General features: G+C 41.9%; 1 protein-coding gene and 2 pseudogenes across 2 annotated transcripts; 1 reads left to right on the top strand and 2 right to left on the bottom strand.

Moving 5' to 3' along the window:
- Positions 1-43,275: 43,275 nt before the first annotated feature.
- On the bottom strand, positions 43,276-48,231 carry LOC139013908 (breast cancer metastasis-suppressor 1 pseudogene; annotated as a pseudogene).
- On the top strand, positions 44,224-44,986 carry LOC139013477 (transcription initiation factor TFIID subunit 9-like; annotated as a pseudogene).
- Positions 48,232-48,333: 102 nt separating the features above from the next.
- MALT1 (MALT1 paracaspase) lies at positions 48,334-101,662 on the bottom strand. 2 transcript variants are annotated; one of them, XM_070420375.1, is made up of 17 exons: positions 101,258-101,662; positions 91,140-91,306; positions 80,994-81,115; positions 76,707-76,866; positions 74,835-75,013; positions 74,305-74,401; positions 73,395-73,427; positions 71,011-71,037; positions 68,291-68,323; positions 63,640-63,843; positions 58,231-58,408; positions 57,408-57,482; positions 56,488-56,615; positions 54,624-54,773; positions 50,960-51,117; positions 49,974-50,099; positions 48,334-48,940 (listed from the first exon to the last, which is right to left on the bottom strand). In XM_070420375.1, exons 1-17 carry the CDS (start codon positions 101,530-101,532, stop codon positions 48,500-48,502), a joined length of 2,553 nt encoding a protein of 850 aa, XP_070276476.1. In that variant the 5' UTR covers positions 101,533-101,662; the 3' UTR covers positions 48,334-48,499. The 2 variants fall into 2 exon arrangements, with proteins under 2 accessions (XP_070276476.1, XP_070276477.1); XM_070420376.1 differs by lacking the exon at positions 73,395-73,427.
- Positions 101,663-123,135: the final 21,473 nt, after the last annotated feature.

The raw sequence follows: 123,135 nt of genomic DNA, 5'->3' as shown, positions 1-123,135 counted from the left end.
GCCAGCCCCACCCCTGATTGGGGTGGGAGGGGCCAACTGGGGGCAGGGCTGGCCAGGAAGAGGGGCCCCAGGCAGTTGGCAAGCTGGACAATTTGCATATTACCCTTTTATTATATAGGATATGCATAACCCACAGACACAGACAATAGTGGGATGATGGCCTTGGGAGGGGATGGGAGTGGGGAGGAGAGAGGTCAATGGGAAAAAAAGTGGGACGTCTGTAATGCTTTAAACAATAAAGATAAATAAAAATCTTAAAAAATGATTCTCTCTCATCATTGATGTTTCTCTCTCCCTCTCCCTTTCTCCCTCTCTCTAAAAATTCTTTTGAAAAATAGAAAAAAATCATATGGGAGCATTGTCTAGTCCAAGGCCCACCTAAAGTTTATTTCATTCTCTAGAAGATATACTTTTGTTTTTCTTTCTAGTTACTAATGACTGAGGTTGAGAGTCTCTGAGGTTACACGTTAACTTGGAGATTTCCAAAATTAGTGAAGATCGAGTCAAAGGTCTAGTTTTATTTCTCCGCTGGACATTAGCCAGTTTTGTCTGTAACTTGGGAAGGTTATTTCAGGGTGCTTTTCCCCGCTGCCTGCACAGGCCTCTGCCCACGGAACTCTCCTCTGAACCAGCTTCCCCTCCCTCCTGGCACCCTCGAGAGTGAATTACGTGCAGATTTATCTGCGAGTCAGGATTTTAACTTTTTGAAATGTATATTTTGATAGCCCAAAGTCCTATGCACCATGAAAACGAAAACCTAAGTAGTGTGGTAACAATTCACTGAAGAGAGCTGAAGGGGTCCAGGAAAACTTTAAAGAGAAGACTTTGTAGAAAGGTGTTCCAGAAGAGACCTTAACAGATGTGAGTGGTTACAGAATAGCAAAGGGCTGGGGGCCTCCGTGCAGAGGAGGGGCCAAGTAAGTGCGGAGGTCAACTGAACAAACCAGAAACCACGGTCTGGGAGGGTAATAAATCACATTATGGAGCTAACTCCATGACAGACTACTGATAACCTCACCACGTGACCAGCTGTAAATTATTCAGATGAAAACCAGCAGTTGTTACGTGTTTAAATCATATGCGTTTTTGTTTTGTGCTTTTGTTTTGCTTTTGCAACACAGAGGAAGTAGAAATCTGGGTGCCTCAGTGCTGCTCTCCTGCTCGGGTCTGCACCAGCCTGCAGGGGTGGCCTCCCAGGGGGTTAGTGCAGAAAGGAAATGAAATTGTGCTCCTGGGAGAAACGCCTGGGCCAATGCAAGGGGTTCGGATTACCAGCTAGACTTGTAACATATAAAAAAGAAGTCACTTCCTGCCTTTGAAATCTCTCTTTAGAATGCATGCATTTTTTAAAATTCTGCAAATTAAAGAATGATCAAGTGCAACGCTTGGAACCAGCCCAGCCAACCGTGTTGCAGAAAGTCACAGAAAAGGGAGAAATAAAGTCTTTCATTTCACCTCTCCTTTTATTCTCCTCACGTCTGCTGCAGGCATCTCTACCCTCAGCCATGCTTTTTATCTTTCTTTAAATTGTGATAGACTATGCACAACATTAAGTTTCCTATTTTAACCACTGTTAAGTGTACAGTTCAGTGGCATTAAGTACATTCACATTGTGGTACCACCATCACCTCCATCCATCTCCAGAACACTTTTCATCTTGCAAAACTGAAACTATGTACCCATGAAACAGCAATTCCCCATCTACCCCTTCTGGGCCCCAGCAACCACCATGCTACTTTCTGTGGCTATGAACTTGACTGCTTTAAGTACTGTGTGTAAGAACAAGTGTACAATATTTGTCCTTTTGTGTTCGACTTATTTCACTTAGTGTAATGGCCTCAAGTTTCATCCATGTTATAGCATATGTTAGAATTTCCTTGTTTTTAAGGCTGACTAATATTCCAGTGTATGTAGATACCACATCTTGTTAATCATTCATCCATCGATGAACACTTGAGTTGCACCTACCTTTTGGCTATTGTACTTAATGCTGCTATGGGCATGGGTTACAAATATCTGCACGCTGCTTTTTAAATGCCCACTTGAAAAAAAACAACACAAAAAAACCCCACAAAAACAAATGATAGGCATTGTCCAGGAAACTGAAATGTGTTCAACATCCTCTCAATCTCACCAGGGACTTTTGAAAATTTTTTGTTCAGTCCTAATCCCAATCAGACTTCTACCCATTTTCATGAAGAGTGAAGTCATAAATTGTGATAGCCTCTAATATAGCATTTCTATTTACCCCCAGATCAAATATACATAATTATCCATTACTGGGTGTTTTGGGAGTAGCCATTGCCGTCCTTCCGGCCTATTTCCCAATTTCCCACACCCCTTTTTGATATCAGACCCAGCTGTCCCTAACCACAGGAGGTGGGCAGGTGATGAAGCCACACCAATCAGATTATATTTCGTGGGAATTTGAAAAAAAATCACCAGATGGCAAGATTTCCAATGGAAGCCCTTTTTGAGCCTCTGCTACTGTGGTCCACACACAGCTCTGTCCTGCTTCCTGTTTTCAATTCTGTGAGTTGCCCAGTATCATTCAAATAACATCCTCCTTTTTTTGTCTGAAGTTCATGAGTTAATTTCTATTGCGTTTTTATCAAAGAACCTGAACTGACAAACTATTCAAAGACTGATGCTTGAATTTCTTCAAGAAATATAAGAATACCATAAAACTCATTCAACATGAAAATGATGTATTTTACTATGGTCCATTTTTCTCAGCACATCCTGATAGCTATTTTAAAAACCTGCCCTGGCCCTGGCCAGTTTGGCTCAGTGGATAGAGCAGCAGCCTGCAGACCAAAGGGTCCTGGGTTGGATTCTGGACAAGGGCATGTACCTCGGTTGCAGGCTCCTGTTAGGCCTGGGCCCTGGTCAGGGCGCCGTGCAGGAGGCAACCAGTCGATGTGTTTCTCTCTGTCTTTCCCTCTCGTCCACTCTCTCTAAAATCAATGGGAAAATATCCTCAGGTAAAGATTTAAGAAAAAGAATAATAAAAACAAACAAAAACAAAAACCTTCCCTGGCTAGGTAGCTCAGTTGGTTAGAACATTGTCTTCATACACCAAGGTTATAGGTTCGGTCCTTGGTCAGGGCACATACAAGAATCACCCAGTGAGTGCATAAATAAATAGAACAACAAATTGATGTTGTTCTCTCTCTCTCTCTCTCTCTCTCTCTCTCTCTCTCTCTCTCTCTCTCTCTCCCTCCCTCTCTCTCCCCCCAATAAATAAATAAAGTTAAAAAACAAACTAACAAAAAAGTCATACTGAAGAAAAATCTGTTTTCATGTCTCTGCCTTTATGTCTCTGTTTCTGTCTGTGTCACCCAGAGGAGGAGAAAGGAAGATTAAAGAAGAAGGCAGAAGAGATAAATGTTACAGAGCAGAAACTTCTGGAAGAGAATCTGTTTTTTGTTCCTAGGAACGCACGCCTTCGCACAGAGTGTGTTTCTAATTCAGGGCTTGATTTACTGTCTGCAGCCTCTGGCATATCCTCATAGTAAAGATTTACTTGGGTTGGAAAGTTATTCCCATCAGAGTGAGAATAATTGTGTCTGCATTTTCCATATTGGCTTTTGTGCTTTCTTAACGGAGAGAATTCCTCCAGAGTCAGATATGCTCCAAATGCGCTCACGACTTCTCGAGTCTGAGCCCTGCTCTCTCTCTGAGCTTTCTTCTGAAGACCTGCTTCTGGAAGCTCCTCCACAAAGCACTTTAAAATGTGGTGTTGGTCTCTTTTTTCTGAACCACATCAAAGAGCACATATTGTTTCCTCTCTGAGAACAAAACTCTTTAATGACAAGAAAGAACAAGAAACTGAGCGGCCAGCCAGCCCTCTCAGGAGAGACCCCGGGAACCCTGGCTCTGACAAAGGAGCTGTGCCTTCGATCCCTTTTTGAAATTTAAGCCCGAAGACAGTGATTATGTCCTAGCATATATATCTCCAAAATGCAATCACACTTTTCCACTTTAAAAACTCCTTGTGAACCCAGATTAACAATGAACCCCCACAGGCCAGTTCAGTAATACCTATCATGTATTTAGCATGCTGTTGAGCAAAATCACAACTATTTAGCAAATTACAAATGTTCTTGTTCTTTGATTCAGCAATGTCACCTGTAGGACTTTATCCGACATATGTATATATATATGTAATCTGTATTATACGTATGCATATATGCAAAACAACAGATGTGAAAGGTTATTTGTTGCAGTGGTTTTTGTAATAACAAAATATTGGAAGCAACCTGATGTTCATAGATGCCCTTCATATTCCATCTAGCTAGTGGAATACTATGCAGCTGTTTTGTTGTTGTTGTTTTAATTCGTTCTCATATAATGGTATGGAAGGATCTTGAAGACATGTAAGAAAAAAAAAAACAGGCTGCAAAACACTATGCGTGTAGTGGTTCTTCTTGACTCTGGATGTACATCAGAAACACCTGGTGAATTTAAAAAACTACTGATGGCTGAGTTCCTCCCCCAAAGATTCTGATTTGCATTTTCTGGAAAGCTCCCCCGAATAATTACAATGTGCAGCCAAGGGGGATGAAAGCTGGTAAAGGGTATATTTTTATTTGCTTAAAGAAATATGGGTTTGCTTTTATAAGTAAGATTATCTCTGGAAGGCTACCCAAGAAGATGGTGTCAGTGGTTACACTGCGGATGGGAACTGGGTATAAGTTCATTTGTGTTCCTTTCTACCATTTGAATTTCATGAGCAGATTACCTCTTTAAAAACATATAAATGACATTAACTTTTAGAAATACTCTTCATAAATGCCAACTTGGAAAGAACAGGTGAAAGGTATTGAGCAAAAATGGTCTCTCCTTTATCTTCCAACCTCAAAGACTGAAGAGGAAGATGCGTAAAGAAAGCAACCACAAGAAAGAATGAGGACCAGTTTTCCTGCGGCCTGCCCTTTCTGGTTAGCTTAGAAATGGAGCTACGCCATCTGACCGTGGGGGAGGTAAGAAAGGCAATAGTTCATATCAATTGTTGAAAGTAAAATATTTATCCACCCACCCATCCATCCATCCATGCAACATTTCAGTAAAACATATGCTGAGCACTTAATATGTGGCAGGCACAGTGCTTCTGGTATTAAGGAGCTCAGTCTAGCTTCAATAAAGTGAAGCTTCAGCTAAAAGATGTTTCTGTGTTTTTTTGTGTATGTGTGTGTGTGTGTGTGTTTTGTTTTGTTTTGTTTTTTTACAAATTGAAGGCAAGACCCTCCACCAGCAAAAAGATGACGATGACTTGCTTTACTGTGGTGGTCTGGAACCTAAACCACGGTATCTCTGAGGTCTGCCTGTCCTTGGATTCCCTGAAACTTATGAAGATGTAATAGTGAAAAAACTCACGGATAGGGAATCGTAAGTTTACTGACACTATGTGTTTTCCTACCTGGGACAGGTACGAAGGGGGTTGTTACATGTGAGAGGGGACATGCCAACAATAGGCAAAGGACTTCTGCCTGAAAATATCTCCCCAACTCATATAAGTATTTAACTATTTTTATTGTTGATCCTCACTCGAGGATATTTTTTCCATTGAGAGAGTGGAAGGGAGGGGGAGGGAGGCAGAGAGAGAGAGAGAGAAAGAGAGACATCAATTGGTTTCCTCCTGTATGTGCCCCAACTGGGGCTAGGGAGCGAACCTGCAACCCAGTACGTGCCCTTGACCTGAACCCAAGACACTAACCACTGTACCACACTGGCAAGGGCCAAAAATATGAATTAGATTTAGTTTATTACTAGTTCCAAGGCAATTTATTTTCTCTTTTTTTCTTGTAATCCCAAATTCAGGTGCTTAATTTATAATGCTGTCTCAATAATTCATTTCAATTTAGCAAATAGTTACTGTCTCCCTGTTCAAGGCGCTGTGCTAGGCACTGGGGTACAAAACTAAATCAGACATTGTTTCGTAGCAGGAAAGAGAGTCAGGCAATTCACCAGAATTCAATGTGCCCATTCTGCCCAGAGCATCCTTCTGAGCAAGCAGACAGCTCCTAATGCAAAGTTGTCCAAGGTATGAGTGACCATGTTGGATGCCCTGAGGAGGGAGTGGTTGATTTAGGGTGAGAGAGTTTGGGGTAGAGGTTAATGTGGGATCTACCAAGGTGATATGTGAATTTGGAGTTGAGGAATGTGGAATCATAAAGACATGCTACAAAGAAAGAAATATTTGTTAGAATTTGGAGGTTGCAGGTCATGAAAATGACTATGACTCTCATGTAAGGGTTTGGGAACAGGGGGTTAGAGATGAGGTGACTGAAAGAATAGAATAGCCAGGGAGTCAGCTATGAAGTGAACTTAGGCTTATTCCATTGCAATAAAGAGTCACCGATGCTTTACAGGCATGAGACTAACATGATATACTTTCGAAAGAAAAGTCTAGTGTCTATAACAGTGGTTCTCAACCTTCCTAATGCCGCGACCTTTTAATACAGTTCCTCATGTTGTGGTGACCCCCAATTTCATTGTTACAAATTGAACATAATTAAAGCATAGTGATTAATCACAAAAACAATATGTAATTATATATGTGTTTTCTGATGGTCTTAGGCGACCCCTGTGAAAGGGTCGTTCGACCCCCAAAGGGGTCACGACCCACAGGTTGAGAGCCGCTGGTCTATAACAAGGAAGGATCATAGTTTGTAGCTATGAGGTGCAAGGAAACAAGATTAAAATCTGGACAATTAAACTATTGTAATAGTTTTGAAAAGCAGTGATGAGGGCTTCACCAGAGTTTCAGGAATGGGAAGAAATCAAGAGAATAACTGGACACAGTAGAACTGTGTGGGGCAGGGGTTCACTTCCGCATGTGGAGCTGTGATGACCACGAAGACGACAGAGCTAGGGAGTACTGGAGAAGAAGCAAGCTTGAGGGGGAAAGTAATTATTTTGGTTTTGATCATGTTGAGTCTCAAATGTTCCTGAAAACCCAAAAAGAGAGGACAGTAAGAAATTACATATGTAGGCACAGAGCCTGCGTGGAAGACCTCTCTCTGAGGAGCCTGGGTGATTCTTTCATTGCACCCGAATTGAACACACTTGCTTCTCTGCTTTCTCAGCTCTCAGTAGATTTCCAAAATAAAACAGCTGTTTGAAAAGAAATGCTGACCTGCTGGATGCAGGAAACTAAGGAGAAAAACTGGAAAACAGACTAAAGCAGTAGACTGCCAAGCAGCTGGTGATGCTGACCCTGAGGAGATGTGCAGGTCATGATGAGTATGCTCTACTTAAGAAGGCAGGGGCATGCGTCATAGTTTTGAGAAAATTTCCATTAAAAACAAATAGTGTCAAGGTTTGGCACTTAAAGGGATAGAGCAATTTTTTTAAATTAATCTTTTTACTGTGTTTAAATATATCTATTGTATCAAACTTGTTAATTATGTTGTTCAAAACTTCTACAGCCATAATTTTGCTTGACTAATCTATCAATCACTTAGAAAGGTGTGTTGAAATCTCCCAATATGTTGATGGACTTTTTTAGCATCCTTTAAGCCAGCGGTTCTCAACCTGTGGGTCACGACCCCTTTAGCGGTCGAACGACCCTTTCACAGGGGTCGCCTAAGACCATCCTGCATATCAGATATTTACATTATGATTCATAACAGTAGCAACATTACAGTTATGAAGTAGCAACGAAAATAATTTTATGGTTGGGTCACAACATGAGGAACTGTATTTAAAGGGCCAGAAGGTTGAGAACCACTGCCAGTTTTATAAATTTTTGATTTATTTATTTTAGGCCTATTTTGCTAGATGCATCCAAGTTTATAGCCTATCTTCTTGATGAAAAAAATGTTTGTCACTATGTAAATGGTCCTCTTTCTCTTCTATAATTTTTTACTTTAATTCAATTTTATGTTGTATTATTATAGCCCTAATAACTTTTTAAAAATTAGTATTTGACATGTACTTGTTCTACTCTTTTACTTTTCAACTTTTCTATGACCTCTATCTTTTTAAAAGCATTCATTTATTTTATTTGTTTTTTTATCTAGAAGGGGAAAAAAAACATTGACTTTTTTCCAGGAGTTTAGTTCTTTACTTTATTAATTTTGAGTGCTGATACATTTATTTTTATGTTTCTTGGCTTATTTTCCATCTAGTTATTCTTTTTTTTGGTTTATGTGTGTGTGTGCCTTTTCTCTAAGACATTTCAACTGAGATTTATATTCCCCATTCCATTTTTTAACATCTACTAGTTCGGAAGTTCCACATTCAATTACTGTTTCTTTTAGGGATTTCTCTGGAAATTTAACCTGTATTCTTAGATTAAGATGTTTAAAGTTAGTCAATACCTTAACACTTCTCCTAAACAGGAGATGAACTTTAAACACAGCTCCCATCACTCCTCCTTTCAAATGAGATTTGGTTGTTGTCCAGAATTCAGGTCTATTTTGATTTTTTTAACTTCCCAATTTATCTAATTAATGTTTGTTTAGATTTACCAAGATATTCATTATTTTAATTTTTATTTATTTCATTTTCATTTCAGACACACCTTCTGGGATCATTTTCTTTCCACCTAAATACAGTCCAGATGCACTCCCTTCACGAGGGTCTGTTGCTTGCAAACTCAGTTTTTGTAGGAAAATTTATTTCACTCTTGCTCTTTCTCAAGTGTGTGCATAGATTGACAAGTATTTTCTCTCAGCACTTTCTATATCTTCCTCCCTGACTCCTGCCTTCCACTGCTGTTCCAGAAGCCAACTGTCGGCCTAATATTTATTTCTTTTTTTATAACTGATTGTAAAATCTTCTGTCCTGTCTTCAGTGTACTACAAGTTCACTATCATGTGTCCAGGTGAGTTTCTTTTTTCTTTTCTTTTTAAATTTATCCTTATTATTAAAAGTGTTATAGATACCCCCCTTTTTGCCCCCACTAACTCCTCCATCCCACACCCAGGCCTTCAGCACACTATTGTCTGTGTCCATGGCTGTGCATATAAGCATGTAAGTTCCCTGATTAATCTCTCCTCACCCACCCGCCCACCCCCACCTTCCCTCTGAGATTCATAAGTCTGTTCCATGCTTCTCTGTCTCTGGATCTATTTTGTTTCTTTTCATTTATTTTTCTTGGGATTCATTGGGATTTTTTAATTGGAAACTGGTGGGTTTTTTAAAATCAATTCTAGAGACATCTTAGGTATTATCTTTAGGAGCATTTCTACTCCCCGTCTTTCTTTTGTCTTTGTTTAGACACTTGTAACTGTGTCCTTCATGCGTCTTAATCTTCCATTCCCTCATCTCTCTGTACTGCATTCTGGGTATTTTTTTCAGATCTCTTTTCCAGTTCACTAAGTAGCACTTCAATTGTGCCTAATCTGCTGTTAAAACCATCCATTGCACAGCAAGTCCGCATCTAAACTCTATGCCTCGAAAATACACAGTGCAAATAGGTTTTGTATAAATGATGCTCCTTGCAGACTTATTTGAAATATGAAAAATAAACAAAATATCTCTCAGTAGGAAAATGGTTCAATAAATTAAACGCATCTGTTCAATTAAATTAACATTACATAGGTATCTAAATAAACAGTTTTGCTTCATCTTGGACCCATGCCTACCTATATACAGCAGAAACATGTAAATACAGTGTGTTTGTATACAGAATGGATTAAGAGTGACTACTCCAGATTGATACGTTTTTGTATAAAACACATTCTAAATTGCAAAGACTTGTATGAAAAATGTAAATTATCTCATTAATAATCTTGTATTGATTGGATGTTGAAATGGTAATATTTTTAATTTATTGGGTTAAATGTTATTAAAATTAATTTTGCTTGTTTATTTACACTTTTTCTTGTGTCTAGTAGACATTTAAAATTACATATTTTTTAAAGCTATTGATTTTCTAATTTAAAATGTATTTTACATTTTTAGAACTACCATTTGGAGCTTTACTAATAAATGCAATGTTGATATTCCCTACTTCATCACACTTTCAAACATACCCATCACACTTATTTTATAGCCGTCCTCTGGTAATTCCAGCATTGACTGTCATTATGGGTGTGATTCTGAAAAATAGTGCTTCTGTTCTCCTCTGGTGGCTTGCTCCCTCTTGTATTCTTGGAAGAATTTATTTGTGAAAATTCTGAGTTTCATTTACATTTCTCCAAAGCAAATTTGCATTTTTTTTCTTCCAGGGATATGGAACTTGACCACCCCACCCAAATTACAGCAAATGTTCACCATATGAGTTTTGGGTAAAGTCACATAAGAAATATGATTTCGTAAGCTTTTTATTAAAGTATAAGATGACACTAAAAAATGTGCACAGATCAAAAGTGACAGCTCAGTATATTTTCACAAACTATGCATACCTGTGAGGTCAGCGCCTAATCAAGAAACAGAATATTACAGGCACTCAGTACGCAGAAATAGAAGACCTCCACAGGCTTTGTACTTATAGGGCTGCAATATACACGGGGTCCCCCAAAAATGTATACGTACTTTGTTTTTTGTTTTTTTGTTTGTTTTTTTTTTTTACGTACTTTGAATAATGATTAATTCCATGGGTTAAATCTGAAAAGAAAGAAACATCATTCGAGCAATTAGAAACCAGAGTGTATACACTTTGGGGGACACCCTATATATAGTTCGTTTTGTTTTAACTCCTTGGTACTTAAAACCTAGGTTGAGTTCACTTGATACCTTTAAGGTCACCTCTATGGGTGAATACTCATTTTCTGGGGCTTGGTTCTGCGTTCTCACTTGTTGGGGTCCCAGGCTTTGCTCCCTATCCTTTTTGTGAGTGGCCAATATAACCTCAGGCTCCAGGCAATTAGGGATGTGCAAATATTCCCAGAACAAACATTGTTTCTTGTACTTTAATATTCTCAAAAGTTGAGTTCTTTCCTTAATTCTAACCTTATTTTCCCACAAGCTCAGAAATATATGCTAAGAAGAGAAAAAGAGAGGAGAGGAGAGAAAAAGAGGAGACGCAGAGTGGGGAAAAGGAAGACAGAAATGTCAGGTGTTTTTTTTTTTAAACTTTACTTCTTACTAAGATTTTCTTTTTTAAAAAAATTTTTTTTAAATATATTTTATTGATTTTTTACAGAGAGGAAGGGACAGGGATAGAGAGTTAGAAACATCGATCAGCCACCTCCTGCACACTCCCCACTGGGTATGTACTCGCAACCAAGGTACATGCCCTTGACAGGAATCGAACCCGGGACCCTTGAGTCTGCAGGCCGACGCTCTATCCACTGAGCCAAACTGGTCAGGGCAGAAATGTCAGTTTTAATGTAAACCATGAATAAAGGAAGCGATTCAATAAGTTATTATAAATGACAAAGATAAAAAATCTACAGCGGTAAAAATCTTGCTTTTTTGGGGGTATCTAATATCATGAGAAAATGTCTATGATGCTATTAAAAAGGAAACAATGGTTCAAACCTGTAAAATTTGGCCCCAATTTTGCAAAAACACTTCTGTGTTTGTACAGACCTAAAAACGGGAAGAAATGAATTGAAGCATTAACAGTGACTTTCTGTGGGGAATGGACCCCTGCATTCTTTTATGTTTTCCTGTGTTTTATAGAAGTCAGGATCCTCATTTTACAATATCAACAAAAATGAGGAAGCATTAAGAAGAGTGATCAGGAGTCTGAAAACACCCACTGCACTCCTTCTCACACGCTCAGACTGTCAGTGATAAGAGAGAAATGGAAAGAATTGAACAGACCCAATAATGCTCAACAAGAGAAATCTGCAGCGAGGCGGGCCGACACTGCTCTGCCTTCTACCCATGCCGATTACCTTCCAATGGAAAAGGGGACTCTGTGGAGGAGGAAGCTTTTGGCTCTTTCCACCCGTGGGTTCTCTTTTATGTTGGAGCATTAAGCTGCCTTCCTCCAAGCAGCACAATCAGGTGCAGAAGGGATGTAACAAAACTCTTCATTTCCTGTCATTAAAGACTCAATTTTTCGTTTCTTCAGCTTGATTGACTTTGTGAAATACTGGAAGGCATCATGGGAGTTCAGGGAAGGAGGGAAAAGCAATAGTAGCTTTTTACCAACTTATATTATTTGCAAATAAATTCTTAAGGAGGACTGTGCCTTTTTCTCCAACCTGACATGGTTACTCTGTGCTCATGCTTTTTGGGCAGTAACTAGAAAGTAGGACCAGTTATTTTTTAATTGTTAAAATAATTAAAGGATGGAAATCATTTGCCTAAGAGAATTCTTTTGTGATTGTCTCTTTGGAGGTGTGACGAGGGGTGCCTCAGTCTCTATGGTCTAGCCACTCAAAAATGTGGTACACAGATCAATGCATCAATATCGCCTGAGAGTTTGCTGGTAACACAGAATTTTGGTCCCCCCACCAGGCACACCGAATCAGAATTTCTAGGGAATCTGTGGTTTAACAGCCTCCTTAATGATTCTTATACACACAACCAGTTCAAAACCACTTGAGGGCATGCAAAAAACCAATATGAAGCAATCACAGTTCAAATCAAAAAGAAAAGGGGACAATTTTATTCCTCTGAATATCTCAATTTATCTCTCCTCTGAGAGGAAAACTTACTATAAACCTTCACCCTGGTGCCACAATTAAGTGTGGGAACTCTATGCACATCAATAAACAGAGGTCAGGGCTGCATGTAAGCAGCCTGGCCCATAACTGGTTCCCTTTCACCATCAAACCCCAGGAGGGGACTTTTTGTTCAATTTCTCCTCTCATCCTCTTTGAAGAGATGCAACTTTGAACTAACAGTGACGCTGTTGGGAACGTTTTGTGCCTTCCATAAAGTGTGTCTTTCTGTGATGCTCTGGTGAGCCAGTGCAAACATAGGGACAAAACCAGCAAAACATGCAAGGAAAAGGAAACTCTCTGAAACAGTTTGCCAGCTCAATTTCTGCTTTTTTGTTCTTATGCATTGCCATGCTATTTGATTTTGTACCTTTATTTTTAGAATCATGAATTATTGAACACATAAAAAAGGTTTGACAACAAGCATATGACATGCTCTGGAAATAAGTGAAATATCTAAACTATGCTTTTGGAAATGTCTTTCTTAGTATCATTCACTACTAAGGAGCTATGCTCTCATCAATCTAACTTTTGAAAAATATTTATTTGTTATTTACCATGTGTTAGGAAGGCTTCAGGTTAACAATTTCCTCCCACCAAAATTTATCTGAGGGAGAGGATGAGGGAGAAGATGAGGGAGAGGATGCGGAGTTATTTTAAATCAGAATCCTGCATTATGACAATATAATATATTAAACTCTACTATAATAGTAATGGTAATAATGATATATGAATGATTATGTTCTAAATATTTTCCTCCCTATATCAGTTATCTATGACCATAATGATGCCAAGTAACAAACAACCACAAAGCCTCAATGGCATAATACAATAGCATATATTGCTCACATGGCAGGTGCCAGCTGGGGACATACCTGGGGTCTCTGTGTCTTTTAGCTGGGCTGTTCACTTGCCTGTGTTTCAAATGACTGTCCATTCATCTAGACGAGTCTCAACTGGGCTGACTGGGCATTTCAAGTCTCTGCCACGTATCTGTTCCATGCCAGTAGGCTACCTCAGGCATGTCCTCATGGAGATGACAGAAACACAAGAAAGAGCAAGGCCTCTCAAGTTGTAGACTTAGAAGCACCATACTTGCACTTCTGCTTCATTCTATTACCCAAAGCCAGGCACATGGTCAAGTCCAGAGACAGAGGCAGAGGACACTTCAAAGTTAAATGCCCAAGGGGGTGGATGCAGAGAGGGTAAAAGATCATTCAACTCATCAGCAAGACCCTCAATTCTACCTTAGAAATACTTTCCACACCTGTCTGATACTCCTTCTATCTTATTGCTACCACTACTTCAGTTCACCACGATCTTTCTTACCTATCACCACCTGACTGCTCTGTCCAAATCTTTCCTGTCCATTCCTTCTCAGACCATTCTCAATGCAGCAATGAGAATAAACTTAAAAAGAAAACCTGCTCTGACCACTCATTTAATTAAGTCTGTCAAATGGTTTCCTATTGTTCTCAGGATAAAGGTGAAAATCCTAAGGCCTGGATTGTTTTCAATTTTCAATTTAGGGGTTATTTTAAAGCAAATAGATGAACCTGGTGAAAGGGAGAAAGAGAGTGAAGAGGGAGTGTGGGAAAGAGGCTTTGTAATGACTTGCATGTGAGGACAGCCTGGGATCCCTTTCTCTAACCTCATCTCCTTCCATCCTTTCTTTCACTTTATGGTTGGAACACATCATAATTCCCCAACTTGTACACTATTTCAAGACTCTGGGGTCTTACTTGGACTGCTCTGTGTCCAAGTAGAGAAGTAGAGTTCTTTATCCCTCCTTTTGGTATAGCTTGGAAAACCTCTGCCTTATCCCCTAAAAAAAAAAAAAGAGGGGAGAAGAGCGCAGATTGGTTTGGCTCAGTGGATAGAGCGTTGGCCTGCAGATTGAAGGGTCTCACATTCAATTCCAGCCAAGGATGAGAGAGAGAGAGAGAGAGAGAGAGAGAGAGAGAGAGAGGCAGGCTTTGGGAGCAGGAGGAGCTTTTGGCGAGGAGGAGGAAGGAGAGGAGGAGGGAGAGGAGCATGTACCTCGGTTGCAGGTTCCTCCCTTGCCCGGGCCCTGGTCAGGGCACATGCAGGAGGCAACCAATTGATGCGTTTCTCTCTGTCTTTCCTTCTCTCTTAAAGAAACGAAAAGAAACCAATTCCCGGTGGATACCGGGGGCAATGGTAGAGCATAATACAGTTGATGAGTGGGGACCACAGCCTGGCTCTTCAATACAAAGGTTGTGATTACTGTGCTCCTGGGACCCTTGGCCAAACCTGCCCCTACAGGGCTAAGGAACCACGTAATTTACCACCTAAGAATAACAGTCATTAAGAAAATAGCCTCTCTTTCCCCCAATTGTCCAAGGACTCTGACTTTCCTAGGCCGTATCAGCTGTCTTCTCTACGCTCTCTATACAGAAAGGTTTTAAACTCCTAAAGATAAACATCTCCAAGAGGTTAAGGAAGTGACCTCAGTGGGAAGAAAGTGAAGTCCTCACTGGAAAATTTCAGTGCAGGATGGCTTTCTTTCAAAGAGGAAACTTAAAAAACAACCCACAAGAATACTAATAAACATCATAATAAAACATATGTTAAAATAAGGGTTGAGACTTAGCTGTAAAACTTCACTGAAGTCTAATCTGGAAAAAAGACTTTGAAATAATAAACCTCGCTCCAAATTAGGAACGCCTGCAAATGTAGTAATTTCTACCTAAGAGGCTTTGTGTCCAAACATGTCATTTGAGATCCCAGCAGACAAAGGAGAATGCCCTTGGAAACAAGGCCGCCATTCAGCCCACAGCCCAGGGCATTGGATTTCCTCGCTGGGCTCAATAACATTTTCAGCCACATTAGGCACCAGCTTCAAACCTGGTGGGAAGCAAATTTAAGTGTCTCTTTTAGGAGAAAACAATGAGAATGCTATATTTCACAAAAGAAAGGAATCCTATCACTCTTGGACTGGCAGAACTGGAGTCTTAATTATTACATTTGACAGTAGCTTGTACTCCTAGATGTTGAATTTTATAGACGCCTTTGGACTGGCAAAACTTATCCCAAAAGGAGAAACACCTTAAGTTCTTGAATAGCATAGGAGAAAATGTTTATTCTATTTGTATTTATCTTTGCATTCCCAGGGATAAGACAATGAATGAATGATCCTGTAAACAGAAAAGCAGCCCCATGTTACTGATGCTAAAGAATAATACAGCCCTAGCCAGTTTGGCTCAGTGGATAGAGCATTGGTGTGCAGACTGAAGGGTCCTGGGTTCAATACCAGCCAAGGGCATGTACCTCGGTTGCAGCTTCCTCCCTGGCCCGGGCCCTGGTCAGGGCACATGCAGGAGGCAACCAATAGATGCGTTTCTCTGTCTTTCCTTCTCTCTTAAAGAAACGAAAAGAAAAATTCATCGCCTGGCTAGTGTGGCTCAGTGGTTGAGTGTTGACCTATGAACCAGGAGGTCATGGTCCCATTCCCTGTCAGGGCACATGCCTGGGTTGTGGGCTCAATCCCCAGTAGGAGGCATGCAGGAACTCATCATTGATGTTTTTTTCTCTTTCTTCTTCTTCCTTCCTCTCTGAAATCAATACTATATACTATATACTATATACTATATACTATATACTATATACTATATAATATATAATATATATATAAAATACATTTTAGAAAACATCAATGACTCAAATTCAACAAGTCATTTATTCATTCACTAACAAATTTATACTAATTGCCACCATGTGCCAAGTGCCTGAGATACAGTGTTAGAGAGACCTGTAGTGAGAAATAGAAATCATGGCATTTGGGGTGGGGAGTGGGAGATTCTCTGGAGCTATAGAAGAGAGGAGAAGGGATGGAGCCCTGGCACAGGATAGAGGACACAACAATGGATAAAAGGATATCAGATTAGGGAACGGGGAAGAACTCTTGTAAAAAAAATGACTAAGAAACTAAGGGTTGAGAAATGAATGGAAGAAGCTTTACTGTCAAGCAAGGATCCCAATCCTAGTGCAGGTCTAGGGTCTAGGGAATGAGGTTGAGGAAGAAGTGGACATCTTTTAAAGCTGAAAGACCATGAACCATCTCTGTCCCAATTTGGGAGAGCAAAGTCGCTGAGTGTGGCTGATGGGTTTGTTGGATAAACAAGTCCTGGACTTGCTATAAGTGACTGGCTATGGGCGTTGGAGACATTTAGCTCCTTCTACCATATATATGAGGTGCCCAAATTGGGATCATCAGGGTGCCCACTTAGGTTTCATCATTGTCAGCAGGTCAGGAGGCCAGACCAGCATTTGTCATGCCCAGGAGAGATCCTTAGACCCCAACAGTTCTTGCTTTTGCATATAAGCTGAGACCCTTGTGCTAGGAAGAATCATAACATGCAGCCCTTGTCTCCCCTTCCCCCAAGTGAATTTCTTGTCCTAATCTCAGGATCTTGGAATATGATGTGATACCATGCCCTCGTTGTGTTACATTACATGGCAAAAGGGATTTTGCAGATGTCATTAAGGTTACTAATCAGTTGACTTAGGGGCATGATCTGCGTGGGTCTAATCGAATCACAGGAGCCCATTAGGAACAGAGAGTTTTATCCAGCTGATAGCAAAAGGGGAAGACAGAGAGACTGGAAGCATAAGAAGGACTTGAGGTACCTTTGCTAGCTTGAAGATGGTGGGGGTCACATACAAGGACCAAAGAGCAGCCCCTAGGAGCTGAGAGTGACCAGCTGACAGCCAGCAAGGTCATGGGGGCTAAGTCATACAGCTGCATGGAGCTGAATTTTGACAACAACCTGAATGAAATGGCTTCTTCCCCAGGCCCCAGCCCTGCCGACATCTTCTTTTCAACCCTGTGATGCCCAGTGCAGAGAACCCAGTTGAACTTAACCTACAGAACTATAAGTTAATAAGCGAATGCTGCTTTAAGTGGCTATGTTTGTGGCATTTGTTATGCAGTTATAGAAACTAATACAACAATTGCCCTAGCTGGTTTGGCTCAAGGGATAGAGCATTGGACTGCAGACTAGAAGGGCACATGCTCAGGTTGCAGGCTCAATCCCCAGTAGGGGGCATGCAGGAGGCAGCCAATCAATGATACTCTCTCATCATTGATGTTTCTCCCTCTCTCTCTCTCTCTCTCTCTCTCTCTTCCTCTCTTAAATCAATAAAAAATATTTTAAAAAAAGAAACTAATATAACCTTCTGAGAATCAGACATGGGGCTGGATAACATGGAAACATCTGTAGTTTGTGGGACAACCAATGCAGGCTGGTGCGGAGAAATGCAGGATCGAAGGCTGAATGACTGGGACATGGAAAATCACTACTGAAATGTTCTGAGAAGAGAGAGGGCTATGGGCAGAGGTGACGAAGCATGATGTCAGGAACGAGGGTGGGGGCTCCAATTACAACACAAACCCCCAAATTTAGGTGATTGTGGGGCCCCAAAGATGACCTATGGAAGGATCAGTATGCATGTAAGAGCAGTCCTCTCTTTTTGACATCAAAATCAATGAAAAAAGAATCTAGAAGTGCAAATTTAGTTAAGGAGAGGACATTGGGCCAAACTGTCCCTTGTTGCTAAAAATTAATGAATTGTCCCCTATGGTGTTTATCAGAGATACATTTAATGACCATGTCTGTTTTGCTGTAAACGATGCTGTTACTATTGCCCAATTATCCAAAATTCTGTTTCTTTTCAACAGTACTTCATAAAACGACAGCACATTAAAATAAAAGAAGTGCTTAGGAACCCAGGGGAGATTAAGCTGTCAGCCAGCTGAGGCAGGCCCTCTCTTGGGAACAGATTAATTCCTTCTCTTTTTATCTCTGCTGATTCTTCCCCCAAATCTCATGGATGAGGATGTCAGCGAAGAAATACACCTATTGCAGACTTCTCCCTTCTCTGACAGGTTAGAGGTGGAGGGTGGAGATGGGTGGAGGTTGGGCACTGGCAGGAGAGGAGAGGAAGGGAACACGTGCTTACTGAAGGATAGCCTGAGAGGTCCCCAGAAATATCACCTCCAAGTTGGTCATTTGTATCCTGCCAATTAGCATCTCCAAAGACCCTGATAAATGGATGACAGAAACATCGGTTGGCTTTTGCCATGTAACGTTGCCACAGTAACAGTTTGCTTGGCTGTGACAGAGTGTATCTTCTTCCAATTCAATGAACATTTGCCCTCTTCCTTTCCAACCTAAACTATCACAGCAAAGGATGGAAGACCTCAGACCATGAAGAAATCATCCAGTGCAAAATATTGACCACTGCGCAAATCAATTTCTTAGCTTCCATTCACTTGAGTATCGGTCTTGAATATCGCTATGGTCTGAATATTTGTGCCTCCCCACACCCCAAGTTCATATGTTGAAATCCTAATCCCCAAGATGATGACATTAGGAGGTGCAGCCCTGGGGAGGTGATTAGGTCATGAAGGTGGAGCCCTTATGAATGGGATGAGTGCCCTTCTAAAGAAGGCCCCAAAGAGCTCCTTGTCCCTTCTGCCCTGTGAGGACACAGAGAGAAGATGGCTGTCTATGAGGAAGCAGGCCCTCACAGACACTAGGTCTGCCAGTGGCTTGACCTTGGACTTGCCAGCCTCCAGAACTGTGAGAATAAATTCCTATTGTTTACAAGCCACCCAGTGTGTGCTGTTTTGCTATAGCAGCCTGAACAGACTGATACAAGTTCCATGGGAGCTATTTTGGGGTTTGGACGTAGGTGGGAAACAGAGGAACCTGGTGTTGATTCAATCGTTGGGGTGTGACTATCTCCTTGAAGGGGCCCTTGCCCTCCCTTCAAGGTCTCCTGTGGGTCCTTTGGGCATGATATACACTCAGCCCCTGATGCAATGACTCTCTCACTTGTTGCCTGCAGGAAATTTCCACATTATGGCCTGCCATGAATTGTTCCTGACCACTTGTCTGGTTTCATACTTGGAATTCTTCCCTCCATCCTGATTGCTGGGCTATTTTCTGCCTCCGGGATATGCTGGGCTTTCTCTTCCCCTTTGTTACAGACCTTCTCTTTGTCTAAAAACTTCTGGGCACCTCCTTCTCTCTCTTCTAGGCAAACTCCTACTGATTCTTTAAGTCTCCATGCAAACTCTAACTCCATTAAGCTTTCCATGGTTCTCTCAAACACGCAGGGACTGGTTTCTCCATGCTCCCACCAGCCCTTGATTGGCATGTTGTGTTGCAATTGTCCGTTTCCCGGAAAGGCTCTCCACTAGAGTCAACGGCTTCAGGCAGAGATCCTGTTGTGTTTTGTTCAGTTTCTTTTTGCATCTGTAGCACTAAGGTTATTATACTTTCATAATAAATAGCTGTTGTGTGGGTGAAATTGGTCAAGTGCCCTGCACAATAGCTAGCTCATCCACCACAGGTGTTCATTCAATGTGGGGCTTTTGTATGGAAAAGGAGTGATCCCACTGAGAAAAACTAGAAGCCTTTAGATTGGAACCACCTGAAGTGCTAACATACCTGGGGCGGGGATGGGGGGAGCTTATTCGAGATAGAAGCAAAACAATAAGGCAGAAAAGTGCAGCAGGTCCTCAAAATAACAAACCTGTTTTGTTCAGTGTCAGATGCTGTAGGAGCTAACTGTTGTTTATATCACTTAGCCTAGGGCAGTGGTCAGCAAACTCATTAGTCAACAGAGCCAAATATCAACAGTACAATGATTGAAATTTCTTTTGAGAGCCAAAATTTTTAAACTTAAACTATACACGTAGGTACATTGTTATTAACTTAATTAGAGTACTCCTAAGGCTTAGGAAGAGCCACACTCAAGGGGCCAAACAGTCGCATGTGGCTCGCGAGCCGCAGTTTGCCGACCATGGGCCTAGGCCTAGGGTAACATTGCTTTTGTTATATGTCACTTCAAGTAGCATGAGAGATACTCAGCTGTTAAGAATTTGGGTTTGATGATCTATGAGGGAAGAAAAAAATAAGCGGATATCCATTTCCTGTTGACCCTGGTACCCACCTTCAATCTTACTCATTTCAAATGCTGTCTCCTCTCAGCAAAGCAAACAGTTACATCCTAGTATCTCTTTCCCCAGCATCTGCCCATGGGCCATCATCTACCCAAGAATGTAAGGCCATTTGTGTACTAGGTCACAGCTCTTATGCTCATTAATGACAAGCAAATAATGTGAAAGGGTGTCACTTTTTTTACACTTGACAGTGGAAAGAACAGGATGTTTGGAGACAGAAGACTCCAAAAGTCCCAGCCTTGACTCTGCCACAGTGTCTGCTAGAGTGACCTAAAGCTCTGCCTTCCCCAATGATGTCATCATCAAAACAAGGGCATAACAAGGACAGTAGGCATGGCCTCACAGGACCGAAGTGACTACAACCGAGATACTTTAGATAAGTGGTTCTCAACCTGTGGGTCGAGACCCCTTTGGCGGTCGAACGACCCTTTCACAGGAGTCGCCTAAGACCATCCTGCATATCAGATATTTACATTACGATTCATAACAGTAACAACATTACAGTTATGAAGTACCAACAAAAATAATTTTATGGTTGGGTCACAATATGAAGAACTGTATTTAAAGGGCCAGAAGGTTGAGAACCACTGCTTTAGATGCTGTTAAAAGATAGCTGAAACCGGTTTGGCTCAGTGGATAGAGCGTTGGCCTGCGGACTGAAAGGTCCCAGGTTCGATTCCGGTCAAGGGCATGTACCTGGGTTGCGGGCACATCCCCAGTGGGAGGTGTGCAGGAGGCAGCTGGTCGATGTTTCTCTCTCATCGATGTTTCTAACTCTCTATCTCTCTCCCTTCCTCTCTGTAAAAAATCAATAAAATATATTTAAAAAAAAAAAAAAGATAATATGTAAAAAGTGGTAAAATTAGCACTTTTTAAAAAATATATTTTTTATTGATTTCAGAGAGGAAGGGAGAAAGAAAATGAGACATGGAAACATCAATGAGAGAGAATCATTGATCGGCTGCCTCCTGCATGCCTCCTTCTGAGGATCAAGCCTGCAACCTGGGCATGTGCCCTGACTGGGAATCGAACCAGTGACCTCCTGGTTCATAGGCCAACGCTCAACCACTGAGCAACACCAGCCGGGCAAAATTAGCACTTTTATACAACTATGGAAAAAGTCACGTGTCCAAGACTTTAAAAAATATATATATATATATATTTTATTGATTTCAGAAAGAGGCAGGGAGAGGGAAAGAGAAATAAACATATCAATGATGAGAGAGAATCATTGATTGGCTGCCTCCTGCACACCCCTACTCGAAATCATGCCTGAAACCCCGGGCATGTGCCCCAACCTACCAGGAATTGAACCGTGACCTCCTGGTTCATGAGTCGACGCTCAATCACCGAGCCACATCAGCGGGGCATCACACATTCATTTTATATTTGCCCGAATGTCATGATTTTACTCGTTTGAATAGAAATCTGTATGTTCCTATGGAAAGGGTAAATTTGTGTGTTCAGTTTTCTATTTAATTTCTATCCCCACAGAGCTGTTCAATAGCTCAGTCAATCAAAAACAGTTCAAACCCTAGCTTGTTTGGCTCAGAGGATAGAGCATCGTCGGCCCTTGGACTGAGGGTCCCTGAATTTGATTCCAGTCAAGGGCATGTACCTCATTTGCAGGCTCGATCCCTGGCCCTAGTTGGAGGTGTGCAGGAGGCAACCAATTGATGTGTCCCTCTCACATCGATGTTTCTCTCTCTCTGTCTCTCCCCCTTCCTTCCACTCTCCCTAAAAATCAATGAAAAATATCTTCAGGTGAGGATTAACAACACAAACAAAAACAGTTCAAGAGGCACCACAGCCCCAGCCCTCCTCCCGGCCCCCCTCCCCCACAGACTCAGCTAACTCCTGAAATTCCACTAGAAGCCCCACACTCTGTGCAAGGACACCAGGACTGTCTTTTGCCCACTTTCCTGACACCCACAGCTGGGTATTCCTGCCCATGAGCAATTCCATCTTGTCCTCTCTTTCTCCTTGACAACCACACCGCACCTTGATCCCACCCCACCCACTTCTTCGAGGGACCAGATCTCAACCCATCTCCTCCCGCCTTAGCGGAAAAAGCTGTCCCTTCCTCCTCAAGGACCCTTTTCTTCCAAATTGCTCTCCTTGAATGAACTCCCCTCTCTTATTTTTTCAGCGGTTCCCCTCCTCCTCCACGGCTGCTCGGCTTAGACACATCTTAAAATCCCTCTCAACTACAAAACAAACACACCAGCAAACAAAAATATGAAATTGCTCACCTCTAATTGTGCAGTAAAGCTGTGCAACAATAAAAACCTTGACATTTTGATGGCTTACAGCAGGGATCAGCAAACTTTTTCTTTAAAGGGCCAGAGAGTAAATATTTAGGCTTTGTATGGGCCACATATGGTTTCTGTTTCTATTCGCTTTGTTTCTTCTTTACAACCCTGAAAAATATAAAAGCAGTTCTTAGCTTGTGGATAGTACAGAAAGAGGTTGTAGGCCGGATCTGGTTTAGAGAAATGAGCATTTGCTTTTCACTCCCGTCTCTGAGGCCTAGTGCAGTGGTCGGCAAACCGCGGCTCGTGAGCCACATGCGGCTCTTTGGCCCCTTGAGTGTGGCTCTTCCACAAAATACCACGTGCAGGAGCGCACGCACAGTGTGATTGAAACTTCGTGGCCCATGCGCAGAAGTCGGTTTTCGGCCTGGGCGAGTCTGTTTTGAAGAAGTGGCGTTAGAAGAAGTGGGAGGTGTTGGTCGGTCGGGTGCAGGCGGGCTGCGGGATACACAGCCCGGGAAGGTGCGAGATTCATGCACGAGTTGAGTGAGCCAGTCAGTCAGCAGTCTCATTGTGCAGTGGTTAGTGCTAGTCGCGTCCGCAAATCGCGCGCAGGTGACAAAAGTACCTACTCGAAGCATAACGTTACCTGTATTTTTCCAACCAGCAGCAAATCCTACAGGTATTTTTGTCATCAATTTAAGAATTGTAATTATTTTGTGTTGGTGGCTTTATTATTATAAAATGAAACATTTTTTTAGGTGCCCTGTTTGACATGGCTTACAAAGAAGAAGCAAACTACCTATATAGTTTAAGTTTAAAAAATTTAGCTCTCAAAAGAAATTTCAATCGTTGTACTGTTGATATTTGGCTCTGTTGACTAATGAGTTTGCCGACCACTGGCCTAGTGTAATACTCCCTCCTTCCCCCCACCATTGGGTGTGGCTGCATGATTGCTTGGCTGATGGAATATTAGCAAATGTGGTAGGAGAACATATGCTGGGTACCTGCTGGTCCAAGAAGGATGAACCACAAGAAGGAGCAGACCTGGACCCAGACACCAGCTTGGAAATAGGGTGAGCTGGGCCCAGCTGAGATCAGCCAAACCTCAGCCATCCTCTGACGTATTGCAATCTGGATGATTGACTACTTAAGCAGGAACTGCCTGCGTAGGGGAATTCGGTAATTGCAGTCACTTCTGCTTTGCTGGTGAAAGTCTTACTGGTGTTCCTGCCAAGTGTGATCATAATTAGAGAAAGGAGGTACTTGTAAATCTGTTTCCTGGGCCTCGCCTAGGAGGTGTGGGGGAGGAACAAACTTTTCTCTACCTTCAAGCTTCTTCCGCTGGTCTAATAATCAATAAGATATGATACAGATTAGCAAGAGAAAATAACTCAATTTAATACATACATAGGTATGGGAACCCACACACATGAGAGAGTCAGAGACCCCACATACAGAGAAGTTCAGAGACAGCAAGGAGACATGGGGACAAAGACATCTGAACTAGGGATGAGGAAGGTTACCTTGGGGACTTCTAAGAGTCACGGCAGGAAGCTGAGAAGAGCAGACGCTTGGTAAATAGACATTTGTCCTGTCCTAAAATAGGTCCCAAAAGCTTATCTCTTAGAACCTTTTATTATGGGCAAGGTCCCTAATTCAAATTCTTCGGGACAGTTAAAGGAGCAGCAGAAGTCCCTCTTCAGCCCCCAGTCAAAGTTGCCTTTGGCTCAAAACCATCTGCATGCCACAGAGGCACATCTTGGAGCGACTAGGTCTGACCTCCCACAGAGGGACTAATTTGGAATATCTGGGGGAAGACTGGATAATGTGCATCATCACTAAACTCCCTGGGGCGTTTGAGAACTGCTATCTCAGACTTTTCAGTTCTTTGGTTCAGATTGGTAATAGTTGCTTTTTAGGCACCTACCCTGCACCAGAGTCTTTGCGTTTGCACTTGATCTTATTTTTAAACCCTGTAACAACTACTAAGGTAGGAATGACCATCCCCATTTTACAGCCGAGGAAACTGAGGCCTGGAGAGGTAAAATACGTAACCTAAGATCACATGTCTACCAAGGAGCAGGGGCAGACTTACCGTGTTTCTTCCATTGTGCCTGCGGCCTGCTGGCATACTTAATTTGGTTTTCAGCTTTGGTCTTCCTTAACATATAATTATGCAAATCAACCTGTGTTGTCAGTCCTTCTAGCCAAAAAAAAAAAAAAAAGTGTAGTGAAGCAAAAGAGGGGAGAGCCAGGGGAAGGGAGAGGACAGTACTGGGAAGCTCTGCCTCTGGACTGTCAGGCAAGGCAAGGAGTGGGGCCAGGGTTGATAGGCCATTTCTGGATCCCAAGGACACAGAGAAAGGGGGTGGGGAAGGGAGAAGGGTCAGTAAAGAAAGCAGGCCCCGGCTGAGGGGTTGTGTGGCCTCCAAAATGTCTCACAGTGGAGCCAGCACCTCCAAAGAAAGGGAGCATGCACAGGTGGATCACATTCCCTCCGAATTGCCTGCAGAAGGTGTTTAAAAGGCTGGTTTTAGGCCACCCCTCAGAGTCTGACTCAATAGGTCTGAGTTACGTCCAGCGATCTTCCTTTTCAGCCAGCTTTCTAGTTTGATGTTGGTGTTTTTAAATCACATTTTGAGAAACGCTGAACTAAAGAACTGATTCAGAAATCAGTTCTCTCTGAAAAAAAATTACATGAGGAATATGTATAGTTTAAATTCTAAAATGCAGAAGAGTAAAAGGAAAATAGTCACTTGAAATCCTACCAGTCTGGGATACTCCTACCAACATTTTGATGTATATTCTTTCACATTTTCCCTGTGTGCATGTGTGTGTGTGTGCATCCCATATATTGATGCGAATGTACACCATATATTACCCTGTAGCTTCCTTTTTGCATTTAACACTATACCTTAACACACCATTCCATGACAATAAATATAAATTTATATTGTATTTATGGTAGATTTCAGGTATCAGTGGAGATACTTGTTTTGAGGGATAGTCTGGGTCCCTATCTTGCAAACACACACTCTACCCTTGGGTAAGTTCAGAACGTGGATTCATTTCTGAACCCCAGCATCCTGCATCCAGCTTCACTGTACAGACCCCAGTGGGCTGAGAGGTGAGGAGCTCTGGTTCTGGGCAGGGAGCTTCCTTCCCTGCCACTCCAGGCAGATGCCCCAGGAGCTTCTGAAAGCAGTTGGGAATTTTCAGCTGCTGACACCAATACTGGCAGTTTCCGACTTCAAAGCCACTGTGAATCTGCAAGGCTTGCAGCTTTGGGTTACCACCAGTGTCCCTCCCAAGTCCCACCCCCACCTGCCACTCACGGGGACCTCGATGGGGACTGGGTTCAGGACTATCTCAGGGATTGAAACCACAAGCCCCGTGAAACCAGAGAGCTGCCTTTGAACTGCAGAACCCCAGGCCCCTGCAACAATGCAAAGTTCAAATCTATGGCTACTTGGAAGTGCATTTGGGAACAATCAGGGGCCCTCTGACTTCTGACCTGTGACCCCAAACCCGCCCTCTCTGCCCCAGAGCCTGGGCTTAAGTCCTTGGAGCCAAAAGGGGGTTGGGGGGGGGGGGGGGTTGGAATGTGTTGTAAAGGCCTGTTTTTGAGAAGAAATAAACTTAAAATACAATCACAAGTAAACTTTCAAAAAAGTAATTGGGATAATTAGTTTCAGTCTGAGAGATAAACAAACAACAAAGCAAACCCTTTAACCTCCAGTTCAGGGTTGTAAAGGGCCTGCGTTTGTATTTTCCCTGGTGCTTTTTATGACCTAGTGGCTGGCCCCTCTCTGCCCCTGGACTGGGGCGGCACAAAGCCTCGCTAATCACAGAGCAGTTTCGGAAATGAGGGTCTAGAATGGAATTTCCTCAACACGCCCTCCGTCTGCAGTCTCCTCTCTGAGCTGCCCCCTCTGAAGGCCCGGGCCCAGCTCCCGGCCCAGCTGGAGAACAAAGGAGCTATTTCTCTGAGTTTTCCCTGGAGCCCAGCCAGGCTCCCTGCTACAAAAATTCAATAAAAGCAACTCCTATGCTCCCTGCCCCGTGATAAATCCAGGGCTGCATATGTATGCGTTTACTGTGTATAAATATCTGTGGGGGGAATACAAAAATGTAGATTGTAGCGAGGGGCCTTGCCCTCAAAGAGCTTACTGTTCATCACAATGTCATAACGAATGGGCCACAGGGGAAAAGGCAACTCGCAATTCAACACAGCAATTTGATCCTTTAGCAAATGGGAGTCACAGGCCTCCCGAGTTCAGGAGATGGGGAATATCTGTTGAGCCTCTCCTCTCCTTGCTAAGATAGGGGATCGAAAAAACCTTACGGTGGTAACTTGTCTCAAAAGGTGGCTGCCATGAACTCTTTCCTTCCCGGCATGCACCTCCGCTCCCTGCATCCTGCATCCAGCAGGACGTGTGTTTTCTTTTCTTCCTCGAGTCTGGGCTGGCCTATGGCTGCTTCGACAAATGGAATATGGTGGAAGTCACCCTGTGGTGTTAGTTCCAGGCCTAGCTTTCAAGACTGGCAATTGCTCCTTCCTCTCTTCAACTCCAGCTGACATTCTGTGAGGAAGTCCAAGAAGCCACATGAAAGTCCAAATGGAGGACAACTGAGGCGCCAGGACCACCGCCCCAGCTGAGCACCGGCTTGCCAGCTGTGTGCGCGAGCCGTCTTGGCAACAGACCCCGGGATCCAAGGATCCGCCTCAGCTGACACTACGTGGAGCAGACAAGAGCTGCCCTCCAAGCTCTGCCTCAGTGCAGAACTGTGAGCAAATCCGTGGTAGCTGTTGCATCCATGCGTCTTCTTTATTCTCACACAACCCTGTAAAGAAGATACTATTAGAATCTCCCGTTTTGTAGGCGAGGGGTGGAGATCGAAGAGGTTAAGCAAATCATCCAAGATTACCAGCTGGGAAGTGGAGATGTCATGAGTACACAGGATGTGTTCTGGGGTTGGTGCATATACCAATTTGGCAGGAATCAAGGATATTAATTAGGAAGTTGTGTGATATAAAACAGGAAGATGGATGGGTTGGGATTGAATTAAGGAGGGACCCACGTGCCAGGATAAGAAGTTAGCGTTTCATTTAATAATGGCCATTTAAAAGTGGCCCTTGAAGACTTTTGCATAGAAGTGACAGGATAAAAATAACTTAAACAAGCCTTGGCCGGTGTTCCTCAGTGGTTAGAGCATTTGCCCATACACTGAAGGATCACAGGTTCGATTCCCAGTCAAGGGCACATACCTGGGTTGCAGCTTTGGTCCCTGGCCCTTGTTGGGGTGCGTTGCAGGAGACAACCAATCAATGTGTCTTTCTCACATAAATGTTTCTCTCTCCCTCCCTCCCTCCCTCCCTCCTTCCCAGTCTATCTAAAAATCAATGAAAAAATATCCCCAGGTGAGGATTAACAAATAAAGAAATAAATGACTTAAACAAGTGGTTGAATGTAGGAAAGTTTGAAAGGACAAGAGGTTGTAAGCAGATGGTCCAGCCAAGAGGTAGAGTTCTTCAGGAGGGAAGTGATGGAGGATTGCTGCATAGGGTGCCAGGGCTGGGTATAGAAAGAAACACATGCCAAGACCTTAAAACAAACAAACAAAAAAAACCAAACAAACCAGTGTTAGGATTCTGTAGCTAGTGGTTCAAAAAATTTGAATCTGGGTATCCTAAAGAAAAATGTACCACTAAAGAAATCAGTGATGCAGGAAGACAGTCCCTGTGGGGAGAGAAGTACATCTTATGCACTCAAATGGTTGTTTGTGGAAATGGAACAGAATTGAGGAAGATGCTGAAACTGAAGATCTGACAAAGAATGAAGGTGTGGAAATCATGGTCCTGCCATTTATATTCCTGAGTTCGTTCTCTCTCTCTCTCTCTCTCTCTCTCTCTCATAACACGCATAATGACACATACATACACACATGTACCCATATACACAGTTCAGAGAGCAAGCAAAAGTAGTACATACTAAATAATAATAAAACAATAAATAATAATCATAATAAAATAGTAAATAATAAGGAGAACTGACTGCCAAAACATCTGGTTCTGAGAATAAATGCTACAAGCCATCTGGAAAGGAAAGCTGATGGCCCTGGAGCACCCACAGGGGTTACAGTAGAATCTGAGGAGGGACCCTCCTGTAAGGCACACTTGAGGACAAATGTCCCAGGCCTGGAAGGACTGTGAAAAAAAAGAAAAAAGATTGCCGAAACCGGTTTGGCTCAGTGGATAGAGCGTTGGCCTGCGGACTGAAAGGTCCCAGGTTCGATTCCGGTCAAGGGCATGTACCTGGGTTGCGGGCACATCCCCAGTGGGAGATGTGCAGGAGGCAGCTGATCGATGTTTCTCTCTCATCGATGTTTCTAACTCTCTATCCCTCTCCCTTCCTCTCTGTAAAAAATCAATAAAAATATATTTAAAAAAAAAAAAGAAAAAAGAAAAAAGATTATTGTTGCCAGTACACATTCTTTGAAAATGTGATTTCTAGTGACCACATGGTATTCCATCTCATGAATAACCACACTTTATTGAACGATCCCTGTGGGCTTTGTGCATTTATGAGGTTGATAACTTTGGCCATTGTAAATAACACTCAAAGGAGAGCCTCTGCAATAAATGTTTCCCCTGCATGTGATCATTCTTTGAAGATAGATTCCTGGAGATGGAATTAGTGGGCCAGAGGGGAATAATTTAAAAATAGTCTTGATACTCACGGCCAACGAGCCTACTAACAACAACAACAAAAATGGCCATTTCACACTTTGTCCAGCAGCAGAAGGGGCCCATCCCACTTGTTAGAATGAGGTGAAAAGTGAACGAAAAGCTGCCTACTCTGTAGAATTTATTGTGAATTATGTGAAAATAGATGAAAATATAACCCCACATGTTAACAGTGCCTAACTAGATGTTGAGGTTTATGGGGGAATCTGTCTTCTTTATACTTCTGTATATATTTTATAAATTTCCTAAATAGTATGTATATTACTTTCAAAAAAATTTTTTGAGCAGAAAAAGTAATATGCAGGAAGAATACTTTGCTCAAGTCAAGAAAACGGTGTTGTCCCAGGTCTGCTGGGGACAGTGCAGACTTGGCCCAGCCCCTCGGCGCCTCTGGGCTCAGCTCGCCATCTCTGGGCCAGCGCCAGTGGTTCCCAACGCAGGGGCTCATTACAGCCTCCAGGGACTTCACAACACACCTTTCCCTGAGTCCCACTCTACACTAACAGAACCCGCATTTGCAGGCGTGGACGGGGCCTGGGAACGAGCATTTTAAGGTGTCCCATGCGCCCTAGTGTGTAGTTTGGGGAAGGGCCCTCCTGAACCAGAGGGTCTCAGGGCGGACACTTCATCCGGGGGTGGGGGTGGGGGGTGGGGAGGCAGTGGGGGCTGCGGTTCTCTGGGCGGGAGGAGATGACTCTGGTGCTCGAGGGAGGCACACCTGGGTGTGTGTGTGTGCATCGCCTGGGCTGCACGTACAGGTGATCCGACTCATTTCCACCCACGTTCACGATGAGTCAGAACCAAACAGATCGCGTCTCTCCCAAGGGCAGCCGGTTCCTCCTGGGAGCAGCGCTGGAGAGACCAGCGGCCCGGGCAAGGGAAGCAGAGCCGGTGGTCGCCCTTTGGGGGGCTCGTTGTTGCAAAGAGGGGGGTGGAGGTGGGGCAGAAGAGACGGGTCGGTCTAGACTCTAGGCCTTCCTCCGGCCAATGGGGCGCTGCCACCTCACCCTGGCGGGCTCCCAGCCTCCTGCGAGCCCGGAGATGAGGGCAATTTAATCCCCGGCTCCTCTCCTCCGGCTATTTCTGTGCGAAGGGGGTTGGGCGGCCGCTGTTCCCTCAGCAACAGGCCTGGCCGGGCTCCACGCGGAGGAGGCCCAGCTGGGAAAAGCAGCGGGAAGGAAGGGAGGGGCCGCTCAGGGCCTTCCCTTCGCGGGTGCTGGGAGCTGCGGCACCCGAGAGCCCTGGGTTCCAGAAGGGGGGCCTTTTAGGTCCTCGGTCCCGCCCTGGGAGGAGGCGGCAGAAAGGGGCCCGTGGGCACAAGAGAGCTCATTGTTCCCGGGCTGAAAGGAAAGGAGGTGTGAGAAGGAGATCGGGGACTTTCTCTTTGATGGAGAGAGGAGGCCGGTCCCCGACAGGCCCGCCTGGCCGCCGTCCTGGCCCTCAGCCCCGAGTGCTCACGCTTGGCATTTGCTGAGCAGCCCTGTCAAAACAACTAGGCATTCTGTTAGCATTTCTATCCCAGGAGAGCCTTAGTCTTCTCCCTCCCAAGTCCCCTCTCCTGCGGGTTTGTCACCCTCCACCCTGGGTCCCAGTTTGGCTGTGGTCCGCTCTCCTACTCTGCCTCACTCAGGCCTCCTCCTGCATGTTCCTCTGCCCCCTGCATCTTCTCTCTCTCTCTCTCTCTCTCTCTCTCTCTCTCTCACACACACACACACACACACACACTGCAAAAACAAAACAAAGTCTCCGGCCCTCTTTGCAGCCCTAAAAAGTTCAGACGGTCTTTGTGAACTAGACCTGAGATCCCTTTAGGAAGATTCTGTCACTTGTCACTTTTAAAATATGTTTTCATTGAATTTAAAAAATTTTTTGGACATAGGGATGGAGAGAGAGAAACATTAATGTGAGAGAGAAACATGGGTTGGTTGCCTCCCAGCCCGCAACCTGGGCACGTGGAATCAAACTGGTGACCTTCAGGTGCATGGGACAGCGCTCAGCCAACTGCGCCACACTGGCCAGGCGTCAGCAGTCACTTTTAGATCCCTTGGTACTTGAAGATGTGAGCTTCTGGATCTAAATGTTGTAGTAAGATGTTAGTGTATGTTGCACGTGTGATTTAATGAAGTCTCTTAAAAATAAACGTCTTTGGGAGGGATAGCAGGCTGTTTTTCATAATTCCCATCATGCCATTGGTTTCAACCTGGCAAATGTCATCTGTTAAGTGTCACATTGAGGAGACTCAGTCACCCATTTCCCGAGGTGCCTTTTTCTTGTTGGCTGCATCACCAAACACAGGGGCACATACCCGGTAGAGCAGAGCACGGAAACACATACCGCTCCCCCCCCCCCATACCACCCCCTCCCCCACAGTCCATTCCTCACAAGGAGGATTGGGACCTGGACCAGCGTCTTTCTCACGATGTCAGCAAAGCTTTCCTCAGACATCCAGGTGCCCGCGAAGCACTCACTTCCTTATGCTTCACTCTCGCCTTTTGCAAAGTGGTGTCGTTGTGAGGATTAAGGTGATCCACGTGTGGCCAACGTTTAGCACAGGCCAGGTGCACTGTAACCATAGTAATACCATCTTTGACCTTTTCCTCTGGGAATGTGCCTGTGTAATCTCCACGGCTCACTGTGAATTAGTGCCCAAGGATTATTAACCTTGATTTACAGATACAGACAGGGAGCTCAGGCAGCTTCCCTAACTTGCCCTGGGTCACCCAACCAGTCGGACAGCACCGTCTGGATTTGAACTCCAAGTACTCAGCCACACACAAGCTGTTCCAAAGCACAGACGCCTCTCCTCCTGCAGCAGGACGGTGTAGAAATGGTTTGCTAACCTGAGTCCCTGGAGGTTTGTTCTATGGAGATGGGTCCATTATGTCAGTGCATTTGAAAACTGCCGGAGGCAGTCCTTCCATGGATGGCTTTTAATGCCTATTAAGCAGGTGGAGAAAGAAGATCAATGAATGGTGATGTTTTTCTCTCCTGCTGTCCTGACTGTTCTGCCCAGGTTCTGGGGCAGGGCTGGAGTTTAAAGGCCTTTGAGGAGAACTTTACATGGAGACAGAGGAGGTGGGTCTCCCGTGCAGGTGTGATTTTAGGGTCCCTCCTGCATGTAGCTGCAGAAGGTCTTAATATGAAATGTGTCTGCAGAGCCAACATTAAAGAATCATTCCTCTGAGGTCTTGACTCGGCTAGAGTGCTCTTTGCAGATGAATATGCCTATTAAGGAAATCATCAGAATGACAGGGCCATCTTCCTGGGAAGCGATGAAGCATTGCCTGTAGGGCCAGAGAGAAATGGGGTGGAGGGGGGCTAGGAAACACAAGTGAGGGAGAGAATGGGGGGACAAAGGAGAGAGGACCCCACGTCTTCCCAAGGCATCTTGGCGAATGGCTTTGATTGGGTGTTTGGTTCATGATTTCTGCTGGGTTTTCTTGCTCCTCTTGACTGATTTTTGACAAAGAATGGAAAAGAGAAGAAGGGGATGTGGGTGAATGGTGGGAGTAAAGGAGAATAGACATTGGTTACCAAGCTGAGTGATGGTACCAGTGGTTGGCAAACTGCAGCTCGAGAGCCACATGTGGCTCTTTGGCCCCTTGAGTGTGGCTCTTCCACAAAATACCACGTGCGGGCGCACACATACAGACGTACAGTGTGATTGAAACTTCGTGGCCCATGCGCAGAAGGCAGAAGTCGGTATTTTGTGGAAGAGCCACACTCAAGGGGCCAAAAGAACCGCATGTGGCTCGCGAGCTGCAGTTTGCCGAGCTGCAGTTTGGTATAGACGAAAGGGAAGTTGTCTTTCACCCACAACACATGTGCACACATACACCTCATGCCACACACATGCACCAACAGACACACCACACACTACAATACGCACCCCCCTGATCACCAGGCACACCACACACACACACACACCCTTCCACACCCCTGAAACACTTTTAGAGAATAACAGTGCCACCTGGTGGCTATTTGTATGCAAAGACCCTCCCCCAAATCTGAACAGAAGAGCCCAAGTTGTGTTACTCTGTACTTACTTTGCTTTCCCACAGCTGAAAGTCCCTCTTCTCCCTCCTGTCCTTTTCTGAGAAGTGGAGCCAAACCGTAAATGTACTTCTGAGAAGTGCTTGACGGCATTCCCGGGGGTGCTGGGTGAGAAACAATACTCAGAAAACAGCTTCCAAACAGGTCCTCACTGTCTTACTACGCAGATGCTGCTGGTTGGGGAAAGGAGCAGCAGGGCCGAGGAGCAGAGAACGAGGGAGAAACGTCTTGGTTTTAGGACCTGACCCCAGCCTCGGATTGTTTACTGTAAATCGCCAGAAGAGCAGAGACCCGCATAGTAGCCCTCTCATCAACGCCTGCTTCTCTGACCCAAGCTTGGTCTCTCCGGTAATGGCTCATCTCGCTTTGCTACAATTAAGTTAAAAGGCACCCACTTGGGTCTCTGAGTCCCCACCCTGTGCCAGGCCCTGTGCAAGGAGCTCTTCCCACGGTTGGTGACATCAGGGTCAATGCAAACACCCGCATGGGACTTCCAGTGCCTCCCGGGGACCCAGGAAGCCCAGGTCACAGGTGATCTTTATCTCCCCAAATCAGCAAGACCCTGTCTAATGAACTTAGCTCTCTGCCTGGTATATCATCCGTGTTCTGTGACAGCAGCCATGTACAGACCATGCATGGAACTGCAAGTATGTAAGCATCTACTAGCTACGACTGGGGAGCAACACGCATTGTTAATTGCTTCTGGGATTTTCCAAGGACTCATTACAAGACATCAGAATCCAAGCGGTGAGATCTTTTATTTATGTAGGAGTTCAAGGAGTTCTTTCCAAGTGCTAACTCGTGAGTCCTCACCCAGTCCCCTGGAAGCGACTGGCTGGGAAAGAGGACACAGGTGGCCCATTGATCTGAGTAATATGGCATTAGAATTAGAGTCGGGACAGGGAAAAAGCAGCTCTTCAAAAAATCTCTCCTCCTCCCCCTTCCCCCCAGCCCAGAGCAGTAAAACTCCCTCATAAACAACCTGGTTTTGCACTGCATGTCCTAGGTAAGGGAGACTCCTTATCTGCCCCAAGGTGGAGAAGAAATAAAATTCTGAAAAATAATTCTGGATTAGTCAGTGAGCAGCACAACACAGGAAGGAGTTGGAGAGCTCACATCGCCCCTTCTTGTTTGGCCCCACATTTGAATGGGGCTGAACTCAGGTTAGAGTGAGCATCAGGGGCGTCTCAAGGGGAGGACGCAGGTAGGAGGGCTGGGAGGGAACACCAGGCGGGTGGCAGGGGCTTTGCGGGGAAGTCCATGCCTTTTCAGCGTCAATGGGGTACCTGTGATCCTTGGCTTGTGGCCCCTTCCTCCGTCTTCATGGAGCCTCCATGCCAGCTCTGCTTCTGTCAGCTCCTTTCACCTCGAGCCTCCCACAGTCCTGTCCTGATGATCCTTGTGATGACATTGGTCCACCACCCAGACAATCCAGGATGATCTCCCCACTGAGACCGTGAATCGCATCTGCAAATGGAGCTGCCATGGAAGCCAAGCTTCCCAGGTTCTGGGGATTTGGATGCAGATGTCTTTGGGGGCCTCCTGCCTCCCACACTGGGACACCAAGGCAGAGAAGAGAGACACAGGGACATCACAAGGAGGAACCTCTGTCATATGGACATCTTCCCATAATGTCTCTCTGAATCCGAGGACTATGGGAGGTTTCACCCTTGAGTCACCACTGGAGTTCTGAAGGGTGCAAACGGGAGCTCTCTTTCCTGTGTCCCCACCATGGGGGCCAGGGAGGCCGTTCTGGGACTCTCCTGAGCTAGGGGTGGCTTGAGGTATTGGAGCAGCACCAGTTTCTTCCTCCAGAACGCCGAGAAAGCCCTTGTAACTCCAGCTACACAGGTGGGTAGGGAGATGCCCTTGGCCACAGTGGTCATAGGCAATGGAAAATGAATTTTACAACTGAAGCACATGAAGTTCTTTTTTATCATCTCTGAGAAGACTGTTTCAGCCTTGAGTTAGGAAGAGCAGCCCTGATGGGGCCGCATACCCTAAATGTCAGCATTTCTTTCTGCTTCTCAGAGAACCAGATGTGAGGAGAGTTCTCAGCAAAGAAAGCTGGTTCCGAATGCCTTCAGGCTTACAAAGTCCCCAAATTGGCACCATTGAAAAGGAGGGCACCTCGTCTCCCCAGAGAGGAAGACAAGGAGGTGGCACCCAGAACCTCCAAGATGGTCCTATTGTCACAGCTGGTAGTGGGTTCTAGGCCCTGATCTGGGCCCGGCTCTGCCGGCATCACAGCGTGACTGTACCCACACAGGCCCTGGGCACACCAGGTTTATCGCTGCCCATTTAGTATTGTGGCTTTCAAGTCCCCAGTGGGAGGCTCCATAGAAACCATGCCCATTGGGTCAGCACTGAGGTTACATGATCCTCATGACCTCAACATCCTGCCAGTCACTCCCCCTGGGACCCTGATTTCCTGCTGTCCTTCCCCTTTGAGGGGCTCTAAGCTCCATCCAGATGAAGTCTTGGAAAGCCCCAAGTTGAGGGTAAGCACTCTTTCCCTCTTCAAAGCTCTGACTTTTTATAGCCTTTCAATCCTTTTATTGTACAGGGAGGAAATTTGGTGATAAGAATCTGTTAGGCCACAAAAACCACAAAGGACGTGACCAATCCTGGCTAAACAGCCAGGGCAGGTCTCAGTCTCAGCACTAGTGACATTTCAGGCCAAAGAATTCTGGTTGTAGGGGCTCTCCTGGACATTGTGAGGTGTTGTGCACCATCCCTGGCTTCTAACCACCAGACCAGCAGTTCTCAACTAGGGCAACGCTCCCCAGAGGACCTCTGGCAAGGTCTGGAGACATTTTGGGGTGTCACAATTTTGGGTGGTGCTGCTGGCATCTAGGACAGCTCCCAGCAAGCAGGAATGATCTGCCCCCAATTTCAATAGTGCCAAGGTTGAGAAACCCTGGTTTAAAGAAATTGAAGTAGACATTGAAGTTGGTCCGACAAAATGGGAGGAGAATGACATCCCCCAAACAGAGAATTCATATCCTATTCTCTCTGCAAAATCTGGCCCCATGTGGAGAAAGCCAGAAATAGTTCATTTTAACTAGTAATTCTGGGAGGAGCTGGCTCCCCGGGGCACTTCCTGGCAAGGGGCTCAGAGGGGCACGGGCCAGGAGAGAGGGCACACACTTCTTTGTGAGGGTGGCTGGGGAGGCTGGAGACAGTTAACACATGGGCACACTGCTCACTGGCGAAAGGGCCTGCAAATATCCCAAGGCCACGTGGTGCAGAGACACTGATGATACCCTGGGAAACGAACAAAACAAAGACCGAGGAGGGGATACGAGCGCGGCACAATTGAGCGGGGCAGGGCTGTGTCCACACGCAACACCTTTTGTCGCTTGGATTTTTGTAGTACTCAGCATTTGTACAAACACTCAGATCTGAAAGGACATTCAAATATCATCCACTTGTACACGCAAATAAAAGCAGGCCTCAATTATGAAAAATAAGGAACAGATGCAGGAAAAAAGGAGAGTGCATTTATGCACAAACCAGTCAACTGCTGGGCACTAAAGGTTGAACTTTTTGTCTGTAAGTACAGTTAGCTGATGAGAAATAAATAGATGCGTGTTGTCACCAATGAGAGCAGTGCTGGGCTCCTCCCCTCTGTCCCTCCCTATGACAGTGGGTGGGTACAGGGTAAGGGGGAAGGTCAGATGCATAAGGAGCGAAAGAAAGGAGAGGTTAATAAAATCACTGTGTGCTCAGTGGCATGTACACCTGAAATAATACTGTTTTCAAACCTTTTCCTTTTCTACCGCCCCCTATGTTGATACTGTAGATGAGAGCCAAAATGCATGTTAGAAAACCACATACGGGAAAATAGAATCATTTCATATGTCCAGTTCTACGTTTCTCTCTGCCCTTTCAGGTCAGGGGAGAACACAAACTCTGTGGCCTGTCCCCCACCGGGTACTCTCAGGTCCAAGTCCCTTAGAGAGACGGGCAGCAAAGTCAAGAATGAAAAAGAAGGGACAGGCGGGGGATGGTCTTCCACAGGCAGCGCATCTCAAGACATGACAGGTTAGGAAAGCATTCTGGCTTTTCTCAGGTCCTTGGGGACATTCTCTCCCTGACTAAGGCATGTGGTAGGAAGAGGTTGGTGAATACCCTTGTGGTTCCACTGTGGTTGCCCTGGTGGCCCCGTGAAAGCTTTCATGTAGAAATTAATTTACCCATCAGAATAGATTTGGGGCAGTTCTAGCTCATCAGGACTGGTGCCCCTGACATTGTCCAAAGATGGGAAACTCACCTACCTGCCACTTCTGAGCTCCTGCAGGATGGGAGTGCTCCCGCGTAGCTCATTGCTACCCGCCAGCGCAGTGTTGGCAAGGTGAGGTCATGCCGCCATGTCGCTGGAGCCAGGCTGTTGGGTCCAAATCCAGGCACCACCATCAGCCTCCTCAGAGGCCTCAGGCACATCAGCCAGGCCTTGTTCCCCCTGCAGTGACAGGCATAATGACAGTGATACCCTCGCAAAGGCCCAGTGAGCAACATAGTCAGCACAGTGCCAGGCTCGTAGGAGGGGCTGTCTAAATAGTGCCCACGGTTAGTATTGGGGATCAGGTTCTGTCTTGCTCGCTTTCTAGCTCATGGAAGGCCAGATGTCTAAGGCATGTATTTCTTTGTGTCATGATTACTTGTCATTTCCCCTTGGTCCCGTTTCTGAACGTGGGCAGGGACCCCTTTGGCAGACTCACAGACCCTTCCAGGTAACTGTGGTCCCGTCTGGCCAGTGTATGGGGAAAGTGTGGGGGCAGATATGACCGAGGTCTATAGGAGAGAACACCCCCCAGCGCTCCCCTGCCCCCACCCTCCGGGCAGAGTTGTCCTGGAAAGGCATCAGTGCACAGTGGCCTGAAGAACCTCTCCTACCCACCTTGGAATTCCTTCCATTTTTCTCAGTGAAATTATTCTCCAGGCTCTGCCTTTTCTTGGAGGTTCACCTGAGCCATCTCTCTCTGTACATGAGAAACCACAATAAACATGTAGAGTGGGAACAACGTGAGTACATGTAACATGATTGAACCGTACACTTCAAATGGTGCACACTTTAACTTATGTACATTTTACCCCAGTTTTAAAACATCATCACAAAATGTAATTAGAGTGGGAGGGACTTTTATTCATGATTGATGCTCCATTTAGAGGCTCAAGTCCAGGGTCACATCTTTTATTTTAAACTAGAGGCCCGGTGCACGAAATTTGTGTATGGAGGGGGAGGGTTCCTCAGCCCAACCTGCACCCACTCTAATCAGGGACCCCTCAGGGGATGTCCAACTGCCGGTTTAGGCCCAATCCCACAGGCGGTCGGACACCCCTCTCACAATCTGGGACTGCTGGCTCCTAACCACTCATCTGCCTGCCTGCCTTATTGCCCCTAACCTCTCTGCCTGCCTGTCTGATCGCCCCTAACTGCCTCTTCCTGCCTGTCTGATCGCCCCTAACTTCCCTCCCCTGCCAGCCTGATCTCGCAACCAACTGCCCTCCCCTGCCAGCCTGGTTGCCCCCAACTGCCCTCCCCTGCTGGCCAATTGGTTCTGATTGGTCAGTTTCTATGCCAGTCAGCATCAAAAGCTCCGTCTCCTAGGCAGCCATTGGCTTCTTACATTCACCCAGATTTGGTTCTGATTGGTCAGTTTCTATGCCAGTCAGTGTCTCTGGGCCTATCAACAGGGCTTGATTAGAAAGACGGGGCTGATCAGCAGCCCTGGTGGAGGCTTGGAGAGAAATGGAGGCCTGGCTGTTGGCTAGGCTGGGAGAGAAAGAGAGGAAAGTTCTGATCAATGGCTGCCATAGAGGCTACAGATCAGACCCTGCCTCTCTCTCTACAGGCCTCTCTCTGGGCCTGATCCGTAGCCCTCTAGGCAGTCAGTGCTGGGTTGGGGCGCCACTTCTGGTCGAGCCTTTGGTCCTTATGACCCTGGCTCTTTATTATATAGATAATTTTTTATTTAGGGTCACATCAGGGAAGCCTTCTGCCATCCTCTGTTTTTCTGGCTGGATGTGGAGATTTCCAAACTCAGCTGGAACTGGAGGTTCTTTGGCTCCTGTGCCCCTACTCTCTCCCTACCTCCCAAAGAGGAGCCCCGCTGGGCAGGAGGCAAACCACATGAGAGAACCATGTATAGGAGAGAACACCCCCTCAGAGGAGGTCTACTGCCATGTGGCCAAGCCCATGCCCAGGAGAAGTGGGTCGTCTCACGGTTTCTCTATGCTGTTCGGTACCAGGGGCTCGGGAGTGAGAGGACGGGAGAGGAGACAGCAACAACCACGTGCAAGGGCTGGTTCATGGCTTGGCTGAGCCTGGCTGCCGCCCACGCTGCCCCTGCAGCCTTTCCTTGGCTCCCGGGGCCCCCCTGCGTCTCTTCTTCCTCCCCGCTTCCTCCTGTCACCGCAGTAAGTCACTGGCTGGATGGGTAGGCCCTGAGTACGTGTGGAAGCTCCAGGTTGTAAACACACTAAATTGCCTCCTGGGTCATTCTTCCCACTGAAACTTGGGAATGTACATTGGCTCCCAGACCGGAGAGCCAAGGACAAACTCAAGCCTGTGCTGCCCTCTGCTGGCAACTTCAGCTTATGGCCTCCCCAGAACTCAATCAGAGGGGATCCATGGTTGCTGGCTGAGAAACCTTTTATATGCAAACTGAAGCGTGGAAAGGCCGTCTATAAACACAAAAGCAGATTTGCTCCAGATGAAACAGAGGTGAGGAGCCCCACTCCCACTGTTTCAGATAACAGTTTGAAAACCTGGACTCCGTATGAGGTCCGCTGTTAGTACAGGAAATTGGAAAGGGAGATAGAGTAGAGGCACCTGAGTTCGCCAGCAAGGCGGACAGAGACACATAGAAAATAATATAATATAGAAAGGGTGTTTTTTGGGAAGACATAAATCTTTGTAACACAGTAATGACCATTCTATACAACGTTTAAAAAAGTGGTAAAACTAAAGCTTATGAAAATACTTTAAAAATATTTTTAGCACCTTTCCCTGTCAGAACACAGCAACATATGTTGAGCATAACACAGCAACGTTACTAATTTCAGGCCAACTCCTTTGGAAGTTTTTGGAATGTGACCTGTGACTTTCTCACCTAGAGTTGGTAAATTACTTTCTCCTTTAAGAATAATGTTTCCAGCCCAGCCGGTGTGGCTCAATGGTTGAGCGCCAGCCCATGGACTTAAAGGGTCACTGGTTTTATTCCTGGTCAGGGCACATGCCGGGGTTGCAGACCTGGGGGTGTGGAGGGGGGTGTGGGAGGCAGCAGCTCTCATCGATGTTTCTCTCTCTCTATCCCTCTCTCTTCCTCTCTCTCTAAAAATCAATACCAACCTATTTTTAAAAAAGAATGTTTCCATATTTAAAACATTTTTTATGTTCTTAGAATGAATATTAAGCCACACTGTTCACACACTTATGCCATCAAAAACCACTGTTGGCTCTTTTTCTGCTTGTTGGAAAAACACCAAGATTGAGCTATCAAATTCCAGACGCCATTCCTTCTGTTTTCAGAGTAGGATGGCTTCTTGCAAACTTCATTCAAACAATGATTTATATCTCTTAGACAAGTATAGAAAACTCCAGCAAACCTGAGCATTTACCATCACACGACTTTTGCAGGGACTCAGCATTTATATTCAACAATGACTGTGTGTCTCGTGGGTATTGGACAATCAGCAGCAGCACTGTGAGAAAACAATGGGCTAGGTCTGGGTTGGCGCCTCCCTGCCTCCTCCACTCACCAGCTGGGCTCTCCAGGATGAACTGACATCTCAGTTAGCCTAACAATTGGTTTCCTCATCGCTAGATGGCAAGGCAGAGTTAAATGAGCCCTGTGTGTCAAACGTCTGTACCTCGCACACAGAAAGCCACACGCCCACCCCAAAGCTTATTTGCTTTCCTTCTTTTACATAAACATTTACACCTTAAGCTTGGATAATATTGATGAACCACTCATTCTACTAAAATGGTAGCTACAAGCAGCCTTTCACCAAGTGAGTTTGGGTGGAAGAGTGAACAGGACTCAGACTCCTTACGAAAGACAAACTTTGTGTCAGATGCTGAAATATTTTTAATGGTGTCAAATTAGAAAAAAAAATTATATATTTATACAAACATTCTCATGTGCTGGGTATATTTTTCTTTACTAATATTATAGAATTATGAGAGCTCTATCACATAATTCAAGGGCAAGTATTAGCCCTGCCAGCATGGCTCAGTGGTTGAGTGTCGACCTATGAACCAGGAGGTCACAGTTCGATTCCTGGTCAGGACTTGATCCCCAGTGTGGAACATGCAGGAGGCAGTCGATCAATGATTCTTTCTCATCATTGATGTTTCTCTCTCCCTCTCTCCCTTCCTCTCTGAAATCAATAAAAATATATTAAAATGTATATATGTATGTTAGTTAGGCCTGGATAAAATTCAGTGTCAAACCAGGTAAACAGGGAGAAATGCACGGAAGTAACATGTAATTTCTGAGTATTTGGTATCAGTTTATAGTTAAAAGCAATGATAGTATATAAATAACCACAGAATGTTCAAATAACAGAAAACAACAAAAATTAAAAACCCTTCAAAAAACAGATCTCACATGATATTAAATTTGTGCTGATCTGTGTGTCAATAGATTAACTATCTGGGCTGTGGCTACATCATTGAATTTTCTTGAGTTTTGACAAGTCAAAAAATTGTGTTTACTGAAGACACCACCTCATTGTTGCTTCTTGTGCTAGTCAGAGACTTGGAGTAATAAGTATTAGTGAGGGAGGAGAGGGAAGGTCTGAAGGCACCTTTTCTGTTGGTATTCTCAACACACTTTCCTTCCTAGGCTATGCTGCTGCCTATTTATTTGACCTGTTTGCCTTTGGATAGATAGCCTTTAATGTCTTATATTCATATAATCTCGTGTACTGATATTTGATTTTTCTTTTATTAGAAAACACATTGTCTTAATGGCTACTTAGTAATAATTTTTACTGTCCAGAGATTACCCCCTCCCCCAGAATCAAATATTACCTTTGGATATGTAAGCTTTTACTATCCGAATCGATTCCTCATATTATAATTAGCATTGAAAGGTCACCTTTACAAAGTTCCACTGAAGTATAAATCCTATGTTAATATTATAAAGCAATTGGTGTAAGAGACTCAAGTAAAATAAAAGCAATGGCTGATAGAAGACAAACACTTAACCATCCCTGTAGCTATTTAAAAATGTTTTAAAATTATACACACTCAGCTTAAAAATTCAAATACACACAAGAGTATAAGGTGAAAAGTAAAAGCCCCTTTATCCTACCTAACTTCTAGCTCCACTTCCTACTACAGCACAAATATGGAAGCTATTAGCTAGATGTGGCTAAATTAATCCTAAAATTTAAAAATTCAGTTCCCCACACTAGCTGTATTTCAATCGCTCAATTACCACACGGTGTTAGAGGCTACCATTTTGCTCATTGGTTACTGTTCTACAATAACTATAATTAGGCAGTAGCATATATACAGGATGTCCCAAAAAATGTATACATACTTTAACAGCTAATAGTTCAATTTTCAAAATGAAATGTTAATAAACACTGCCTTTATGATTATTCAGTGTGTGTATACACTTTTTGGGACACCCTGTATATGTATGTTTTATTATTATAAATTATACAAATTATATATTATGGATACAAGTCTCTTATCAGATAGGATTTTCAAAACTTTCCTCCCATGCTGTGGCTTATCTTTTTACTTTCTTGATAACATCCTTTAAAGCACAAAATTTAATTTTGAAACAGTCCAATTTTTTTCCTTTGTTACTAGTGCTTTTGGTGTTGTTCTAAGAAACTATCACTTAGCTCAAGGTCACAAATATTTACTTCTGTTTTCTTGTAAGAGTTTTATAGTTTTAACTCTTATATTTAGGTGTATGATCCATTTTGAATTAAAATTTGTAGGTGGTATAAGGTGGAAGTCCATTGACACATGGTTATGCAGTTTTCCTGACTGTTGAAAAGACAACTCTTTTATTTCTAAACTCTAAGTTATATTTTATATTCCCTTGACCTATACATCTATCTTTATGCCAGTACTAAACTGTCTTGATTACTGTAGCTTTGCAATAAGTTTTAAAATTGGTGTGTCTTTCAACTTTCTTTTTAAAAGTTGTTTTGGCTATGGGTCCCTTGCATTTCTGTCTGAATTTTATCATTAACTTGTCAATTTCTGCAAAAAAGAACCAGTTGGGATTTTGATGGGAATTGAATCTGTAGACCAATTTGGGCAACACTTTCATCTTAACAATGTTAAGTCTTCCAATCCATGAACAAAGATGTTTTCCCATTTTTTTAGGTCTTCTTTAATTTCATTATTCATAGTGATGCTACTATAAATTGAATTTTTTAAAAAAAGTCTCAACTTCAGAATGTTCATTGCTAGTATAGAAATAAAACTGGAGAGTCACCACGTTGCTTCCAAACATCCTGCTCACTGGTACACCAGGGGTCGCTAGACAAAGAAATTGCATCAAGATCAGGACTGAAACACCTTAGTGTGGGTGATGAAGCTCAAGAAGTCTGATCACTGGGTGCATGGAGTCTGGTAGGATGGCTTCCCCAAGAGCATGCCAAAGGATGCGCAGATGATGGCACAAACCCTGAAGGATTATGGGAATTACAGAATATGAGCCAAGGGTTATCAATCAGATGTTGGCATTTACCTACCTTCCGATATGTGACCACAATTCTAAATGATGCAAAAGTTCCTTCGAGCCATGCTAAGAAAGCTGCTATTGATGCAGCTGATGTGCAATTGGAAACCCAGTGTCCTCCCCCAATAAATTTTTCATTGGATATTGCAAGGCAGCAAAATCAAACCCTTTGCCATTGATCAAGCCACATTCAGGCCCTAGATTGCCACCTGATAGATATTGCCTGGCTGCTCCAAACTATAGACTTAAGTCTTTACAAAAAACAGGCATCTACTTCTGCAGAAAGAATAACAGTTACACAGTTAAGCATTGGTTAGTTACTAGAAGACCAACTACTCTCACACTTGGCACATCAACCCCACAAATCATGTCAGTTTCAACTAAAGCAGGGACTCCAATGTCCCTCACAGGACAAAGGTTTACAGTACAGATGCCCACTTCATAGTCCCTAGCTGTAAAAGCATCAATTCCTGTAAGATCAGCAGTTCAGAACGCCCTAATTAATCTATCAACTGTGTCCAAAATCATTATTACCACTAACATGATGCCATCACAATACTGCCAATGAATCATCAAATGCATTTAAAAGAAAACATGAAGATAACTTGCAATCTGGCCTTGATGTATGTAACATGTGGTCTTGAACCCACTGTACTGAGATTAAACATGCGTGTTGGATGTTTTCAAGTTGTTTTAGAAAACTTTAACAGCATTTAATAAGGAAATATAGTTATCAGTGTTTGAGATGTGTTTTAATAGAATTTACAATGTTTTTTTATCAGCCTTTAACTGTAAAAAAATAAAGTTGTCATTCATAAAACAGATTTTTGTATATTGATCTTATATCTATCCTATAACCTGTTGAACTCATTTATTTTTATGTTACCTGGTATACAGTGAAATATCTTGGTTTGCAGCCTAATTAGATAACAAACAATTGCAAAGTGAGTGAACTCATTGTTTTAAAATAAACTCTTTAGGATTCCTATATAATGTCATTTGTAAATACGTTTACTTTTCCTTCTTTTCCAGTATGCTTGCCTTTTCTTTCTTTCTCTTGCCTAATTACCATGGTTGGAACCTCAAGTACAATGTTAAATAGGAGTGGTGAGAGAGAACATCCTTGTGTTCTTCCTGATCTTAGGAGGAGAGCATTCAACATTCAGTCTGCTGCCATGAAGTATGATCTTAGGTGTGGGTTTCTGATAGATGCCTTATATCATGTTGAGGAAGTTTCCTTTCATTCCTAGCTGTTGACTAAGTTTATCATGAAAGGGTGTTGAATTTTATCAAATGCTTTTCCTGCATCTATCAAGATAATCATGGCAATTTTGTCCTTTATGAACATGGCACAATTGATACTCATTATTCACAATTCTGAATTTTGAATTTGCCAATTTATTTGTAATCCCAAAATCAGTATTTGAAGCACTTTTTTGATCACTCAGACATGTGCAGACCAGTGAAGATTTTTTTTTTTTTGCCCAGGAAATGCTTTAATTCCAGTCCCCACAGTGTGGGAGGCAGGCACCAAGGACTGCCTTGAGAAGACCTGGGGAGCCCGCCTTCTCAGCACGGCAAGAGCCAGGACAGCACCCCCCCACCCCAAACATAACTTCTGGTTCAGAGTTCCCACGAAGTGGGTCCAACACACTGGCTCAGTGAGTGGGGAGCCAGGTCCAAGGTCAGCAGGTAGGATGTGCTTTGGCTTAAGACAAGGCAGGTCTTCTTTGTCAGGGAGGGACCTAGGGGGCGGACTTCGGCAGGGGAAGGGAGGGGCTGTTGGGGATGACGGACTCAGTCTTGCCTGGCTAGGACAGCTTGGGCCACAGCTGTACAAGCCCTGAGCAGGAGCAGAGGAGTCCAGACCAGTGAGGGCTGGAAGGGAGGGCCCAGCAGCAGCACTGGAGAGCCGGCTGGAAAGACCCTGAGGGCTTGTCCATCTGCCTGGCTGCAGTAGGAAAATGTAAATCCGGGTTTTGGTGCGTGTTGCTCCGAGGGGCCCCGCTGGCTGTGAATCGCAGGGTCACGGTCCATCTGATTTTCTCTTCCGAGGGGACACAGCTGCCCTAGCCTTTTTGATAGCCATCCAGTCCTCCAGGATGTCGATCTCCTGCAGCATGTACACGATGTAAGGGCCAGAAACGAGGGGTGCCTTCTTCCTCTTGCTGGGCGGCAGGGAGTCCCAGGTCCTTGAGCTGCCTCTGGTGTGCAGTTTGTCATCCCACCACTCTGAGCTGATGTCCTGGCTCTGGCGGTCCTCCTCCAGCCTCTGCACCCGCTCCTGCAGCTCCCCCTGCAGCGTGCAGCTCACACTCATACTTATTCCTGATCACGTCCAGACAGAAGCCCTTGTAGATCCCTGCCACCTGAATGCGAATCTTGAGGCTCATCTGCAGCCCCCCCAGGCACTCTGTGTATTCGGGTGCTCTCTCAGCCCCCACTTCCTCCGCACCTGCAGCTGACTCAGTCGTTCCCTGAACAACTTCTCCTTTAGCTCCGAGAACTGCTTCTCCAGGTCCAGCATCTCATTGACGCACTTGCTGCGGTCGTCCATCTCTGAGCTCTCCTCCTTGGACTCGGTCTGGCTGCCACTTCGTTCCTCCTCACTCTCTTCTTCCTCTCCGTTCATCCTGGCAGCTGAATCACCCTCTGCTCCCATCTCTTCTGTGTCTTCGCTTGAAGGCTGGAGCGGCATCTGGGCTCGCAGGGAGTGGAGCCTCCGGCCTCAAGGCAGAGACTCTCCGACAGGTGGCCGGTGCCCGCTGCTGCGGGTGCTGGCCGCCGCCCCTAGTGAAGATTTTGAGTTCCTTGATGTGCATGCTCTCAGCTGAGGCGAACAATGCAATACCTTCTTGTTTCCGCTCTCCTACAGAGATGACCAGAGGATAGAGCAGACAGGGAACAGGGCAGTGTAGTGCAAGAAGGTCTGGCTCTGGGGCCATTTGGATAGCTTTGAATTCCCAATCTGACACCTGTTAGAGGGATGGTCTCAGGCAGGCACTTAATACTTCTGAACCTCACTTTCTCTTTTGTAAAATAAAGAAAACAGAATATACCAGGATAAGTTGTTTTTAGGATTTAAGATTGCTTCTGGGTAGAAGCAAAGGCAATACAGTTATCTCTCTCTTTTTTTAAAAATATATTTTTACAGAGAGGAAGGGAGAGGGATAGAGAGTTAGAAACATCGATGAGAGAGAAACATTAATCAGCTGCCTCCTGCACACCTTCTACTAGGGATGTGCCCGCAATTAAGGTACATGCCCTTAACTGGAATCGAACCTGGGACCCTTCAGTCCGTAGGCCAACGCTCTATCCAATGAGCCAAACCAGTTAGGGCAAAGTTATCTCTTAAGGTGAGTAAAATTCAATAAAAAAATACGTTATCAAGGAAGACATGTTTGTAAGAGTCAGACCAACAGCTACCAAGATTATCCAGTAGCAAACTTATCTTGATGTCTAGCTTTAACAGAGACAGACATTTTGTCACCTCTCATGTGCTTTCATGACCTTAGGAAAATTTCAGCTTGTTCTACAATTTATATACAAACCTTTTAACTCACAATTGTAGCAAAAAACCCTAAAGTTTGTACATTTCTAGATTATTTACAGATATATATATTTACATATCTATCTTTAAATCTATATACAAAAGTAATACCTATCTCAGAACCTGTCAGGGGGGCAGTGTGTAGTGGCATAAACATGGGCATAGAGATCTGGAGGTTTCGGTGCCAGTTCTCACTTAAACAAGATACCTCAATTTGTTTCTCCTGCTGATAAAATAAGGTTAAGCTTGATGATCACTGGTTCTAAAAACACAATGACTTATTCTACAATAATGCCATTCCCACTGTTCTTACTTTAGAGTGGTCAAAATGAAAATATTTTTGTTATATACAAGTAAACTGATACACATCCATACCTCACTCTTACAGAACAAACCAGCCAATTCACAAAACCTTAAAAGAGAAAGGAGGACGAGGAAGTCTGTGGTTAAATAATATAATTGCAACATCTCAAAGTCCTGGGCTTGCTGTGAAACAGCTGTTATTTTCCCTCTCTACATACACATACGTGCTTTTCCACCTCACTTTCTATAAGACTGTGGCATATGATGCATCTAGTAATTCTGATAACATTCAAAAACAAGGAGGTCACTTTTCAGAAATCCTGAGCCCATCAGAGAAGTTAAATGGTATTTCATCAGTTGTCTCGACCGGCACGTTACTTCTAACAAACTGACATGAATAATGGTGTGTACGATGACTTGAAATAAATGCATCTGCAGTTCGGCTGCATTGACAGCTATCTGACGGTACGGCATTACTTGAATTACCAAGATGTGAATGGTAAACACCAAGGAATGAGTCTTGAGAAGAATGATAATGTCCAGCTCCCACTGAGGTGGATGTAGAACTCTGGTAAGGGCCACTGCACATAATACAAGTTTGAAAGCAAGTCTTCCTTCCTGAACCTCGGTGGATGTCTAGTTTAGCAATGAGAGGTTTCCCAACATTAACTTCCTGCTTTTCCTCTATGGTATCTTCCAATCCGGAGTACTGATATGATAAGCATACTGTGAAGATCAGATGTTCCTGAAAAGGAAAAGGAGTAAGTATATTCAAACAAGTATAGAAAAACCAAGCAACAATGAAAATCCACTCACACTCCCCTTCTCCAGGTTCCACATACTCAGGCATCCTTTACACCTTCCCTACACGAGAAAGGCCAGCTATAGTCTTCTCATTTCCCCTCAATCAATACTTTTAATTCATATAATTCTAGTTCTTACTATTAAAGTAGTCAAAAATCATAGAGATCCTGTGTTATATTCCTGATGAACAGTGAAAAGGTATATTCAAAGCAGTGGGGCTTCAGAAACTTCCCTTTCTCTACTGTTGGAGATGATGGGGGTAATCCTTTAATGAAACAATAGTCTGGCTTTATACCCAAGCCAAAAGGTTATCTGTTTTTAAAATATTGTGAAATAATAATCCACAATTATAGGTGGTGTAACTAAATCAGAAAATGGGCTGATTTTCAAAGCTCAAAGGAGAATATAGATTAGCTATGAACAGGGTGACAACAGGTTATGTCTGTTGTCTTTCTGCAAATGTCAGTAGGGCCCACTTCATTCCCTAAGTTTTGGCTAACATATCCAATGGTCATGCAGCTATGAATACATTACAAACTCAGGTTTGGCAAGGATATGCTTTTATGAGAAAGCTCAGTCATACAGAGGTAGTGATATATAAGTTAACAAGAAATGAAAAATAGATAAAATAACTTCTGATTCTAATTTGCTATTTGTTTTGTAGAAAGTCATGGAACTAGGAAATAATTATTTGAAAATGCTAGATATTTAAAAGCAGACTAAGCTCTATGTCTCTAACTTTTCAGCAATATGGAGGGTAGTCACATATACTCTCATGTGAAAACCCTCAGGCTGTCATCAGAAACTGAATATAATCTGAAAAGGGTCACTGCTAAGACTCACTGTATATCAGTTATCTCTACTTTACTTTCATACTCAATGAAGCAGCACCTCCTATACAAAGATCACATGCCCAAATAAATTTTTGCTTTCATAAAGTTTTCTGTTAGTTATAAACAGGAAAAAATGGTAACCTTTAATTTTTGCAGTGAACTGAGTCTAGTGTAGAGGCAATGCTTGGGAAGCTCCTTTGACACTAAATAGCTGCCGGTTTCTTCAGGTGTCCCTTTATTTGCATCTTTTGGATCAATATCTAGGTCCTGTGAAAATCAGTGAATGTTATTAATGAAATCACAACATTGTCTATGACAATAAAAATCTTAACAGGTCTTGCTCTCTCATGAATACTGGCCTAAGTAGGTAATCATTTATCCAGGACTAAAGAAACAATGTTCTAGGAATAATAGGAATCTTAAATTTTGTGCTGGTACATTTAAAATGTTAGCTCTAAAGGATAGATACTTTCAAACGATCTCTAGAAACACTTCTTAACCTACTCAAGGTTCTTTTTAAGTTTGAGCCCCATGTAGTGGCTCCTGGATTCTCTCCTTCCTCGTTCATCACTTTTGGGAAGGGGTAGAGAATTTATATGACTCGTGTATTTAAGAAGAATAAATGGATACACCAAAGACTGCCTTTCCCTTTATCTTCTTTTAGAGCAGCAGTTCTCAACCTGTGGGTCGAGACCCCTTTGGGGGGTCGAATGACCCTTTCACAGGGGTCGCCTAAGACCATCGGAAAACACATATATAATTACATGTTGTTTTTGTGATTAATCACTATGCTTTAATTATGTTCAATTTGTAACAATGAAATTGAGGGTCACCACAACACAAGGAACTGTATTAAAGGGTCGCGGCATTAGGAAGGTTGAGAACCACTGTTTTAGAGCCAATCTTTAGACATTTCTAAACTTGACAAATTTAAGGTATGCTGGCGATTCATTTTCAAATAATATGACCATTGTTACTAAAATTCAAATAAGTATTTACATATGTTCTATATATGTATACATATTTCTTTTACATTTACCATCAACTTTAAATTTTCCAAAATTTAGTTTTTAGTAATGAGGATATGTCATTAATTTTAAATAATAATAAAAAAAGGAGAGCCTTACAAGCGGAAAATCGGTAACATAGGCATCGCACATTATTATATCCGGTGGTTTGTGGACTATACTTGTGTAGATTATCATGACGTTGGAAAACTCAGCCGCAAATCCTAACTGAATCTGAACACCACATTGAAATTTAAGACACATACTTTCAGGAAGTTCTGAAAAAGAACAATAAAGAATAACAAATATTTAAGGAGTGCTTGGTAAGTTTTCTGATGGCAAACAGCTAACAAATATTCTTTCTTTTAAAATTTTATTTTATTTTTGACAGTATTACAGACACCTCCCATTTTCTCCCTTTTTGCCCCCTCCACCGAACCTCTGCCCCACCCCAGGCCTTTCCCATGCTACTCTCTGTGTCCATGGGTTATGCATATATGCATGTATGTTCTTTGGTTAATCTCTTCTTGTCCCCTCACCTCTACCCCACCCCCGCCCACAAAGGTCTGTTATTCTGTTCCATGCATCCATACCTCTGGACCTATTTTGTTTGTCAGTTTATTTTGTTACAAATATTCTTTATAGGGCAAAATACAGTTAGAACACTTTCTTTTGTTTAAAATTGTTATATAATTAACAAATTGCTTGAAGATATACACAATTAAAGAAAAAGAAAAAAAACAAAAGCCCAACATTCTGCTGGTCAAGTAAATAAAAATCTTTCATCCACTGTTTTCTTATGGTTCTTGTCCCTTCACATATATAATTTTTTATAGTGGTAATCAAAAATATGCATACAGTTGTAAATATGTTTTTCCTGTAGCTGCAATTTTCATGAAAATAGCATTTAAAAATTTTTTTTAACACCAGTCCATCATGGTTAATCTTGGATTTTAATAATATGTTTTTATTGATTTTAGAGAGAGAGGAAGGGAGAAGGAGAAGAAGAGGGGAAAAGGAAAGGAGGGAGAGAAACATCCATGTGAGAGAGAAACATCGACAGGTTCCCATAACCTGGGTAAGTGCCCTGACCAGGAATCCAACCTGTGTGTGACCTTTCAGTGCACAGGACAATGATCAACCAACCGGCCAGGTTGGAAATAGTTTTTAATAAAGCATAATGTCGCTCAATGTTTTCTTACCTTTAACATTTTGCTACTGCTAAATATAGTATTTCTGGGCTTTATTGGTTTTGTATCGTAGTAATTTCTTATATATATAAATTCTTTAGGGTTGTTGGATATAACTATTTGATGGTGCCTCACAATTGTGACAGTTTTCCATTTACATAGAATATAACTATAATATAGTTTCTCCACAACATTTCCACAAGGTAATATTTTCAAAAAGTTTGCCTATTTGATGGGGTTAAAAAAAAGAACTTATGTCAACATAGATTTAATTTTCTTTTCTATAATGACTATTTTAGTTTATTTTCTACATTTGTTTCTTTTTTTTTTTTTTTTAAATATATTTTATTGATTTTTTACAGAGAGGAAGGGAGAGAGATAGAGTTAGAAACATCGATGAGAGAGAAACATCGATCAGCTGCCTCCTGCACATCTCCTACTGGGGATGTGCCCGCAACCCAGGTACATGCCCTTGACCGGAATCGAACCCGGGACCCTTCAGTCTGCAGGCCGACGCTCTATCCACTGAGCCAAACCAGTTTCGGCTACATTTGTTTCTTAATTACTAATATATTCTCAACTATGTGAATTGTTGAATTTGCATTCTTTAATTATTAAGGGGGGTCTTAATGTTTTAATTTTACTATTTTGCATGAGCTCTGTGTTATAAAAAATTATCTACTTATCAAATTTGTTACAAATATTTTCTATCTGAACTTTCAGTTTTATTTTATAAAAAGGTTTTGTTTACTGTTGATCTTTTTTTTTTTTTTTTAATTTTTTTTATTGATTTTCCACAGAGAGGAAGGGAGAGAGATAGAGAGTTAGAAACATCGATGAGAGAGGAACATCGATCAGCCGCCTCCTGCACATCCCCCACTGGGGATGTGCCCGCAACCCAGGTACATGCCCTTGACCGGAATCGAACCCGGGACCCCTCAGTCCGCAGGCCGACACTCTATCCACTGAGCCAAACCAGTTTCGGCATACTGTTGATCTTTACTACTATGATTTTGTTGTTGATTAGAGATTTTTTGAAGGAAGAGAATAAATTTCAATTATCCAATTATCTGTAATGTCAAGATAATTTATGGCATTTTACATTTAATATGTTAATTTACCCAAAAATATATTCTCATATATTATAAAAAATATATTATATATAGGAGTTCAACAAATACAATTATTTTCAATTATCCATAAAGAGGGATTCACAGCATAGATATGTGGACATAGAAAATCCCAAAATCTTTATTTCAGTCAATAATTTAAACTTACTTTTTCACAAAATCACAAAGAATTACCAAAGGTAATTAAGTTGCAGATATGAATGCTACCTCACCTTCCTTTTCTCTTCATCACCAATCCACTTACTCATTCAAGTGTCAAAGACAAAATGCTCAATGATATTTATGGGCAGATAGTATTTGCAGACCACCATGTGTGTCTTGTTACATGTGTGATCTCATTCAATATCAACAGCCCTATCCAGTAAGTACTATTTCTTCTACCCATTTTATAGATAACATGTTTATTAAGTGGTAGAGATAGGATCAGAACCCAGACTTGTCTGAATTTTGAAACAGAACACAACAGTTCACATATAAGACAATCTAAGAGATGGCACATGAGGTAAATTGAAAATTATTTTTTAAACTAGACGCCCAGTGCACGAATTCATGCATGGGTGGGGTCCTTTGGCCTGGCCGGCAATTGGGGCCGATTGGGGCTGGTCGGCTGGGGGGAAGGACCATGGGAGGTTGGCTGGCCGTGGGAGGTTGGCTGTGGGAGCGCACTGACCACCAGGGGGCAGCTCCTGCATTGAGCGTCTGCCCCCTGGTGGTCAGTGCGTGCCATAGCAACTGGTCGACTGGTCTTTTGGTCGTTCAGTTGTTCGGTCGCTTAGGCTTTTATATATATAGATGATTATATTCTAATTTTGCCAATGGTGAAAATAGTGAATTAAATACTATACTATTTCCAACACCAAATAAATCAATGTAATATCTGCAACCAAAACATTTGTTCAGTTTTATATTTGTCCAATTGGCTAAATTATTTTCACTGCAAAATTGGGAGGGCCCTGCCTGGTGCAGCTCAGTTAGTTTTGTTTCGCCAAAAGGTTGCTGGCTTGATTCCTGGTCAGGGCACATGCCTGGGTTGCAGGCTTGATCCCTGGTAGAGGGTGTTTAGGGGGCAGCTGATCAAAAAAATTTTTTAAATATATTTTTGTTGATTTTAGAGAGGGAGAGGGAAAGAAAGATAGAAACATCAATGATGAGAGAGAATCACTGATTGGCTGCCTCCTGCACACCCCCTACTGGGGATCAAGCCTGCAACCTGGGCATGTGCCCTTGACTGGAATCAAACCCGGGACCCTTCAGTCCGCAGGCCGACGCTCTACCCAGGTCAGAGCCAAACCAGGTAGGGCTGATAAATGTTTTGATGTTTCTCTCTCTCCCCTTTCCTCTCTCTTTAAAAATCAATACCTTTTTTTTAAATGGGAGGAAAGCTGTATAATTAGGAGAAAAAACTTTATGATTTAATATAAGCACATTTTAGAAAGAGCTCACAAAAAGCAGCCTTTGCTGTACCGTGTGCCTTGGCCCACTGGAGGTTCCGCACCAGAGACTCTGCAGAGTACGCGGTTCCTTGTATTGGATCAGTCAGTGCTCTCTTTTCAGACAAGCTACTTCGAATCTCTAGAGCCTGTTTGCCTTTGGTGAGATGGCATTTACCCATATCTAAAAGATAAGAAGTAAATATTATTTTTTAGAACATAATCCTTCCATTACCTTTTAAATACTTAGGTCAAGAACTCTCCCATACATTAGATTATGTTCTCAATAGCATTTATGCTCAACCAATATTTACTAAGCACCTAAGTGTGTCAGGCATGGCTAGGGTGTGACAGGGAGCAAACATAAAATTACTGAACCGGCTCGCTTCTAAAGGCCCCTCTCTAGCTTTTATCTCCTATAATTCTAATAATGCACCCTTACTAGCAATATTCTAAGCCTTGAAATTCACAAAGAGCTGAAAAGTATATTTCTTCACTGAACAATACTCGGCTGAGAAATAGATTTAGTTAGTAAACATGACTACACATCTATGAGAAAGTTAAGATATCCTGTCTTTACCACAGATTTATTTTTAACAAAGGAAATTATGCGTTAAAACCACCAGCAGGGTTAAGGCACCGCCACTGCCCGCCGGCCATTACCCCAGGTACTGTGCATCCTCCCACGCACGTTTCTACTCAGGTGGAGGTGTTGGTAAGCAGTGTGTGTCCAAGTTTTAGATTCTGAACTTAACACAAATGTTATGCCATATATATGCTTGGTATATATCATCTATGGGTGAACTGATGCTTTTTATTAAGTTTTTAAAATAGTTAAATTATATTTAAAATACAAAATCAGAATAAACCATTTTAAAGTTTCTGAAGCACCTTCATAGATCTGTTTGAAAATAACTGACATACTTTCAAAGGCTTTTTTTTTTCAGCAGCAGCAACTTTTCTTCAAATAAGAGCTTAAATAGAAGCTCAATATGTAAAACAGATAAAAGCAGAACTTGTTTGGTTGAAGGAGGTCTGAGCCCCAGCTGTCTATGTTGAATGGGAAAGTGGTTAAGTCAAGTGACCCAGCTAACAGGTCTGCACTGAGAAAAACACGACAATAAACAAATGTGACTAACAGCTGTTAGTGAAGCATTCAGACACTTTATATTCAAACTGCCATCTTTGGAACAGGAAACTCCAGTAACTAGTTTGCAAAAGAATTGCCTTCTTGTTGATACGGCTTATAAAATGATATTTCAAAAAATACATGTCAATCTACTGATGTAACACTACCTATTTAACACCTGCCCAAGCACAGCATGTACTGGGCTGACAGGGAAGGGAGTGGAAGGAAATGAAAGACCTGGTGTTAGATCTCTAGGATCACGTCCTTAACACGTTAAGCGCCATGTCAGTCACCGGTGACTGAAACGGAAAGGAAGACAAAACAGGCTTTGCGCTTAATGTGCTAAAGCAAAAATTTAAAACCACTAAGTTCATCAAGAAAAAAAATGAACCCAGTTTTTTTCCACTAGGGCCTCAAAATTTCTGTAAAGTTTCATCTGTCTGATGCTGAGAGGATGCTGGTTGAATAATTCTTTTGCAAACAAATAAACTTGGCAGCATGAGGCACTAGGCATAGAAACAAGGTAAAGAGCTGTGAGGATCAATTTTTATTCATTTCTCATCATGTCTGGGGTCAGCCTTGTAGTTCAAGTAGCGCTGCACAGGTGGCATGTGGCTAAGTCAAGAGAGAAGGAAGGAATTAAATAGGAGTGTTGCTGAGCATGACAATAAAAATTATTTTATAAAATAAGTATTAATTTCAAACCTGCACAATAGGAATAAAATAATTACCACATAGAAAACCCTGAGTAGCTTTCTTTTTATTTTACCTTCTGCAACTTCATCCAGTAACACAGTAATTTTCTTGTCTTCCAATAATCTGTCTTTTAAAAATTTCATGAAGATTCCATTTGCCAATCCAGAATGCTGGATTTCAAAAGCTTCTGCTCCTTGACACCTTAAAAACAGCAAAAATAAAAAATGTTTTCAAAGCAAACACTTGCCATGTGGGGTAAATACTGATGAGCCTCAATTGCTTCCCTGCCTCTTGCATGATATCCTAACTAAAGAGTTAACCTCTACACAGGAACTAAATGCTTTGGTGCTTAGTAAAAAGAAAGGTGCCAAGATATGAAGTGCTAAAGTAAGTTATTTAAAATTGCTATAAAAAATATCAAGGAGACCTAACCAGTTTGGCTGAGTGGATAGAGTGTCGGCCTGAGGAATGAAAGGTCCCAGGTTTGATTCTGGTTAAGGGCATGTATCTTGGTTGCGGGCACATCCCCAGTAGGGGTGTGAAGGAGGTAGCTGATTAATGTTTCTCTCTCAATGATGTTTCTAACTCTCTATCCCTTTCTCTTCCTCTCTGTAAAAAATCAATAAAATATATTTAAAAAAATATCAAGGAGCCCTGGCCAGTGTGGCTCAGTTGGTTGGGTGTTGTCCAGTGCACCAAAGTGTTGCCAATTTGATTTCTTGTCAGGGCACATGCCTAGGTTGCAGGCTTGAACCCCAATAAGGCGTGTGCAGGAGGCAGGAGACAGATGTTTCACTCTCACATTGATGTTTCTCTCTGTCCCTCTCTCTTCCTCTCTCTCTAAAAATCAATAAAAGTACTTTTTAAAATGTTAAAAATATTGAGGAGGAAATTAATTCCTATATGTCTATGGATATTTCTAGGCTTCTATTCTACAATAAAAAAATAACAAAGAATAAAGGAATCTTAAATATAAACAAAAATGTTTCTTACGTGGCATATCCAAACACAATGTTGGCAGTGACTTTCAATGCATCCAAGATTGGAATGGTATCATCGTAGTCATTTCTATTTAAAAGGTAGGAGGGGAGAAGGCCAAATACAAAGGTAAAAAGTTAAACAGCATTTTTAAAAAGAGCACAAGTAACAATGTAATAAAAATATAACACTATTCTACTATACATAATTAAAAATTATAGATTCAAAATTCCTTTATCCAATCACCTACATATCTACCAAAACTAACCCAGGGCACCTACACTGTTGAGACATCTTTTCTCTTGTCAGTATTTACACTGGAGTTACATTTGAACTCTGGCATTGGATTTTGGCTGGCAATGCTCAGCAAGCAAAAACGTGCGACTCTGAGAGGCATCATCATTAGCTCCCTCCCTTAGTAACATGGGCGGACAGATGGGATCTGGTTCAGCTAAACTCTCTGGATCTGCAAGACCAGGACTGGCTAGAGTGAGCAGCGCCCAGCACTAGGGGTGCTGTTTCTATGAGATTCCAGAGGAATAACTGCAGTGGCCTTAGAGGCGTCTGAGCAGCTGCACCATTCGTAGAATGAGTAAATATCCAGACCCTTCAGTTCTTTACTTTTGTCCTACAGCAAATAGGAAAAAGTTAAAATAATTAAATACACACAGAGAAAATATAGTTTCCTCTAGTTTTCTTCTTAATCAGCCTCGATCTATACTCTACACTTTACAAACTTAAGGGGTTCTTAGCACTTGCAGGTTTGCCATAGATGTAATTTGCCAAGGTTGTTGTTTAACTCCAACAAGCTTTGTTGAATAAAGATGAGACAGCTTACCTTTTCCTACACATGTCCAACAGGAACACATTGAGCCCCGTTTCTTTTTCTTGCATCAATTTCAGTATGTTTTGCACACACAGACAGTTTTCAGACCTATATGGATTTGGAGCATCAATAGGAACCATAAAGCTGTTCCCAAAGTTTTCATAACCATGTCCAGCATAGTATAACAATCCTGAAGAGGGGCAAAAGGGGCAAAAGTTAATTCTAAATCGTGCTCTGAACATGTATGCAGCGCTCTTTAAAAAGTATAACTTTTATTTTCTTCAAGTTAATGCAAACTTAAGAGTTTCCCAGTTATAAATACAGTTAATGTTAACTAAATGCGCATTGAAAATTATTTTGGCAACAGCCTTCATTTTAGTACTGTGTTTTTTGCCCATTCATACAATTGGTTTATTCAATTCTTTCATTCATTTAGCAGATCAGTATTTAAAGGGAAGATTCTGTGCCAGCCACTGTCCGGGCTTCAGGATTACTAACAGAGACAAAAAACCCTGCTTTCATGAAGTGGCAATCTTGAGAATGCAAACAAATAAATACACGTATGACAGATGGAGAAAAAACATGTTCCATGGAGAACTATAAAGCAGGGCAGGTGAAAAGGAGGTGGGTTGGGGGCACACTCCTATTTATCTGTTCTATTTTGGGTAGTCAGTGAAGGCCTCCCTAATATGGAGACATGTGAGCAGTGACCTACAGCACATGGTGGACAAGCTAAATATTAGGGGCAGCACATTCTAGGGATCAGGTGGAGGAATCTCCAAGTGAGAATGTGCTTCGCATGGGGACAGTTGCAAAGTCGTGTGAATGAGTGGTGTGAGCTGGGGACGAGCAATAGAAGTTTAGTACTGTATTTTATTTTATTTGTTAAATATATTTTTATTGATTTTTTACGGCGAGAAAGGGAGAGGGATAGAGAATTAGAAACATCAATGAGAGAGAACATCGATCAGTTTCCTCCTGCACACCCCCTACCTGGGATATGCCTGCAACCGAGGTACATGCCCTTGACCGGAATCGAACCTGGGACCTTTCAGTCCGCAGGCCGACGGTCTATCCACTGAGCCAAACCGGCTAGGGCTTAGTACTGTATTTTAAACCAACATCAACATGCTGTCTTGAAGCATGTTTTATTTATTTATTTATTTATTTATTTTTCTTTTCTTTTTTCTTTATTGATGAAGGTATTACATATGTGACCTTATCCCCCCATTCCCCCACCCCCCACTCATGCCCTCACCCCCCTGGTGTCTGTGTCCATTGGTTAGGCTTATATGCATGCATACAAGTCCTTTGGTTGATCTCTCCCCCTTACCTCAACCCTCCCCTACCTTCCCTCTGAGGTTTGATGGTCTGATCGATGCTTCTCTGACTCTCAATCTGTTTTTGTTCATCAGTTTATGTTGTTTATTATATTCCACAAATGAGTGAGATCATGTGATATTTATCTTTCTCTGACTGGCTTATTTCATTTCAGGCATTTCAATACAATTAGTAAGGGTTCGATAATATGAACAACTTTTTCTAAGAAGAGCAGGGAAATCTGATTTCACGAATTATTACTTCTTTTATGTTATGATATATAAATATCATTAATTTTTCATCTAGAGTCTCTTGAAGTAAAATCTAAAATTTGGGTTAGTTTCAGAAATCAATAGATGAGCCATTATTTCTTTACTGAGAAATGATACTATGAAAACTGCACCCAACAACTCGAAAGATTTTCTTGAAAAGAAGTTTGTTTTAGCTGTAAAAAAAGACACAACAAAAATATCAGGATGGGCTGCCTTATAAAAATATTTGAGAGAAGTACTTGTGAAGACATATATCCCTTAAGCATGCAATCTCTAGAATCCACTAATTTTGTTCTCTTAGATTCTGGAATGAGACTTCTTTATATAGTATTCTAAAGTTAATAGTAAAAAGGCCTTTAGATAGGGAACAACAAAAATACCAATATAGTGGTTACAGGCCCAACTCCAGCAGAGAATGTGGCTTTGAACACACACACACACACACACACACACACACACACACAGGATCCAGGTCTTCTCCTTAAACTCATTAAAATAACGAAAATGGTTCTTTCATATGACAAAACAGACAACACATTAATTCTGTATGGGTTTAATTTAGATCTCATGTGTTCCCTGAATATAATCACGTAGGTACTGCAGGAAATGAAAAAGAAAAGGAAGACTAAGTTCTTGTCCCCGAAGTTCTTGCAACTCAGTCAGGCAAGCTCATGTTGTTAGTTAAACAACAAAGGAAATTAGCACATAATTATTACCATAAATTATGCGATCAGGGAGGCCCTGTATGATATGAGTGAAGCACAGAGAGGAATGTAAGTGTGAGGGGTAGTAAACACATGAACTTGGGAGAAAGAGTACAATCTGGAAAGGCAGAGGGAAAGAGGTATAGTGCAGGTAGGGAGAACAGCAGCAAACAGGGCTTGGACCTGAATGACAGCTAACAGGAAGAATACTATTTTGGCAAGGAATTAAATAATCATACATGAAAGTAAGAGCACACAGATAGGGAGCATTTTAAAAATTATGACAAAGGAAGTGGGTTTCATTCACTAAGCAATGAAGATCAAGCAAGTGAAAAGACAACCTAGAGCAGCGGTCGGCAAACTGCGGTTCGACAAACTACGGCTCACGAGCCACATGCAGCTCTTTGGCTCCTTGAGTGTGGCTCTTCCACAAAATACCGACTTCTGCGCATGGGCCACGAAGTTTCAATCGCACTTTGTATTTTGTGGAAGAGCCACACTCAAGGGGCCAAAGAGCCGCATGTGGCTCGAGAGCCGCGGTTTGCTGACCACTGACCTAGAGAATAGGAGAAAGTATCTGCAAATCATGTATCTACAAGTACAGCTTGTATCCAGAATACATAAAGGGCTCTTACTTTCAACAATTAAAAGGACAAATACCCAAGTAAAAAATGGGCAAAGGATTTGAATAAACATATCTCCAAAGAGAATATACAAACGGCAAATAAGCACATGAAGCGATGCCCAACATCATTAGCCATTAGGGAGATTCAAAACAGAATAAAGGTACCACTTTGCACTTCTTAGGATAGTTATAATAAAAAAGACTGGCAATAACAAGTGTTGGCAAGGATGTAGAGGAACTGGAAAACTCATTTATTTCCGGCAAGAATATACAATAGTGCAGGCAAGTTGGAAAGAGTTAGGCAGTTCCTCAGAAAGTTAAACAGAGTTATCCTATGACTTAGCAATGCCACTCCAAGTTACCTAGCCAAGAGAACTGAAAACATGCCCACAAGAATGTGTATATGAATGTTCACCACAGTATTATTCATAATATCCAAAAAGGGAAACACCCTGAAGGTCCATCTTCTGATGGATAAACAAAATGTGGTCTAGCCATATAATGAAAGATTGCCCAGCCATAAAGATAATGCTACAACATGGATGGACCCTAAAAACATGCTAAGTGGAAGAAGCCAGATACAAAAGGCCACATATGGAATGATTCCATTTCTATGAAATGCCTCAAATAGGCAAATCCCTAGAGTCAGCAAGTAGATTTGTTGTTGCCAGGGGCTTGAGATAAGGAGGAATGGAGAGTGACTGCTAATGGATATGGGGCTTCTTTTTGGGGTGATGAAAATGTTCTGGAATTAGGTGATTGATGTAAAACTTTGTGAACATACTAAAAACCACTAAACTGTACACTTTAACAGAATAAAATTTATACTTCTCTATCAAGTATTCAAAATATGACTATTCCCTATCAGTCTCTTTACTGCTTCTAGAGAAAGGTATGCTTATTTTTTTTTTTTACCTCCATTTCCCTGCTCAAGGCACCCTCTCTCCTGTCTGTCTACCCATATCTAACCAATCCTCAGAGTTATGTTGACATAAGTTCCGAATCCTCAGCCAGTTGTCACCTGGTTTCTGCTCTTCTCACACACTTGACCCTCTTGCGGCACGCTCACTCTAAACACTTACTAGCTTTACGGACATTTTACAGTTCTATGTCTATTTAATTTCTCTGACAAAAAGTGATCACAATAAAGACATTGATCTTATAACATCTTAATGGTTTTCAAAGCACCTTCATATACACAATCCCATTTTAATCCATATAATAATCTTTAAATGATTTATCTCCCTATAAGATAAAAAAAATTAAATTTAAAAAGATTACGTGATTTGTTTAACATAATACAGCTGGTAGGTGTTTGGACTCCATATACAGCATTTTTTTCTCACTACATTAAGGGACTTACAATTTGAGAGTAGATCATGTTCCTTATTTTCTGGATGTCCCTCAATACCTAGCATGCTCCTAATCTGGGCTATGGATATAATAGGAACTCAGTACAAACATAATGAATGTATTAAATTAACAATGCGAACCAATCAGGACAGAGGTAGATCTGGAAACCTTTTGTAAAGGCTCTGATTTCCAGTGGGAATGGTAACATTTCTACAACTGATCTTACTTAGAGACTGCCATGCAGAAAGCTGGGGTTTCACTCCCACTGTATCACTAACACGCCTGGCTCTAAAAGGGTTGTCTTGGGAACAGAAGCAATGTGGAGTAAAAGTTTAGCCTCCAAAGCTAAGCGTGGCCCGTTATTTCATTGCCATATGCCCAGCTCTGTAATCGCTGAAATGAAGGCACTTTCAACAAAATACCTTTTGCCTGTCCCAAAATAACTTATAAAAAGTGTAAGCATTTGTATAAAAGTCTACATCCAAATTATATTGCAGGAGATTAAGGTTTTTATGTAAAATGAACTAAATCAAATCATTGTACTTTAAAAATTCCATATCTAGTACTGCTTATTATTTTAATTACCTATCCCATTACTCAAGGACTAAAGGACAACATATATATCTTTATAAATGACAAAAAATTTAATGTGGTTAGAAATATAATCCTATAAATTAGATCTTTAGAGAATTTTATTTCTTGGGAATATGATTTCCAAGAATATAGCTAGTTACAGATATTTATTTTTGTCTCAGTTGAGTTAAAGAGCAGCATACCTAGCACAGTGCTCTCATTAGAAGACCCTCTACCACCACCATTAGCACTATGGACCCACATATATGAGTATACAATCTGTCATTTGTATTGATGACATCAATTAAAAGCAAAATTACCTAAAATTGGTAAGAATTCTAATAAGAACAATATTGTTTTGACAAAACAAAAAACATGAAAGTAAAGACACTAAGCTAATTAGTTATTCATATGGAACTATAGCATAAAGACCAAATCTATTACCTTTTACAATAAAACTTTTCAATTCAACAGTGTATTTATTGCATCTTTCTCTGATTTTTAACTCTTAATCTAACTTGTTCAATGAAAAAATAGTGGATAATTATTAAAATGAAGATTATAAATATCTTACCATACACTCCTTTGTCTAAAAGTAGTAAAAATTCATCCACAGCGTTGCGCATCTCATATTCAGTCAGATCCAACAGTGAAACAACTTTGAAATCCAGCTGTCTTAACAAATTGGTCAATTCATACACATCCACCAAAGGAGCTTTAAGCTTGGGGTGCTCCCAGTAATTCATGTTTCCTATCAAAAGGGCAACCTTGTCCTTAGCTGTTAAAAAAGGGATTTAAAGAAGGATATAAGAATTAAAATAAGACCCATGGAAATGGTATCATTATAATAAAAAGTACGCTTTACAAATAGGAGTTCCTTATTATTTAATTTCATCTTAGGATGATCACTTTATGCAGCAGACCAACATACTGAGGACCACAAAGGCTAATAAATCAAACAACTGAAATTAAACTTATTGAGAGTTTTGAGAACCAGGCAAAAGATATTTATTAGCTGCATATGAAATATACTGATAACTAATATAAAAGTATACTTTTATTGAAGTACAACAAGAATATTATTATAATTCAACTAGGCTTTTAGAGCAAATTTTAAGAAGGTATGTTTGAAATTGGGTTCCCATCAAATTAGGTTCTGTTTTGCTGACAATGGAAGATGCTAAACTAAAGAAAAAAGAAAAAAAAAAAAAAGAGGAACAGGAAGAATTTGAAACAGAGCAAGTAAGGAGAAATACCAAAGAGGACAGAAAAGCAGCAGCTTAACAATTACTGCATCTGTATTTTTTTAGGTGACATATTGTCTTTTCTTGGCCTTAAATTTTTTTTTTCCCATTTGGGTGAGATGCAGTTACGTTAGGGATATGCGAAGACTTTTGTAAGAATATGTGTTTTGTTTTTAAATATATATTTTTTATTTCAGAGAGAGGAAGGGAGAGGGCAAAAGAGAGAGAGAGAGAGAGAGAGAGAGAGAGAGAGAGAGAGAGAAACATCGATGATGAGAGAGAATCATGGATTGACTGCCCCTGCCACACCCCCTACCAGGGATTGAGCCTGCAACCCAGGTATGTGTCCTGACAGGGAATCGAACTGTGATCTCCTGATTCATGGGTCTACTCTCAACCCCTGAGCCACACCGGCCGGACTGTACAAATGCCTTAACAGTTTATTTTCTGACCTTAGTGCACTGAGACTTTGTTCAAAGTTGTATTCTTATACAAAGAATTTTTCTGTTTTTAAGGGACAAAAAGATCTCCACCAATGCCTTAAAAAACTATCAGCTAGCTTAATCAGGTGTATAGCTTATCCAAAAACAGCTTAGTGCTTAAGAGGTCTTCAAAACTGTACCTTTGTTAGTTTGGGTCAGATTAAAAATTAAATACTTGAGACCATGCTATGACTGTAGGAACCTGTTACAATGTTTTTGCTGAGGATGTTACAGTGTGAATCTGTGAAGGAGACAGAGGGAGCAGGGAGATGGAGTCACAAGAGCATCGGGCAGCACCTGCCACCTGGCTGAAGAGCCACACTGGGCAGGACTGCAGGCCACCTCCTCTGACACAGGCCAGGACTAGGTGACCAACCTCTGTCACAAAGTGCTGCTAAGTAGTTTATTTAGAAATGGCTATGAATACTACTCTTATGAATAAGCACAAATAATCACATTGCTGATTATTTGTATAAAACTTAACATCATTGTATTTCCTTTTTAAAAAGTTTCTTCTTAAATAAACCAGACCAAGGTAATCACTATATGGTAAGACTATTAGCCGGCTAATCCATAGAAAGAACATTTTCAGTGCATTTGCTGGTGAGTCCAAACAGCCCTGTCAGAACTCTGACCCAAGTTCAATGCAGAGAAGGGCTCAGTACAATCTACTTCTAAGAAAGAAGAGATGTGTTGTCTCTGGCTTACACCATCATGGCCCAAATCATGAGGTTCCGAAAGATATTCAGGTATAAAGTGTTTGTAAATCATAGTGGGTTTTTTGGTGGAATATTATGATAATTTAATTTTAAAGTCTATCCTAAAATAGGTTTTATTGGCAGAAAACAACTAGAAGGTATGTAAAAGGAAAAAAACCACTGGAGTCTTTGGGGGAAAAAACAGTTGTCAAACTATGAATGATAGGCTGTTTCTGTTAATATCAATACTTATTTCATTGGTTTTGCTATCTGATTGCAAGAACACTTGGTATAGTACTAAGTGGAAAAGTTTAATAATCTAAGAACTATGTACTTTGAAATACATGTATTCATAATTGACCATAACACTTCAAAATATGTTCCCTCGTGATAATTTTTAATAGTTAGCTTCTAAAATGTCTTTGAGCATTTTCTTGAAATAAATGGTAATAAAAATGATGAGTAAATAAATCTTACCTTGTTCAATCTACTTGTAAAACAGTTCCTGAATGACAGGCGAACTGGAGAAGATTTAGAATAGAGAAGCAGACGGCAGTGGTCGAAATGAGAGATGACAAACACATTTCAGTAAATTAGTTGTAGGAAGGAAAGGAAAAGCCAGAGTTTAGAAATATGATAAAGGATGAAACAGTAAAATTTGAAGTTGAGAAGATAAGAGTGAGGAATGAAAGAAAACTTCAAAATAACAACCATATAAGCAATTTATGATGTTTTTCAGGTGATAATATAAATGGAAGAAACTTTCTATAGAAAAACATTTACTGTAAGAGCCACCCACAATTTCTTGAACACAAACCACTTACTGGAAAAAGGAAACACAAATCCAAGTTGATTAAGCAATAGAATAAAACCACTTCAGAAATGTATTTAACTACATGATCCTAGACATTTTCCAAAGCTCAATGCAATGTGTTCTTTAAAAATTGGTACAGTGTAATATCATTAATTCTATGTCTAATAATCTACTGGTGTGTTACTCATTTTATCTAAAATGGATTAATATTCATAAGTACCTGGAAAAGGGTCTGGCACATATTTAGTGCTATGTAAATATTTGTTAAAGAAAATCTTTGATCATCTGTCAAAAATTGAGTATTAAGATCAAATCTGACTGGTTGAATATACAGTCCTTGTTGGTCTTATGAGTAAAATCTTTTATTCTCTGTGTCCTACAAAATATAGCAAAAAATCCTTATCTGGCAAACAAAGCCATTCATATTCTAGCTCATGCCTGCCTTTCCAACTTCAGTAAAAGACGGCCCCCAATGAGACACAGTGTCCTTGCTCTCACATAGTGTAGTCACTCCCACTCCAGTCACCAGCCTCTAACCCCAAATCTGGGCTACCCTGTGATTCACTTTGAACCATATAATGTGGTGTGACACTCCGCTAGTTCTGAGTCTCAACGTGAAGAAGTCTGGCAGCTTTCAGTTTGGGGATCCATGCAAAGAAATCAGCTACATGGTAACACCACATGGGGAAGGAGGAGAAGGAGAGAGTGAAGTAGACCAAAAGCTCACAACAGTAAAACGGGAGCGCATGCCTCTTGAAAAGGGCAGCCACTATTTAGACACAACTGACAGCTACCACTTTTCATAAGAACCTAGAAATCTGAATTTTTATGATATATCAGTGGCAACTGATTATGATTGTTAAAAAACACGGCATGCCCCTCCCAAAAGGTCAGCCTGTTTTGTGCTCTTTTCTCTGTGGCCTGAAGCCTTGGTTTTAACTTCCATATCTATGCTAATGACACTCATATCTATATCTCCAATCCTGGCCTCTCCATAGAATTCCAGATCCATGTATACAATTGCCTGCTGTATACTGTCACCTAGATGTGACACAAATACCTCAAACTGGTTAGGTCCCAACTGACAGTCATCTGTCCTCTGAAGCTTGCTTTTGAATCTATATTCTCCAACTCAATGGACCGTGTCACTACCCACCTACAGGTACAAGCAAGGATCCTAGCAGGCATGGTGATTCTCCTCTGTATTTTATACCCTATAGCAAGATGACAAAAAAGCTTACTGATTCCTAAAGATCTCCTGAATTTGTTCTTGTCTTCTGCATTCTCATTGATAAGCCTAGATTAGATTCTCATTTCTTCTTCAGACTATTACAACAGTGTCTTAATTGTTCTCCTAAGCAAAACATCTCTAACTACTTTACTTTCTACACCAATACAAGACTGGCTTTGGGAGAGATACATCTCATTCACTCCTCCACTAAAAAGTTCCTTCCAATGGCATAAATGAGAAACGCGGCTCCTGAAGATCTAGTCTCACCCTTCTTTTCTCGCTTCCTTCTCTTTATGCTCCGAGCAAGGTGTGTTACTTGCAGTTCTCCAAATTCAACAGTCTCATTTCTTAGCACTTAGGATTTCAGGGTCCCTCTGTTTGGAAGGCTCTTCTCCTACTTATACTACAAAATACAGAACAGCTACTGCAACCTCTCTGCTGCTTTTCTAATCTAACCCCACCGAAAGATAGTATTACTCACCTCTATGTAACATACATGTCTGTTTGCATGTTGCCAAAACAAAGAAATCATTCTACAGAAATTGACTTGGTCCCAGAAATTGAATTCAAAATAATTTTAAGTCTCCTGTTCTATAATTTATTTTACAAATATCCAAAATAAACCATTTGGTCTCAATATCATTCAAGTATTTATAAAAGCTGTCAAATTGAAATAGCTTAAATTCCTTTATGCTCACCATAAAAGAGATATATGTATAATCATATTTTGAGCAGGTATTTTAAAGCTTTACTCACCCAAAGGTTGGTCAGCTGTTTGCTCTTTATTATCTATAAGAAAATAAAAATGCAAAGAAATAAGGTGTTATTATCCATGATGATATATATATATATATATACATATATATAAAATTATCTCCAGGGTTAGAGATACATAAAAACAGTGAATACCGTCAGTGGCATTAAAAAACAGAATATGGTTTCTAATAGCTAACTTATGATTTTAAGATTCCCACATTTTTTTTTTTGTATAATTTGTTGGGTTCAGTTTGCTATCATTTTTGTTGAGGATTTTAAAAATATATATATTTTATTGATTTTTTACAGAGAGGAAGGGAGAGGGAGAGTTAGAAACATCAATGAGAGAGAAACATCAATTCAGCTGCCTCCTGCACACTCCCTACTGGGTATGTGCCCGCAACCAAGCTACATGCCCTTGACCGGAATCGAACCTGGGACCCTTGAGTCCTCAGGCTGACGCTCTACCCACTGAGCCAAACCGATTAGGGCCAGAGTCCTCACTCTTACTCTGCCTGTCATCTCAGTTAATGCTTTCTCTTTGGCTGAACTTGTTTAGACATCTGTTCTGATTAAAATTGGCAAAGAGCCCAGTCGGCATGGCTCAGTGGTTGAGTGTCAACCTATGAACTAGAAGATCACGTTTCAATTCCTAGTCAGGGCACATGCCTGGGTTGTGGGCTCGATCCTCAGGGTGGGGGTGCAGGAGGCAGTCAATCAATGATTCTCTCTCATCATTGATGTTTCTATCTCTCTCTCCCTCTCTCTCTTTGAAATCAATAAAAAAATAATTGGCTGAAGAAGGATGAACATTCCTGCCAACAGTCAATTTCTTAATGGTTACAGACCAACTACTTATTTATATAATGCACTAGAGGCCCAGTGCACAAAAATTTGTGCACTTGGGGGGGAGGGTCCCTCAGCCCAGTCTGTGCCCTCTCGCAGTTTGGGACCCCTTGGGGGATGTCCACCTGCTGGCTTAGGCCCGATCCTCAGGAGACTGAGCCTAAGCTTGCAGTCAGACATCCCTCTGGCAGCCCGGGAGCCCTCGGGGTATGTCCACTTGCCAGCAGGGAGCAGGCATAAGCTGCAGTCGGACATCCTTAGCGCTGCTGAGGAGGCGGGAGAGTCTCCCGCCACCACCGCTGTGCTGGCAGCTGTCAGCCTGGCTTGTGGCTGAGCAGAGCTCCCACTGTGGGAGCACACTGACCACCAGAGGCAGCTCCTGCATTGAGCGCCTGCCCCCTGGTGGTCAGTGTGTGTCACAGTGACCAGTCATTCCCAGTTGTTCTGCTGTTAGGGTCAATTTGCATATTACCCTTTTATTATATAGGATACAGGCCTGGGCACTGGTGGGGGCTGGCTGGTTTTCCCTGAAGGGTGTCCCGGATCAGGGTGGGGGTCCCACTGGGGTGCCTGACCAGCCTGGGTGAGGGGCTGAGGGCCATTTTCAGGCTGGCCACAACCCCTTCAGGGTGGGGGGCCCTACTGGGGTGCCTGGCCAGCCTGGGTGAGGGGCTGATGGCCGTTTGCAGGCTGGCCACAGCCCCTTCAGGGTAGGGGGGGGTCTCGCTGGGGTGCCTGGCCAGCCTGGGTGAGGGGCTGATGGCTGTTTGCAGGTGGGCCACAGCCTCTTCAGGGTGGGAGGGGTCCCGCTGGTGTGCCTGACCAGCCTGGGTGAGGGGCTGAGGGCCGTTTTCAGGCTGGTCACAGCGCCTTCAGAGTGGGGGCGGGGGGGCCCGCTGGGATGCCTGACCAGCCTGGGTGAGGGGCTGATGGCCGTTTGCAGGCTGGCCACAGCCCCTTCAGGGTTGAGGGGCCCTACTGGTTGGCCAACCTGAGTAAGGGCCTGCCTGATGGCCGTTTTCAGGCTGGCCATGGCCGCGGACTGAAAGCAGGTATCTGGGATTTATTTAACTTCTATAATTGAAATGTTGTAGCCTTAAGCTGAGCCCAGGTTGGGTTGCCCCTGGCAACTGAGGCTCCCAGCCCCTCCCTGAGCTGAGGCCACACAGGCTGGAAGCAGGTATCTGGGATTTATTTATCTTCTATAATTGAAACTTTGTAGCCTTGAGCGGAGCTCAGGGCCAGCCAGGAGAAGCAGGAAGCTTGGCCTCCTCCATTGCCAGGGGCAACGCAAGCCTCCTGCTTGCTCTAGTTCTGTGGCCACAGCCATCTTTGTGACGGACTGAGGAGTGATGGTTATTTTGCATATTACTCTTTTATTAGATAGGCTATTATTCCCACTAACATACCTCTTACTTCAAATAAAGACATCTCACCCAACTAGTTCTGGTATGTTCTATGACTGAGCAACTTTGAACAATGTTCCAGGGGTCTGGCAAGTTCAGAATTGTTACCCTGTTACTCTTTTAAAGACTGCTTCTTGTCTTTCAAATGAAAAATTACTCACTTCCCCCATTAACTGTCTTTTTATGATATAGACTAGTTCACAATGATAAAAAATGCATTCATATTTTGTATGACCTCAGTATACTTTTCTATTCTTATATAGTCTTACAATCTAGAATATTTTAAATCTTTTCACTTGCATGAAATTGTATTTCATGCAAGTACTAATTTCAACTCTAAATCATATTATTTTAATAAAGAAAAATGTTACCAGTACTACTAAAGCAAAAATATCTATAGTATCTTTAAATTATTATATTCAATAACTTAAAAATATAAAACTAATGTTTTATGCTTATATTACTCACCAGGATGCCCAAGATGATGTAATTCATCTGAAATTCAATTAAAAAATAGATTAGCTTTAAATAGCTTAAATGCCAATTTAGCACAAATAGTAAGGCTAATAAAAGAAGGTTTTGAGTTATTAAATCATGTTAAAATGTTTCAATAGTTTAAAACTTTTCAAATATATTATCAGAAGCCATGCAAAACTGAATAGGAAAGTATAATGTTGTGGATATCATTTAGGACTTCTAAGCCATTATTACTTTCATTAAGTGACAAAAGGCTAAACAGATTCATTCACAATTTGTTCAAAGTTTTAGGTATTCTGTCCAATTATGGAACAAAAGCAGTCAAGAGCTAGGTCTGTTTGTAGTCTCAATCATAAACTTCTTGAAACTAGTTAATCTCAAATGATCTTTTCTTTTTAAATAAACTTTTAATTTTAGATCAGCTTAAGATTTATAGAACTAACGTGAAGAGAATATAGAATTCGGGTAAACACCCATACACCAGTTCCCTATTTTTAACATCTTATGTTAGGAAGGTATATTTGTCATAAGCGTTAATGTTCTTTTTTGTTCCAAGACCCATTAGGGCACCACATTACATTTGCTTAAGTCGCCATAGGCTCCTCTTTCTTGTGACAGCTTCTTAGACTTCCCTTGCTTTTGATGACCTTGACATTTTTGAGAATTACTGGTGAGGTATTATGTGGAATGTCTCTCAGGTGGGATGTGTTGATGTTCTTCTCATGGTTAGATTGGTGTAATGTGCTTTTGGAGGCACAGTGGTTTCAGAATTGTCAACCTGCACCCCCTGGCTAAAGGACATCATCTAAGCCAATATCATGACATTATAGCCATCTTTGTTATACTATTCATAAGATGGTAGGTAGAACTTATTCTTATATGAGATATAAAATCAATTAATGAGTAGCATGAGCTAGAGTATATGGCTATGTACAATTTCTTTTCCCTTTTATCTTACTGACTTCTCTCATTTCTGATTACTTAGGTCAGTAACATCATGTTCCATGGGTAAAAAAGGTATGATATTATGACACTTTTCATGACATGAGTCAACCCACCAATTATAAAAGGTCTCAATTTTATATATCTTTTAGAAAAAAAAGTTGGGTCTAATTTTTCCATCTGAAATTTCTGGAGTAGTTTCATGGTTGGATTTTCATCTCTAAGTGTTCTGAACAGATTTATTTGAAAATTATTATTTAACAGTGTGTTTGTTACTACAAAAATTATAGGGAGAATCTTGCAGATAAAGAAGCATCACAACAGGTGATAATTTACAAGCATCACCCTGAAGCCAATCAAAACAGCAATGCTGGTTTTATTTATTTATTTACTCTTAGAAGTCTCCAATGTTAGGAAATTTTCAAAATAATGCAATTAGGCAAAAAAGGGGAAAGAAAAGAAAGAGGAGTTGGTTAGTATTTCTTCATGTAGCTTCCCTCAAAAAGGGTCCAAATACGACAGGATTGAAATCGTCTTATGCTAGAGAAATCACATTCACAATTATGTATTAGGATGAAAATAGTACTTACAGTATTTCAGAGTGACACCATAGTGATACAAAGAACAAGAAAACCAGGAAACATAAGATTTAACATGATTTTCTTTTCCCAAGTAGAGCCTAAGGTTATAGTTTAAAGAGGCAGAAATTGAAAAAATACTTTGCTATCCACAAACCGAATTTTGTAAAACAATATGATATCATACTGAGGGAACTTAAGTTTTAAAATTTACTTATTACAACTTATGTACAATGTTTTGGTTAATTAGAACAAATTAGAAACTTATGTTGAAAGAGATTTTCAATTCTCTTTATATATTATGGTAAAGGTGACATGGTAGATGGCCTTGTAGCTTCAAAAATGGGTCATATCAATTTTATATTGAAACAAACTGAGTATTTAATATTTGATAAAACATGTGTTAAACAATAATAATCTGTTCTGAAACTTTTAGAAAAACTACATTCAAAAAGAGGCATATTATCATGGCTAAAGAATAGATAAGAAATCTGAACAAGTCTCCATGACAATATAGCAATCTATATTTTTTCACAATTTTTATAAAGATAAAAATTAGCATTAAGAATTAATTGCAAATGTTTGCTATTCGTAAGATGTTATGCAGGAAGTTTATTTTTATATACTAGTAGAATAGAAAATCAACTGAGTAGTAGTTATTTTAATAATGTGTCAGTTTAGCAGTGTCTGTGGCACTTTACAAACCCTCAAAGACTAAGATACAATATCCTTCGAGTGAAATGATTTCTTATAGCTAGTATTTTTTCCATTACTGCACTCAGTAGGCTAGAGCACGCCACCAGTCCCAAGAGGAGCCAGCATGCAGGATATCTGGTTTCAAACCAAAGATACTACCTTCAGTGCACTCCACTGCCTCATCTGTTCTTCCTTGTTCCAGAGAAAACAAATGTGAATATATTGTAATTCATGATCTTAGGAAGGGCAGCCATCAAGCAAACAGAGAGATAAGTATCACAGAAATATGTTGGCAAACCAACATATGCATCAACACCTCTTACTATTAACAACATAACTATAAATGCATTAAGCTCAAATAAAACAAATTCCCAAATTATGTACTTCGTAATGGGATTGTTGATTGATCATTCTTTCCTTCACATATCTGTGATGTTTGTTTTTTAAAAATGTTTTCTTAAAAATCTTTTTCCATGAAATCAAGTTCTTATAATTAAAGTTTTAATACATTTTTTTTTGCCATAAATGTTTAAAATAAACTGTAAAATTCAAAAATAACCAAAAAGTCTAAATAAAAAACTATTTTTCTAGTACTATCTGGTCATCCTATATAATAAAGAGCTAATATGCTAATTAGACCGAACAGTAGAATGACCATCCGGACGACCTCCCAGATGAAGCCAGGCCTGTGAGGGTCGGCCGAGGCTGCGAGGGGCTGTGAGGGTCGGCCGAGGCTGTGAGGGGCTGTGAGGGCCAGCTGAGGCTGCGAGGGGCTGCGAGGGGCTACGAGGGCCAGCCGGGGCGGTGAGGGCTGGCTGAGGCAGCCGGGCTGTAAGGGCCAAGCTCCTTGCACGAATTTCATGCATCGGGCCTCTAGTAGTATATAAAGCTAGATTATGAATTTAGTATGTGTTCTCTCAAATATCTATATGTACAATGTTAACGCCTGATACTTATCACACCATTAAGTAGAAGGGGGTAATTAGTAGAATTTCCACTGCTTAAGTGTTTTATTTTATATAGTTTCTATTATACTCCATTTGTCAGAACACTGAGTAACACTGCTTACCTATGATGATTTCTACCTTCTTGCTATCTTGACTGTCTCGATCATTATGTACACGACACCAATAGGTTCCTTGATGTTCCAACTCCACATAAGGCACCTATATCAATATCAGAACACACACATTTCCTCCTCAATTTTAATTTAAATTGGCTTGGAGAAAAAGTTACTTTGTATTTTAAAAAATTCTTACAATAAAATTTCAGAATGCTTTAGACAGCTGAATTATTGCCATTCATTAGATTAAGAATAAATTTTAGCAAATGACACAATAAATCCAATTATGATGAGTTTGGTGTAATACTACATTTGACATTTTAGTATAAGCCCTTAGATGTGGGCTGGTGTTATTTTCTGGAAATTTTGCAAATATACAAGTCAATTAATATTAAATAACAAGGTCTTGAAACAAAAATACTGAAAACATAAAAACACCCTCTACAAAGATGAATTTTAATGTTCACCTTAATTTTCTATTATACTGTTTATTTTACTTATTAGAACAAAAAATGCCCCGAAAACCAATTTCATACCATGAATATCTTCTTTGTCTCATGCACTAAGGGTGATTCATTTTTGAACCACTGGTAGTGAGGAATAGGGCTTCCAACAGCAACGCACTGCAGGACCAATGTGCTGCCTGGCATCAGCTTTTGGGACCTTGGTTCAACACAGATTTGCAACTTGGATTCAGAGATGCCATTCGAACTTCCTTAAATTAAAAGAAAAGCATCATTAAACATAAAATCTCTAAGTTAAAAATAAAATTTTCCCCTATAATTTATAAAAGTAAATTAGTTTTCAAGTTCATCCTTCATTTTTACAATCTTTAATAGCAATGTTTCATAAAACTACAGCATTTTTAGAAATATTAAGAAATGGTGTCTGGATAAAAGAATGTGGTGGGCAAATACATTCAGAAAATCCGGAGTTAACAGATTTTTTAAATTGCAGAACTTGTCGAGCTTTCAAAGTGTTAGTATGCGTTGTGCATGTAAGAGGGGAAAAGAGCTTAAGGTGGCTTCCAAATGTGTTTGGCCACAGAATCTCTCTGGAGGGGGCAAACAACTTATTAATATCTTGAGTGACATTCACGTTCACAGAAAGATCTACATTCTTCACTCTGATTTAACTTATTGCAAAAAGGAGTTCTGTTATTAGCACTGAATAAATATGGATGGATAATCACTAGCATTTCCTCCCAAGGCAGATATCAGAAAACATCATTTACTGAACACTCATTGTTACTCTTTAAGTTCCTTGGGGACAGAGGGCTTGTCAATGTTATGCAATACCAGGTCTCCATCATGAAATTCAGTCTCACAAATTGCAGGTGATTAATAATATTTGCTGAATGAATAAGATTGTATTTATAACCACAGTAAATTTTATTACATGCACAGAAATATTCTAGAAAGATAAATAACTCTCTTAATTAATCATGACTATTTTTAGAGATGGTTTATTTATTTAGGTGTAGGAAAGGCTAAACTGAGAGGGAAGAATGAGTCAGGCTAGTAACAAAAGCCTGTTTCCCTCCTATTCTTTTTTTGGGCAAAAATGACAAAGGATATGGTCTTGACTATGTGTGTGAATAAATAAAATAGTGTCTGATGGTTACTCTTTAGAGTAGATTTGATTTTTCCTTGATCAATACCAGTTACTGGACTAAAAAGATGAATGACAAAGGGTAGAAAAACAGTTCAATGAAATGTTTTATTGCAGCAAATGATATACTATATGCCCTTTTATGTCAACGTCCACTCTAGTTTTATTCCACAACACGATTTTTTAGGAGTAATACACATGGGAGAAAAATGTACAGTGTAGGAAGAAACTGTAAAGTGAGCAAAACTGTGCCTGGCTGGTGTTGCTCAGTGGCTGAGTGTTGACCTATGAACTAGGAGGCCATGGTTCGATTCCTGGTCAGGGCACATGCCCCGGTTGTGGGCTTGATCCCCAGTATGGCATGCAGGAGGCAGCTGATCAATGATTCTCTATCATCATTGATGTTTCTATCTCTCTCCCTTCCTCTCTGAAATCAATAAAAATAAATATTTTTAAAAAGTGAGCAAGACTGTATTAGATTTTTTCCTCCTCTAAAACCAGAGACATTCAAATCCAAGTTGGAAGAGGTCATCAGCAGGGCCAGATTGAGAAGAGTTCTGTCATCTGAAGGTATTTGTTTGTGTGTGTGTGTGTGTGTGTGTGTGTGTGTGCGTATACATCCGTAGAGAAGAGAATCTAAGTACACAGGATAAAATCTTAACAACTGCCGACCTTATACTGGGTGCAGTACATATGTGAGCTTTTTGTGATATTTTGATACTTGAAATTATTTAAAAGCAAACATTTAAAATAAGTGAAAATAAGATAATTTCCTTTTCAGCATTCAACTTACTTACCCTGGAAGCTTTCTGTTAGTTCTGTGACATCACACACATCCAGTTGTGACCACTGGCTGAATTCAAAGGTGCAGTTATTATTCACTCGACAGACATAAAAGCCTGCATCTTTTACATGCACTGTGTTAAAAATAAGTTCTGATGCATTTCCATTTGGAATCTGTGAAATAATGACAGAGAACATCAGTGAATGACTCAGCAACACACCTTATAAAATGTGCTGTACAAAATGGATGTCTTTGGAGTTTTGAAAAGCATATCTTTTTTCCAAGATCTAGACTATTTGTTACTTAAAAAACAAGTAACATTGCGAGTAATTCAGGACTGAAGTCTTACGGTCTTCTACAAATTCATTAACTAAAGAGCTTTCTTCCATATATCTTCCCCAAACTCACTAACAGAAAAGTATTGTTCTGCCATCTAAAACTGTGCAATTGTTGGTATTTAAAGAACCCTCAATGTCAACATTTACGAGTAAAGTAGCTGTATGACATGACAAGCACCAAGATGAAGTAGAGAGCACACGGAGAGTTAGGCCTGGCTACTAATTTCAGTTCTGGCCAAATTAGTTGTTAGTACATGAGCAAGTTACTTCCTCTCAAGACCCATGTCCTCATCTGTGAAACCCTGTGAGAGGACACACTTCTAATACAGTACAATTCTTTCAAGGTCGGGGTGGATCAGAGCTATGGGAAGCATATCAGTGATGGGGAGAAATGGCCATCCAAGGGTTTCCCAAGCTTCGGTCCCCACATTAAGGTTTATTTCACCTTTGCTGCCCCCATCAATTTATCAGCACCACCCAACTCTGCACATTGTCATGGAGTTTAATCAAGTGCCTGGTTCTATTATATCAGCTCCCCTGCAAAGTACTTGAGCAAGCTCGGCCTTCTCTCTCCAAACCTCAATCAACTGAATTCAACTCTCTCCCCTCTCAGGACCTGCACCAGCGCATGAGCATTTTGCTGAAGATCTGACCACTGGGGTGCACTAAGCACTGCCTGACGATCCTACCACGGTAAATGCCAGGTTAAGAGGTTTGCTTTCCTATCAGACCATTTATGTATACTTTCTCTCTCCTCAAACCTACTGCAACCCGACTTCTCTCAGCCTTTGACTTCAGACAAACTCTTTCCTCTTCCTGCCACCAAATTGCACACCTATTTACAACTTCTCTCTCCTCTCCTGTAGAAATGGAAAAAGGTGCCTTTATAATAAAGGCTACTTGGGCTTAGGATCTGTGGGGATCCACTCAGAACCCCAGAGTTGGTATAAAGATTAATTCAAGCCGAAGACATTTGGGATTTAACAAATGCATAAATCAGCCTTCTCAGAGCTTCCCTTTTCTCACTAAAAGCAGAAACTTCTGTGAAATGAGGCTACCATAAATTCGCTCTTCAGGGCAGCTTTTACTCACAGGAAGGAGACCCAAGAATGAACCTACAAATCCCCTCTCCAGAGGAGTTTTATGGCCATGAAGAAAATGGAAAGACCACTTGCACCTACACGAATAACCAATGTCACAAACTTTCTTGTCTCCCATTTATTCTTCTATAAATCCCTTTGCATTTCCTTAAGAAACCCACTTGTTCTTCCCAGAGAGGCCTTTTCTTCCTCCTCTCTTTTCCCTACTAAGTCAGGTATATAAGCCTCTAAATCTAACCATTCATGGAGTTACTTCTTTTGTAAGTTCCCATATGAATAAACGTTTTCTCTTTTTCATCTGGATTTTGTCAGTTAATTCACAGGCCTCCAGGGACTGAACATAAGAGGGTAGAGAAAAAGAATTTTTCTCACTGACAGTCCCATCCTCTCTGACCTTGCTCCTGTAATTTTCTCTATGTTTGAGCCTCTATTTCTCTTTTTTACTGTCTCACTTTCAAAAACATACTCTAGTTTCTTGTGTCTTAAATAAACAACAAAAAACCCAAATAGGCCTCTCCCTTGGCCTACACCCCCTCTTAGCAGCACTGAGAATGCTGACCATCCCTTCCTGGTTTTGTACCATCCTCTCCTGGTTTTCTTCTTCTCTCTCTTGCAGATTCTTTAGTCTCCTTACTGGTTTCTCCTCCACTACAGACACTTCAATGTCATCTTCCAAGATATCCAAACTGACTAGCTGATTCATTTGGATGTCAAACAGGCATTTCAAACTTAATCTTGATTCTTGATTTTTCTTCCTAAATCAATCCTCTCCTAATCTTCAACACCTCAGTACATAACATGTCCCCAGATGTTTAACTAAAAAATCCAGGGGTCATCCTTGATCTCTCTTCTTCTTTCCTCCTGCTCTTTTGCCAATCTATGGGGCTTGGCTAACTCTATCTCTAAAATGAACTGACTGACCCACTTGAATCCACCCCTGAGGCCACACCCTGGTCCAAACCACCTCTATTCCAATCTGGCACATGGATTAGATGACTGGTCTTCTTGCTTCCTTCAAGCAGTAAGTCTGTGTTTTAAAAACATAAATCCTATCATGTTATTCCTTCTGCTTAACACCTGTAGTGGCTTCTCACTTTCTATCACCCTGTTTACTGTCCTCACAGCTCTTAGCTAAGAAATTTATTTCTTGTGTACTGTCTGCCTCTCCCTGCTGAGGGTGGCAGGGCCCTGGTGTCAGTGCTCCATCATCAGGCCTCGGAGCACGGTCTGGCACAGGCACATGCTCATCAAGTACTTGTAAACCAACAGCTCCTAAAACAGATTGCAAATGTCAGAACAGTCTGACAAAGTCAGCTCGTCAGAGCTTTCAAGTCTGTTACCACTCTCCAAATCTAAGATGTACTCCTCAGCCCTCCACTTCTGACTTTCTCAAATCAGGATGTAACTTACTAACGATATATGTAATATAGTACTTTTATCCATTATTTCTCCCGCAAAAGTCTTTTAGGAAAATAAAAGCAACTTTGCAACAGAGACAATATGGTAAAATAGTTACCATCTCTTGAAAGCCTGGGCACATAGAACATCCTGTCTATTAAATTCTCACAAGCCCAATGATGAGCATTCACATTGCTGGTAATGATAGCCAGGGTCCAACACGGGCCTGTCTAGCACCAGGGCCTACATGCAGTCTTTTTACTACGGTTCACAGCTGCTCTCCCTTACCTGCGTGTGAGATCTGGAAGGAAAAAATTGTATAAAGCCACACATTGCTTCCAAGGCAGAGTGACCCCATTAAAGGAAAGATCACAATCTTAGAAAGAATCTTTAACTTAGTTTCAGGTTTGCAAATGTAGACCAACATGGGTCAGCCAGACCAGTGAGAACTCCCCAGTGGCAGAGTGGCACAAAGAACTTTTAAGAAAAGAGAATTCCAATATATGATTTTATTTATTATTTTTACTTAAAAATTTTTTTAAATTGATTTCAGAGAGGAAGGGAGAGGGAGAGAGAGAGAGAGATAGAAACATCAATAATGAGAGAGAATCATCGATCAGCTGCCTCTTGCACACCCCCTACTGGGAATCGAGCCCGCTACCTGGGCATGTGCCCTTGACCAAAATCAAACCCAGAACCTTTCAGTTCACAGGCCAACGCTCTATCCACTGAGAAAAACCAGCTAGGGCTATTTATTTATTAAAACATATTTTTATTGATTTCAGAGAAGAAGGGAGAGGGAGAGAGAGATAGAAACATCAATGATGAGAGAGAATCATTGTTAGGCTGCCTCCCACACGCCCCACACTGGGGATCAAGCCCGAAATCTGGGCTTGTGCCTGACCAAGAATCGAACTATGACCCCCTGGTTGGTCAATGCTCAACCACTGAGCCATGACGGCTGGGCTCAATATGTGATTTTAAATTATTTGTTCGGTGGAGCAGGGATACAAGGCTTCCCCAAGAGGAAAACATGCCCCCTTCCAGACTCCTGATTCTATTTCAGAATCTCACAACAGCCTCCATCTTTTGACAATATAATTATGTGGAATACTTAATATTGCATTAGCCTTCCATGCCAGCTTGGAAGTCTTTAAAGAATTTCTATAGCTATGTTAGAATACTCTGGTGATGTTTCCTCTTTGTTCACATTCTTGCTTCAAGTAATCCCTACTTTCCACAATTTTTAGAGTAGAGAATTGGTTTTATTCTTGCTTACAATCTATTTGGAAGACAATTTTGGAATTGCATTACCAAAATAAAGATTCTTGAATACTTCAGTAATAACACAGTAATATCTGTCAGATCAAAATTCTAAAAACATATTGAGCCTAACAATGCTAATTCATTTTCTATCATTCTGTCTTCTTATAATAGAGGAATTAAAAAATACTAAGAAATTACCTCTTTATTCATTTTGAACCATTGATATTGTACAAAAGGATGTCCAGTTGCTCGGCAACACAATTTCACAAACTGTCCAGCCAAGACTGCCTTTGATTCTGGGTTTACAGTGATCTTTATTCCTTAAAAAAAAAAAAAAGTTAAGTAAATAAAGTCACAAAAGAGAGGTTTTCCTTGTTTATATTTCCGAAACAAAAACAAAAAGAAGAAGTATTTTGGAAATAACCTGCATATTCATCCTTGTAACAAATTGCCCATTCACATCCCCCCCGCCACCAGATTCTGGGTTTTTGAAGTTCCAGTCTTTGTAAAACCAGGAGGAAAGAAACTTGCCCACAGAAAACTTTGATCTGTTGTACTTCTCACAACTGGGGCAGAAAACTGTTTGTCATATTTCTTCAATTCTTAGAAATATTTTTTCCACATTCTAACACATCTGAATCAGGATGCACCCTGCAATAGACATCTGCCAGGCAGCAGTCACAACATGGTTTTCAGTGCTGGCTCTTTGAATATTTGGTCATAAATGCACATATGGCCGGAACTTCAATTGAGTGCACTGTTAGTAAGACAAGTGCCGAGTTGAAATGCCACTAAAACTGTTTACAAAAGACATCTGAATTCCAATGCTATGATTTAGTATTAAAATGGCAATTATTCTGTAAGCAGAAAGATACACAACCAGAAGAGCAGGATGTAAATTTGATACAAGTGATACAAACATTTCTCATTTGAGAAATGACTACCAGCATGTTAACTTGGAAAACTTTTGACAGGAGTTTAAAGAAAATCCTGGAGTCAATAATGAAAAGAGACCCTTCCCCACCCTCCATCCCAGCTCTCAATCATTCCCCCTAGGGAAGCCTGCTGCTATGGCACAGGGATGCTCAGGCAGCCCCGAGAGAGGCCCAACCAGTGGGGAAAGAAACGTGGCCTCCTGCCAATAGCCACGTGAACCAACCACCGGAAAAGGGGATTCTCCAAACCCAGCGAAACCCTCAGGCGGCTTCAGCCTGCCCGACAGCGTGATTGCCATCACATTAGAGGCCCAATGGGAGCCCAAGCCACCCGGCAAAGCCACTTCTGGATTCTATACTCAGAAACTGGGTGAGAGAAGAAACGATGGCTGCTACTTGTTTTGGGGTAATTTGTTATGCAACAACAGATAACTGACACAAAAGAAATCAAAGTTAGGAAATTTTACATTTGCCAAGGTTATAACACATAACACTGGGTTGGGTGGCTTTTAGGAAAGAAGGAGAAAAGGTCATCAAAACATATTAAATTGCCCTGGCCGGTTTTCTCAGTGATTAGAGGGTTGGCCCACAGACTGAAGGGTCTCAGGTTCAATTCCATCAAGGGCATGTACCACAGTTGCAGGTTCAATTCCTGGCCCCGGCCGGGACACCAGTGGGAGGCTCCAATCGATGGGTCTCTCTCATGTTGAAGTTTCTCTCTCTCTCTTTCTCCTCCCCTCCCTTCCACTCTAAAAAAAAGAAATCAATGGAAAAAATATCCTCGGGTGAGGATTAAAAAACATATGAACTTAATTTCCTGCACCTACTTTTATTTTCTTTCCTCCTCTATTTTTAATATGATCTCTTGACAGTTTATTTTTCTTCTCAACCTACTAATCCAAAGGAACAAAACAAGATTACAACTTAAGAGGAGTTAGTCTAAATATCAGCAATATTAATACATCAAAAGTACCAAGTTTTCTACGGAAAAAAATCGCAGGTAAGGTAAAATAGGTATGTGAAATCATGCCAGAAAGATACCACGTAAGACCAAAATCCAAAATGAGTAAATATTTATTACTTTTAAGGGTCAGGAGAAACCCTAGAAAATCTTTAGTAAATAGAGTAGAGCCTCTCAAAAAAGAATTTAAAACTTTTGCCAGGGGAGAGTAATTCTTTATATTGAAGCCAAGTTAGCAAGGGTGGATAACATAACAGTTTCTCCGAATCCTGTAATACACGTTTGGTAGAAATGTAAGCCAGCGAATTCACAAAAGTGTATTTTAATGCCAGGAGAGATTTACAGCACAACTTTAATATTCAGAGACTCTGAATTTCAAAGTTTAGGTGAGATAAGAGGAAATAAAGTTGCAACAATAGAAGGGAACAAGTATTATTCTGAAAAATACAGGAATTGTGACTAAATTGGATTTAAAATGTGGATGTCTGATAGCCATCTCAAACCTAGCATGTCCCAACTCCTTCCTGAACAGTGTACCACCCCCCCACCCCCCTTAGATCCTGTGCTCTTCCCCATCACTGGGAGAATGGTTTCCAGCCTACACCCATGTGCCCGATGCAGGACAAAAATTTAGCAGGCAACCCTGAATCCATCCTTCCTCGTCACTCTCCACATGAAATTTATATTCAGGTCCTGTAGTTAAGCTTTTCCAGGTCTCATCACCTTCAATGTCATAATCTTAACCCAAGCCACCATCTGCTCTTGACTAAACTACTGTTACAGCCTGCTAAGTTGTTTCCTCACTTCCAACCAGCAGACCAATGTATTTTGAAAACATGAATTAATCCAAATCACGACTCCAATTAAAATCCTCTACTGCCCTCCCATTGTACTTAGAAAAATCCAAACTCCTTACCATACCCTAAAGCCCTCATGAATGGATCTCTTTGACCTCGTCCCTACCATTCTCCTCCTCCTGGCTCACCACACTCCAGCCACTTTGGTCCTCTTTCCTTCGGAAAACACGCTATTGTCTGCCTTTCCACTTACTAGTCCCCTGCTGGATTTTCCCTCCAGCCCCACTGTTCCATGGCAGATTCTCCAGCTTCTTTGGGAAACGTCTCTAAATGAGCTATTCCACCTGGTTCTCTATTACATACACTCTGCTTTGTGGTCTTCATTGCACTAATCACCTGAAACCCCTGTTTCTTAATTTCTGTCTCATCTACTAAACTGTAAGCTCTGCGGGAGCAATGACCTTGTTTTTCTTAGTCACCAGTTTACCCAACGCATACCACAGCGCCTGGCGCATGATGACAGTGTTCAACACGTATTTGTTGAAAGAATATACAATAATAAAAACAATTACTGTAGCAGCAATTTCCTGACTGCTTTATATGGGCCAGACATTTTGATCTCACCTTCAAAATAACCATGTGAGTTAGATATTAATTAGATCTACGTTACAATGAAAATGAAGTTAAGTAATTTTCAGTAAATTAACTTGGTTAAATTATTTAACCTGAGATGATTTCTTTGTTCCACTGTTAAAATAACAGAACCAGGATGCAAATAAGGGTTTTCTTGGGCTTTAAAATCCTCATACTTTTGTTATCCCAGTGACTCCTTTTTCTCTAAGCTTATTGAGGCATAATTGACAAGTAAAAATTGTATATATTTAATGTGTACAACATGATTTAATATACGTACACATTGTCAAATGACTACCACAATCAAGTAAATCAGGCTAATTAACACATCTGCCACCTCACATAGTTCAGTGATTCTTTTTTTGGCTTAAACAACACACAACACACATTTATTTCCTCCAGTTCTGAAGGTTGGGAACTCCACGACCAAGGTCCCTCCAGGCTCAGTGTCTGGTGAAGACCCACTTCCTGGTTCACAGACTACTGTCTTCATGCTGTGATCTCACATGGAGGGAAGGAAAAGGGTCCTCTCTTAAGTCCCTTTTATAAGGACACTAATCCCACTCATGGGGGCTCCACCTCATGACCTAATCACATCCCAAAGGCCCCACCTTCAATTCCTAGTGCTAATGACCCTCCCATGCTAACCCAGCTTCCCCCACAGTGAGCTTCTCTGACTGGAGGGAGCATGTCAGGCAGTGTGCGATGTCTTACCATCATGACAGTGCTTCTCAACTTACCATGGCAAATATTCTCTGCTGTTATACAAAGAGAAAAGAGACAAGCGCAATGGAAGTTAAATGGCTTGCTCCCTAGAGCAGCGGTTCTCAACCTGTAGGTCGAGACCCCTTTGGCGGTCGAACGACCCTTTCACAGGGGTCACCTAAGACCATCCTGCATATCAGATATTTACATTACGATTCATAACAGTAGCAACATTACAGTTATGAAGTAGCAACGAAAATAATTTTATGGTTGGGTCACGACATGAGGAACTGTATTTAAAGGGCCAGAAGGTTGAGAACCACTGCCCTAGAGTGACTTAGCAAGGAATGAATGACATTAGTGGAAAGGGCTCATAGGGCCAGAATGTTTTAAAGGTATCCTTCCTTGCCCTAGCTGGTTTGGCTCAGTGGATAGAGCGTCAGCTTTCGGCCTAAAGGGTTCCAGGTTTGATTCCAGTCAAGGCACGTGCCTGGGTTGCAGGCTCGACCCCCAGTAGGAGACATGCAGGAGGCAGCCAATCAATGATCCTCTCTCATCATTGATATTTCTATCTTCCCTCTCCCTTACTCTCTGAAATCAATAAAAATATATTTAAAAAAATAAAGGTATCCTTCCTTGGTGTGGGAGACAAGTCTAAACGATTTTTAATGTACATTCAAACTCAAAGTTTACACGTCTGTCCTGTACCAACAATTTTACTTGTCTAGTCTTCAACAAGCAAGCAAATACATGTATTTATTATCTATTGCTTCAAAGACTGAGAACTGAAAGGAAAAATGTGATTTGGAAACCGCCTTAATAAAGAAGAGAAGTCATAATACCTCCCATGTTTTAACCACACATATTTCCTTCCTCCTACAGAGTGTTGTGTGACAGGGAACCATGTTCAACCTGTAACCACCCTCGCACTGCCCACAGTTAGAGGTGCTGAACAAAGGTAAGGAAAGAAGATGGCACAGTGCTGTGTAGGGTATACCAAGGCATACGAAAGTCCTATTTTATAGGGTTAATGAAGCCCTGGCCAGTGTTGCTCAGTGGTTAAAACGTTGGCCCTCGAACCAAAAGGTCATGGGTTCGATTCCTGGTTAAAGGCACATACCTGGGTTGCAGGTTCTATCCCAGACCCTGGTCGGGGCATGCTTGGGAGGCAACCAATCAATGTGTCTCTCTCACATCAATGTTTCTCTCTCTTTTTCCCTCCTCCCCTCCTTTCATTCTCTCTGAAAAGCCATGGAAAAAATATCCTCGGGTGAGAATTAACAAAACAAAACAAAAAAAGGGGGGGGGGGCAAATACATAGCTTCCTGGCAAACAGGCCTATTTTCAGATAACATCTGCAAAGAAGTCAGAGGTTACTTGATTTCTTGTAAGCCAGGGGGAATTTGACTAGGTATGATGGAACACGAGGATTGTGCTTTCAACATACACCAACATAGAAAAATTAGGGTAATTCTTGAGTTGAATAATGGATTCATCTTTGGTGTCTTTAAGTTATTCTCTCACACAAAGAACTTAAACATAGATGTAATTTATAAACAGCTTTCTCAGGAACAGATCTATTGTATCCACTACAGTGCATCCATCTATTTTCAGAAGCCATGAACCAAAAAATTTTTCCATCAGTTTTCATCTAAAACTCTTTCTCAAAGTTATTCTGAAAATTTCTAAGCTATCATTGAAGAGTGCCCCAGTGTGCAGAATAAATGCCATTCCCCTTCCTCTCACAATCTGCCCCCATCACACAATCAAAGTATGTCCATGTATGTCCTTCTAAGTCAATTCACATGTGCACCTACTGTGGCTAACCCTAGGCTCATCGCATCCCTTATCCTCCTGCGTTGCCCAGTGACCCTGAACACCCTGGTGTGGAGACACACTCTTTCTGACCTCATTCACTGCTCCCTTTCTATCTCTTTGCTTCTTCCTTACCCTCATTCCATCCATTCCATCTTTGCCTCCTTTCACTTCTTGGTATTTTTACTTCAAAAATTTCTGCCACTCATGAAACAAGAAAAGTCCTTTAGAAATATGATCTAGTATTTGAGTACTTTTTAATTTGGCAAGAAGAAAAAAATGGAAGTCCATGGGTCAAAGAGGCAACTGAGGTAATAATCTATAACTAAGTTTCCCAAACAACTCAGAAATTTCCCAGCGTCATGGGAATGACACAGTTCAGATCAGGGTCAGCAGGCCTGGGTTCTAATCTACCTTTATCAATAACTGTGATTCTAGCCAAATGATAACTTCTGGAAACTTCATGTTCCACACAAATGTTTGCTCACCTTTAAATTTTAAATGTTCAGAACAGTACTCTTCTGTTCCTTCACAATGTGAAGATAAAATGTGAAGTAGAGGTATTTTGGATACTAAAGAATAATATTCAACAATATTTGCTCTTGTTTTAGAGACAAGAAAGTAATAGAAAAATTAAAATTGATATTAGAAACGTAACAATGAGTGTGCTACAAAGGACTAGAGAAAAAAGTGAAGTGCTATGAAATAAAAAAGGGGTGGGGCAAATGGAAAAGAAGTCTCACATGCCACCCAATACGTATGGGGAGTGAAGCACCTTTTATATGATGAACTAGAGGCCCAGTGCATGAAATTCATGTATGGGTGCGGTCCCTAGGTCTGGCCAGCGAGGAAGCACGAGCGTCTGGCGTGGAAGAGCAGGTCCCAGCTGACCTCTGGGCCCTGGGCAGCACCTGGGCCCCCATGTGCCCCCTTCCGCCTGAGTCACAGCACCCGAGTCCCCACACGGAGATGCGGTGAGCGTGGCCAGACGCCACGGGATGGGGCACAGCATGGGCCTCGGAGCCACACAGTGGCACTGCACGGAAGCCGGGCGGGCAGTGCGCTCTCTCTGGGCCGGCCTCACAGAGCAGCTCCTATGTGAACCCCGGGGAGCCCGACCGGCCCCTGCGGTCCTGGCTCACCTGGAAGAGGCCACCACATGGGTGCGGGGTGGACTCCTCGCAGGGGCCCTGCACCTGAGCATGGGGGTTTCCCCAGAACGCAAGCCCTGGCATCCCGGGGGAGGATAGCAGGGGGAGTGAGAGGGAGCTTGGCCACCCCGTATTCTCACTGCACCTCCACCCCATCACCCCTGCCCCCAGGTAGCCGGCAAGAGATTGCAGCGTATTGCTGACACCCGCCATGTTCGGTGCCGACCCCTGGTGGTCAGTGCACATCATTGTGAGCGGTCGAACTCCTGGTTTCCTGGTCAAACAACTGCCTGAGGGGACAATTTGTATATTAGGCTTTTATTATATATGATGAAATAAAATGGCAACATCATGAAACTGGAGTTAGGAAGAACCTTAGGATTCACCTAATAAAACCCACATGTAAAATGTTAATTCTCTCTAAATACCCGCCATTGTCCAGCCTCTGCTAAACCAATTCCAGATCAGGGCATTCCTCCCTTGGCAACCATTTCATGATCTACATAACTCTAACTGATACAGCCTATAAATATGCAGTCAAAATGGTTCAATGGAAACAAAAGAAACAAATAAAAACATCACATCTAAGTTTACCTTCATTTACTAAGGATACAGAGACCAATATTGATTGCTTTGGGATCAGAGTTTTTGATTTTTTAATGAAAATTTAAAAAGGTCTAAAAAACATTATGGACTTTGGTTCAAACAATTTCAACACATTTATTTAAAGCCCCTGTCCCCTTCCAACTCCCCCTGAGATGACCAAGGAAACAAAAAGTAGGGAAACAATTAGTGCTAGAAAATGGGGATGGACACCACCCAAGCATAAAAACTAAGCCATTTCTCTAATAAAGTAGAGGCAAGACCAGATTGAGGGACAAGCTGGCCACCCAGGAGCTGTGGAAAAGCCCAGTTTGAGAGAAAGCAGAAGAGGGTACAACCTCAGTTCTGTGGTATTCCTTCAGAAAACAAATCCGGTGTCAGAGCCCACGGACTGCAAGCTCCTTGGTGTGAGTTACCCTCAACTCAGACCTCATGCTAAGTGAGGGACCACTGAAGTTAGCTCCTAATCAAGGGAATTGCTCCAGTCAGAGATGGGGAGACGTTGCCCAGCTCCTTCTGGACTACTCAAATACATAAAAGAAACTTGGTCAGCTTCTCAAAAACAGAGAACTCTACTACAGCCATTGCCTTTGGCTATCTCTGGCTGTCATCCACTAACCACTGGAATGGAATATGGCAAAGCAAGACTGAAAGAAAGCTAACACTTCCTCTGCTTCCTGCATTTAGGTTTGAAAGGCCTGTTCATGGGCTCACAGCATCTTTGACAATCAACTTACTCACTCAAAACAGACCTCTTTATAAAGACAATCAGAGAAAAATCATTGGACTGTCTGTGAAATAAGAACTATGAAAGTTCTCCTATGAAAGTGCATTACTACAAAAAGAGAAAACAAAATATTTCTAGTGTGCCTTTTCATCAAAATTCAAGAAGACACTGAAAAGGAAAAAACTGGAGGTCAGATAAAATTTACTCTATATATTTGTTATGAAGAGGCAATGAGAAACACGTCAAGCATCCAATTCAGAGATAACACAAAGGAGGCATTTATAGGAGGCCTATTTTATCACCTGCATTTGGCCTTGTAAAACAGAAGATAACCTGTAAGTCCAAGTTTCCTGACTCATAATCCAGGATCCTTTCCATTTGTAGTAGGTATTTTAGTAACCTCCCCAGCATCTGTTACTTCCTTTCTCCTTCCAACAGGCCCACTTTTGTTTGGTGATCCATGTGTAGACTTTGTTTGGTGTGCTTTGTGGAAAGCTGACTCAACCCAACTGGACTCCTGGCTCTAAGCCAGGCAGTTCAGCACATTCCATTTCCCTGGCTAGAGTGACAGGTGTAGGGACAGGCACATGACCAAAATTAATTAACTATAAGAATCTTAGGATTTTTGCTGGGACAAAGATGAATGCAAGAACAGCTAGTAGACATCTTGTGCCTATGCAGAAAGTCAGTCTTAGGGGGAAGTCAACGATAAGAAAAGAAGAGCAAAAATGAAAATGAACCAACTCCTTGAAAACAGGGCTGTCCCTGCCTCTTCTCTTGAAGCCCAATCTGCTTCAAGGCTTCTCAGTCAGAAGAACCAACATACTGCCTTTATTATGTCAATCTGAGCGGAGGTTTCTGGTCAATGTAACTGATAGCACACGACTATCACATGCCCTTACTTCTCCAACCCCAAAACTGACAAAGTAAAAAATAAGACCTGAATTATAACTTTACATTCATCCTGTTAACTTAAAAATATTGTCACAAACAAGTTTGTTGTGTAATTGCATACAGCAAAACCATGTAAAACAGAGGGCACGGAATCCTTAGTCCACGGCCCTCCAAATCCTGATTGGCTTCTTTGCTTTAAATGGCAAACTGAGAAAGAAGGTGTCAGTGCTGCTGCCATCAGAGGACTGAGCCGGCTTGGTCTCTTCTGCCCGACACTGCCGTAGTTGACTACTTCTACCTGTAGTTGTGGATGACAGGCACTGTTTCCTATTCCTCACGTCTAACTTTGGAAGTGAGAAACCTCACTCAATATTGATATACTCAGGAAAAAAAATCACATGGTTGAGTCAATCAACATTTCAAAAGCATCGTGTTGGCAAAAATCGTAAACAATGAATATTTTTCATACTTGCTTGATCTCATTAATATACACACATATATATCAAGAAATATGTGTATATTTATTTTTTTGGCTATACTGTTTCAACAGAAATCTTACCCCTAAATACTTTAGCATGCATCTCCTTGGAATAAAGACATTCTTGTATAGAAGTACAATACCATTATCACATTAGATATATCTACTATCTAATATCTAATTGCAGGTTATATTCAAATTATCCCACTTGTCCCAAATGTCTTGAATAGCTGATTTTTTGAACCAGAATCCAATCTATGTTTATGTACCGTATTTGCTTTATATATATCCTTTATATGTGTCAACTTGGGGGGGAAATGAGGCTCCATACATTTACTTTTTCCAAAAGTATTTTTACTGATTTTGAGAGAGAGGAAGGGAAAGGGAGATGGAGAGAGAAACATCAATGTTAGAGTAAAACATCGATCGGCTACCCCCCGTGTGCCTCCCACCGGGGATCGATCGAGCTAAAACCGGTGCATGTGCCCTGACTGGGAGTCTAAACCATGGGACAACATCCAACCAACTGAGCAACACTGGCCAGGGCCCAAAATATTTAACACAATTCTTCTGGTCAAGTATGATAGTTCTCTCCACGTTTGTTCCCATGAACTCCTGGAGAACATACCCAAGGGAAAAACCTACCTGGGGGGCTGAGAAGCTGAAGAACTTCAGTGTGTTCCATAGTCTGTAGGAAATCACTCAGCTCTGTGACTGTACAACCTTTTTCACCCAATAGCTTCAGTAAACATAGGCTTGGGCTTCCTTCAGGCTCCAAGACCTTAAGAGAACATTGCTCCAAGTCCAGACAACTGAAAATAATGAAATTAATTCAAGTTAACAATTTTCTTCAATACTAGAGGCCTGGTGCACGAATTTGTGCATGGGTGGGGTCCCTTGGCCTGGCCGGCAATTGGGGGTGATCGGGGCCATCTCGTCCAGTCCTGATCAGGGCCGATTGGGGCTGGCTGGCTCGGGGGAGGGACCTCGGGAGGTTGGTTGTGGGAGTGCACTGATCACCAGGGGGCAGCTCCTGCATTGAGCATCTGCCCCCTGGTGGTCAGTGCGCATCACAGTGACCAGTCGACTGGTCGTTCGGTCGCTTAGGCTTTTATATCTACCTATCTATATCTATCTATATCTATATCTATATCTATATCTATATCTATCTATATCTATAGATATAGATAGATATACTAGATAATATGCCTGCTCTATGTTTGGACCCAGAGGTGTTGTAGAAAATAAATCACAGGGCATTGAGTGGTGAAAAACTATTTACATTATGAATGCTACTGTTCTTTTTTCATTCTTCTGCCATCACCAGGGATTCCTCTTTATTCCCATGTCCAACTCGGCTTCTATGGCTACTAAATTAGGAGAATGAGTGAAATCTAGAAACTTGATGTGTGAGAAATCTGGCCTTGATTTTGATTAAAATTTTTACTTTTAACTTGGGAATAGGAAGAGCAGATATATTTCTCTACTCTTTTTTGTACTTATATAACATATAATGAAAAAATTAACATGAGTATTTATGTGTGTACTCACATGAAAAAAAGTAAGATACAAAACAGTGTATGTCCTGTATGATACTATTTTAATTAGCAAGAGTATGTGTTTGTTCTTATATATACAGAGTTAACTTTGAGGAAAAATCTCCAAGAAACTGGTAGCAGTGCTGACTTAGAGAAGGGACCAAGGGAGCAGAGCTCATGGCTGGAGGATTCACTTCTCACTATAAAGCTTTTTGTACTATTGAACTTTACTATGTGCACTCATTTTTTTCAACAAGTAAAAAAACAGACAATTGAGAGAAACCAAGATGGCGGCATAGGTAAACACCTGAAATTGCTGCCTCACACAACCACTTCAAAACTACAACTAAAAGACAAAACGGACATCATCCAGAACCACAGGAAGGCTGGCTGAGTGGAAATTCTACAACTAGAAGGAAAGAGAAAAGCACACTGAGACTCAGAGGAGGTGTGGAAGTAAAGTGCAGAGATACGGAGACGCACGCGGAAAGGGCTGGCAAGTGAGGACTCGGTTTTTTTTTTTTTTAAATTTTATTTTTTTATTTTTTTTTATTGCTAAAAGTATTACAAAGGGTATTACATATGTGTCCTTTCCGCCCCCCTCCCCCCCCGCCCTTGACAATCCCCTGGCCTCCCTTAGCAGTTGTTTTTTTTAATCGGGAGGGAGACACAAGCTCCCGACTGCTCTGAACTCCAGTTCCGGTGAGTCTCTGGGGACTCAGACTCATACGGGGAGAAACTGGACTGTCTGGCAGAGGGTGGAACTCGAGGGCGGCTTTCTCTCAGAGGTGCTTGCAGCAATTACCATGGAACACTGAGACCCGGGGCCTCTTGGGGCAGGGCTGAGGATCAGCCATAGCTGTTTGCTCCGCCCTGTTGATTCCCTGAGACCCCGCCCCACCCAAGCTGTGCGCAGAGGCTTTTGCATATGAATGGCCTGGCCCTTTGCAATCTAAAATTACCTAACAAACTGCAGCTGGGTCAGAGAGACCCAGAACATCCAAAGAAGGCCCAAGGCCCCACAGCAGCTTGTACTACTTCACAGCTGGGTCTCATCTGGGCACCTCCAAACCCCAAACAAAGAAGAGGAATCTGCAGATCTCTCCGTAGCTCCTGTTGGGTAGCCTCAGGCAGAGGCTAAATTAGCACCTTCTTAGAGATCCAAGAGCCAGTGTACCCAGTGGTCAGAGTGGGACCATCCAGATTACAACTCCTCAGAACCATAAGGGACATACTCAGGGGGCAGACTCAGTGAGCACCAAAGCCCCACTGAAGCAAGTCTTGCCCATAAGGGTGTCTCCAGCACAGAAGTTCTCCCACTGTAGACACAGCTGATTCTCACAGCCAATTGGCCTGGAGGTCAATTCCTCCCAGTGATACCAACAACAAGGCTTAACTACAACAAGATTGTGCACACAGCCCACAAAGGGGTGCACCAAGGGTGTCCACCTCAGGTAATTGGGGAGGCTGAGCCACTGGGCCCTATAGGACACCTAGCACAGAAAGCTACTTTATCAACACAGGGAAGCAGCCAAAATGCGGAGACAAAAAAAACAGGTCACACACGACAGAAATGGGAGGAAAACAAACTACTGGATACAGAGTTTAAAACCACGGTTATAAGGTTTTTCAAGAATTTTCTAGAAACCGCTGATAAATTTAGTGAGACCCTCGAGGATATGAAAAAGGACCAACTAGAAATTAAGAATACACTGACTGAAATAAAGAATATTATACAGAGATCCAACAGCAGACTAGAGGATCGCAAGAATCAAGTCAAAGATTTGAAATACGAAGAAGCAAAAAACACCCAACCAGAAAAGCAAAAAGAAAAAAGAATCCAAAAATATGAAGATAGTGTAAGGAGCCTCTGGGACAACTTCAAGCGGACCAACATCCGAATTATGGGGGTGCCAGAAGAAGAGAGAGAGCAAGATATTAAAAACCTATTTGAAGAAATAATGACAGAAAACTTCCCCTACCTGGTGAAAGAAATAGACTTCCAAGTCCAGGAAGTGCAGAGAACCCCAAACAAAAGGAATCCAAAGAGGACCACACCAAGACACATCATCATTAAAATGCCAAGAGCAAAAGACAAAGAGAGAATCTTAAAAGCAGCAAGAGAAAAAAGTCAGTTACCTACAAGGGAGTACCCATACGACTGTCAGCTGATTTCTCAATAGAAACTATGCAGGCCAGAAGGGAGTGGCAAGAAATATTCAAAGTGATGAATAGCAAGAACCTATAACCAAGATTACTTTACCCAGCAAAGCTATCATTCAGAATTGAAGGTCAGATAAAGAGCTTCACAGATAAGAAAAAGCTAAAGGAGTTCATCACCACCAAACCAGTATTGTATGAAATGCTGAAAGGTATCCTTTAAGAGGAAGTAGAAGGAAAAGGTAAAGATAAAAATTAGGAACAACAAATACATATCTATCAACAAGTGAATCTAAAAATCAAGTGAATAAATAATCTGATAAACAGAATAAACTGGTGAATATAATAGAACCAGGGGCATAGAAAGGGAGTGGTCTGACAATTCTCAGGGGGAAAGGGGTGTGGAGGGTACAGGAAGAGACTGGACAAAAATCGTACACCTATGGATGAGGACAGTGGGGGGGGGGGGTTAGGGCAGAGGGTGGGGTGGGAACTGGGTGGAGGGGAGCTATGGGGGAAAAAAGAGGAACAACTGTAATAATCTGAACAATAAAGAATTAATTTAAAAAAAACCAGACAATTAATGCGATTGACATTCAAAGGACTTGTAAGTGCCCGGAAATACCCTAACACAGGGGGCAGGCAAACTATGATCTGTGGGCTAAACCTGTCTAGTCACCTGATTTTGTAAACAGTTTGATTGGAACACAGCTATACTAATTATTTTATGTATTTACAAATGTATATGGCTGTTTTCCTATTCCAACAGAGAGCTGAGTAATTTGTCTGCAAAGCTGAAAATATTTTTAATTTGGCTCTTTATAGAAAAGTTGGCAAATAGTAAGTACTCAATAAAAGCTATTGTTATGCAATAAAAATATGGGAATATCAAAAGAATATGAAGGTCAATTTCTTAATTATGTTTGTTTCTGGAACTGTTTTAACTTTACCTTAAAAATGTTTTTGAGTAGCTACTATTTTGGTAACCTCATTTTGTCCTTCAAGGCCTCCTATCATTATATTAACGAGGTATTCTTTTCTAAGTATCCTAGTTAAATTTATATATTCAATAAATGTGAATCTCCACAATATAGATGATCCATTCCCAAATTCTGCACTGCAGACCAGTGGCAGCACAATAAATCCATGGTAAAATGATGAAAATAAGGACAATAAAACTGTCTTTTACTCAAAGGTGGTTTTTCTATATTTTTAAGTGTCCTTTCATTTATGAAATAATTGTGACCACAATAGTAGCATAAACAAAAGCTGATGATGCTATTTAGCCTTTTATTTTATTTTTTAAATTTGTTTTGTTTTTTTTTAAAAATATATTTTATTGATTTTTTACAGAGAGGAAGGGAGAGAGATAGAGAGTTAGAAACATCGATGAGAGAGAAACATCGATCAGCTGCCCCCTGCACATCCCCTACTGGGGATGTGCCCGCAACCAAGGTACATGCCCTTGACCGGAATCGAACCTGGGACCTTTCAGTCCGCAGGCTGACGCTCTATCCACTGAGCCAAACCGGTTTTGGCAAGCCTTTTATTTTGTAAAAATTTATTTTACTAGTCCTTGTAATGGCCAGGTTAAGGAACCAGTATTAGAGACAATGTAAGGATTACCAATTTTTTGAGAACATGAGGTTTATAAAAACAAAGACGCTGTGTGCTAAATATGACTCAGAAAGGTTATCAGAATCTGATACATGAAATTAAGAAGCCATCTCATCAAATGCAACCAAGTGATGCTTTAATTAATGTTTATACTTATATAGAGAAAATGAAAAACAAATTGTCTTTTTCCCCACAAAATAAATAAAGATCAAACTGAAGTCGACAATGATTTATCTTCCAAAACAAGAGGCACAGGAGAAAAACAAATTTCTCTATCTCCTTTCCTTTTACTAATTTTCCACACAGGCACTGGCTTTCAACTAAGATGTTCCTTATACATACCCGACTTTTCGTTCTTTCCTTTTTTTAGTTGCATTCCTGTAAGATTGTGCTTTGAAGTGGTTTCTACCAGACCTAATTTGGAATTTCTGATTTAATTTAAAAGACTCTTATTGAACAAAATGGACTGCTTTTTTTAAAAAAAATCTATATTTATCTTTACTTTTACAAGAATATAATCAAAACATATTCGCCCTTTAAGGTACAAAACATGGCACCGCTTTTAGGTTCTTTTGCTTCTCTTCTTGGTACATTTACTCTTTGGAATCTTTATTCCTTAAGTCAAAAACTACTTATTAATCAGCTAAAATGGGCCAGCCTTCTTCCTAGGTATTGAGGATACAGCAGCAAAATTCCCTATCCTCCTGAATTTTTCTATAGGAGGATACACACACACACACACACACACACACACTTACTTCTCTCTCTGTATATCCAGCCACCCAATAGTCATAGGTGCTTTGGAGAAAAGACAAAGCAAAGCAGAGTGACAGGCAATACCAGAGCAGAGAGCAGATGTAGGGGGTAATTTTAAATGACATCATCAGAGAACTCATTCAGAGGGTGACTTTTAAGCAAACATTTGAGGGATGAAGGAGCAAGTCATGTGGTTCATCTGTGAGACCACCTAAGTTGAGTAAACAGCGGTACAAAGACCCTACTGTGTTCAAGGAGAAGCAAGAGGGCGAGTTTGAATAGAGTAGAGAAAGGGAGGGAGACAATATAGGACAGCAGGTCCAAGAGTTAAGTGGTAGCTCAATGGTGTTTTCACTGAGTTGTAAGCAGAGGAAGGATAAGAATGGATTTAATGTTTAAAAGAATCATTTGGATTGATATATTGAGAACAGACTGGGGTGGGACAAAGCAGGAGGAGAATTTAAGCAGCTACTGGAATAATCCAGGTGAATGACACTGGTGGCTCACCCTACTAAGTCTAGAACAGGGGTCCTCAAACTTTTTAAACAGGGGGCCAGTTCACTGTCCCTCAGACCGTTGGAGGGCCAGAGTATAGTTTAAAAAAAAACTAGTCGGCTGCTAAGCAACAGGGAGCGGTGGCAAAAACACCCGGTGGGTCGGATAAATGTTTTAGGCGGGCCGCATGTGGCCCGCGGGCCGTAGTTTGAGGACCCCTGGTCTAGAAATTTAGAAATCTATGAATCCAGAATGATAGTATTTTGGATCTACACTGTAGGGACAGCAGACAGGATGTGCTTAGAAAATGGATGTGGTGAGTGGAGTCAAGAAAGACTCCAGCGACTGGAAGGGTGTAGTTGCCATTTAGTTAGAGGCAAGAAACTCCAAGAGAAAGAGGTGTATGTTAAGCTTTAGACATGTTCCGTTTAAGATGTCTGTCATTCAAGACATGATGGCAAATAGGCTTTTACACAATGTGAATGGGGAGTTCAGAGCAAAGATATGGATTTAAGATATGAATTGAGAGTAATCAACCTAAACATATGTATGGTCAGATTAAAGGATAACCCTAAGCAGGGGACTAGGTGAAGTGTGGATAGAGACACAAAGCCTGAGCCCTAAGGCGACAGACAGGAGGAAAGCTTTTGTTCCAGCCTTTCACACAAGTTCTCATTCCTTCTACAAACTCCCAGAGGGCAGGGTTTCTGCAGCCACAGGAGCACCTCTGTACAGCAGGTGCACAGAGAATGCCCGGTTTCCTAGGTCCATGTTCTATAGCCCCATTCCTAAGCTCTCTCAGTCAAGGATTTTAGGCAGCTCTGTCATCTTTGGGGCTTCCATGTTCTATGCCAGAATTTGTGTAGCTTGGGCAAGACACTCAGAACCTATGCCTATCTACAAGGACAGCAAGGAGTTTCAATATTAGCTCAGTCTGGAATGGAATTAGGGCATTTCCATATGTACATGGTTGTGGGAAACTAAACTACTGTATGCTAGGATTAATTCTCAGTCATCAATAGCAATCTGAAAACATTTACAATTATTCCTAATCCCTGATGGACAGTTTTGAAGAGGCTCTTCTGGTTTATTTATTCTCATCTGGTTTGAGGAAGGACATATAGAGTCAGAAACCTGTGAAAGGAAACAGAATAGGCCACCTTCTGAGGTTTTAGGACCGTGACCCAGTGACCCAGGGGAAAGCACTTCACATTTTCCTGGTAACTGTTACCCACTTGGACTCTCACACTACAATTCCTAGGTTTGACTCTGGACAAGACTTCCCTTAAGACCCTTTACTGTTATAGGTGCTCTTCTGCCATTAGTTTGAAATGACTTTAAAATAACTTCTTGTCTTAAGAGAGTAAGCATCACCAGTTTACCTTGCCCCACCCCAGCTGCCACTCTCTAGCCCCCAAGTTCCCAGTGCTAACCTTTCGTTGTATCAGCTGAATTCTGATTTCAATAGGTATATGAGCTTAATGTTACCCAATTCACCAATCTTCAGGGTGCCCCGACCCTCCTCACCACAACCAACCTGCTATGAACTAACCTTCAGCATCCTGGAAGACTGGCGAAACTCCAGCTGTCTCTTATCAGACTTTCCACCCTGAAATTCCCAGATTCTACAAATACATGCCCTTTGTTGTTTGTCACCTCTTGCTAGGCAACTGCCCTTCTCTCTCTACTACTTTCACTAGAAATGTGGCCTCAAATTTTCTGTTAGTTCCCCCGAAGAAAGTTAACACCATCCTGTAGCCTTTAACAGAAGCTGACTGAGGTCGTGGGGAGGAAAACTGGACACCTGATGCTAGGTATCCACTATGTATAGACTCCATCAGCCTTCCTTCTTCAGTGGCAGAACCTTACTGTCTTCCCTCTCCTTCATGACCAAGTAGGAGCCCTTTTCAGGAAAGAGTACTAGATAATATCACAAATTAACCAATCACAGACCTAATGATCTGACCCCCAAAGAAGACAACTTTGTACAGAAATTTAGAAATCTATGAATCTAGAATGATAGTATTTTGGATTTTCTTTGCATAGCCAAAAGCAAAATGTTTTTTTTCCTAGGACAGAAGAAAATTATGCCGTCTATCTGCTCAACTTTGTGAGCTTACCACACTTGCTCATTCCATCCTCTTATCGTAGTCCTCTACATAATCCCAAATCATCACTACTCTGGTTTAACCCAAACTCTGAAACTTGGGGTTTTTGTGAGGATTAAAGTAGAAAATGCACGTAAGCACTTAGCACATTGGTATCTACTAAGTGCTTAATAAATGAAAAAATTTTGTTATTATTATTCACACCCAATATAGCACTTAACATGTTATTTGTGAATGTTCCAGAATGACAGTCCATTAAGTCCTTATGAATAGGAGATAAATATTTGTCATCTTTTTATCTTCTGAAACTTCTAGCAAATAATAGGCATGCAATAAATATAATTTTAAAAAATCCTCACCCGAGGATATGTTTATTGATTTTAGAGATAGAGAAAGAAACATAGATGTAGAGACAAACATCGATCAGATCGTTTGCCTCCCTTACATGTCCCTTTTGGTGTATGGGACAACACTCCAACCAACTGAGCCACCCAGCCAGGGCTAAATATAATTTTGAATGAATATCTCTCATCTTAATTCAAAAGTATTTATAGAGTGTAAGTTCTGTGCATGATACATAGAATCTTAAGCAATTATTGCTGTTCTCAAGTTTATAAAGAAGTACACAAGTAATTATAGTAGAAGACAAAGTTTCGTCATATGAGAAGTTAAAAAAACTGCTAGGGGTTTAAAGGCAGAGCAGAAGTGTAAGGATGGCATACAGCAGTGGTTCTGAATGTGGTCTGGGAACCCCTGGTGCAGGTCTTGAGACCCTTTCACATGATGCACAAATCAAAACCATTTTTCAAAGTAACATTAAGATGTTATTTATCGCCCTAGCCGGCTTGGCTCAGTGGATAGAGCGTCAGCCTGCGGACTAAAGGGTTCCAGGTTCAATTCTGGCCAAGGGCACATGCCTGGGTTTTGGGTTCGATCCCCAGTAGGGGGTGTGCAGGAGGCAGCCAATCAATGATTCTCTCATCATTGATGTTTCTATCTCTCTCTCTCCTTCTCTCTTCCTCTCTGAAATCAATAAAGAAATACATTTTTTAAAAAAAGATGTTATTTATCTTTTTCATTCACTCTCTTAAGGAGTGTCTACTGGAGTATCTGGTGTTCCATGACCTGCAACAGTGCAACAGACTGAATGCAGAAGCACACAAAAGCAGCCAGCTCTCTGCAATCTAGCCAAGACATTAAAGAGATTTGCAAAATGTGAAACAACGACACCTTTCTTTTGTTTTGGAAAAGTTTATTTTTCCACAAAAACATGTTATTTCTGTTAACATGTAATGGGTCAGTCCTCTTAAATGAGGTAACACTTTAAAAACGTCTTACTTTTAATGTCTAATATGGCAAATATCAGTGTATACTAGATGTATGTGATGTACAGAACCCACATGAAAAAAACTCTCTGGGGTCCTCAATAATTCTTAAGAGTTTAAAGGAGTCCTGAGACCGAAAGTTCAAGAACCGCTAGCACAGGGGGGCCCAAGCCTGGCAACAGGGAAACAGTTTCACATATAACTTAGTGCTCACGGTGAAGTCAAGAAGCGAACCTGATGAGCTCGTCTGAAGACGGTGCGTTTAGTCTCAGTCTTTCCCACCATCCTGCTCTCCCTACATAAAAACCTTCACGATCAACTCCTGCATCCCAAACCCTTCCCTCCCATTCTCTCTTTACCTGCACTTCTTCCTAACCTGCTCTAGTCTCCAGGTCCGTGTCTTTCTCCATTCTAAGTCCTTGGGAATCACTGCCCTATCAGAATGGTCTCCAGGGGGCCTTCTGCTCTCAAAATCCTCCCAGTCCACGTCCACTTCTCTTTCAGCTCAAGGGGAGGGGCGCAGCGAAAGGGTGTGAACGCCGGCCCGCTCGCTCGCATTCCCAGCACTTTCCCGGGGAAAGCGATGGGAAGGCCAGCGAAGTTCTCCCACGCACACCCCCCTCCTCCGCGCTCCGGCCACACCCGCGGCCCCGCACCGTCCCGTGCAGCCACGATCTCTCCAGCACCAGCCCGGCCCGCTCACCCGTGCCCCCCCGCCCAAGTCCGGCCCCCGTGACCTCGCCCCTGCGCCCCGGGCCCCTCACCTCAGCCGGAGGCGCCCCCGGCTCCCCGCCAGCTCGGCCAGCCTCCGCCAGCCGCGGCCCTCGGGCGCTCGGTCCAAGCTCCCGCTGAGCCTCCGCAGCAGCGGCTCCGGAAGACGGTTGAGGGTCGCGCTGCCCGGGGCGGGGAGCTGCAGCCCCGAGGGCGCGACCAGGGGCAGCTGCGAGGCCGGGGGCGACGGGGCCTGCGGCGGCTCCCCGCACAGCGGCAGGTCCCGCGCCGGCGACGCCGCGACGGCCGCGGATCCCGCCGGCCACATCGCGGTGTCGGCCCCGGCGCACCTTCCGCTCGCCCCGCGCTCGCCCCGGCGCCGCGGAGGTAGGGGCGGAAGGACGGAACGGGCGGCACTGCACCGCTCACGGAGGAGGAAGCTCCGCTCCCCGCCCCGCCGAGACAGGTTTGCTGGGGGAGCCGGGGACCGACCGCTCCTGCCGGGACGAGGGGGCGGGGCTTGCCGGGGGCGGGGCCTCCCACTGCGCGCCTGCGCAGGACCGCGCACCCGGCTCGCCCTCCGCGTTGCCTAGGCGCTCGCTGAGGCGCGCGCTTCAAACCCCGGGAGGTGGAGTCCTGGCGGAGCAGGAAGGCTCGGGCGGTTGCCGCTGGAGGAGGAAGCGGTGGAGGAACTACGCCCGGGCGGCTCCACTCGGCGAGGAAGCCTGCGGCGTCGGGGCTTCCCGAGACCGTGGGAGGAGGATTGCCACGGAAGGGAGCGCAGGGCTCTGGGTCGCCAACCCCGGCCGCTTGCACGCAGTGACTTGCGTGTGTCCAGTGACGCCACCAGCACCCGCATTGGGCAACCTCCGCGGAGGCTTCCTTGTTTTAGGGATTGATGTGTGTGGCATTGTTAAAGGAAGTGGTGCTAGATATCCAGATAAAGGAAATAGCCCGAAATCTGTGCCTAGACAACACACACACACACACACACACACACACACGGCTGTGTCGAATTTAAAAGCTCTTGGAAATGATTGCTTTTAGCAGGGATCGCCTGGTTTCCTCCCAAGTCAGACTGCCATTCACAATTTTCTTTTTTTTTTTATTTTTTTTATTTTTTTTATTTTTATTTTTTTATTTTTTCGCTAAAAGTATTACAAAGTGTATTACATAAGTGTCCTTTCCCCCCCCCCCCCCCCGCCCTTGACAGACCCCTGCCCTCCCTTACCCCCCAGTGTCTTATGTCCATTAGTTATGGTTATATGGATGCATACCAGTCCTTCGGTTGATCTCTTAATCCCCTCCCTCCTCCCCCCCAACCCTCCCTGGCCTTCCCACTGCAGTTTGACAATCAGTTTGAGGCAGCTCTGCCTCTGTATCTATTATTGTTCAAAAGTTTGTAATGGTCTTTATTATCCATGAATGAGTGAGATCATGTGGTATTTTTCCTTCATTGACTGGCTTATTTCACTTAGCATAATGCTCTCCAGTTCCATCCATGCTGTTGCAAATGGTAAGAATTCCTTCTTTTTTACAGCAGCATAGTATTCCATCGTGTAGATGTACCACAGTTTTCTAATCCATTCATCTACTGATGGGCACTTAGGCTGTTTCCAGATCTTAGCTATGGTGAATTGTGCTGCTATGAACATCGGGGTGCATATATCCTTTCTGATTGGTGTTTCTGGTTTCTTGGGATATATTCCTAGAAGTGGGATCACAGGGTCAAATGGGAGTTCCATTTCCAATTTTTTGAGGAACCTCCATACTGCCTTCCATAGTGGCTGCACCAGTCTGCATTCCCACCAGCAGTGCACAAGTGTTCCTTTTTCTCCACATCCTCTCCAGCACTTGTCGTTTGTTGATTTGTTGATGATGGCCATTCTGACAGGTGTGAGATGGTACCTCATTGTTGTTTTGATTTGCATCTCTCGGATGATTAGTGACTTTGAGCATGTTTTCATATGTCTCTTGGCTTTCTGAATGTCCTCTTTTGAAAGGTGTCTATTTAGATCCTTGGCCCATTTTTTGATTGGATTGTTTATCTTCTTTTTGTTAAGTTGTATGAGTTCCCTATAAATTTTGGAGATTAAGCCCTTATCAGATATGATGTTGGCAAATATGTTTTCCCACGAGGTGGGTTTTCTTGTTGTTTTGTTGATGGTTTCTTTTGCTGTGCAGAAGCTTTTTATTTTGATGTAGTCCCATTTGTTCATTTTCTCTTTAGTTTCAACTGCCCTAGGAGCTGTATCAGTGAAGAAATTGTTTTGGCATATGTCTGAGATTTTGCTGCCTTTGTATTCTTCTAGAATTTTTATGGTTTCCTGTCGTACATTTAAGTCCTTTATCCATTTTGAGTTTATTCTTGTGTATGGTGTAAGTTGGTGGTCTAGTTTCATTTTCTTGCATATATCTGTCCAATTTTCCCAACACCATTTATTGAAGAGACTATCTTGGCTCCATTGTATGTTCATGCCTCCTTTGTCAAAAATTAATTGAGCATATTGGTTCGGGCTAATTTCTGGACTCTCTATTCTATTCCACTGATCTATATGTCTGTTCTTGTGCCAGTACCAGGCAGTTTTGAGAACAGTGGCTTTGTAATACAGCTTGATATCTGGCATTGAGATCCCACCTACTTTGTTTTTTCTCAGGATCGCTGCAGCTATTCGGGGTCTTTTTTTATTCCAGATGAATTTTTGGAGAGTTCGTTCTAGATCCTTGAAGAAGGCCATTGGTATTTTAATGGGAAGTGCGTTGAATGTATAGATTGCTTTGGGTAATATGGACATTTTAATGATGTTGATTCTACCAATCCAAGAACATGGTATGTTCTTCCATCTGTTTATGTCTTCCTCTATCTCTTTTTTCAACGTCCTATAGTTTTCTGAGTAGAGGTCTTTTACCTCTTTAGTTAAGTTTATTCCTAGGTATCTTAATTTTTGGGGTGCGATGGTAAATGGGATTGTTTTTATAATCTCTCTTTCTGAAAGTTCACTATTGGTATATAGAAATGCCTCGGATTTCTTGGGGTTAATTTTGTATCCTGCTACATTGCCAAATTCATGTATTAAGTCTAGTAGTTTTTTGATGGAGTCTCTAGGGTTCTGTATGTATAATATCATGTCATCTGCAAATAAGGACAGTTTTACTTCCTCTTTTCCAATTTGGATGCCTTTTATTTCTTCTTCTTGTCTAATTGCAATGGCTAATACTTCCAGGACTATGTTGAACAGGAGTGGAGAGAGTGGACATCCCTGTCTTGTTCCTGTTCTTAGGGGAAATGGTGTTAGTTTTTGTCCATTGAGTATGATGTTGGCTGTGGGCCTGTCATATATGGCTTTTATTATGTTGAGGTATGATCCTTCTATTCCCACCTTGCTGAGAGTTTTTATCAAAAATGGGTGTTGGATTTTGTCAAATGCTTTTTCTGCATCAATTGATATGACCATGTGGTTTTTTTCTTTCAATTTGTTTATGTGATGTATCACGTTTATTGATTTACGGATGTTGTACCATCCTTGCATCCCTGGGATAAATCCTACTTGGTCATGGTGTATGATCCTTCTGATGTACTGCTGGATCCGATTTGCTAAGATTTTGTTGAGGATTTTGGCATCTATGTTCATGAGGGATATTGGCCTGTAATTCTCTTTCATTGTGTTGTCTTTACCTGGTTTTGGTATTAGGGTGATGCTAGCTTCATAAAATGTGTTTGGAAGTGTTCCATCCTCTTGGACTTTTTGTAGTAATCTGAGGAGGATAGGTTTCAGTTCTTCCTTAAAAGTTTGGTAAAACTCCCCTGAGAAGCCGTCTGGTCCTGGGCTTTTGTTTGCTGGAAGCTTTTTGATGACTGCTTCAATTTCTTCCATCGTTATTGGCCTATTGAGATTTTTAGATTCTTCCTGATTGAGTTTTGGAATGTTGTATTTTTCTAGGAATTTGTCCATTTCCTCCAGGTTGTCTAGTTTGTTGGAGTAGAGTTGTCCGTAGTATTGTTTAACAATCATTTGTATTTCTTTGGGGTCTGTTGTTATTTCGCCTCTATCATTTCTGATTTGGTTTATTTGGGACCTCTCTCTTTGCTTCTTGGTGAGCCTGGCTAGGGGTTTGTCAATCTTGTTTATCCTTTCAAAGAACCAGCTCTTGGTTTCATTGATTTTCTGTATTGTTTTTTTGGTCTCTATTTCATTGATTTCTGCTCTAATCTTTATTATCTCCTTCCTTCTGCTCACTCTGGGCTTTTCTTGTTGCTCTCTTTCTAATTCTTTGAGTTGTAGAGTTAGATGATTAACTACCATTTTTTCTTGTTTTTTGAGGTAGGCCTGTAGAGCTATAAACCTCCCTCTCAGGACTGCTTTCATTGTGTCCCAGAGGTTTTGGATTGTTGTGTTTTCATTGTCATTAGTGTCCAGGATGTTTTTAATTTCTTCTTTGATGTCATCGGTAACCCAATCAATATTTAATAACATGCTATTCAGCTTCCAAGTGTTTGAGTATTTTGGGTTGTTTTTATTGTGGTTTATTTCTAACATTATGCCATCGTGGTCTGAGAAGATGCTTTTTATGATTTCAATCTTCTTGAATTTGTGGAGACTTTGCTTGTGACCCAATATGTGGTCTATTTTTGAATATGTCCCATGAGCACCTGAGAGGAATGTATATTCCGCAGCTGTGGGGTGAAGTGTTCTGAAGATGTCAATTAAGTCCATCTGATCTAGTGAGTCATTTAGGATTGCTGTTTCTTTGCTGAGTTTTTGTCTAGCGGATTTATCCAGTGATGTTAGTGGTGTATTAAAGTCCCCTACTATGATTGTATTGTTGTTGATCTCTCCCCTGATACCTTCCAGGAGTTTTCTTATGTATGTGGGTGCTCCTGCATTGGGTGCATATATGTTTATCAGGGTTATATCCTCTTGTTGTATTGATCCCTTTAGTATTATGAAGTGGCCTTCCTTATCTCTGGTTATGGCCTTCACTTTGAGGTCTATTTTGTCGGATATAAGTATTGCTACCCCAGCTTTTTTTTCATTTCCATTTGCCTGAAAGATATTTTTCCATCCCTTCACTTTCAGTCTGTGTGAGTCCCTTCTAATGAGGTGGGTCTCTTGTAGACAGCAAATGTATGGGTCATGTTTTTTTATCCATTCAGCCACTCGATATCTTTTGATTGGACCATTTAGTCCATTTACATTTAAAGTTATTATTGAAAGGTACTTGTTTGTAGCCATTTCTATTTTTTTGTGGCTGCTTTCTTTCTGGGCTTTTTATTTCTTCTTTTTACACCAGTCCCTTTAGCATTTCTTGCATTGCTGGCTTGGTGGTGATGAACTCCCTTAGCCTTTTTTTGTCTGTGAAGCTTCTTATTTCCCCTTCAATTTTGAATGATAGCCTTGCTGGATAGAGTATTCTTGGATTCAGTCCTTTGCTTTGCATCACTTTGTAGATTTCCGTCCATTCTTTTCTGGCCTGATGTGTTTCTGTTGAGAAATCGTTTGATAATCTGATGGGGGACCCTTTGTAGGTAACTCTCTGTTTCTCTCTTGCAGCCTTTAAGATTCTCTCTTTGTCTTGTACATTTGCCATCGTTATTATGACATGTCTTGGTGTCGGTCTTTTGGGGTTCATCTTGCCTGGGACTCTCTGTATTTGTGTAACTTTTTTCTTCCCCATATCTGGGAAGTTTTCTGTCATTATTTCTTCAAATAGATTTTCTAATCCTTGCTGCTCTTCTTGTCCTTCTTGCAGCCCTATTATGCGTATGTTACTTCGTTTCATGTTGTCCTGAAGCTCCCTTAGGCTCTCCTCCTGTTTTTTAATTCTTTTCTCCAGTTGCTGTTCAGATTGAGCTTGTTTCTCTGCCTTATCTTCTAACTCACTAATTCGGTCTTCTGCTTCTTCTAGTCTGCTGTTGAAACTTTCCATGGTGTTTTTGATTGTAGCTATATCACTTTTCATTTCTTCCTGATTCTTGCATAGGTTGTTGATTTTCTCATCCATCCGGTGAATGAATTGTACAACCATCATTCTGAATTCTTTTTCTGTCATGTTGCACGCTTCAGCTTCATTAATTTCCTTTCTTGGTGATTCTTCATTGTCTTTCCTCTGGGTATTGTGTCGTCTCTTCATTCTGATTATCTCCTGATGGTTCAAAGGTTGAGTTGCGTGGGCCTGGGCCGTGCGCAGTGGGAGGCTCCCACCACCCTAGTGTCACTGAAGAGCTCTGACACTAAGATGTGTGGTTGTTGTTGGTTGGTGGGAACCAGGCTCGCTCTGTGTCAGTGTTGCCAACACTCAATGTGGCCTCGCGCGTGCCCTTAGAATTAGGGACCCTGCCTGCACTGTGCTGAAATAGAGGCCCCCCTGACGCGTGTTTAGCACCAGAGCAGAGCCCCCTAGCTTGCGCCAGGAGTCAGAGTTCCCCAAGAGTTCAGTATCAGAGTCTCTGTTGCTTCGCGCAACCTCACCTTGAGAATCAGGGTCCCTGTGTGCCCTTGCACCAGGAATTGGATTCACTGGCTCTTAGTATGAATGCACAGGAAATCAGGATCTCAGGCGCAGGTGATAAGAAACACAGTCAAGTCACTGGTGCTTGGTGCTGCCTCCTGCCCTGAGAAACGGGGTTTCTGGGCCTGTGCTAGGCGGACAAACTCCCGTTCGCGCGATTGCTCCCAGCCCAGGGCTCTGATGCCAGCAGTGCGCACAGGATTAGTTCCTGGTGCTGTGCGCGTTTTTGCTCCCAGCCCAGGGCTCTGATGCCAGCAGTGCGCACAGGATTAGTTCCTGGTGCTGTGCGCGTTTTTGCTCCCAGCCCAGGGCTCTGAAGCCCGAAGTGCGCATAGGATCAGTTCTAAGGCCAAAGTTTCTGCAGCGCTGAGGCCCCGGCAAGGGGTAGGTCTATCAGTTAGTTACTCTGGCACTGCCCGCGATCCTGGGGGAAGGGGGGATGGGCTCTGCTACTCACGGATCTGCAGCAGGGATCTCCGAACTTTCCGTGTCTGCAGGTCTGTAGCTGTGGTCACAGGTCTCTGTCCCCAGTGGCTGCAGGGTCCTGGTATGCGTCTGAGATCAGACTGGGTGGTGCTGAGGCCAGGATCCTAGTCTCAAGCAGCTCTGTTTCCCAAGATGGCGTGGTCGCTGTGCCTCTGCTGGCCGCCCAGGAGTGTCCGCCCCTCCGTGGAGGGGCGCAGGCCTCCTCTGGGCTCCCGCAGTCGCGCCGCCCGCAAGTCGCCGCCTCCGGGTTAGTAGCCGCTGGGTTAGTAGCCGATCTCTGGATGCCGGTAGGTAACCGCTTCCCAAGATGGCGTGGTCTCGCCGCTGCGCTGGCGCCCAGGGGGAAGTTTCAGCCTCAATCTCTAACCATCCGCATTTTTCAGGAGTTCTCTGTCTTTCCTGGCTGCAGACTGTCTCTCAGCTGAACCTCCCCAGCTTGATCGGGCTGGTTGTTACCCGTTTCAGCTGCTCGCCCCTATCTGCTCCGGGACGAAGGACCAACACGTCCGTCTAAGCCTCCGCCATTTTTTTCTCCCCTGCCATTCACAATTTTCATAAATCAAAGCAGGCAACCTTACAGAGATTGCCCTCTCCTGGAGGGGTCCAGCACAGATTACATAAAGTTGACTACACCTAAGCTCTCTCTCCCAATCGTAGCAATATTCAAGGTCGGTGTCCCATTGAAAACATAGGGTCGCTTGGGATAAAAGCAGCACAAGGCTTCCTGGCCCAGTTTACTTTTTCATCAGAGGACAGCAGGGTTTTCTGTAGCAATAATTTGTACCCCCAAATTCTCAGTACCTGTTGGCGAGGTAGTTGCTTCATGTACAGTCTCCACCACATTATAGCACAAGCAGTCGCTATACTTTTTCATCACTGAAAGTTCAAAGTTCAGATGCAGTATAATGGCCAAGTGTACGACCTTTGGATCCAGAAACATCTGCTTGATTCTAGTTTTAAGACCCTGAATAAGTTACTTAATCCTTTGCCTCATCTGTTAAAATTAGACTGGATATATGGTATATATAGAGTTGTAACCATAATTAAAGAAGTTGCTGTATTTAAAACACTAACCTCTGCTTGGCACAGAGTAGATAATAAACGATAGCTATTATCCTTGCAAAAGCTTGTTTCAGACTCAGTTTGCCTTGGCCTGGGAAAAGTAATTCAGCGTGTATTAATACTCTGAAAATTGCTATGTTAATTTTGGGAAGAACATAATAAAGAACAATTCAGGCCCTAACCGGGTTGGCTCAGTGGATAGAGCATCAGCCTGTGGACTCAAGGGTCCCAGGTTCGATTCCGGTCAAGGGCATGTACCTTGGTTGCAGGCACATCCCCAGTGGGGAGTGTGCAGGAGGCAGCTGATCGATGTTTCTCTCTCATCGATGTTTCTAACTCTCTATCCCTCTCCCTTTCTCTCTGTAAAAAATCAAAAAAAAAAAAAAAAATATATATATATATATATATATATATATATATATATATAAAAGAACAATTCAGCTTCCTCTTCTATGTACCAATCATTATCTATAGGAATAATAGAGGATATGCAAATTGTCCAGGACACCATCACATAAGGACCAATCAGGATGGGGGGCAGGGCCATGGCAGAGAGCTCTCAACATGCCTGCACCGGGTGGAAGGGCTGGAGACGAAGGGAGAACAGATAGGCAGTTAGGGCAATCAGGCCAGGAGGGGAGCGCAAATAGGCAGGGGGATCAGGCCAGGAGGGGAGTACAGATAGGCAGTTAGGGCATTCAGGCCAGGAGGGGAGAGCATCAGGCAGGCAGGCAGGCAGGTGAGCAGTTAGGGGCCAGTGGTTTCGGATTGTGAGAGGGATCCCGGATTGGAGAGGGTGCAGGCCGGGCTGAGGGACTCTCCCCGCCCCCCCCCAACCCCCCCCCCCCCATGCATGAATTTCATGCACCGGGCCTCTAGTATTTATATAAAGATAGGAGAAAAACAGGCTGACTATCTGGCTTTTAAATGCCCCTTAAAAGTTCATGCATGTCTTTAGATAATATACTTGGAAGTCCTCCATCATTAGTTGAAAGTGACAAATCTTTGGGAATCCAGACAATTGGCAGGAAGCTTGTGGTTTCATTCTATGGAAATCCATTGATGTAACCTTCAAAACACTTACAAAACTGGAAGCTGACTCATAGGTGTTTTTCCTTTATACAATTTGTCTGTAGGTAGCACTCTACTTAAAAACGCCAAAACAACATATCAACTCATATTTGGATAGGTTTTCAACAGCCCAGCTTGGGAGAAAACCTGCAGGTCTTGGGCTCCATCTACAACAGAGGGAAGGAAACAGGAGTCTTATGACTTGAATGGCATTCTTTACCTCTCACCCTTATTCCATGCTCTGCACCCTTCGTAACCTCTGACTCAGCCTCTGTGTGGAGGTCACTGAGTCACCTCTCAGTATAAGGGTCTCCACATCCCTTACTGCCCCTCTTGCTGGAATCTAAAGGATTAGGGGCATTTTCCCATTTTGATTTCAACTTTGGAAGAGTACCTAAGCTTTGCACTAGTATTTCACACTCTTCCTTCATAATAAATCATGCATGGCAAGGACTACATTTACTTATCTACATTCATTCATTCATTGTGCCAGGCTCTGTGCCAAAATGTTAAATTATGGTTTTAATTTTGTTTTGCTTTTATTAAGGCTTTTCTTTTTCAGAGAAGTTTTAGGTTCACAGCAAAATTGAGGGGAAGGTATAGAGATTTCCATTATACCCTTTACCCTCACATGTACACAGCCTCCTCCATTATCAACATCCCCCATTAGAGTGGTATGGTGCAATTGTTACAATTAATGAACCTACACGGATACTTCATTATACCCTAAGTCCATATTTACACTAGGGTTCACTTATGGCGCTGTACATTCTCATCTCATGGCACACATAAACTAATTACTAAACTTCTGTGTCACACCAAAATATACATTATATTTTTTGCCCATCTGACAGAAAAAAATAGGTATAATTTTGATGCAATTACACTGGACAGCTGTTGTTGTGTTGGCTGCTGTCATTTTTTCATTTGATAATCTAAAGGAAAAGAGGTTAGTATCCTTGACTAAATACTCAAGTAGCACATTTTTAAAAAATTTCTGCAGCACACCAGTTGAAAATTGTTAAGACAAATGTATAATGACATGTACCCAACATTACAATATTATGCTGAGTATCTTCACTGCCCTAAAAATTCTCAGTGCCCTGTCTAATTCATACCTCCTTCCTCCCAATTCTTTACAACTACTGATCTTTTTACTGTCTCCATGTTTTTGCATTTTTCAGAATGTCATATCTTTGGAATCATACAGCCTTTGCTGATTGGCTTCTCTCGCTTAGTAATATGCATTTAAGTTTCTTCCAGGTCTTTTTATGATTTGACAGCTCATTTCTTTTTAGCACTGAAGAATATTCCATTGTCTGGACGTACCACAATTTATCCATTCACCCACTGAAGGATATCTTGATTACTTCCAAGATTTGGCAATTGTGAGTAAAACTGCTATAAATATCTGTGTGCATGTTTTTGTGTGGGCATAAGTTTTCAACTCCTTTGGATAAATACCAAGGAGTGCAATGGCTAGATTGTATGGTAAGAGTATGTTTAGTTTAGTAAGAAACTGACAAGCTGCTTTTCAAAGGGGCTGTACCATTTTGCATCCCACCAGCAATGAATGAGAGTCCTGTTGCTCTACAGCTAGGCCAGCATTTAGTATTGTCAGTGTTTCAGATCTTGGATAGGATAGTGTTGTTTTGTTTTGTTTTGTTTTAAAGGAAAGTTAAAAATCATGACTCTCAACAAATGTGTCAAAGATTTTATTTAACACAGTAGTGAACAAGAGACCCAGAAGGGTGTTACAACCACTTCAAAGGAGAACCTAAAAACAAAGTAAATATGTAAGCCCAGGAGGATGCTGAAATGAATTAGCTTAATAGATGCAAAACTGGCTTCTTCCACACTGGGAGAGGGATATTAATTGAACCTCTACTGAAAGAATTTCCTACTTATAATTAAGTATTATTTGCATTACTATCAGTTTTCTACACTTTCTATTTCTCAGAGTTTCAAAGTAGCCAGGTCAAAGGCAATGTAAGGCATAAATTAACCCAGATAGATGAGCTAGTTAAGATACCCAACTACATTTCAGTCTTGGTCAGTTTTCCTTACAATGCTTACAAATACATGGTGGACTAAATCCACTCTCTGCCTCTGGCAAGGGAAAAGAATGGCAAGTAATCTGTTGGCAGCAGAAAGGAAGGGTGAAAATACTGAGGAGAAAGTATTTCTGTGGAGCAGCAAGAGAAAAATAATTCCTCACATACAAAGGAACTCCTGCGGCCATCAGTGGACAGTTTAGCAATGCTTTCTAAGAGGGAAGACATTCATATGTGCACCACACTCTCTTTCCTATTCAAGAAGACATAGCTGAGCACTAGTGTTATGATAAAATAATATGAGGTATCATGGCAGATGTGGGAATAGTCCTGAACCAGGTCTAATTTATTAACAACAAAGCAAATCATTCGGTAACTCTGATACTTAAGTGATCAGTACTAACAAATCACTGGGGACACATTTCAACAGAAGGGAGGAGCTCAGTTGGGAAAATATTGCTCATGGCCATGAGACACTTTGTGGGGGTTTTCAAACAAACCACATTAATCCACCCAATGGTCTTTTGACTTTGTGACAATAACAACTGCATTGGGCTATAATGCAAATGATGAAGAAAGTCGTTCAATAATATCTAACAACTAAAAATAATAATAATCATACCTAACAACTACCAGCCAGTACTCTCTTTGGATGTCAGAGGGATGCTGGCTACACCAGTGTTCCTCATCTTTGGCGACACATAAAAATCACATGAGGGTATGACAGTTCCTCAAAAAGTTAAACATAGAATGACCATGTGATCCAGCAATCCCATGTAGGCATATGTACCCAAAAGAATTAAAAGCAGAGACTCAAACAGATCCTTGTACACCAGTATTCAAAGCAGCATTTATTCATAAGAGCTAAACGTGGAAATAGCCCAAATGTCCTTTAACAGATAAATGGATAAGCAAAAGGTGGTGTATACATACAATGGCATATTATTCAGCCTTAAAAAGGAAGGAAATGCTGACACGTGCTAAAATATGGATAAACCTAGAAATCATTATGCTAATGAAATAAGCCAGTCACAAAGGACAAATACTATATGATTCCACTTATGAGTATTACTTAAAAGAAGCAGATTTATAGAGACAGAAAGTAGAACAGAAATTACCAGGGGCTGGTAGAAGAGAGGAATGTCAGTTAGTGTTTAATGTATATAAAGTTTCTGTTTGGAGCAATAGAAAAGGTCTGGAAATGACCTCTTTCCCCTTAGTAATTAGTTTATGTGTGCCGTGAGGAAAAAAGGTTGAAAGTCACTGCTCTAGGGAGAGCCTAGGATCTCTGCCTCCCCCCCCCCCCCTTTTTTTTTAACAGCAAGTGCTTTAAAAAAATACTTTTATTGATTTCAAAGAGGGAGAGAGAGATAGAAACATCAATGATGAGAAAGAATCATTGATTGGCTACATGCCCCCTACTGGGGATAGAGCCCGCAACCCGGCCATGTGCCTTTGACCAGATTCAAACCTGGGAGCCTTCAGTCCACAGGCCGACACTCTATCCACTGAGCCAAACCAGCTAGGGCAGATCCCTGCCTTTCATTCCACCTTTGGAGAACAAGAACTTCTGTATGTCCATGATGAAACCAGAGCGTAGAGGGAAAGGACGTTCTGATGATAGTCAAAGGCCAAATTCTTATTCCCTTCACAGAGTTAGAATGTTAACAGTGGGAGACATAAATAAGACCAGTAGAGGGCCCAGGAGAAAGGGGTGAAGGTCCATTTCTTAGGCTCACTCTTAAGGGAGAAAGGCTCTTAATTATTCTAGGCATTCAGCTCCTACCAGCTTCTAACATGGTCACTGCTCTCCACTCCATCCCTAATCCCCACTTGAATTCCTCTCCCTCCCCAGGAAGAGCTCAGAAATGACTTGTTTAGCCAGGATTCCAAAGAGCCAGGGCTGGTAAGAGGGACCATAGAACTGGTGCATGAAAAACTAGCCAATTTACCTTTACAAAATCATCGAGAAGGTGGCCATATGCCATCCTCTGATTGCTCCCGACTTACCTTCAGCCAATATTTTGGCACTTTTATCTTCCTTGGTATTCATATGTCTATTCTTCTGTAAAAGCACTGGCTCATCTGCTTATTAGGTCCTGCTGCATCCTGCTGTCCTATTTGGGGCACCAGCTCTAGGTACTTGGGACCAAGGCCAACTAGACCAGGGCTGGGGTGGGGATTTAGACATGCAGCTGAAAGCCAATGTGGGTCAGGTGGCACCTGAAAGACAGGAAGTATGGGAGAGCAGATGAAGCCACCTCTGCTCTAGGCCTTGAGGTACAGTGGTGGTTCCTACTAGTCTATGCCATTTCATCAAGGCAGAATTCTCCCATAAGGATTTTGACTGATGACTTCCTCAGTGGTAAAGAGAGTGTGTGCCTCTATATTGTCCCCTATATAACACGGCCCTCTTCCATAGATACATCCCTAGGAACCAAGCAGACACTGGCAGGAGACTCAGGATTCCAGGTCCTGGCCATCCTTCAGACTTCTACTTCATGCCTTCAAGGATGACCTATTCTCAGTTGCCTGGGGTTTCTGATGGAGGGATCTTAGCAGACTCTTCACAAAGTATTATGTGCCAAGAATTGATTTAAAAGTCATAATCCCTGGCTGTCCATTCAGAGTCTGGGAATTCCTTGGCATAGTCCCCTGAGGTCACATTTGGTAGGTCAGATTGAGGATGTGGACTAGGTGGTTTCTAAGTCTCCTTCAATCCTGAGGTTCTGAGTGGAAGGGCATTAGGTCCCAGAGGAGAAAACATGATCAAGGACAGCCAGGAAGGATGATTGCTGCTCCAGGATTGTGGAGTACTTCAAATTAATCAAATTGACATGTCAATAAGGTTTATTTGTGTGGGCAGAAGGGCAATATTTAAACGACCTACAGTTCAAATGGTAACACAGTAGTTATATGCTAAAATTAGATGTCGAGAACAAGCATAGTTATTTCAGGAGGATGGGCACATTATTCTGTCAAAATGCAAGTAACATGTATTTGTGGGGGGAAAGGAAAGAGGAAGGTGCATGTGTAGTTGACCCAACAGTTTTAAAGTATACTTAAGCCCAGCTGGCGTGGCTCAGTGGTTGAGCGTCGACCTATGAGGTCACGGTTCAATTCCTGGTCAGGGCATATGCCCAGGTGTGGGCCCTGCAGGAGGCAGCCAATCAGTGATTCTCTCTCATCATTGAAGTTTCCATCTCTCTCCCCTTCTCCCTCCCTCTTTGAAATCAATAAAAGAAAAAGAAGTATACATTAGTTATTGCTAATCCTTATGTGCTAATTATTAATTAAATTTGTTTGTAAAGCAACCTCAATGAAAACTTCCTTTTGAAACATTTTTGTAGAAGGCTAGTTGAAATTATGAGCAAAGGGACATTTATTTAAAATATTCTATAATTTAAGTTTTTCACTAAGTGACCTTAATGAGTCTTATTTAAAGCATATAAGTCAGAATTCTGATGCTATTGGGAGTTTTTTATGGTGTCTTACTAAAGTAAGCAATTGATAAGTATTTAATAATAACAAGAATAGCTCAACACAAGTACATATGTAGTCACCTGTTTAACACTATCATCATGGTATGTCAGCCCAAAAGAGCTCCTTAGCTGACTTAGCCCAACACCTACAACTTCAGATGAGAACCCTGTGGCCTAGAGAGGTTTTCTGTCTCTTCTTTTAAATATATTTTTACTGATTTCAGAGAGGAAGGGAGAGAGAGAGAGAGAGAGAGAGAGAGATAGAAACATCAATGATGAGAGAGAATAATTGATCGGCTGCCTCCTGCATGCCCCACACTGGGGATTGAGCTCATAACCTGGGCATGTGCCCTGACTGGGAATTGAACCGTGACCTCCTGATTCATAGGTCGATGCTCAACCACTGAGCCATACTCACTGGACTTCTGTCTCTTCTTGAACCTCTACCATAGTAGCTCTCAAAGTGTGGACCCTGGACCAACAGCATCAGCTTTTTATTGAAATTCAGATTTTCAGGCCCCACCACAACCTTCTGAGTCAGAAGCTCTGGAGATGGGCCCAACAATATGGGCAGAACAAGCCCTCCAGGTGATTCTGATCCATGCTAATGTGTGAGACCTGCTCCCCCACACTTCAGCTTTCAAATATCTTGGGGCACTGACTTCTCTTAGATCACTCACAGCCACATAGAGAATTACTTCCTGTTTTATGTCTAAATTTATCTCCCTAAAGCTTTGAAGGGCGTGGCACACAGACTTCAAGTGTAGAGACACTTCTCTCACCTCCTTTATGCGTAACAGTGCAGGTTGGGTCTCAGCAGAAGAGAAACCAGCCTGAGGGGGGAGGTGAAGACAGAGCTGGCAAGGGCTGATCTTTGCCGGCTCCTCACTACTATTATTTGATAGTTTGATAATCCAAGGTCCACTCTAAAGAGGACTAGGGCACAATTCAGTTTGAGGTCTGTGTGTTTTTTATTTTTTGTTTTATCCTCATGATTTTTAGAGAGAGTGAGAGGGAAGGAGGGAGGGAGGAGAGAGAGAGAGAGAGAGAGAGAGAGAGAGAGAGAAACATTGATGTAAGAGAGACACATTGATTGGTTGCCTCCTGCATGCATCCGAACAAGCAACCCATGTACCCGCCCTTGACCGGAAATCGAACCTGTGACCCTTTGGCGCGTAGACTGACACTCTAACCACTGAAAACACCAGTCAGGGTTGAGGTATAGTTTTTTAAGACACATCACATTGAAGCACAGAGTGGGGAGAGAACCTTAGCCACTATGTAGTAAGACTACAGGAATCTCGAATACTGGCCAATGTTGTTCCAGAAATTGTCTGAATACAGCAACATTGAATAAAGAAGGGTCTAGCCCTCTGGGAGGTGAGCACTGACAAGCTAAAAAAAAGGCTCCAGAGAACTAGCTATGCTTCAGGGAAGGATTCTACTGCTGCTCACCCACTCTGTCAACCCAGTGTTAGCAGAGAAATCCGGGGATGCAGGACATCTGAGAGATGAGGATGCAGGATGCCAAGGGAGCCATGTAGGGGACCTGACTGTGTTTCTGAGGCCTTCACAATGCTGTTTAGGAGGACTATGCAGTGCATGGGTACTGTTCTGTCTGCCTAGAGTGCCTAGCCCTCTCTTTTTAGAAATACTGCTTCTCGATGTATGGTTCAACTGCAACCTAGTGATTGGCTGGAGGTAGGCATGTTCCCCAAGCTTGGCCAGTCCTGGGGGTTTCTGACCTTCAACCAGATGAAGAGGATCTCAGGTGATCTCAGGTGGCAAATCTATGAGATTTGAGTCTGAACTGTTTGGTGGCCAGATCTCTACCGGCTGTGTGGAAGAAGCAGTCTGTGGTGGGAGAAAGTGATTGGTGCACTGAGAGAAGCAAAAATGAGAGATGGAGAAAGAAAGGGTTGGGGTATTCCAGTCCCCAGCTGTGGTCATCCATGAGGATCACATCCATCTTTCTTGTAGTTCAGTTGGCTGAGACAACAAATTCTCCCTTTTGCTGTAGAAACTTTTCCTCTACCCTTCTAGGTTCAGCACCTGGGGCCTTCCAATTACACGGACTAAGGCAAAGAAAGCTTAAATGTCCCAATTGTTGTAAGTGTGCGGAATATGACTACACACTTACACTGTGTTTATCTGGTATGGAATGAAATAACATGGATTCTAATTTTGACTATAAACTTTTGGTTTCACCCTGCTATGTTTCCTCCCTTTGTGGTTAGCTACTTGGGAGGGGATTTCCGGAGATGCAGGTTATATAGTTTGTTTCCCAAAATATTTTGCATTGTTTTGGGTAAAAGTGTATTGTCTACTCTGTAGTACCTAGGTTTCAGAGAGCTAATACACTTATAACCATAATCACATGATCATAATTGGTCTTAGTGGTGAGGCAGGTGCTTCTGTCATGACACATTCTTTTGTAAGAAAACTTTTAAAAATATACTTTTTAAATTTTGTAAAATAGACATAACATAAAATTTGCCTTTTTAACTGTTTTATGTGTACAGTCCAGTGGCTTTAAGTTCTCATTGTTGTGTGCAATCACCACCACTATCTATTCCCAGAACTTTTTCATCACCCCAAACAGAAACTATATAATTATTAAATAATAATTCCCCATTTCTCTCTACCCCAGCTACTGGTTATTGCCATTCTACTTTCTGTTTCTATGAATTTGTCTCTTCTAGGTACCTTATATAAGTGGAGTCATAGAGTATTTGTCCTTTTGTGACTGGCTTATATCACTTAGTATCACTACGGTGTCGGGTGAATTTCCCGCCAAAATATAAGATGGCGGTTCGCATACGCAATCTTTGTGAACGGCAAACAAACAAATATTTGGTAATACGCAGTTACAATCGGCCCGAGTTTACACGTTTCCCGCACTCCACCGCAAATCTATATGAACGGAGTTAAGACGGCTCCCGCGGAGCACGCGCAATTCACGCGAGCCGACTTAACTCGTTTCCCGCACTCCAAGTGGTATAATGCTTTCTAGGCTCAACCATGTTGTAGCGTGTGCCAGAATTTCCTTCTGTTTTTTTTGTTTTGTTTTATGTTTTCTTAATCCCTTTACCCATTTCACCCAGCCCCACAACCCCTTACCCTATGACAACTGTCAATCTGTTCTCTATCTATGAATCTGTTTCTATTTTTGTTTGTTAATTTATTTTGTTCATTAGATTCCACATATGAGTGAAATCATATGGTACTTGTCTTTCTTTCTCTGACTGGTTTATTTCATTTAGTATAATGTTCTCCAGGTCCATCCATGCTGTTGCAAAGGGTAAGATTTCCTTTTTTAAAGGCTGAGTAATATTCCACAGTATGCACATAGCATATTTTGTTTATCCATTCACCTGATGATGAACATTTGGGTTGCTTCCACCTTTAGGCTATTGTGAACAATGCTGCTATGAACATTGGTATGCAAGAATCTCTTTGAATTCCCACTTTCAATTCTTTTGGTACTTCTTATGGTAAATCTTATGCTATTTCTGTTTGAGGAACTTTTTGAGGAACTGAAGAAAGAAAAACTGGAATGTCATAGTTTTTCTTCATTAACCACAGGCCCCAAATGCGATGTGATAGAATTTAGAACCATGATGTTTGAGGTCATGGGTGCATCCCCACAGCCTATGAAGTGCTTTAGAAGTTGGTTTTGTCTTCCTGGTATAGGGCATAGGGGTGGTGGTAATTCACTTTGGGGGATCTTGTCTGAACCCATGGTATCTCTTTACAGAAGAGCTCCAATCTCTTCCCAAGAGGAACCTGATTTTTTAGGGCAACTCCCAAAGTAACTCTGCATCCTTGGATTGATCCAGATTGGAGCCTTTACAGAACTGAACCAAATCCAAGGGTTGCTCCAGGCAAGACTAGAAAACCACCATCTCTTTTGAAACTGACAGATCACATTTATCACCAAGTCCTGCAATTTTTATTTCTCCATACCACTTGATCCTATTTCTTTTCCATTTCTACTGCCACCATCCTAGTCCAAGTTACCCACATTTCTTTTATGAACTCCTGGAATAGCATTTCTCATTGGTCTTCCCTCATGCGCGCTTATTCTTCACATAGTAGTTCAAATGATCTTTCTCAAATCCAGATCTGATCATGTCACCAATAGGAATTTGCTGGAGAGCAACCAAAAAAGATGATTATAAAGTTCAGCTGGGAAAGTAATCAGAAAACAACCAAGAAGGTATGAAAAACAAGAGTGATGAGAAGAGACCAGCCCTATAAAAATAAAATTTAAAAGCCATTACTACTAAAATGGTTTTACATCAACACATGGATAGGCATATCAGTGGAAAAGAATACAGAACTATAAAAGAACCCAAAATAGAAGAGAATCTAGACTTATAATGAAGGTGGCATTTTGAGTCAATGAGGAAATATTTATTTTGAATAATTGGTTATTGAGACAACTGGGGAAAATTTGTTTCCTTAACTTGTGCATCACATCAAAACAATTTCCAAGTGTATCAAAGGTTTAAATAATATTTTTAAAAATGAAACTGTAAAAATACAAGAAGAGAATTCAGGTGAATGTGTTTATATTCAGAGTAGTGAGGGCTTCCTGAAATTAAAAAATTTCAGAAGACTTAAAAGAAAATGTTGGTAAATTTATCTACATACAAATTAAGATTTTCCTCATGGAAAAATAGCACATGTAAAATAAAAATGCAAGTGGCAAGCTGGTAACTGTAGCAAAGGCAAAGGGTCTTATTCTTAAATATAAACTACTCTTATAAGTCAATAAAAAACTACCAATAAAAAGATGAGCAAAAACCATGAACAGGCAGTTCACAGACAAAAATCATTCAAATGCTTTGAATATATGAAAAGGTACTTGACCTGTTTTTAAATAACAGAAATGCAGTTAAGTAATAGTGATTCCACCTATTTAATTGGCAAATAAAAAAATTCTATTGCAACAATCTTTTGAGGTAGCTAGTAAGTGAAGGAGCTTAAAAAAAAGGCCAATTCATAAAATTACCTTCAATAGTTAGAACAACCTATAAGAGATATTATTGGTAAAGGTAGGCATTCTTTAGAAATTGTGCAAAGATAAGAGGGGAAGGAGAGTGTTAAGTGCCAGAGACACATTTAATTGATTTTATAATTTGCTTGTGGTTTGTCCAGTCTTCAAAGAAGAAAAATCAATAAAGAACATAGGGAAATATGTTTTAATAAGAAATATGTATTTAATTTGCAATGTGTGGTACAGTAAAAGGGTAAATGTCTACTATATACCAGTACATAAAGCTCTTTCAAATCAATAAGAATTAGAAATCAATAGAAAAATGGATAAGTTCAAGAATAGCCAACTTAAAAAGGAACACATACAGCCTGAAAGGTCATGGTTTTATTATAGAAACCTGAACTACTTATATAAATAAACAAAAACAAGTTTTAAGATAAAAGTAGAATCAGATAAAAGGTTAAGAGGATGAGCTCTGGAGTCAGACAAGCCCAGATGACAGGTGATCTTACACACATTCCTTAAACTTCTTAACCTTGTTTCCTCACCTGTAAAACAGTGATAATAGCAGTGCCTACGTTAGTGGGTTTTTGTGAAGATTAAATTAAATAACTGATGTAACTTACCAGGTGTATTTAGCAATCAATCAAGTAATTACAGAGTTCCTACTCCTAAGTTACAGGGCAGTATAAGGTATTTGATGGAGGGCATGAAGCTTGGACAGGACTTCAGAATTCGAGAGAAGGAGAGAGGGTCGCTGGGAGTCGACTGTGCTCCAGAAAGCTGTGAATTAGTTTTGCTCCAGCAAGGAGCTTACACTTTTCTGATAATTTACCAAGTAGGCAGAATTGATTGGTCTCTTAATTGACCAAGGAACTATAAAAGTAAATGGTAAGAACAAGAAACATGTAATTTGCCAAAAATCCTGATTTAATATCAGGTAATCTTAACTATGCTTTTAAAATGAACGTTATTAATGTAGAATCTTGGGCATTAAAGTCTTCAAGGCTGCCTGACCAGCAGGCAACACATGGTAAAGGAGTTCAGGAGCTCCTTCTCCTGACCTTTGCTGAGCTCGTGGGCTGCCTTTACATTTGGAGGATGGGCTCATATGCTGTCTTGTTATATAAGGGAGCAGCATAATAACACTGTCAAAGGAGCAAGTGTCACACGAGGTGGCTAGTGATAATTCTGTCTTAGACTTTTGGCTCTCTGGGCATCTGTCACGAGGAATATCATGTTCAGGAGGATTTATTTACTAGGCCACAAGGGAATTGAAATTCGAAGTAATCATTCAAAGTCACAGGTTTACCAAGTAGGTCTTATTCTTTTTAACGTGACTCAAAATAAAGGTCAGATAAAAGGCACCCAAATCTCAAAGGAAGAAGTAAAATTGCCTCTGTTTGAAGATGACATGATCTTCTATGTAGAAAACCCTAAACACTACACACACACACACACACACACACTTGGAACTAATAAATAAATTTAGTAAAGTTGCAGGATATGAAATCAACATACAAAGTTGAGTTTCCATATACCAAAAATGAACTATCCAAAAAAGGAATTTCAGAAAACAATACTATTTACACTAGCACCAAAGAGAATAAAATACGTAGGAATAAACTTAACCAAGGAGGTGAAAGACTTGTACACTGAAAACTATGAAACACTGGTGAAAAAAATTAAAGCAGACACAAATACTGGAAAGTCATCTTGTGTTTATGGATTAGAATTAATACTTTTAAAATGTCCATACCACCCAAAGCAATCTACAAATTCAATGCATCCCCCACCAAAATGACAGACTTTTTTTTTTTTTTTTACAGAAACAGAAAAGCAATCCTAAAATTCATATAGAACCACAAAAGACTCCAAATAGCCAAAGTAATCTTCAAAAAGAAGAACAAGGCTGGAGGCATAACACTTGCTAATTTTAAACTATATTACAAAGCTATAGTGATAAAAACAGGATGGTATTGGCATAAAAACCAACACATGGAAGAGATTAGAGAGTCCAATGGAACAGACTAAAGAGACCGGAAAGAAACCCATGCATATATGGTCAATTAATCTTTGACAAGTGTGCCAAGAACATGCAATGGAGACAGGATAGTCTCTTCAATAAATTTTTTGGAAAAACTGGATATCCATATGCAAAAGAATGAAATCCACTTGCCTAACAAACCCTTATCTTTCACCACATACAAAAAATAACTAAAAATGGATTAAATTCTAACATAAGATCTGAAAACAAACATAAG

This window comes from Myotis yumanensis, unplaced genomic scaffold, assembly GCF_028538775.1.
Source record: "Myotis yumanensis isolate MYYU_CA2020_CCGP unplaced genomic scaffold, mMyoYum1.0.hap1 SCAF_7, whole genome shotgun sequence".
NCBI lineage: Eukaryota > Metazoa > Chordata > Mammalia > Chiroptera > Vespertilionidae > Myotis > Myotis yumanensis.
Note: the sequence above shows the minus strand (reverse complement) of the source record. Positions and strands in the feature narration are given on the sequence as shown.

Excerpts from the sequence above, each read along its gene's own strand:
- MALT1 (XM_070420375.1), bottom strand. The coding sequence starts at position 101,532 with ATGTGGCCGGCGGGATCCGCGGCCGTCGCGGCGTCGCCGGCGCGGGAC. Across the intron at positions 91,307-101,257 it reads CGGGGGCGCCTCCGGCTGAG|TTGTCTGGACTTGGAGCAAT; the intron begins GTGAGGGGCCCG and ends CATTATTTTCAG. Across the intron at positions 75,014-76,706 it reads ACTAACAGAAAGCTTCCAGG|GAAGTTCGAATGGCATCTCT; the intron begins GTAAGTAAGTTG and ends TTTTAATTTAAG.